At 32.1% G+C, this 143103-nt stretch overlaps 1 protein-coding gene and 1 non-coding gene across 2 annotated transcripts; both read right to left on the bottom strand.

The window, feature by feature from the left end:
* Positions 1-43884: 43884 nt before the first annotated feature.
* On the bottom strand, positions 43885-43957 carry TRNAA-AGC (transfer RNA alanine (anticodon AGC)). Its single transcript has one exon. It is a non-coding gene; the product is annotated as a tRNA-Ala (tRNA).
* A 16569-nt stretch (positions 43958-60526) lies between these two features.
* Positions 60527-109602, bottom strand: LOC118201260 (uncharacterized). Its single transcript, XM_035373323.2, has 3 exons — positions 109253-109602; positions 74347-74722; positions 60527-64485 (listed from the first exon to the last, which is right to left on the bottom strand). Exons 1-3 carry the CDS (start codon positions 109567-109569, stop codon positions 64411-64413), a joined length of 768 nt encoding a protein of 255 aa, XP_035229214.2. The 5' UTR covers positions 109570-109602; the 3' UTR covers positions 60527-64410.
* Between the last annotated feature and the right edge of the window lie 33501 nt (positions 109603-143103).

Raw genomic sequence — 143103 nt, 5'->3', positions numbered from 1 at the left:
ATTTAAAATAAAATAAACGTTAGTAAAACTTAAGATCCTTACATACTTCCCGCCAGAGTTAATTAGTTTGAAACTGAGGTCTAAAACGACCTTGTTGAAAACTTTTAGCTCTAGAATCTAACGCGAGGCCAATCTTTTACAAACATTTCTCACTAGAAACTAGAAATTTAAAAAAAAAAAATTGTTTTTACAATAGCAGCTCCATGAACACCCAATTTTTCATCTGTACTGCATCTAAACAGGAGCTTTTATTCAAATCTGGTTCCTTCCAGAGATCTGGAAGGAAAACTAGTTTAATGAAATGTTGCACAATGAAATGGCAAGTAACATGCATATTTATATTTCTCTTAACATTCTTATTTCATTCATGACTATTTTAATTATCTCTCCCCGTGCTCTCTGACATGTGTTGTAAAAGAACACCAAACACGAATGTGTTTATGTATACGTGTTCAACACTGCCTCCTACAATCAAAACACTAACGTGTTAAAATTCAACATGACAAGACCTCGTAACACACCCTATCTTCAACTCTAAACCCTGAGGTACTATTCTGAAAGTGGCTAACTCTGAAGTGTAGCGTCAGAGAGCCTAGCTACATTCATTCAACCTTTAACACATATTCACCATAATTTGGTCTTTTTACAGTCATACGAATAAAAAAAAATTTTTTGGCATTACTTTCACTTTTACCATATCACAGTATTTCTTAACATTTAAAATAACAGTTCACATTGTATATAAGAACATATTAACATGCCGTTAATTTTACGCATTTTAAAACATACATTAGTACTACATTGTTAACTTCTATTCTTTTCCAAGCAAGTGCCAATTCTTCTACATTGAAATACTACATTTCAAAAAGTCTTTCAGACTAAAACTTCTTTCTTGCCAGAATGTTTTAAATAAAATTTATACAATAACTTTTACAATATTTAAGTATTTACACATTCCTATTATACATCAACTTTAGTTTTACGCGCGAGTAATTGAAAAACATAATACCAAAATCGGTAACAACTCATTTCTCGCCTTTTTGGCGATAAAGGTAGACCTCACATGAGGTAAAACTTCTTGAAATCTGCCACTTGCAGTAAAAATGAAAGATTAACTTAAGTTTGCAAAGTAACATAAAATTTTACTTATCTTTGTGATATTCGGACATTCTTTTCTGAGCCCAGTCCTGGAAGGTAGCGAAGATTCTCATTTGATTTATCCTCCTTCTTGTGCGGGCTCGCCCCTCAGTTTCTTCCTCTAGAAGCTTTCTTTTTCCTCCAGTTCGGTCACCCTTGAATACCTTCTTTTTCGCCTCTGCCTGTGGTCTTAGCCGTTTGATGGCAGCTGGTCTTGGCGGAACCGGGACACTTCTTTCTCGTTCCTGCTTGGACCTCGTTGCTGGCCGTTCAAATTTTCCGTGTATCTTTTCCTCGGCCGCTAGTGGCCCTTCCGCAGTTCGGCGACATTTGCTGCGGAGAGTCCTGTACTTCTTTCTCGTTCCTGCTTGGACTTCGGTGACATTTGCTGCGGAGAGTCCTGTACTTCTTTCTCGTTCCTGCTTGGACCTCGTTGCTGGCCGTTCAAATTTTACCACTTACTAAAATGATCAACCATAACAAGGAGATAGCGACTTTTATTTAACTGACTTTTTGGGAAAGGGCCCAATAAATCGATGCCAATTATTTCATTTGGAAATTCGGATTTAATACTATTTAGAAACCCGGCCGGGCGGAAATTAATATAATTAACTGCTTGACATGTTGGGCAGGAGTGGACATACGCCCTTGTTAACTTTTGCAGTTCAAGAAAATAGACTGCCTCGCGTACGCGTTGGATAGTTTTTCGAATACCAGCATGAGAAGCTAAAGGGCTGTCATACAACTCCTGCAGGATATTTAATCTAAGACTAGCTGGGATAACACGTCGAAATTCGTTGTTGGAATTCGTAGTTTTTGTATAAAATAATGGACCATCTATCAGTTCGTAATGGGCCGCCCTATTTCTTATCGCCACAATATCTTGGTGGCTAAAATTTTCAGGATCCTTTAAATACTCATAAATGCTTCCAAACTCAGGATCCTTCCCCAGTTCGGTTATTACAGTTTCTCGGGAATTTATTGTACATGCTGTGAGCATTGCCACCTTTACAGTATTACCGTCTTCATCTATTTTAATTCTGGATAGGGCATCTGCTACGATATTTTCCTTTCCGGGGGTATGCTTGATTACCAGATTATATTCTTGTAGCTTGAGTGCCCATCTTATTAACCTCGGGGATAAGTTTTTCCCTGAGTACAATCTAGTTACCGCCGCATGATCGGTGTCCGCCGATAACATCGCGGACGAAAACGTCGCGGAGAAAACAACGCAAGGCGAAAACGTCGTGCTACAAAACATCGTGGGAGAAAACGTCGCAAAGAGAAAACTTCGCAGTTCTAAAACATCGTAAAACAAAATATCGTCGTCGAAAATAAAGCGGTTCAAAAACTTCGCAGTTTAAAATCATCGCGGTCGAAAATATCGTGGTAAAAAATAAAGTATCTACAAATCATCGCATGACCATAACATCGCAGACACACTTTTTTCAAGCTTTAATAATTGTAAATGGGTATTCTCATGATGATTTGTGGGCGCCAAGATGGAAAGAATAATAATTTTTATTTTCATATTTTTTATTCACTAATAAATTTTTGCTGGTAAAGTAAGAAGGAAACTTAAGCATAGAAAATTAATGCAACTTATAGCACTTAATAGAATTTTAAACCGGCATAGTTAACTAACAAAGGTCATTAATAAATCATTTTTTATAAAGTTTTTACTGGTAATTTTTCCTGAAAAGTATAATCTAAGAAAGATTAGAAAAAGGAAAGTAACTGCATGACCTTAAATATATGAAAATTGTTAACTTAATTATGAGATTATATTCGTCACTTTTGTTTTAATCTAATATTCTTATAGTGAAATTATTTCTTGTTTTGTTTCACTTTATTCTTAAAGTGACATTAAAATTTTCATGCACAGCTTGCAGTCAGTTACTTAAATGTCGATTTGCTAGTTATGATGAAAGTCAGCTGTATAATATTTCAGTAGTGTTTGGATTTATTAGATTATGCCAAAGCACACTACGGCTATCTGCTTAAGCGGTGGGATTCCTTTGTGGAGTACATTCTCAGGAACTAGTTCATATGCATATTACACTTCAGGAAAATCACAAAAATCTTCACACAGCTTTTTCTTTTTTTAAAGAAATAATGTATACTTGCAGTGAACCCTCTTGGTGACTTTCTCCCTAAGACGAACAATGTTTTTGAGAATAATAAACATAGGTTTTAATCATTACGCAATTTCACCACATCCACACAAGATTAAAAAGATATCGAATTTTGAGTAAATTGGATTGCTTACATTTATTTTTAGGTTTAGACGTTTCTTATTAGCACTTTAAAAGTATTATTTAATTCTTCATATACATTTTATTCGAAAATTTCGTAGTTACTTATTGAACTTACAGTGACCAACTTCCTAAGGCAATTTTTAATGTTTTTTTTTTTTTTTTTTTTTTTTTCGTGTTTCTTAATTTTTAGAATATTTTAATTTATGGACTCTGTAGCGAAATAAAAATGAAATCTGTAGCGAAATAAAAATGAATATTTCTTGATTAAATTTATATTTCCTGATTCTTTGTCGTCGGAATTCTTTGCCTAGCAACTTTGAAGCGACTAATATTTCTTGTACTTTCTAAAGTTTTAATTAAAGATAAAATTTAATCAAATAAAAATTTAATCAAATATCCCTTATATAATTTTCAAGGATAAAAACTGCACATATTTTACGTTGACTTATTATCAGTTATTTTCAGTGACTGAAACTTTTCAAGTATTTTTTTTTTTTTTTTTTTTTTTGTATTTATGTGGCAAACTGTTTGGAATAAGAAAATGAAACATTTTTATGCATCATTTTAAATGCTTTAAAAGCATATAATTTTGAATATCAGTCATAACTAAATTTTAAAATCCGGGTTCGCTTTGTTGTATGATTATTTTTTAATTAATTGTACGAAGTAAAAAGGAAGTATTGTAATCGCGAAAAGCTTCAGGCAGCATATTTGAACGAAAATATTCATTTTGACCGCTTTCGAATGCAATGTAACGATGTTTTTGCGTGATATCTCTACGTAAGGATAGAATAAAAGACTCTTTTCCTCCAAAAAAATTATAAAACTGCTTTAAAATTAATTCTGAAGAGAATTTTTCGTGGCGTCTGTACATACGTACGTACGTATCTCGCATAACTCAAAACCGCATAACTCAGAACGTTGAAATTTTGTATATAGGACTACTATAACATGTAGATGTGCACCTCGTATTTTGGTTGCAATCGGTCGCGCCAAACGTATGTAAATATATTTATATATATATCTACTCTGTTACCCGGCTCAGTGATCTCAGTTTCTTTACTCTTATATGCTTGTAAATTGTACATTTCTTGCTTTAGAAATGATTGAATTATGTTGTTCTTATCTTCCGGTTAAGGTTTTTATGCCTTTAGTAAATCTGTATGCAATATTTTTAGAATTATCAACAGTTTTAAAGTTGTTTAAGTGTCGCTAAGCCTAATAATGTTTTGGATGAGGGCCATTGCTTGTTTAAATTTGTAACAGCAGAGTAGTGGATTTGTTGCCAATCTAGAGAAACGTAGCTTCGCAACAACAAAGATAACGCCTTCATTTATTATTGCGAATTAAATCATGCTTAATCCTTTCTGGAATTTTTTCGAGGAAATAAGTGTTTAAGATTTACTTAATTTTTAATAATTTAATTTTTAATAATTAGTAATTTTAATACATATATTTTGAGGTTTTATGTATTTTTGTCTTGTCGCAAAGTGAGAACTGAATTAATTAAATGAGAAATATTCAATCGTCTGTGAAAAACTGTTTCTTTTTTGTTTTGTTTGCTTAATTTCTTTTATACATCGTTCTATCTTTATTATAGTATTTAAATAGAACATGTGACAACGATTAGGTATTTCTTTAAATGATACAAATTTTGTGCATTCTGAGATATAATTTGAACGAAATGTAATACTGTTAAGTGAACCTAGCGCCAGAGTGTCGCTATGGTAAACAAACAGAGTGAATTTTAAAGAATGCATTTGTTCTATTGTGGTTTATGCGCTGTCGGCGAAGTAGATTTAATTAAATTCAATAAGTTTAAACGAAATGCAAGAAAAAATGCGTATAATTTAGTATTCCGTACAAGGAAGTCATGTGGTGTACACATCAGATTTTTAATTAAAGTAACCAGAAAGAATATTTTTTTAATAAATTGAAAGTATTTAGTGCTTCTACGCATTAAACTACTGGAAAAAGTTATCTTGAAAAAGGCATGTTAATTTCCGTATTTTACGTTTTAAATTAAACAAAAGTATTTTTTTGTTTTAATAATTTTACAAATCTTATAGTTTTTCTTCATCTGTAATTAACTGTAGTTTTAGTTTCCCAGTTCGTAATAATAAACAACAAAGATATACTGTTAATTAGCTAAATCAATGAGAGGTGTGTTATTAGGTAATGTAGAATTCAGTTTATCCATGTACACCACTATAAATAACAAATGTACTAATTGCTTGTCTGATTTCTTTTCTCAAGGTTAAACATTTTCTTCATCTATCACTTCACAGGGAGGAAAAAAGGCTTCTCTATCTCTTTTTCCAGCCATACAAACTCTACTATAATGCTCATTATTGCATCTGCATGAGACAAAAGGAACAAACTGTTGCATATAAGTTTACAACTTCATGGAGTTAACCATTTTTTATATGGGATATACGTTGTTTTTAATATTCATGTAAAGCTTAATTAGCATGTTGGTTGCGATTCATACTATATATTTATACTTGTATATATTCGAATCACATGCTTTTTTGAGTGCTAGATTGCTGTTAAAAAATCTTTTTTTATTTCCATTTTATTATTGCAACATGACTAATTTTTATATAAAGTTCAGTGGTGATGGTGCGTATATAAGAGGACTACATATAGTCCTTATTCGTTTTTTGTATATTTTCCGTATTTAATACTCCTTATTATAATACATATTATAATAATGCATTTTAGTAATATTTACGAAGTCTCATTGATCCTGTGACACAATCATTTTCTCCTTGAACGTTACTTTTGCAATAAATTTCTAATGTTCCAGTTTCATCATAGAAGGGGAATGTTTTTCATACTGAATTATTTTTATGGATATTTAGCGCTAGGATTTTGGTACGAAAAATATGAACTGAATTTTGTGCTCTAATTTTCCATTAAGTTGGACCAAAAATTCTGGGAAATCCTCTGGTTATTGAAAACTAATACATATAAAAGTAGAAGATAGTAGTTTCTTTAAATTTTTTTGAATTTCTTTTAAATGAATGTCAAATGCTTCTGCGATTAATATATTCTTAAGTGTAATGGTTAAGAATTGCTATAAAATTATAGCTCATAGGAAATGTAGTATTATAAAGCAATCAGATAACTACGAATTTTCTCATCTGTAATTGAATTTTCTGAGAATTCTTGAATCATTTTTTAGTATTGAGTCATCTATGATTGTTTCACTAATGACCTAGCTAACTACAGTGTTATCAAATGAGTCTTACAAAAATGCATGATATTATGATGCTTAAAATCATTTTAACAATATAGATAATAGATATCTGGTTACATATTTGTGTAAGCTCTTTCTGATTTGTATATAAAAATATTTGCGCTATATTTATTTTATTGACAAATGTTTAGAAAGCAGACGTAAAAATCTGATTGACTTAAGGTCTTTACATTTATGACTTAAATGAATGTAGGTCTTTATACCCAAAATAGTGCTAGTTTAACTTCCTACAATTAAATTTAATATGAATTTCTTGCTTATGTATGAATTTGCACTTTTAACGACACACACGTAATTTGAGTTTTTGATTTTCTTTCTCCAATCAAAGAACAAATCTCATCAATGAACAAATAAATTCAGCAATTTTAACGAACAAGATTTCTAATTTTTCTACAATATTCATTTATTACCAATTATGTATAGAGCTTAATTGCAGAGAGAAGACTAGAAATTTTACCCTTTTGTTTGCTCGCTTACCTGCTGTAAAAATATCTGAAAGTGGCATTCGAGGGTAATTTGAAGTTTTTACTTAACATTTATATAATACACTTAAGCAAAATCAAGTAATGTGATATACATTATAGAAGATATAATTTTACCAAATAATTACAATATTATTTTTAAAAAATACTGGTGTAAATAACTTATTTTTCTTTCATGTCTTTATTTATTTGTTTATTTATTTTGTATCAAATTACTAAACAAACTGCGTACTCTTGACCAATCTTACTATAAAAGTTGTGATTCCTGGACTAATTAACCAAAAATTTTTTTAAATCATTTAAAATATGAAAAAGGTTAGACAGGAGGCAGGCAGCTGAATATTCCCGTTTGAAAAGTAAAGAAAATATATATCTTTTCTCATTTTAGATCTTTCTTTCTTTCTTTTTTTTTTTTTTTTTTTTTTTTTTTTTTTTTTTTTTTACACGAGCTAACCTTTTCACATATAAAATAAATACTTTGAAAGCTGCAGATCTCAGTAAGTTCAATCTCAGTGCGGATTTCAAAAGCTCTCTTGATGCCCTTCAAGTTCCATAATAGACATAAAATTTCCTGTCAAAGGCATTTCTCGTGAATAAAAAATGCATTTTTATTTTAACTAAATATGTTTACTTTTTGTTTATTTGTATTTTTTCTATTGATTAGTTCTTAAATGTTAATGTTTTTTAAAGAAATTGAAAGTTGATTAAAGAAATCGATATATTCATATGCTGAAAAAGATTTTGCCTATGCTATTCACATACTTATATAGTTTTTTATACTAAAATAAGTACTGAATACACACTGAAATAGTTTTTTACATTCATATACAGAAAAAGTCTTTCCTCGGGCTATTCATATATTAACTTGTTAGTTTTGAAAGACTTTTTTAACTTTTTCTCTATATTAATTTCCAAACTTAAGCTGAAACTTCGTTTGTAATATTAAACCACCAAGTTTTATAAAAGAAGACTCCCATCATAAGTCATCTATTTTATGAAGCAATATAGAGATTATTTGTTGAATTATATAATCACCTTATATTAATACTTATTTCTCAGATCAATTTATATCCAAAATTGCATCCTGAAAAGTTTGTTTAAAATAGCCTGTGCTACTTTCAGATTTTGCAGTGCGTCAGGACATAATATTTTGACTCTATATTTTAATTAAAAGTTGCCATTCTTAATATTATACTAATTTTATTCAACACACTGCTTTATAATCCACTCTTTTTACGATTTTTAAGTAATTATCAAAATTAGGTGTTATTGAATAATGAAAACTATTTATGGCACCCTTATAAAATTTAGCGTAGATTTTTCAGCCTTGTTCAAAAATAATAGCTTAAGAATAAACAATAATTTTACTTTCCTTCATTTCGTTAAAAGGTGATATCATGTCAAAACTTTGCAAATCATGCACCATCTATTGATGCAGTTATACAAATTAATTAAAAAATAACAAATACTTCATTGTATACATTTAAAAAAATTAGGAGAGCGAGAAAACTGTAAACATAGTAGAAATTTCCGCCTAAGTTAGAACTAACATTTAATATTGTTTCAAAAATATTTGCGATTAAGCTATGCGTCGCAAACCTTAATATTGTGAGAATATATTTTTGTAACAAAAGACCGATGTTTATAGTGTTACCCATTACAGAAAGACATGAAACTCTCTAAATACCTTTCATATTTATCAAATTAAACTTCCATTTATATACCATTTTATATTTAACAAATGAAAAACTGCTGTTAGGAATTTTTAACGTTAAGTTTACATTATTGTCATATAATAAATTATTTTTAAAATTATGTTATATATCAGTACTGATCAAAAGTGAAAGGACTAGGGATTTAAAAGCAAATCTCTTACTCGGTTTTCAAATTTTCTTCCTTTTAAATATGCAGAGATACGTAATAAAATACCGTATTTCCTCAAAACATAATGATGTCATATATAAACAAGTTTTGTCTTTTAAAAATGTTTCAGAAAGACCAAAGGGGCTTGCACATAAGATGTGCCCGCGTATATAAATTTGATATATCAAAGTAAGTTACAAGAAAAGCCATTAAAAGTCTAATCTTATTATTTGAGATAAAATTAAGTAAATATATCTCCCATTGCTTTACGAGTTAAAAAAAGAAAGAAGTACTCAGCTAGGATAAATAACATAGAAGGGAATTGCACGGGAATAAAGTAACATGAAAGACGGTGTTATTTAAACCTGAATGAATTAATATGTGCCATTTTCTGTCCTGATAAATATTTTATGTAGGTTTGCAGTAATTAAGTCTTTTAATTAAGTCTTGTTTCATTAGGTTTTCGTTACATCGTGTGGAATTCGACCATTTAAGGTAATGTGGATTACCTCAAATAACAGGAAGTGAGAATAAATGAGCAACTGTCATTATTTCATAAAAAATTATCAATACGAAAATCTATTGCACATGGCATTGTTATTACGCACGGTGTTCGAAAAAAATGTCCCTGAAAAAATTATCCTGGAAAAAGTGTTCCAGTAAACATATTTCCAGAAAAAAATAAATATTTCTGGAAACTGTATGTCTATTTTCTTATTTTTCCAAAATTTAAAGCAAATTATTTAGTATCATATCATAAATATCACCGGAAGTTTATATAACTTTTAAAATAAATTAACATTTAACAGCCTTACATTTAATAAAATCTGTTATACACAGATGTACTAAATGGGAAATATTCTATAAAAGAGATTTAAATTTAATAGAATTAATCATGCGATTGTGTTATATGGATAATCAGATATAAATTTAAACTAGCTTTTTGGGAAAATGTGCAATATGTATATCAATGTAGAGGTTACGTCGATTACTTTTTTGACCGTTTTCGTCGTAAAGGCCAAATAATATTCCTAATTCGTAAAGGCCAAATAATATTCCCAGTTCGTAAAGCCGTATATCATACTCCTAATTAATAATAATTCGTAAAATCATATTCCCAGTACGTAAAGCCGTAGATGCTGTTTCAAGGCCGTAGATGTTAGATATATCATCATTTAGTTTTTAAGGGGCTGTGTACAAATCTAAATTTCATTTTGTATAAATTAATATTTTAAGGATTACTTTTTAATTTCGAATTAAGATAAATTAGATAATTAAGATTACATTTTAACTTAGAACTACTTGGTCCTGTTATTATGTAGATTTAATCATACAGGAACAGACGTTGTGAACACGAGAAACACAAAGAAAGACAGTCGTGCTAGCCTTTGTTGAGCAATCGGAAGCTTAAATACATTAAATCGTGAAAGCAAATTTTATAATGTTTGCGTGTATAGACCGGAAACCAAATTTTTTAAGTTATTTTGACAGATTAAAACATGTTTCAGGAAAATCTGTACATTTCTGTTATTGGTCTGAAGAAGTATTTAATAATAAAGAAATAAATGAATATTGCACAGTTCTGAAAACACACTGCTTAAAACTTATCTAATTAAAAAAAAATATTTAATTTTGGAAAATCTTATTCCTCAGATTCTAAATATTTTCCATTCTCAGCGACAAAGTTTAAATTTATGTTTTTATCATACGTATAATCGGGAAGTTTCACCTCTTTAATTGAACTACATGGATATGTCATTTTATTGGAAAAAAATTAAAATGTTGTATTATTAATTATTCGTAATGCTGAAGTTCGGCCAAAAAAGAAAGAAAAAGAAAAAATGTCAATTAAATCTATATTTTAATATAATTCATTGATGAAATTATATATTAATTAAATAAATCTGTATGTATGAATACATGTATGCAAAAGAGGCAAAGGGCTTTATCAAAAACAATGAAGGAAGGGCGATCTAAACATGTTTGGTAAACTCTAAACTAAACTTTTCTGGGTTTTTTTTTAAACTGCATGATAGCTGAAAAACAAAAAAAATACTAAGTTAAGAAATGCTATTTCTGTCTGTACGTGAAGCATCATCAGTATTGACCGCAATTTTCAGCTGTCTTTTATTAACCAAATAGCCTTAAGCTCCAAGAGAGGACAGATCCCCAGGAGTTAAGCTTGATTGAAACACCGACTCCCACGGTTGACTCTCCCCAATAGTAAAATTAGCTGTAACTCATTCCTTCCCCCCCCCCCTGAGTTCAGCTGCTTAGCTTGTTTTTCAGCTCAATACTCAGAACTAAAAGCTTCAGGCGTTAGTTTCCCGAAAATTTCCTAATTGCTTTCATCTTGCATACAGATTGCTGCAGTTTCCAGCCAAACTCTGATTCTCACTTCTCTTTCGAAACAAATATATACTACTATAGATGAAAGAAAAATTTCATTTTGTGAATAAAATAACTGAATATAAAATGAGAAACTAAATCCTTTATTAAAAAATGAACTTTTGTAAAAAACTCATAAATCAATATTCTGAAAATTTTAAGTGCGGTGAAATATAGCATTTAGCTCTCTCCCTGAACCTTTTCAGTCCCAATGGTTATATAAGTCCCAGCAGATGTTTAAAGAAGCCTAGAGGGAATTACACGCATCAGTTTACCACACAGTTAATGTCCCACTGGTAGTAGGCATCATTTCTAACATCCCCACTACAAAATTGTCGCGCGCCTCTTCTTATAGAGGCTTAGTTACAGACTGTCAATTTCTGTCAATGTCATTTGTGTCATTTTTGATAATTACCAAGAATACATTAAAAAATCAAGTCAGTTGAAACAAAGAAATAAATTGAGACTGAAAGGGTTAAACAATTTGAGATGTTTTAAATTTTCAGTATTTAGTTATTCAGATTTCAAGCATCAAAATCATTTTCTTCAAACGCATTTCTTAAATGTATTTAACTCCTCAAAAAGAGTATTTTTCCTTTCATTTAAATATTTTATATTTTGACAACTTGTACATCTTTGCTTTTGATAATCTGTACTATATCACACGTAAAATTATAAGTTTTGCTCATAAAAAATTCATAGATTCATGAGTCTATTTGAATTAATTATGCTTCTTACATCGAAAATCTGTGTAATATGAAGAAGTATACTAATAGAGTTTTATAATATATTTTCAGTGGGAAATATGCACTAACATATAGCAAGCATTAAAATAATTGAGTCACAGGATCAGTAAGAAACCGTGGTTATTACCAAAATAAATAAGGACAATGTACAATGTAATCAAGACTACGAAAATGAATGAGTACAATATTTAAAATAAATAAGGACTATATACAACTTCTCACACTCCCACACCATCGCCACTATATAAAAATTAAACATATTGCAACAATTAAATGAACAAAAAGAGGGAGTCTGAGCAAACCAGTGCTCCAAAAAAGCAAGCGATTCGAATATATACAAGTATTAATATAGTATGAATCACAATCAACATACTAATTAAGCCTTGCATGTATATTAAAGAGAACGCATATCAAAGTATAAGAAATGGCTAGCTCTATGAAGTATAAAGATGAAAAAGATATTTCTGTTTGATTTAAAACGTAAACTATGGAAAACATGCCTTCTTTAAAAATATCTTTTTCCAAAATGTGTTAGATACTTTTAGTTGAATGCGTAGAACTTTCATTTTATTGAAAAAATATTCTTTCTGATTATTTTAATTAAAAAATCATGCACGAAGCGAACTCGGATTTTAAAATTTAGTTATGCTTTATATTCGAAATCATACGTTTATAAAACATTTAAAATAATACATAAAAAATTTACATTTTCTTATTCCAAATAATCTGTCATTTAAGTACAAAAAATTGAACTTGAAACGTTTCAGTCACTGAAAATAAAAGTCAATGTAAAATACGTGCAGTCTTTATCCTTGAATAAAATTTAAGGGAAATTTGATTTTGTTTTTCACGGAAGAAAAACATTAAAATTGTTTTAGGAAGTTGGTCACTCTAAGTTCAATAAGTAACTACGAAATTTTCGAATAAAATGTATATGAAAAATTAAATAAAATGCTTTTAAGTGCTTAATAAAAAATATCTAAATCTATTTTTTTTAACCAATGACCGGCCCTCAGCCAACTTCGGCTTGGCCACTACTAAGAAGTGATGCCCCTTTATTATGGAGGCACCAAATAGGTGGACCACCTTTGCCTCCTGTGAAGGGACGGACAGTTACAACCGTGCCTTCTCCAAGCTTCGAGCCCGGGGCTTTTGGTATTGCAGGCCGGCTCCCCAAACCACCTGGATCCCCATACCGTCTGAGCGGCCTAAATCTAAAAGTAAATGTAAGCAATCCAATTTAAAGCGACCACTCAAAATTCGATATCTTTTTAATCTTGTGTGGATGGGTGAAATTGCGTAATGATTAAAACCTATGTATATTATTCTCAAAAACATTGTTCGTCTTAGGGAGATAGTCACCAAGAGGGTTCACTGCAAGTATACATTATTTCTTTAAAAAAAGAAAAAGCTGTGTGAAGATTTTTGTGATTTTCCTGAAGTGGAATATGCATATGAACTAGTTCCTGAGAATGTACTCCACAAAGGAATCCCACCGCTTAAGCAGATAGCCGTAGTGTGCTTTGGCATAATCTAACAAATCCAAACACTACTGAAATATTATATAGCTGACTTTCATCATAACTAGCAAATCGACATTTAAGTAACTGACTGCAAGCTGTGCATGAAAATTTTAATGTCACTTTAAGAATAAAGTGAGACAAAACAAGAAATAATTTCACTATAAGAATATTAGATTAAAACAAAAGTGACGAATATAATCTCATAATTAAGTTAACAATTTTCATATATTTAAGGCCATGCAGTTACTTTCCTTTTTCTAATCTTTCTTAGATTATACTTTTCAGGAAAAATTACCAGTAAAAACTTTATAAAAAATGATTTATTAATGACCTTTGTTAGTTAACTATGTCGGTTTAAAATTCTATTAAGTACTATAAGTTGCATTAATTTTCTATGCTTAAGTTTCCTTCTTACTTTACCAGCAAAAATTTATTAGTGAATAAAAAATATGAAAATAAAAATTATTATTCTTTCCATCTTGGCGCCCACAAATCATCATGAGAATATCCATTTACAATTATTAAAGCTTGAAAAAAGTGTGTCTGCGATGTTATGGTCATGCGATGATTTGTAGATACTTTATTTTTTACCACGATATTTTCGACCGCGATGATTTTAAACTGCGAAGTTTTTGAACCGCTTTATTTTCGACGACGATATTTTGTTTTACGATGTTTTAGAACTGCGAAGTTTTCTCTTTGCGACGTTTTCTCCCACGATGTTTTGTAGCACGACGTTTTCGCCTTGCGTTGTTTTCTCCGCGACGTTTTCGTCCGCGGTGTTTTGGCCGCGATGTTTTCGGCTGTAACCTCATGATCAGAGTACACTGTTATTGGCGCCTTTCCAAAATAGACTCGGAACTTTTGCACTGCTAACAGAACTGCAAGTGCCTCTCTCTCGGTCGCGGAATAATTTCTTTGTGTTTGATTTAAAGTTCGGCTAAAAAATGCCACGGGCTGCTGATTTTGTGAAAGTACCGCTCCTACCGCATAATCCGAAGCATCCGCTGAAATTTCTAAATTCTCATCCTTTTCAGGAAATTTCAACACAGGGGCTTGCGTTAATGCTTGCTTTAATTTTTCGAACGCACTATTGGCTTCGGCCGTCCACGAGAATCTTGCCTTTTTCCTTTTTAATTTTAACAATGGTTCAGCAATAGCTGCAAAATCTTTTGTAAAGGATCTATAATATGAACAAAGTCCTAGAAAAGAAGAGAGGTTCTTCGCCGTGTTTGGAGTCGGATACTTTTGTACAGCAATTATTTTTGATTCGTCTGTCTAGATTCCTTTCTGAGATACTTTGTAACCTAAATATTTTAATTCAGGGGCTGCAAATTTGCACTTTTCGACATTAACTTTTAGACCGGTCTCATTTAATAAAGAAAACACCTGTCTTAAATCCTGTACATGTTGGTCGAGATTATCACTAGTAATAATGATATCGTCTAAATAGATAAATGTGGACTTTCCAAGAACAGGCCTTAACACAATGTCCATACATCGCTGAAATGTTGCCGGTGCCCCTGAAAGGCCAAACGGCATACGCAGAAATGCATAAGTGCCAGACTTGGTTATAAAAGCAGTCTTAGGCACGTCCTCAGGCCTAACCCCTATTTGAAAATAACCAGTCGTTAAGTCGTCATATATTTGGTCGATGTTATGTTCCTTGGAATTTCTTCAATAATAGGTAACGGATATACCGGATATTTAGTTATGGAGCTTAATTTACGGTAGTCAATCGCGAATCGCCACCTTTTTGGATGTGTCAATGGATAGTCATTATTTTTCTTACATAAAACCACCGGTCTAGCATAACTACTTGAGATGGGCGTTATGATCTTTTTACGTAGCATATAGGTGATATGCCATTCTATAATTTTTTCCTTATTCTTATCATACCGGTATGCTTTGTGGCGAACTGGCATTGAATCTTCGGTGTCAATACTATGGTTAGTAACCTGAGTAAATCCTGGAATATCACTAAATAACGAAGCAAATTCACTTACCACTTGTCGGATTCTTCGTTGCTCTTCATTAGGCAGGTGGTCAAGGTTTAACATCGGCGGTTCAGCCTTTTCTTTTCGAACTGGTTTCATCGTCAGCTTAAGGGACGCTTCATTAAAATCCAGCGTTGCTTGTGCCTCTGAAAGAAAATCTATTCCAAAGATAATATGTGCTTGCAGATTCTTTACTATGAAAAACATAACCTTTACTTGTTCGTCCTTGATACGGATGTATAGCGGTAATTTACCTATGCACTTACATCTTTCTCCTTGCGCAGCTAACACTGTCGTATTATCCGAATTATATATGCGATATTTACGAAAATACTTCCTAAAAAAATCTTCTGCCACACAGGAACACTACGCGCCTGTATCCAGGAGTGCGGTGGCTGGGATATTATTCACCAACACTTCAATCTTCGGAAGAGTCAAATTTTTCACCATTACTGTATTTAACTTGAAGGAAGAGGGGTTTTCTTGGCCTTCGGATTTCCGCACCCTCCCGTCAGCAGAAATCCGTTTTAGTTTAAATCATTTTTCATTTCCATGCTTTCCTTCTTTTTCCACTTCCTTGAGACTTTTTTCCTGGATTGCTGTTGAACTGTCGACGTTCGCCGGCTGTTTTTGAATGCTCGGGTTTTCTTGCCCACTGATTTGCTTTGCTTCCGTAGCCGTGTGCTTGACTTTGCTGTGGTCTTGGCGCACCAAATTGGTTTCGTTGTTGATATTGGCGTCTTCTTTCAATGTCCGCCGTTCTTCTACTTTCAAACTGGATTGCTAGCTCAAATAACTTTTACAGTGTAGTCGGATTCCTTAATTCAATAAAGTCTTGCACTTGGGGAAGTAACCTCGGCAAAATCACTTGAATTATCTCAGGATCCGGACGGTTTCCATACAAGAGTTTGAAGACGTGAATTTTTCTTAAAATAAAGCTTGAGAGATTTTCGATTCTTTGCTGATATATGCTGAAAAGTTCCTGAAGAAATAAATAAGCCTAAATAGATTGTAATATCAATGAACATTTTTAATGACAGAGATTATCTTAAACATAGTTGCATACAGCAGAGAAAAAAGACGAAGAAGTAAGAATGGTATACATATACATACATACGTAATAAACAGTTACGTCATCATTCATCACCGCGCGGATAAACGCGAACGGCGCATGCGTCAGGAGAAGCTCTCTTAAGCTAAACGTCGTATTATAATTTATGATACAACAATCCCCCTTTCGACGTTTGGCGGCTGAAAAAAAAAATAAACATTAATCATTTACAGTTATTCCAATAAATTTACAGCACTTAGAATGTTTCGAAGCAGTCAATGTTTTTGTCAGTACATCTGCAGGCATTTTCTCTGTTGGCACATATTTAACGTCTATTTCATTTCTTTCATAAATTTCACGAATGAAATGATGTCTAATATCTATGTGTTTAGTGCGTGAGTGATAAACAGCATTTTTCATAAGCTTCTGTGCACCTTGATTATCACAATATATAATGGTTGGATAATCAGCAGTAAAATTTAATTCTTTAAGAAAACGACGTAAATAAACTGCTTCTTTGGCACTTTCTGAAAGACTGATGTACTCTGCTTCAGTACTTGATAATGCAACAGTTTGTTGCTTTCGTGATTCCCATGTTATCGGATTTCCAGCTAGCTTGAATAAATAACCTGTATACGATTTTCTAGTATTAACATCTGACGCCCAGTCGGCATCGGTATATCCAATAAGTGCTTTTCCAGTCTTTCGAAATTTTAAATAATAATTTTTAGTTCCTTTTAAGTATCGAAGAACGCGCTTTGCAGCCAACCAGTGTAATTTTCCAGGATTGTTATTAAATTGGCTCAGGTGACTGACGGCATATGCAATATCCGGCCTAGTAAACACAGAAAGATACATAAGCGAACCAATTAGACGGCGATAAGGTACATTTTTCATTTCTTCCTTTTCAGTTTCAGAAGGACACATTTCTTTACTTAATTTTACACTAGGATCTAAAGGAGTTGCTACTGGTTTTGCATCTTGCATATTAAACCTTCGTAGAATATTATCAACATATTTATGCTGAGATAAACTAATAGAATTATTATTTACATCTTGATTAAATTCTATTCCAAGACAATAATGAAGTTTGCCTAAATCTTTAACATGAAATTCTTTAGAAAGATAACCTTTAAGTTCAGCATATAAATCACAGCTATTTGTTGCTATTATTAAGTCATCAACATATAAAATTAGAATTAACTCACCTTGAGATGTTTTCATCCTGTATACACACTTATCTGATTGTAATGGTTGTAATCCAAAGTTTTTGAGTTTTTTGTCTAATTTTTTATACCACTGTCTTCCACTTTGTTTCAAACCATAAAGAGACTTTTGCAAAGCATAAACATAATCAGGATTATTTTGGTCTTCAAAACCTTTAGCTTGTTCCATGAAAATTTCTTCTTTTAAATCTCCGTTAACATAAGCCATAACAAAATCTAGTTGATATAACATAAGGTCTTGTTCAGCACTGTAAGCAATCACAGTTCTTATAGAACTTGCTCTGGCTACTGGAGCAAAGGTTTCATTAAAATCAATTCCAGGTTCCTGTGCAAATCCTCTAGCAACCAATCGAGCTTTTCTCTTTTGAACTGTTCCATCTGCATTATATTTCGTTCTAAGAACCCAGCGACATCCTATTACCTTTTTGTTGTGTGGTCGCTTTACTAATTTCCATGCACCATTTTTAACAAGTGCTTCATACTCACTTTGCATAGCCTTATGCCATTCTTCAGCATAACTTCCATTTAATGCTTCTTCTAATGTCGGATTTGTATCTTCTTCAGCAATTTGTGCTTCTTCCTTTTCTATGTTTATCTTGTGGTACTCCTTTTTTGGTCTTCCTGGCTTCCCAGTCTTGACTTTCTTTGGACGACCTGGCCCCCTTTTAATCTGCGTTTCAGGTATTGCTTCGGAATCAGAATCTTCATTATCAGATGATTCAGCAGATGCTTCTGCCATATTTGAGGGGTCTTCTGTTATTTCATCAGCCGATATTTGCTTTACATTCAGTGGTTCTTCCTTCTTTTTATCAGGAATATAAAACTTCTAAATCTTTATCATAATTAGTACAGTTTTCAAATTCATCAATGAATCTAACATCTCGGCTTATAACGATTTTTCTGGAATTTTTATTCCACAGCCTGTATGCTTTCGATTCATTTGAGTATCCTACAAATATATGTTCTTCTGATCGAGGATCGAATTTCCCTTTAGACCTTTTATTAAGTACAAAACATTTCTGTCCGAATACTTTGAAGTGAGATACAGTTGGCTTGATGCCAAAAAATAACTCATAAGGTGTTTTGTTTACTCCCAGGCTTCGATTTGGGCAACGATTACGAATATAAACAGCACAGTTCAAGGCTTCAGCCCAAAAGGATTGGGGAAGATTACTTTGTAGTAACAAACATCTGGCCATTTCAGTTAAAGTGCGGTTCATGCGTTCAGCTCTCGAATTCTGTTGAGGAGTCATTGGTGCTGAGAATTCTCGTTTAATCCCGCATTCTTGAATATATTTATTAAATTCTTCTCCGCGATATTCGAGACCGTTATCAGTCCGAAGGATTTTTATTTTCTTTCCTAGACGATTTTCGACCGCAGCTTTGTATTTAATGAATGCATTTTTCACTTCGTCTTTAGTTTTAAGAAAACTGACTTCGACATAACGCGATTTGTCATCTATGAAAGTAACAAAATAACGCGAACCACCATGGGATGGGACTCTCATAGGTCCACACAAATCTGAGTGAATCAAGTTCAGTAATTCATTACTTTGAAATTTTGATTCTTTTTGAAAAGGTTGCACAGTTTGTTTACCTCGGATACAGACTTTGCAGTCTTTTAGAGATTCAGTGTTATTAAAATTTAAATTTCTAACCATATTATCAGACTTAAGTCTTTTCAAATCAGACTCATTTAAATGACCTAATTTAAGATGCCACTTTACAAAATCACTTACCTGTGCTATTGCAGCTGTTTCAGTGCTTGGATGTATATAATAAAGATCACCATGACGAATAGCCTGCACTAGTATAGATCCATTTGGTTCTATTATTCTAGCATGTCGTTCTGTAAAAATCACTGAACGATTATTTGCAGTAGCTTTAGATGTTGACAGCAAATTACATTTCAATTCCGGAACACATAACACATTTTTGAGCGTAAGTTTAATTGTCTTATTTCCGTTAGGTACTGTTATAAGGACAGTTCCAATTCCTGTAATTTTTTCTGTTTTGTCAACTGCTAACTTTATGGTTGAATTCGTTCGAGGGTGAAATTCTGAAAATAACCTTCTGTCATTGCACATGTGAGATGTACAGCCACTATCTAAGCACCATGAGGAGGTCTTCTGATAAGCATTGTTTACTGCTAAACTAATCTGCTCTTCATAATTAGAAGCCATCATAGAACCTTGATTTCCCTTATTTGATTGTCCATATTTTCTATCAGCTATTTTCTTTCTGCATTCAGATGCCTTGTGCCCAATTTTCGAACAGTAATTACACTTCAAGTTTCGAAAATTTCTTTCAGCTGGAAAATTTTTGTTTGAATTTACCTTCCATTTTTCATTTTTCTTCTGTTCTTGATTTCTTCTTTTATAATCAGTATAGTATGCATTCTGTGAATCTTGAGACGTTTTCCCTTTTCTTGCTTCCCATTCTTCTAACATTTTGATTTTTAAAGATTCGGGACTAGGTAACTGATCTCTTGATTCGATGGCGCATCTAAAATTTTCAAAATTTTCTGGAATACTATAGAGCAGAAGAATCGATAATAAATCATCAGCTATGTCAATTTCCATTTGTTTAAGCTTATCAACTATTTCGAAGAAATTATTCAAATGTTCAGACATCGTTTCGCTTTCCACCATTTTTCTAAATAAAAGCTGTTTTAATAATGTAGCCTTCTTCGCAGGTCCTTTCGATTCATATACGGCTTTGAGTTTATTCCACACAGCATTTGATGTCACACAATGCTTTATATGACACAGTTCACTAGGATTAATAGCAAGAATTATATCTGCGCGAGCTTTTTGATTAGCTTGGAGCCATTTCTTTTCGTCTTCGGTTCCTTCAGCAGGTTTTAGCACTTTACCGGTTACATAATCCCAATGGTCGTTTTTAATCAATACTGCTTCTATTTGTAATTTCCAACTGTCAAAATTATCTTTTCCGAGCTTATCTATAGTAGTCAAATGCGACATAATGTAATACAGTCTCTCACAGCCAAAAAACAAGATTGAACAATATAAAAATAGGCTTAACTGAACGCTGATCAGTTCTTACCGTTGATTAGACGTAACAGTTCTTGCACTGAATTAGGCTTAAGAGTTCAATGCTCGAAAACTTCAAAATGTTCATTTTAAAATAAGTATTTTGCTAATTAGGCACAGTTGAAACGTTCCTGGGCCCATAACCATTGAAGAAATAAATAAGCCTAAATAGATTGTAATATCAATGAACATTTTTAATGACAGAGATTATCTTAAACATAGTTGCATACAGCAGAGAAAAAAGGCGAAGAAGTAAGAATGGTATACATATACATACATACGTAATAAACAGTTACGTCATCATTCATCACCGCGCGGATAAACGCGAACGGCGCATGCGTCAGGAGAAGCTCTCTTAAGCTAAACGTCGTATTATAATTTATGATACAACAGTTCCGTTTCTAATTTCGCACGATCCCTTACGACAGGGAAGGCTTTTACTAGGGCAGTCTTGAAATTCTCGTAAGTATAGGTGGGACTTCCTGCTTGACCCAAGAGACTTCTGCCTATACATTTGAACCAGTTAAGCGCTTGGCCCCTCAAAGCGCTGGTAGCTAAGGTAACTTTTTGAAACTCGTGCACGGGGTAGAGCATGAAGTGGTCATCCAATTTTTCCAAAAAACTGGTTACCGGTGAGTTTCCATTAAATGTTGCTTCTGGTTTCATCGAAGCGCGCATGGTCTGGACGATGTAACCAAATCCTTCCAGAGCGGCAGCTGGCATTTCTGGATCCTGAGCCGCTTCTGTAGGCAGCACAGGTTCTTCTTGAAACTCGGCCATGGTTATTCTTCTTCGTTGGGCGCCACTATCAGGTTCAATGTTCCGCCTTACTTTCTTTGGGAACATGCAAAGACCCTGACTCGGAACAGGGAGCTTACTAAAGCTATGTTCAATAAATGTGGGAAGTATACAGGATACACAGGAAGGGTATACAAAACCCTTTATTTTTCACTCTTTACAATAATTTCCGTACTTCGGAATACAGAGACCAACTACTTGTGGTCTGAACGTAAGAATATAAAAATATAACTAAACTCTAACTTAAATTTGGAATAATCAACAAGGGCCTACGTGTAAGATTGGCCGGATATTAACAGGAAGCCGTATGTAGTACAGAGAACTGTTAACACTACAATACGTTTAAAATTATCAAGAGGATTAAACCTCTGGCCTGGAAGGCAAACAGCAACCGAGTAAAACTTCTAAGGCAAGCGGCCTGCTTCGACTAACTCCTTCCTCTCTCTCGCTTGGCAAAAAGCCACAACTTAAGTACTTGGCGTTCGCCAGACAAATTTTGCATAAATAAGTTAACGCTTTTAATTCTGGCCGGAAGTAGAAAATAAGAAGTGATAGTAAAGATTTAAAATAAAATAAACGTTAGTAAAACTTAAGATCCTTACAGTGTCACCAACACTGAATGTATTTTGTATTTTCATTGTATAGTATTGTATAGCATCTACTGTATCGTATTGTATTGTGGTATTGTATAGTATTATATAGTATCTTATATCAGTTGGCTTTTAATACAGGTTAAATATGTTAATTTTTTTTGTATTGTATTGTATTGTAATATTGTATAGTATTGTATAGTATCTTATATTCGTTAACTTTTATGCAGGCTAAATATGTTATTTTTATTCCTCATAATCGTATAATTAGCCTTATTGCATGTTTTTCCCACAATACCACGTGATCAATTGTATTGTACCGCTATTGCATTCTGTTACTAAGTTTGGTACGAATCCTGTACCATAATTGCTAGTAACCAATGTATCGACCTTTGTATATCTTAAACACAGTTGCATGCTAAATATATTTTATATAACATATTCCTTTTTCCTAACTATTGTTGTACTATAGGGATTGAATGCGTATCGAGATCAAATTATATTGTACGCTACCTACTTCTTCTGTATCACATCACTACCTGCGGTATTGTAACATGACTTTGTCATAGCGAATATCTAGTTCATTACACTGACTTTCAATATGTTGCTTTGTCAAATATATGTACTTGGCTATGCAATGTATCCCGATCCAGTTGTTAGTCTTCTGAATTAAGTCGAATTCTGAATGCTTTACGCATTTCCCATGTATCAGTACTTCCAGTCACACACTGATGGCTATTGTATTCTTTTATTTTTATTTCTTTTGGTATATCCTCTGTGTATTGCTGTAATCATTTACATTCATTATGTCACTATGTTCTCTATTTTTATATTATATTGTCATTAAGTCTAATTCTACTGTCTATATTTTACTCATTGTATATTATTGGGCTGCCCAACATCAGACTGTACTTTAGCTTATGTATATTCTATATTTGTGTGTATTACACCTTTGTAAAATTTTTACTTATTTTCAAAACTCGCCCTTTTTGGCCCCGCATGCTTTTGTTATTTTATTTAATAAATGTGGGACCTGGGCGGTTGTTGCGACTGTCTTCGTGGGCATTTGGTCCGTTGGACTGCCCCCGGGTTGAATTTGGCTCTGGGTTTGGGCGCCTGGTGCGTGGCGTCTTGTGATTCCTCTTTAGGCTCTAGATATAGGTGGACGTGGTGCTATACCGATTAACCTTTTGGTAAAGGGACAGTGCCCACGTCCTCCGTTGCTTATCGCTTATAATTAAAAATTTAGCTTACATAAAAGAATATTTGCAAAACTTTTAGCAGACATTTAGATGATTTTCTTAACCAAAGTCATAGTAATGTAATTAAAATGCTCGGTAAAAACAAATAACTGAATGCAAAGACGCCTAACTGAATTTAACTCATGTACATTTTTTAAGTTAGTCGTAAATGATAAAGCTAAATAAAAAAAAAATTCTCTTGTGTGTTATAACAAATATACAATTCGTTTTGCTTTTTGGAACAGATGGACAGATATTCTAATTTTTTTTTTTTTTTTTTAGTGCACAATTCGAGGAAATTTTAGGTATGAAACAGAAAACACTTATCAAGGCAATAAGATTGATTAATTGTCCGTTTAAGATGCAGTTAAAAGCAACGAAAAGAAACGAAGAGTTTTGAAGATCTCATTAGCTAATTTTTATGCTAACGCAGATTAAAATATATATAAGGAAAATGTAAACGCAGATAAGCATTTTACCAATCGGGCTGTGGGTGGGAACGGAGCAGTTACTCGAAATGTTTTCTGCCCTTTCTCTGAGTGGTTGCTCTATTTCAGTCACAGCCCTATAGCTAAAATGCATATCAGCGAGTTCAAGTTTAGTAGCGATACAAAAATCTTTTCATAATCTAAATAAAACACTCACTCGAAATTCGCACAGGGCATGACGATTTAGGCCAACAGAACGTTTTTACTTACCACTTAGAAGCCCCTTGTACCACGTCAAAGCATCATTTCTGCTTACCCATTCTATTAAAAAATCTGTTTATTTCAGTCGCTTCTTGCTTTTACATTTACGCCAGGTATTTTTCTATTAGACTGTATATATGTGCGTATAAGTTAAAAATGTAATTTTAATTTCAGGCCCTTCAATCTTTAATTCGTAATTCTCTCTTTTTAAGTTGCTCTTATTTTTTCTCATACATCAAGCTATATTTTATTTCAGCTGAAATTTAGCATTTAAGCTCTATTTTGCAAACTTTTAGGAAAAACAATTAGTTATTTAAAATGTCTTCCTGCAGCATACAATTTTCTAAATTAATGGCCTTTTTACAAGGGAAATATATTCAGAAAAAAATAATAATATTTTAGAGGGTGGCAAATTCCTCCTATCCCGTATAGTGTGAGATCAGTAATAGCCAGCTAATAATATATTTCAATAATAACACCCTTTAGTGAAGAAAACTAAATGTTCAATATCCATTTGCTAACTTGCAGTCTGAAATCTTTTCCTTATAATTCCTGCTTTCACAGAAGAACATTCCTTGAAGAACATCAAAGCATCAGTAAGGGTTAAGCTGTTGGAAAGTTAAGAATTATTTCGGGTGTCTTTGGCAAGGCCATCAACCTGCTCATTTCCGTAAATATCAACATGCGCTGGTATCCACTGTAGCGTGCAGGTCCTTTGGGCTGCAGTAGTTTTGTTCATGAGCATGATAATGTCCTGGGTAAGTTGAGTGTTGCCCCTTAGGATGGCTTGGAGCGCAGATTTAAAATCAAAGAATAATAAAAGGCCACTGGAGCTCTGGATTGCCTTGGAATGGTAGATATCTAAAGCCTTTTTGATGGTCACGAGCTCGCAGCCATAATTTGAGACAATTTTACCAACAGGTATTTTATTTCACCATTAGCATGAATGAAATAGATGCCAGCCCCACCCTTGTCGAGATCTGAGTCGGAGGAGCTATCTGTATATGCAAAAGCCAGATTTTGGGCTGAGTTTGAAAGTTCATTGATGGTGTGGATGACTTTCTCCTTGATTATTGCAGCTGTCTCTCTTTGTTACGAGATTGCAAGAAGTTTAAATTTATAATTGCTTGCGGGGAGGGACTGATATAGAGAAGAGATTCTTTAACAATATCAATATCTTCGTGCTCTAAGTTGATTTCTCTCCTGATTTCTTTGTCGAATTGTAGGGTGGAGGAAAGTTTCAATCTATTTTTTTTATTTCCTAGGCATAAAGGTTTTGCTGGAGATATGCAGATTAGTAAGGCTTCTAATTTTGTTTGTGAACTTGATAATGGCCAACTTTCTTTTATTTTGTGGGTTAGGCAGTATTCAGTTTCTGCTTTGTTGTTATTTGTAGATGAGACGGCACCAATAATGATCTTAGATGCTCTGTACTGGACATTGTCGATCTTACCCTTTGCAGAAGAAGAGGCAGGTGTCCAAATAGGACAGCATATTCTAGAATGGGCATAACAAGCGAAGTATAAGTATTAAGAAGACTTGTTAGTCGTGATCCCCAAGATGCACCACATAATCTCTTAAGCATATTAATCCTATTTAACGCTTTGTTAGAGATTTGTTCAAGGTGTAAAATCTCAGCTCATCATCAAGAATTACGACAAGGATGTGTAGTTCGTCTGGTTGATGAGCCACATAGATTTATAGTAGGTTGAAAGGATCTTCTGTTTTTCCTGTCAGTTGAAAAAATACAATTAGTTTTGTCATGATTTAAAGTGAGCTTGAGCTTTTTTGACCAATCTTCAATGCCTTGCATACAAGTATTAAGAATCCTTTGTTATTCATGAATGTCAGAGTGAGTACGCCATACAGCAATGTCATCCGCATAACACGCAGTTCTTGCCTCCGAGTCAATGGTATTAAGGTAGAGGAGGAAGAGAAGACGACTTAACACAGAGCCCTGTGGGACTCTAGACTAAGTGTGATGGGTTTTTGAAACTGTGCCATTTACTTTGAAGTTTCTTCCTCTTAAAACGTCATTTATCCATATGAGAGAGTTACCCAGAACACCTGCTCTATGGATAACATCAATTAATTTCTGCTTCCAGACTTTTTCAAACGCTGCAGAGAGATCTGGGAAGACTGCGGTAGTGTTTCTGTGAGGTTTATCCTGGAAGCCATCAATAATTGATTGGCAGAGGGAGAAGAGCTGATCAACTGTGCTGTGCTTGGCCCTGCAGGCACTTTGATAAAAATGCAGGGCCTTATTTTCAGTGAGCCACTTCATCAATCTGGTATGAATGAATCTTTCCATCGTCTTGCAAAGGATGCTGGTCAGCGAAATGGGCCTAAAACATTTGCAGTTGGTAGCATCTTTTCCTGGCTTAAGAATAGGTATAATAGTTGAGTTCTAAATTTTGGGTAGCTTGCCTGTGCGCCAAGAAGTATTAAAAATATGAAGCAATGATCTTTTCGCATTTCCGCCAAGATGTTTCAGCATTTGACCGTAAACAATATCGGGTCCAGGGGATTTTCCAGCATCAAGTCACTGGATGGCGGATTCAAGTTCCTCAAGTGTGAGATCGGATGTGAAGATGCAGTTATGTGAAAATTGCTTATTTAGTTTGATAATAGATTTGTATATTTTGTAGTACTTTCTGTCATCTAAAGTATACGACAGTCTACTTGCATTTTCATAGTATTTGGCAAATATATTTGCTGTATCTATATTTGTTCTGGCTATGATGAGTAAGATTTATCTTGCTTAAGTGTAACCTTTATCTTACCTCCTATTTATGTCACATATCTAATTCGTTTTCTCCAAAAATAAATGTATACCTAAATAGGTTTCTTTATTTTGAGATCTAGTGACTTTGAATCAAATCTTATAATTTAGGAATGATAACTTTATAGAGACATTAGGTATTTTTTGAAAGCAGGAGAGTTGAAGAATGAGCAATGGCCTTGCCGGGAATCGAACCACGGACCTCTCGAATACGCGCCGAGCTTGCTGACAACTACACCACGAAGGCATGCTAAGAAGGCGGGAGAAATATCTTATATACTTCCCCTTTTAAAGGGCGACTGGGGATTAGGGGACCCAATGGCCAAATCCTGCTGTGGAGAATCATCATCCACCACCTTTTCTTTAGTTCGGGAACCACTGCAGAGATATTAGGTATTTTTTGAAAGCAGGAGAGTTAAAAAATGAGCAACGCCTTCGTCGGAAATCGAGACATGGACCTTTCGATTACGCGCCGAGCGTACTGACCACTACACCAAGAAGACATGCTAAGAAGGCGGGAGAAATACTTTACAACTTTTCTTGGCATAGTAACATAATAATGATAACATTTCTTGAAATATTTAAACATGCGTACATGTATGCAATTTAATTGAAATACATGCGAAAAAATATTGAATTTCTTATTTTTGTACACTACAGACATTTATGCAAATGTACTCAGAACACTCTCTTTCATTCAGCAGAAGGGTTTGTTTATATTACTAACACATATCCCACTAACTCTTTGAAACACTTTACAAAAGTAACTTGGATTTTCTTTTACACATTCTACCTTCAGCCACTAAAATACACTAGAACTTGATTTTCGTCATGTGGAAACATCACATGGATTTTTAACGTGATGCCACCCATCTACAGCACAGCCTCATAACAGCTACTACATTCCAGCTTATCACAGCCTTGACATTCTTAACAAGATACATGGAGGTAAATCACTTTGAACTACAGAGAAGAATATTCACATTGTAACGTATTATTTAAATAGAAGTTATAGCTAGTTCTGCGAGATAAACCTCAAAACAATGTCTACAATATACATATAATTAATGTTCAGCCATGGAAATGAAAGTTTGTCGCCGTTCCTCAATTTGGAATTTACATTTTTTTCCAATCAGTAGCGTCATTATTTTTTCCAGCACTCTAAACATTTTAATACATTCATTGTAACTTGAGCTGAAATATACAAATTTAAAAAAATGGTTACATCTAATTACAATTCCTCATGTTTAACACTAATCTCTACAGCATTTTGGGAATATTTGGCGTTTAATTTGTAATACTTCGCAAACAAAATCATGCATAGGCAGCATAAGTGTATAACAGGTAGTAGTGACATGGATTCCATATAGCGATCCAACATAGCAGGTAAATTTCTTTCAAAGCACTATTTAAATGAAACTCTAGAGCCATAAAAATTCCTCGAACATATATGATGTTTAATTTATCACAACTATTATGTATAATAAGTAAATAAAATACATTCCACATAGTATGAAACGCATCGTATTTTTCTCTTTTAACCAGTTGTATTCTCACTTGGAAAAAAAAAAAAAAAAAAAAAGAGAGAGAGAGAGAGAATGAAGGACATATAGTATGAGCGTTTCGAAACACTTGGCGCTGGTGCTTCTCATTTTCCACTTATTGAACAAAATAAACTTATTCAAATGTTCTTATAGCTTGCCAAACAAATTCAAATACAGCATTCGAATAAGAATGCTTTATAAATTTGATAGAACATAGAAACGCAATGAACTATATTGATAATTAAGTCAAAACGCTTAAATGATTAAGAAAAGGTGCATTCGTGGAGGACTTCCTAACACAAATTTGCTCCTGAATGGATACATAGACACATAGGCTGCATCCTTCATTTCAGTTCAAGTTCATATGTTGAGACAATTAGGTTATTTCGAAGCATGGGACATAAAAAATTAGCAGTGCTCTCGCCGGAACTCGAACCGCAGACCTCTCGAATACTTGGCGAGTGTTCTGACCGCTACACCACAAAGGCATGCTAAGAAGGCGGGGAAAATACCTTACAAATATTCAGAATAATTCCTATACAGCTAAATATTTTGCCCATATTAGTCTGTAATGTAAATTATTATAAGTTTTGCAGACGAATGGCAGCAGTATACAATATCCACGGGAAATCTTACCAAACTAAACAGCAAAAGTGTAATATATAATGAAAGAAGAAAATGTCAGATTTTCAAAAGAAAGAAGCATCTGAGTATGCGAAAACATGAATAAAAAGTGAAATTTTTTCATGCATATGTTCTGAAAGAGATAAGTCAAGAATAAGAACCTTAACCAGTTTCAAAAACTGCGCATGAAAAATTATGAAGTATTTTTCATCTCAATTTTGTCTAGAGCACATTATTTACAGTAAAATCTTCCATTCTGACAACTGCATTCTACACTTAGACACGAGATAAAGCTGGTGATTCCGTTTCCTGAAACTACCAAAAAGAAAAAAAAAAAAAAAAAAATTTTTTTTAACTACAACGGAGTATACCGTAAGCAACCGTTGGTCTTGTTCTTAATTTTTATTACATATCATGCGAATGTTTGGGGAAAATCATATTTTATTCTTGTTAGAGAATTTAAGTAACATTTGACCAGTCAACCAAATTCTTTATTGCATTTTCAATGAAACCTTACCAAATTCGGTGTTTTATTAGTAATTTGAGCTTCTAGTAGAAACAAACACATTCAAAAGTGTTCTTTTTATATGTAAATAAATTCTTTCTACTTGGTTTTCAAACCGTTTTGTTTCGAGTGAAATTTGATTCTTTGTCAAGTAGTCAAATAGCGATTTCTGTTCCGAATGCATTTCATATCTCACATAGGCTCATTACAATGACTTACAAAATTACAAAAAAGAAAGTATGTTAATATTTCCTGATATGTTTACATTTCATTTCGGTAAATTTAAAGGTGTGCCCTTAATTTTCATCCTTTAATGTTTCTTTTCCAGCCTCACAACTAAATTTTCGAGGAAAAATCGGAAAATTTTTAAGTCTCCACGGAATTTATTTGGGAATAATTGTAATATCATAATGCTAATTCAGAAGTCAAACAACAAAAATCAGCGTTATATTTACGAAATTTTCACAGGACTAATGGCGGTTTTGCAGCTGAGGATGGTGGTTCGGTAAAACCATCGAAACTAGTCCTGTGAAAATTTCGTAAATATAACTTCTGAATTAGTATTTATTCGGCGTGTTATTGTGTTTCAATCATAATGCTTTCAAAAAATATTTTGGGGGAAATTTAACCTTCTGGGATATTTAGAATATATTACTTGTTCCTGACATTGCTATCACAGTTAATCATCAGCTTTTCAGTTATTTTTCTGTAACTCGTTATCCTTTTATAATACTTTCTAAGGATTCGAGAAAAATTTTACTAAATTGTTTCAATGGTTAATTTAATAATTTTTACTTGTTTGGAAGATTCAGCTTAAGAGTAAACTGAATTTATCTTAGTACTTACTGATAATTAAGTAATTTATCTTAGTATATTACTGATAGATTAAATAACAGAGATTTCCAAGGTATAACGATTAGTTTTACTTTACCAAATCGAAACTTGTATTTCGCTTAAAATGATGCAGAGCTGTTAATCTGGCAGCTGAAGTTATGTACTGCAGACACTGCTAATCGCTCTAAGTCTGAAATATTATGACAAAGTGTTGAGAAGCTTTAAATAACCTTTTTTATTTAATTTTGAACTAACAATAAAAGGCATTACTTGTGCTACAGACTAAATACCTCTCGTGGCGATGTAACTTAAACAATAACAATGAAATAAATTTAAAATGTTCGTAAATTAGTCTAAGACTACACGTTCAATAAATTAAGCTTTAAACTGGTTAAGTATTTTACTGGTGTATAAGCTTAAAGTATCGGCTAGCGAAAGGAAAAAAAAAAAAAAGCCAGAATAAAATCACTACAGAGTTCTCGAAATTCTAACACAGAGGCGCGAGTGATAGAAGCTCCCTCTTTCTCACATTCAAAACACACAGTTTATATACTCTAAAAACTAATTTGTATTTTTGAAAGGAATATGGAAAAAAAGTTATCTCGCAGATCAAAATCATGATAATTATTTAATTAACGTAAGAACCTTACAATACCTTTGTCCTGAAGAACAGAAATGTTACTGTTTTTTCAGCATGTATTGAACTTTTTCTGAAAAACAGGAAGATCTCTAACTCTAACAACAACATCACAAGTGACATCGTGACACTTTGATTTACTATTATTATTTACGTGTTCCGTCCTAACGCACTACACGGAAGGGAGGGATGCCTTCGTGAAGGACTTTCTAAGGGAAACTGGCTCGTATTAAACACGTTACATATGCAGCCATTATTCGAACCTAGGATCGAATTACTAGTGTTCGCGAATTTTACCGCTCGGCTGTTGGTGGGCAACCCAGAAAGACGCAAAGAAAGTTAACCCAGCAAGAGGCAAAAAGCAAGAGGCAACAAACTCAGAAAATGACTAAAACCCTAAATGAAATTTAAAATTATTCTGAATGTAATATAATGAGAGTTAATTTTAATATAAATCAAAATATCCTCCATATTACAACCGAGTAAAAGCATCAAATTTAAGTTTTATATATGCAACTGTTTTTTTTTTTTTTTTTTTTTTTTTTTTTTTTCCCGTACATCTGCATTGAAACAGTTATATCTAAAAAAACCTGTAGGGGTGCATACTAGTGACTGAAGTTTCATTTTCACTGGAAGTAAAATTCATTTGAGAGGAAGTAAACGCCGGAAACCCTCAATATCTTATTATGCTATTTCGAAAATGAAAGTAACCGCAGAGGTCACACTTGAAGTGAGTACTCAAACCTTGCCATAAGCTGATAAGTTCGTATCACTCTGGAATAACATGCATAATTGAATTGATCAATTTATATGCTTGAATAATAATAAAAACTTACTTTTGTGAATTAGAAGCAAAGGCTTGAAATAGAGAATTAAGCACCTTCTCAGACCTCTATGCATCTTTTCTCAATGAGCATACAAAGAGAGAAATTTTAAAGTGACATCATAGGCAGTGGCGTAGTTATAAGAGGGTGGAGGAAGTGGTCCATCCTTGAGGCACATATTTTGGTAGAGTATTTTTTATACGAAAATTAATTTTAAAGGGTTAATCATATAGTAGATCGTAGAGGCTAATCATATAGTAGATCGTAGAGGCTAATCATATAGTAGATCGTAGAGGCTAATCATATAGTAGATCGTAGAGGCTATGACAAAGTAAACTAACGAAATCTGCCAAGGGGAGGGATGCTTTCTTAAAGAACTAAAATCTCTACGGAGATCTTAGAAATTAAAAAGTGGCTCTGATTCATTTTGAAAAAGAATCATTAGCTTTGTAGAGTCATTAGGTTATCTTGAAGCTGGAGACACGAAAAATGTGCAATGCCTTCGCCGGAACTCAAACCTGGACCTGTCGAATGTCGAGTGTGCTAACCTTTACACCACGAAGGCATGCAGAAACATGGAGGTAGGAAAGGGAGGAGGGGCCAACCCGCGCTAAAAGTGAAGCACTGCTTTGAAGCTTGGGTAACCAGAAGGGGTGTTCTTTGTTTACACTCAGAAGCTCGCTTGACAAGATTCTGATAGTATTTCAACATACGACAGCTCCATAGAAATCGAAAAAGGGACACTTTCGCATGAAAGAAACATTCATAGTGTGATAGATAATAGCAATTTGTATAGTTTAGTGACATTTACGCAAAAATCACATCTTGTTAACTAACAACAGCGATTTTGATTATGAATTTGTTTTATAAAATTATAAGCTGTTGCACTACAAAAATATAGATTTTAAGAAAAATGTTATGCTTAAAGAATGAAAAATACCTTACGGTACATTTAAAATTGTATACGTCTTTCGATACCCTTCCTTGATAGAATATTCGCTGCTTTTATTTTATTTTCCAAACGTCAAAATGTTTTAAATAAAACAAATTTTTTTCACATCCATATATTATTGTAGCATGTACCTTTTAAAATTTTTTTAGAGGAACGGCTTTACTGCTGCTCATTTTAAACCCATCGTTTTAATTTTATATATCTGAAAAATAATCACTTTGGGCTTACACGTTTTATAAAAATAAAATTATGTATGTTAAAATATTTGTAATTAGGCATATAGGTCAGATTAAGTTTTTATCAAGGGCTATCTGCCTAAAGAGAGAGATGCCATCGTGGAGGAATTTTGAAGAAAAACTGACCTTTGAGTGGGTATTAAAAATAATACTTATAATTTTCATTCAAATTATATTCATATATATTTTTTATGTAAAACTTTCGGGTGTATGCTAAATTAGTGTAAATTACTTTACACGAAAAATATAGTGAATGCACAGAAATTACAGATTTGCACATGCCGGAAATGAAAAATAGGAAATATGTACGGGTATTTATGCATGTGCTTGCAAAAAGCATGTATCTGCCTTTGACAAAATACATAAATATTCATTAAATTATTTATAAATGTATTTGAAATGAAGAATTTATTCACTTATAAACAACTGTGAAAGTACTGTGAAGAAATCTAATTATTAAATGTATCTAATTTATAATGATTATAAATGTTATCTAAATATATAATAACCTTAATATTGAATTGTAAACATAAATTGAAATCCTGTTCACAAATACGTTATAAAACTATTTAAGCAAGAATTGTTCGTATTGGAAAGCAATTTGTTAAAAGGTATTGTAAAGCAAATGCTATGAGATGCGCACTTAAGAACGTAATAAAGAGTTTTGGAATATGTATTGTTGAAATGAAGGGTAAAAAAAAATCTGATAAGTATAATTAAAAGAATTATTCCCCTTACATTTTATAATAACTCAGTTACAAGTTTTAAATAATACTTTAAAAAAAAAAAAATTATTTTATTCCCTTTCAGAAATGTTCAGAGAAAGTCAAGTATTATTTAAAGTATTTCGTTAATTCCTAATAATTCTCTAATTTAAAATGAACCGAATAGAGCATTAATTATAAATTGACTTACATTTTTCGATTTAAAAGATGCCTCAGAAGCCAAAAAATCATGTCATATTTAAGAAAGTATTTTAGGAAGAAGCTCTATAAATAGAAAAGAAATAATGCATAATTTTAATATTAATAATACAATAAACTTTGATCTTAATTTTTTTTGTACCTTAACCGAATAAAATCGAATTACCTTAATTTTTTTTTCTAATGTAATTAACGAAAACTTGTGAAAATATTTCATTCAAATTAAACCATTCTGAGAAAACTGTCCTGTGAAAAGTATAGCATTTAATTCCGTTCAGAATGAAATGTTGTTTAAAAATATGTTGTTTTCATATACTTAGGACTCTGAAGTGTTGTAGAAAAAGAAAATATATACATTTATATGTATATTTACGACGTAATTACAAAATATTTACATCCGAACGCGTCAAATCCCATTGAACTCAATGGTAAATGACCCAATGTTTTGGTCACCACGTAGGGATCGCCGGTGCTTCAGAGCAGGGTACGGGAGAAACTTGTTTAGGGCAACTCCATCTTACTTCCTACCTCCATGTGCAGAAAGGAGGAAGAAAATTCCCCCCTTTTAAAGGGCAACTGGGAATTAGGAGACCCAGTCGCCAAATCCTGGTGGTGAAGAATCATCATCCACCACCTTTTAGCTCAGCCGCCCCTGAAGAGTTATTAGGTTTTTGAAGAAGGAGTACACGAAAAATGAGCAATGCCCTCACTGGGACTCGAACCTGGATCTCTCTAATACGCACCGATTGCACTCTTCAACGAATGTAAAATCATATGAGGCGTAGTTGCGTCAAATGTCAGTTTTTAGTAATATTTGAATAAAGGAATAAATAGGAAAAGATAAGAAAAAGAGGAAAAGTGGAAAACGGAAGAAAAAGGAAAAAGAGGGTAGAGCGAAATCGATGGGAATTCAGTCTATTGATTTATTTTTAGTCTCATCTTTAATTTCTCAATTAATTTATTTTAAATTTTTTTAACTGTTTGTTTTTGTGCCGTTCAAACTAATTTTGACATTATAAACACATAAAAATAAGTGCCGTTGCTCATGTTCTTTAGAGCAGCGTTTCCCAACCTTTTTTGGCCAAGGCACACTTGTCGCGGGGAAAAAAATCACGAGGCACACCACCATTAGAAAATGTTATAAAATTAACTCTGTGCCTATATTGACTATAATAAAGTAATTCTCTTGAATAGGAATCAAATAAGCACAAAGAAAGTATTTTATAATTACTTTATTATGAAATATTAAGTAAACAGAATAGTGAAAAATTATAAAATACTTTCAGTGCGAAACCTGGGCCTGTTTGGCTGAACACAAAGCTGATATTCTGGCTGGAATCGAAGAAAGACACACACGTAGCTCTTCGTCAACAGTTCTCAGTCTCTCTCTGTATTTGGTTTTCATAGCAATCATGCTTGAAAAGCTAATCTCACACAGATATATAGTGGAAAAAGGGAGCAATGTCAAAATAGCTTTGTTTGCCAGAAGGGGAAACTCCTTGGCAGTATCCAACCAAAAACTGTCCAAAGGTAGATCAACAAATCTTAGCTTGCAACCACGATTTTGTCTCAGTTCAATTAATAGTTCCTCCTGCTCCTGTAAAGTCATTTCCTTTCCAACAACTGATGCTGAGCTATAAGGGTCCCTAACCCAGTCAAGGCATTCAGTGGAGACTGAAGAGAAATAAAATGACAACTTCTCCTCAAGAGTTTTTAAATGCTTAACTATTATCTCACACAGTGCAGCAGTGTGAACACCTTGCCATTGCATGGTGAGTGTGAACATTTCAAGATTGCCACTTTCCAAGTGTTGATGCCAGAGTTGCACCTTTGAACGGAATCCATTTATTTTATCTGTACTTGTAAGCAGGTTTTCATTTCGGCCTTGCATTCGGGTGTTCAATTCATTCAGATGATGAAATATATCTGCCAGGTATGCCAGCCTTGCACACCACTCATCACTTGCAAGCTGCTTTGCGTAATCTGACCCCTCATTTGTCAGAAACACTTTAAGTTCCTCCCGCAGCTCATACACACGAACCAAGACCTTGCCACGCGACAACCACCGGACCTCCGTATGAAACAGCAAGGTTTTATGCTTTGCTCCCATCTCCTCACACAAAGCTGCAAATATGCGACTTTTCATGGGTCGTGACTTTACAATGTTTACCATGCGCACAACATCATCCAACACATGAACTAAGGCTGATGGTAACGTCTTGGCTACGAGGGCCTCGCGGTGTAAAAAACAATGCGTAATAATCACATCTGGATTTCTTTCCTTCACTCTGCTTACAAAGCCTTTGGTGCGCCCGACCATGGCTGCAGCTCCATCGGTGCAGACACTTGTGCAGTTTTCCCACTTAAGTCCTCCTTGTTCAAGGTATTCTGATGTGACCCGAAAAATTTCTTCTCCTGTTGTTTTTTCTATCAATACCTTGCAAAAAAAGAAGTTTTCTCTAATTGCATCACCATCAACAAAACGCAGCTATTAGCTAAGAGTTGAGCATGTCCACTGATATCAGTAGACTCGTCAAGTTGCAATGCAAATTTCTCACTGATACGGATCTTTTCCAAAACCACACTTTCGATGTCTGCAGACATGTCATTAATACGTCTGGAAATTGTGTTGTTTGAGAGAGGGACTTTGGCTATTTCCTTTGCTGCTTCAGGTCCGAGCATCTCCTCTACAATAGCTTTGCAGGCAGGAAGTATTAATGTCTCTGCCACAGTGTGCGACTTTTTTGTCTTGGCTATAAGTTCAGCAACTTGATAGCTAGCTTTAAGAGCTCTTTCATTTACCTTTGTTGTTTTTCTCATAAAAGTTGCCTGTTTCTCCATGTTGTCACGCAGGCGAACAAAATAGTCCACATTCTTGTTTTGAAGCAAAGGGTGTTTCGTTTGGAGATGGCGTTTAAGTTTGCTTGGGACCATAGCACTGTTAGCTAGCTTTTCACCACACACCACGCACAGTGGAGTTGGTTTGTGTTCATCTCCAGTGAAAGTAAATCCAACTGACATATAGCTTTCTCTATATTGCCTTGCGCCAGAGAATTTAACCATCTTTGCTTTCTTTTGACCCCCACTCATACTCGGGCTCTCATCTGGCTCCAGATTTTGTTCAGAGTCCAGTTCTTTCCTTTTCAAAAACTTGTCCATCACTGCAGTATCAGTGTCTCTCTCCTCACAGCAGTCGTTGTCTCTCTGACACTGTGTGAGGCGTCTGCCTGCGTCTCATGGGGGCGGGGACACGGCGGACACTTGTCAAGATTGGCAGGGGGAGGAGTTATAGCACTGCACAGCGCCGTGACCACCTATGACACTGGCGGGGGGAGTGACGGGAGGAGTTATAGCGGGCGAACAGCACCGTGACACCCAGACCCGGCGGCACACCACGGTGCTTCAGATGGCACACTGGTGTGCCGCGGAACAGCGGTTGGGAACCGCTGCTTTAGAGTACCAGTGCACTCTAGTGAAATTATGATTTATATCAAGGTTTCTTAAACTTTTTTCAGTCGCGATCCCTCTATATCACTGAGATTTTTTTCGCAACCCCTGGACCCCATAATATTTACGAAAATTTTGTAGGACCCCATAAGAATTGCGCGAATCCGACACACGCGGGAGTGAAACCGTCAAATTTTTCGCTTGTACTGTAACTGTTGTACTGTACTGCACTGTTGCAGTTTTAGGTCACCAACTTCAATTTCTAATTTTAAGACACAGAACAATGTGGAAATTTTAAGTAACAGACTATATGACAGCGTCACGTGCAAAGCAAGTAAAAGAACGTTTATATTATAAAAAGAATGCGACGGAACGTTTTCGTTTTTCCTTTGTCTGTATTATCTTATCTTTATCTATTTTCTATATATATACATTGTGTAAAATTATTTATTTGGTAATTGTAAAATTATTATAATAAGTTAAAGAAATATCAAAATTGCTAAAATGTTTGGCGACTCCAGTCGTGACACCACAGTTTAAGAAACTGATTTATATCAAGAACTGGGAAGCATTCGAGCTGGTCTTCGCTGGTCTCCGACGCAGTTTAAACACTGGACGCCCCCACAATTTTATCTTTTTTTTTTTTTTTTTTTTTTTTTTTTCTGTGAAAAAATTAATATTCAAGCAGTGACTAAAGATTAATTAAATTATGCAAAAGGTAAAGGACAGCTGTTCTCGGGATTGAGTGTGCATTTTATTCAAGGGCATGACGAAAATCTTGAAAATGTTCTTGTTGACTGTCCCCTCCATAAAATAAATTAATTGGCCTGCTACGAAATCTTATCTAAGTACCTGAAAGATCAGTTTCGGTGTTATATATAATCTAGTTTTTGATGCAGTGTTTCAATTCAGATAGTTTTAATACATATATAATTTAATATATTTAGGACAATCGGGGTATCTGAGAGGGGCTTTAATGTTTATTAACACCTGCCCCCCGTTAATAATCTCTACATATAATAAAAGAAAGAGTTTCCGAGTACATTTCTCACATCTCACATCTTTAAAAATGTGATTTTGGCAACAATTTTCGGTACTTTTCCGTTTTGCCGGCGCAAGCGATAAAGTCGCCAATAATGGTACAACCGATGCCAAACGGAATATTCTCGCTGGTAACCTTTTACGCCTCATTTTCAAAACAAGTCGAAGCTTTTTCCTATCAGATTGATTGTTTCTTTCAATACTGGCACATAATTTAATAGAATTTTTATCAGATAGTTCAATTTTATGTCTAAGGCCATTTTCGGTAATTAAATCAATTAGGATGCAATCATAGCGCTTACCCGAAGCCGAAAATATAGAAAAGGTAAAGTCGAGGGTTAAATTCATCAATTCTAATGAGAATGCATTAGCGAAGTAAAGCACTGCAGTTTTACATAATTTCTGAGTAAGCTATTCGTACGAATTGAAATATTTCTTGCATTTAAACTTGTGTTCCAAATTAAGATTTAACTTGAAATTAATGTAGAATGTAGATAATTACTGAGAGCATTAGATTTTTGTACAGTAGTTTACGTGAGATGAGATCGCTTGGGGTCACGTGATATGAACCGGCGAATCGGGATGTTGAACCATGAAAACATAGTAAATTCTTAAATTAATGTCATTTTATAAATTTATTGTCTTTATTTATTGGCTTTTTATAAAATTTTAAGCGATATTAAAATGTTTATGCCTTCAAAATAAGAATTCTTAGACCTAACATTTTTTTAATATTTTTTATGTGTATACTGTATGTTGTCCCCAATAAAGTCTGCTTGGCGAGATTTGCGCCGGCGAAACGGAAAAGTACCCAATTTTCCTGTCTTATTGTTATTGATAGATTTTTGATGAAATCGAATCATTTTGAATAATTTCATTCTTTTAGAAATATGCGTTTGGCAACAATTTTTCATCGTATTTCTTATGTCACTGTTTTTAAGAGTTTGGCATATTTCATTGTCATTTTTTACTTCCATGTACGAAGTAGAAAGAAAGTATTGTAATGGCGAAAAGTTTCAGGCAGCATATTTCAACGAAAATATCCCATTTTGACCTCTTTCAAATGCAATTTATTTTATTTTCGTGATATCTGTATGTAAGTACAGAATAAAACACTCTTTTCCTCCAAAAAAATTATAAAACTGCTTTAAAATTAATTCTGAAGAGAATTTTTCCTAGCGTCTGTACGAACGTATGTACGTACGTGCGTACCTACGTACGTATCTCGCATAACTCGAAAACGAGTAGCCTCAGAACGTTGAAATTTTGTATATAGGACTGCTATAACATATAGATGTGCACCTCCTATTTTGGTTGCAATCGGCCGCACCAAACGCATATAAATATATTTATATATATATCCATTCTGTTACCCGGCTCAGTGATCTCAGTTTCTTTACTCTTATATGTTTGTAAATTGTACATTTTTTGCTTTAAAAATGATTGAATTATGTTGTTTTTATCTTCCGGTTAATGTTTTTATGCCTTTCGTAATTCTGGAAGCAATATTTCTACAATTATCAGCAATTTAAAAGCTGTTTAAGTGCGGTTAAGTTTTAAATAACATGGCGGACATATTTGTTTACATTTGAAACAGCAGAATTGCAGATTTGTTGCCAATCTAGAGAGACTAAGCTTCGCAACACAAAAATAACACCTTCATTTATTATTGCGAATTAAATCATGCTTAATCCTTTCTGGAATTTTTTCGAGGAAATATGTGTTTAAGATTTACTTCGTAATTTTTAATGCAGATATTTTGAGTTTTTATGTATTTTTGCCTTGTCGCGAAGTGAGAACTGAATTAATTGAAGGAGAAATACTAAATCGTCTGTGAAAAACTGTTTCTTTTCTGTTTTGTTTGCTTAATTTCTTTCACACATCGTTTTAGCTTTATTATAGTATTTGAATAGAACATGTGGCAACGATAATTCTTCAAATGATATAAATTTTGTGCATTCAGAGTGTCGTTATAGTAAACAAATATAGTGAATTTTAAAGAGTGCATTTATTCTATTGTGGTTTATGCGCTGTCGACGAAGTAGATTTAATTCAATCCAATCAATTTAAATGTAATTCAAGAAAAAAATTCGTATAATTTAATATTCCGTACAAGGAAGTCATGTGGTGTACACATCTGATTTTTTTATTTATGTAATACATTTTTATTGATTTTTTTATAAGGTTGTTCTGCAGAGTAAAATTGTGCGCGGAATTTTTTGTTTTTTGAGTTTCTTTCATGTTACTTTTTGCTTATTTCACTGTCTTGTAAGATATTGAAAAGTTTTGCATGATTTTTTTCCTTCAACGGAAAGTTGGTTAATTTTTTTGTTAGGATAATTAATATTTGTATTAAGGGATATAACTTATTTCATTGTAATATTTTTTGTCTTGAAAACATAAGATAAAATATCAATAATTATACTTTGCTTTTCAGAATTTTTTGTATTCTTTTATGTTACTTATTGCTCATTTCACTGTTTTTAAGATATCGAAAAATTTTAAGTGATTTTTTTAGGAAACAAAGTTCTTAACCTCCATTATACCATTTGAGTTCTTAAGATTTTGCAAAGGGAAGTTGGTTAATTTATTTGTATTAACGGATATTGCTTATTTCATTGTAATTTTGTTATACATAATAACTTTTTTTTATGAAGTTGTTCTGCAGAGTAAAATTCTACGCAGTTTTTAAATTTAACGTTTGGTTTTCCCTTCAGCCATTTTCCCGGTACATTTAAAAGCCAGACGAAGGCTGGCAGCGAAGCTGCTAGTAGTATATATAAATTAAGAGTATTAAATTTAATATTTTGACATTGATTAAATGATTTTACTACTTAGTTTAATTTTTATTATTATTATTATCATTCGGTACTATTTAAAAATTTAATAGTACCGACAAACAATGTCCCATAAATTGAAAATAATTTCGTTACCAATTATTTTGTTTGTTTGCTCTCCAATATTTTAGGAAGTCGGTAGATGGCAGCACTACGATTCATTCATTTATTTCTTATCGTTTGGCAGGTGATGCAAGTTACTGCTGCCCTCTATAATTTAAGTTTTGAATCAGATAATGCCAGCACATTTATCAATAATCAAGAGATCTTAAAATGTGGAATAAAATTCATGAACTGTAAACTATGTTTCAGAGGACTTCCATGATTTACCTTACATTTCACTTTCTTAGCTAAAAATCAACGCGTACAATGTATCGAACACTTCAAAAAAAGCAGTTATTTTTAGGAAATGTACTGTGTGTGTGTCAGTTCGTAGTATCAAATTACAAAAAAAGTTTCGATGAAGTCTCCTACCATCATTTTAAATATAAGTTAATTTGCCATTTCTCTAAATTTTTAAAAAATATTTTACCCTCCTTTCTTTAGGAAGTGTACGAGAGTTTTAAATCAGACAAAATGAAATTTAAATGTTCCCCTACTTCTGCCTAATTTATGATTTTACATTAGTGCGTTTCTCTTTCAATTTCGTAAACGAAAGCTTTTGATCGGAAGAGAGACCAAGAGAAAAATAACGAAAATGTACGATATTGCAAGAATGAAATTTCTACAGAGGTGAACAAAACTGATCAGAAAGTGTAGCGTTTAATGTAGGGAGAATTTTTAGTTTCTGTCTTCGGATAATGAGACAGTCAAATAAACGCATGTTGTATGATTCTAAAAATAGTAACTACACATTCAGCCGTATCTACAAAATGCATACATTTCCAAACACGTCACACTAATTCTTCATGATAAACCCCAATTATCCGGGCTTCCGGATAAACAGAAGCTCTAATTACATTTTTAATTATCTTAATTACTCTTCCTCCCCCAAAGGCAGAAAAATTCAGGTTGTTGTTAATTTATTTAGAAATCTTTAAATTCTTGATTTAAGGATTTTTTACGAATAAAATCATTAACCCAGATATCGATGTCTCATAGGAAAAATAAATTGTCAGGTTTAATATGCCCCCCCCCACACGCACAAAAAAGAAAAACACGATTTTTTTTCTTTATTAACTTTTATCTTTTAGTATCATTTATTTATTCATAAAAGGTCAGCATGCACATGAATTCTTCCCCCCTCCCTTCATTTTTTCCTCCCTCTCTTTCTCTCTCTCTCTCTCTCTTTTTTTAAACCGAGTTTCAGTCACTTTGACTGTACCTAAAATTATCATAATCTTCCTTTCATTTAATGGGTTCCAATCATTAAATTTTATAATTATATATACATTCATAAGTATGTAAGATAAAAATATGTAAATCAAAATTATAACTTAAATTAGCAATAGCCTCTTAATTCTTCATTTAATTTGAGTATTTCCTGCTCTTTATTTAAAAAATAGTAATTGCTTAAAATTTTTTCTGGACTGCGGCATTTCTAGATTATTCCATATTCATATGACTTTTAAATAACGCTGGTGACGTAAATGGAACTAAAGCTCAAACAGGCAATAATAATTTTAGAGCATTATTAATTATCCAATCAAATGAGTGAAATCGAAACTAACCCATTTTTAATTAAGATTTCATCTTGAACACGTCACATTTCCGTTCTACACCTCGGCCTAGCTACTGGTCTTCCAATCGCAACAGTATAAAAAATGTAAGGGATAACTAGTGTGCCAAGTATTTTGCGGCAGCAAAATGTTTAACTAAAATAAAATGAATATTTAAAATCTACCATGATTTCAAGCATCTACTATTTTGTGCTTCAACATGTATTATAATCGCAATCAACATTCCCACATCATCACTATATATATATTCTAATTGCATTTATTTAATATTTTTACATTCTATTTTTTAATATTATATACTAGTTCTATCTGAAGAGAAAAAGACTATTTATTCTATGGAAGAGACAAATTATTCGTAATAATAGCACAGCAAATGAAGGTAAGATTAGGTTAATTTTTCACATCGTCTTCATGATTTAAGGTAAATTTAAGAAAGGAAAGAAAGAAAAAGAAGATGCAGAAGGAAAAAAAAAAAAAAAAAAGAAAGGAAATGAGAAATAAGAGTTCTTGTGCTTGTTGAATTTCATGAATAAAGTAATGACACTAAATGTTAAAAATTAATAAAGAATTCACGATTCCTGATTTTACACACACTGTGCATGGCAGTTACTTTTGTTCTCCAACAGCTCTCTTAGTTAGCCAAAAAAGTGTAATGAAAAGGAACAGAACTTAATGTTAAACATACGAAACCACCACTTCGCAAGCAAAAGTACTTTGGAGGCGCCGGGTATCGATCCCGGTACCTCTCGCATGCTAAGCGAGCGCTCTACCATCTGAGCTACGCCCCCTACGTCTAGATGTGTTCAGTAAGAGTTACGTCTCAGAATTCGATTTCCTAAACTACAATAGAAGTATTTCGCAAAGTAAATGTTCACTTTCTGAAATTTTACTTTACGATTTAAAATAAAAAATATTTAAAATAGATAGATAAATAAATAAATAAATATATTTTTCAGATTTTTATATTACGCCCATAGGGTCCCTTTTTTTTTTTTTTTTTTTTTTTTTTTTTTTAACGTTTTGTGTGTTACCTTTATTTATTAAACATTATGTTCTTCGCACTGAAACCATAAAATTCAATTCAACAGCAATATTACAAAATAATTTTAAAAGAGCATATATTTAGAATTTCCGATACACAGTCTCGCGTTCTGGAGATAATTTTTTTTTTTTTTTTTTTTTTCTCCCGCGTACAGTGTTGCCATTGCTCGCTTTGAAATCGTTGAGTTTGTTAATAAAAAATTCGTTAAATGGTTACAAAATATCAAATCGATAATAAAACAAATTCTAAATTATTGCTTCCAGATGCCAATATTCCTTAGAGGATTACGTCATTCAAAATTTGATGACTAAGTACCGTTATTTTATCACAATGCGAGAAGCATGCATACGTTTATGCAGATTTTTCATTGTTTAATTCTTTAAAGATAACACAGGACGATAATATTTGGTGGCAACAATTTAAAAAGTGAAACGGAGATTTAAAGCTTTCGACGCAAAATGCAAAACGAAATTAATCGCCCTTCTGCGGTAACGCCCTTTCGGCTACTAATGAATATAATTTTATTTAGAATATCATACCTGATGTGAAAAAATACTTGAGCTAACAGAACGAAAGAAATTGAACATATTTATGTTCAAATATTTCTTTCGTTGTGTTAAGTAACAAAATTAATTTATTTTCATTCTCGTACTCTAAATTACGGATCCCCCCCCCCCTTAAAATCTGTCTAATTGGTGTTTTGTGATTTTCCGGGCTGAAGTTTCAAACTTAAGGTTCCTTGTATCTTCTGCTATGTTTTCTAAAACTGAATTCCTCCCTCCCTCAGGTATAGAGCGGAGCTAAGCGGCTGGCGAACCGGACGGCCACCAGAGACCTTGAGATACGAAAGGGTCCCATCAAACAACAGTCGTCTGGAAATGCAATCTTTCTTCCAATCAATTAAAATTATTTATTACAATTAACTCAATATAATAATATATCCATCAATCCATTTTACTAAAATAAATCGAAAGCGATTATGACATTTTGGATTTTGTCACATTCTTCTACCTACTTATCTTTTCCTGTTATTCGAAATCAAAATGCTCTTGAGAAACTCCAAATGCAAGCTAATCTAATCAACAAATCCTGTGAAGATTGGAAAATTAAACTTAACATAGCTAAATGTTCTGTTGTTTTATACCGCAGATTTTGTTGTTTTATACGCAAGCTCATATAAATACTTAGGAGTGTACGTCGACAAAGCTTTAAATTTCAAGGATCATATCCAGTATACCATCAATAAAGCTAATGAAGCATTCATGTCTCTTTACTCCCTGCTTGGAAGGAAATCTAAATTACCAAGAGAAAACTTTACGTCACCCTCATCAGACCAAATCTACTTTATGCAGTTTCTGCATGGGCGACTGCTGGAAAAACTAAACGTCAGAAAATAAACGTCTTACAGAATAAGATTCTTCGAAGCATAACCAATGCACCTTGATTTGTGCGTAACACGCAAATTCATAAGGATTTAAAGATTCTACCGATTCACGATCAAATACCAACTACTGCACACAACTTCTTTGAAAAAATGAAAAATTCGCAATACCCGGCTATTAAAGAACTCACAAATTATGATCCCACAGAGGAACATGTAGTAAAAAGATTGCGAAGTATCTATCATAATGCATTATGGTGGTTGTGCACAGTGTATATATTTTATTCTACTTACTTCACGAATTTTAATACTCTTCATTTAATCAAATTTTGCTTACGTTTTGGACTATGCTCTGACAAAGCTTATAGACTTGGATTGCAACTTATATTACTTACTTATTTTACTTATTATTTCTATTTAACCAAGAATTCATTTAGTACTGTGTAGTGTTTTATAGCAAAGACTTTGCTTACAGTGAAAAAATTTTAGTTTGCGGTCTTATGACTCCTTCACTCGTTACTGACCACCTCGCATCACGTGGCGTTTACTCTGCAACTTTAAAGAAATAAATTTTCTAGCATGATTAATTAATTAATTGTACTGTACCCGAATTGTGTTTCTGAAGAATAAGGACATTATTATCTCTTCAAATTCGCCTTTTTGAACTTCTACAGTCTTATTTTACGTTTTATTCAGCAATTTTATGAAACTTAAGACTTATTTTGCACCGCCCAATCCCATAGCTCACTCGAGCACTTTCACTCACTAATGCCTCTCTCTCTCATCTTGACTGCTGCTGCCATGAATGATACTTGCCTCTTGACTGCTACTGACATGCCATTTAATTGCATTTAAAAATTACTATTTACTGAGTTTATCTCATGGCATCGATCTTGCCTTCGGTGTAATGTATTTTTCAATACACCTCTTATTTTATTATGTTACTAATGGCCTTTGGTAAAATGTTTAATTACTTTTGCGCTTCCATAGGGGTGATCGCTTTAGAAAAAACAGCTACCATTATTTTGCTTATTTGTTTATTTTTTAAGAAATAATGGTCATTTTCCAATGAAGGAAAAGTTCCGGAAGTAACCTCTGTGAAAGCTAACAGTGAGGGTGTCAAATATTTTGTTTAACACTGGTCCTGGTCCAAGCCGAAGCAAGTCCGGCACCTGTACAATCCGTAGGCATGTATTAGGTATCGCCGGGCCTTGCTAACTGTTAAGCTTCCATGACAATTTTGAATGAGAACATTCCAGGAGGAGGTTCGAGGGTCTAAAACTCTTCGAGAGGACTTTCAGCTCCTCGCGTATTTTTAGAAATTCCTTGCAGCAGAGACACTATGCGCTTACAAAAATCCATGCCTTCTCCAGGATTCGAGCCCGGGATCTTCGGTGTGGTAGTCAGCGTTATTAACCAATCAGCTATTCTGTTTGACAAGATCAGTGAAAATCTTTTATTGAAAACTATCGGTGAGCTGTTAAGCAGTAAATGACCGTTCTCATTTTTTAAAATAAATTTGACAGAACTGTACACAGAGACAATCACTGTAAATCATAGTGCTGCCATGTGTCTTAAACATTTTAAACAGGGCTTGCTTTCTTCAGATTCTGACTGAATCCACTACTTAAATGTAAGAAGAATGGGTATTGTATATGGCTTTTGTTAATGTTGATTTTGTTTAAAATAGTTATTACCTTTCCTCGTTTGCTAAATTGGTAAGCACAAGCATTTATAATAAATAATGTTTGTATCTTTTCTCGAATAAAGTATATTATTTATATTATATAACTTATGCATATTTAATATTCTTATTAGCAATTACAATATCATTGCTCTTGAACTGTTTGGGTTTCATGCTGAATACAGAATTGGCCATGAGTTTTTCGAAGTTATGAATAGGGTTACAGAAGACTTCATCTCCAGAATGCTTACTGTCGCTTCTATTTTATAAGAATTAATTAATTTAGCAAAATCTGATAAAAATATTAAATAAATACTTCCAATGCCTTCCTTGTATGTAAAAACATACGTAGTTAATCTATTTAAAAATATAACATAGCTATATGTAAACTGCATGTGAAATAACTAAAACCTAAGTCAACAGAAACATTAAATAACAAAAAATGTGAGCTATATAGTAAAATGAGTGTTGAATTTCTTCTTTTCATAATTAGTGGGAAATGTATGAATGTAACAGTTTCACGTTATGTTTACCTATAATGATGAGACAGTAGTACCGTAAGATGCCTAAAAGCAAGGAAACAAAAACAAATATAAATGTAGCACTTTTTTTTTTTTTTTTTTTTTTTGTCAGATCTAGTAACTTTTTCTTGCGCAAGTGCGTACGAAATATTTTTGCTAGTTCGACTGCTCTGATGCCTAATATTGGAAAAAATTGCATAGATTGTAAGTTGAAAGGAGCTCTCGGATACTCTGATACTTATTTCAAGCATTCAGTCGCTACTAACTCTTTCCTGCTATCGCACGAAGTAATCTCGTCAGGGACCTGCTTTTGAGAGTTCCTAATGTTGCCATTCTATGAAGTCAACAATGAAAGCAGAACAATATTCAAATGTTTCACGTTTTTCCATCAACGGTGGAGTTTTAAATCGAAGTTGCGGGTGATTTTGATTAACAGCAGTCTAAAGGTTTCACTACTAACGCCCACGATTTCCGTTCCTAAAGTCATAAAACAAGAGAAGTGCGGCGTTTTTAAGTAAATAATCTCCCATTTCGAATGTCATTTGCTGCAGTTATCATTAAAATTATACGAAAGAATAACCTAAAAAAAAGCAGATAATAAAAATAAAAAGTTTTTAGCTATAATAAATAACAGAAACTTAAGTTCCAAATTTAGACAACTTTAAACACATTTCATGAGCTTTCTTCACGTTCATAAATGAAAATTATGAAGAAGGAATTACTAAATAAATTTCCCTTCTCTTATTAAAAAATCGTAATATTCCAACCGTCCAAGACTGAAAAAAAGAGTCGCAGTGAAAGAGCCGACAATTTTTAATTTTTTTTTTTTTTTCGCTCGTCACCAGGAGGCAGTTTATGATATCTCATAATTTACCTCGCAGCTTCCGCAGGAAATTGGGGGTCGCGAACTCGTTACATCTGCAGTTATCTTACTAAAACGGTCTCGTAAAATTTTTACGTCTTTTCATCTTAAGACAGTAGCATTAAGTCACAAAAATATCCATTCCAGGCACAGAAAATCCGTTATACTGGATATTAAATGATCTCGTATATTCCTCCCACAGACTGTAAGTCCCTGCGATTTGAAGCTTTTTTATCTAGAAATGTAGATAATAGTCATAGATTAAGATAATGAAAGTCACAGACTAAGATAAAAAAATGGCAAAATTCGGTAATAAATCATAAATTTTTGTGAGGATTTCGAGGAGTATTATTCGTACTAACAATCGCGCGGCGGCAAAGAACTACACAACTTTGCGAAAAATCAAATGGAAAAGAAACACGCTAGTATAAAATTTGGCATCTCTCTTCTTTAGGAGCTAAAAAAATTTTATTTTCAAAAATGTTTGTGTTTGATCTTGCTTGAAATCTGACGAGTTTTATTTAAAATCAAATGCCTTTTTGATGCTAAACTAAAACTGCTCTGGTTTAAATTTTGTGAAAGTTTCGTAACGAAAGAACTACGCTAACATTTTAGAAAACTGTGTAGCAAATACGAAATACAAATGCAAATATGAGCAATTTTATTAAATATACAAGTGCATTTTCAGATAACGAATACTTCTATCAAGAATAAATTGATTCACGGCCACATTTCCTGGGGTGAAAAGATACTGGCAACAAATGAATATTAAAAGTCTTTCGAGGTAACATCTGACTCAGAAATAGAAATCTGAAATATTGGGAAACATCAGACTCCAATGCTATATTTTCACTCAATTAGCCTGACTGCAAGTCACTTGCAGTACCATGAATTGGGAGTTGCAGGACATAATTTTACATTCAGAGACTTTAAGGGCTTTGACAAAGAGATAGCTTTTGCTAATTCTGTACAATACTTACTAGAAAACCAGAAAAATGCGCTCAGTTCAGGAGAAGTGAGAAAACACGAAGCAGGAACAGAAAGTGACTGTGAAGAAATGTTTTCAGAGGAGGAGAGGAAAAAAAAGATTATTATCCTAGTTCTTTGTTCCCAAAGTTTGCGCAAAATGAGGTAAGCTACAAGTCAAGTTTTTAAGTTCAATGGAAAGATATATATATATATATATATATAAAGACAAAAGAACCGGAGATCACTGGGTGAGCAGCTGTGCCGCCATGAAGACTTTCAGCTTTATGGCTCGCTCAGAGGGACCATGTTTATTTAAAAATTTATAATATTACAATAAAAATTTGATTTTGATGTATACATAATTTTGACATATACTTGACATACACTGCCCAGAATTTAATATAAATATTAACGGAAATTTTGATGATACGTACATGGAATATAGAATGCATAATGTAGAATACAAATGAAGAGTTAAATACAAGATTTTGGTTATATACATAATAAATAATATAGGATTTTGATGATATGCTGAAATGTAATAATAGTTCATTGTTGATAAATAGTTCATAATTCATAAAAGTTCATGGTTCATAAGTCTGTTAAAGTTTATGTATCTGTTAAAGTTAATAGTTAATCGGAAGCAAGTTCTGATAAAGCTCTCATAAAGTTTATAGTTAGTCTGAAATAAATTTCATATTTGTAGATTGAAATTATACTGCCTTGAAATGATACTAATTATGTCGAAATAATTCTGATGTGGAATTGTGATGAATTAATTTGTGTTAACTTTAGATTATCACAATTTTCTATGAGATATCCCATTAAAGTTTGAAGTTTTTTGCGAAGAGGTTTACTTCTGAGTAGTTATTTGAATCATCCTTGGGCATTTGCACTTGTGAAAGGAAGAAAGTGGAGGTGGAGTGGAAAATGGAATAAAGTGATTGTACATTCAAAACAAGGTAATGATCTATTGTTCCTGTTGATCCACATATACAGTTGTCTATATGATACAAGCCGAAATGAAAAAGATATGAAATGGAAGGTCCATGTGCTGTTAGAAGATACGTCCTGCTGTAGTTTATTGTGGGCTATTTTGAATGCTGTATCAAAAGGTTCTGCGGTATTTGTACAGAAATTTTTCCAGCTTGTTATATTTGCTTGTCTGACATTTCTTTTATATATTGTTCTTGATTTATTAAATTCTTGTTTCCATTTTGATCCTTCTTCGGGGAGTTTGTTTGCTTGTTTTTCTTTTTAGGGCTCTGACACTGCTTCTTTCTATTGATAATGCTTCATTCCGCCAGTTTAATTTACAATTTTTTGAAGTAGATCTTTGTTATTTCGAGGTATTGCAGATGTCTATTATTGTGCTGATAAGATATTCTCTTGCTGCATATATTTCTTCTTTTGTTTTTGATGAATTTAAAATATTGATTACAACCTGGGACTTTGCATTTAATTTTGTTTTAAATGAACTATGGCCTCTTAAAAAAAACAGAAGTAAACCATAACTTAAGTGTTTCAGTGACAATGCCATGTCTCACATTAGAAGCATTTTAAAGTGCGCTGGAAATAAATTACGCTTAAAGAAAATAAATTACGCTGGACAAATTTTTAGTGAAACAGAAGTTCAGTGAGTCTCAAGCAGAGTCGACAGACAGGCTTTAAAAAGTAAAGAAGAAATAAGCTCCAGAAAATCAGTTAGTTACTGTTTTCGTGGAAGAGGACTCTTCAACTAACCCTTTAGTACCGTATTTACACCTTTTCCTCATAGATTTAAAGATTTCCACTGATTTGATGCTGTGAACTTGCGCATAAAGTAAATGTTTAAACTAACACTCATCTGTGGTCCAGAAACGGAGTAATTCATTTTAATGTAATTTGGATGGGAAAAAATGTTTCGATTAGAGAACGTTTCAGATGAGAAACGGACGGACTTCAAGAACGAATTACATTTGTAAACCAAGGCTTCACTGTACTACATACTCCCAGTCAACTTAATCTAATGAACGGACTTTGTCTAAAAAAAATTAAGTTTGCTTATTGCGGGACGATTGAAAAATTAGTATCATAAATCATCAGCATGAAACGAAACTGCCTGTAGAAAATATTAGAAGGGAAAAAAATACGCGGGATAACAGCAATGGTAGCAGATGATGTTTCCATGTTTGGGAATTGCTTTTATGCAAAAAAGCATTTAATTTAATTAACAAAAGTAATTAATCGAAGGCTGAGAATAAAATCCATATCTTCGAATTCTTTGCAAGCATAATTTTTTCAACAGATTTTCAATAGCATTTTTTTTTCTGTTTCTTTTTATTATTATTATTATTATTATTATTTTTAATGTTGGATTCTAATTCCAAAATTCTCATAGCTTGTAGACGATGGTCGCAAAGGTATCCATAAATTCGGTCACCGGATGATGCTCTCGCCTGGAAGTTGATAGTTCATGCCCCGGTTGCTCAAGGATGAATTCATCCTCTGAGAATTGGCAGATTATTATTGTTATTATTATTATTGAAGAACTTTATTGGCAACGCTTTTCGAGCATAACTGGTTTCCATGATTACGATGTTTGGTCGTTTCAGTCTCAACATCGCATATTTAAGCATTGGGTTACTATAATTTGTTTTAAAATAAGCACTTCAAGATCGTAGCGAACCCTTCCGTATTTGAGATAAGAATAGAAGGAGACGCCTTCTTCCCAGGCTGACGCAGTGCTATCGAGCTTTTGCAGTCGAACAGGGATGTGGTCTTTTTGTTTACATCCAGAAAGCATGTCACCATGACAGCGGTTTGTAGTATTTGTATACACGATAATTCTGCTCAATTCAGAAAAGCAGGGACACTTCCGCACAAGAGAAACATTCATAGCTGCTTGGGTAATAGCAATCTGTACAGTTCAGTGGCATTTACGCACAAATAACATCTTGATTATATTTTGATAGGTTGCAACAGCAATTTTTATTATGAATTTGTTTTATAGAAGTCTAAGTTATTGAACTACAAAAATACAGATTTTAGTAAAATGTTTGTGTTATTTGTAAAGAATGATAAATACCTTAAGGTGCCTTATGGTATTATTTTAGTGAAACCCTTTAAACTCGTTTTACACGTTTTCAAGGGCCCACCAGCGGCCGAGCGGTAAAGTCGCTGAACACTGGTAGTTCGGTTAGAGGTTCGAATCCCGCGAACGGGCTGGCTGCATGAGCGTTTTCGTGGTTTTCCCCATGTGTAACGTGTATAAGAGCAAGTTTCCCTTAGAAAGTCCTCCACGAAGGCATCTCTTCCCTTAGGCAGATAGCACTAGTGTGCTTTGCCGTAATTAAATAAACCAAACCCTACACGTTTTCAAGCTATGCCTCAAGGCAGTAGGCATGGTACAGAGTGTTTTATTCAAATGTTTGAATGTGGTAAAATGCGATTCTGAAGTGACTTTTTCTTAAAATAATTAATATATTTCTCAATAATACAAATTAAAATATTCAAACCTAGAAGTCTTTTACGGTATACGAGTATGAAAGCCATTGAAATATCTGTGACAGATGCATAAAATTTAACTTGGAGATGAAAATCGATGCATATGTTATTAAAAAAATAATAACAAAGTTTGTTTTGAAATTGAATTATTTAGTGGTAAATATGTACCTGATCGTGATCGTGATCGTGATTACTATTTTTCAAGTAAAATTATTTTCTTTTCGGATGAATGTATGTCTAAAGCTCTAAAGCGAAATCTACGGAAGGGTGGAATATTCCGATTTTTTCGTCTTTGTATGCCTTAATAGGAAAAATGAAGGTTTCACTATATTTTCTCTTTAGTCTGAAAGGGCAGATTTATAAAATAACGGAAAAATTATATAATTATTATATTTATTTATAAAATAACGGAAAATTTATAAAACACCGGTTCATTTCCTTACTCTTACTTTCTAATGGTTGATAATAAGCTTAAGAATACTCTGTTTTATCATACACTGATTGTGATCCTGTTGTCAGAAGTGTAACGAATAGGTGACTGGTTTGCTACTGAGCATTTTGCTCGGTTAAAAGGTGCTGCAAATTTTGCTATGCGAGCGATTTTGATGATTTGCGGATATTCTTCTCGCTTTATCCTCTGCTATTTGTAATAGTCTAGCTTGCCTGTAAGTGCTGTTATTTATAGCAATAAATTTCAAATCTTCTGTTCATTTTACATAATTTTTAGGAACGTTTACTTGAAACCTTCTCATGCAACAATATTTATTTTTAAACTCTTCTTTATGCAACAATTACCAAGAAATGTAACTAACTATACAACATAATGGGTTTAAGATAATTTTAACACAATGTTTTCCTTGCCTGCAAAGAACTATAGGAAAGGGGGGATATATCGGCAAACCAATACATTTCCCCCCACACCCTATAGTTCTTTGCAAAATGTGTGTATAGGGTAGTTCTTCGCAGAATGTATGTACCATGAAAAAAATGTATCGGTAAACCGATACATCCCCCCCTAACCTGTAGTCTTTTTTGAAACCTTTCGCAGCAGAAAGATTACAACAATTTAGATTCTGAGATTTGGTCAAACAAGCATCGAAACTGAGACATAGTGGTCATGGATATAAATAATAAGATATTAATAACTGAAATTATTTTTTTCTTTCGTATACCATAAACCTCCTAGCTTCCATCACCGTATCTCCATCGTCACTGCCATCACATTTAAAAAGGTCTTCCGTCATGTTTACTCTTTTTTAGTTTTGTTGCTTGAAACTGTGTATATATTAACATATGAACATATGTTTATTACTTAAATGGATATTTGCTACATATTTGTTCTGTCGTTTTGTTTTAATTCTATTCTATTCTAAGCATTAGGAGAGATTTGGTATGATTTCGTAGAATCATTGAAAGGTCTAAGAATGCTCAAGTACTCTCATGTGCAAAATTAAGAGAATCTGTACACTGCGAGAAAAAAAAAAAAAAAGAGGAACAGTTCTATATCTCCCGTTCTACTGGGCCTAATGACGAAATTCAACTTCCGTTTTTCATGCCTCGAAAGTGCGACTTACGATATGTATTATATTTATATACAGCATTGTTCTAATATACTTATTAAGTTCGGATTTTTTTTGAAATGGCATGCCAATCTTTTTCCCTATTTCGACTCTATGACTCAAATTACGCCAAACTGTAAAGTTTTGTAAAAATCGCACGAGTGAAGTTTTAAAAATTAGCTCTCAAAATTTTAGCTCCTCAGTGTTAACTGAATTTGATATATATTTATTAATATATATCAAATTCAGTTAACACTGAGGTTAAACTTATAAGGTATTTCTCCCACTTTCCTAGCGTGCCTTCGTGGTGTAGTGGTCAGCACACTGAGCCGGTATTTCCGTGGTTAGATTCCCGGCAAAGGCATTGCTAATTTTTCATCTCTCTTGCTTCCAAATATCATAATGCCTCTATAGTGGCGCCCGAACTAAAAAGGGTTGTGGATGATGAATCTCCACACGCAGGATTTGCCGATTGGGTCCCCTAAAAATCCCAGTTGCCCTTTAAAAGGGGGAGTATATAAGGTACTTCTCCCGCTTTCCTAGCGTGCCTTCGTGGTGTAGTGGTTCTGGACGCTGGGCCGGTATTCCAGAGGTCCGTGGTTCGATTTCCAGCGAAGGCGATTGCTAATTTTTCATATCTTCGGCCTCCAAAAAAATCCTAATGTGGCGCCCGAACTAAAAGGGTGTTGGATGAGGTTTTTCCACATCCAGAATTTGGCGATTGGGTCCCCTGAAAAACCCAGTCGCCCTTTGGAAAGGGAAATACATAAGGCATTTCTTCCACTTTCCTAGCGTGCCTTCGTGCTGTAGCGGTTCTGCACGCTGGGCCGGTATTCCAGAGGTCATGGGTTCGATTGCCGGGGAAGGCGATTGCTTATTTTTCATCTTGCCTCCTTCCAAAAAATACCTAATGTCTCTACAAACTTACTTGATTCCTTCTTCCAGAATTCGAAATTTCGATTCATTCCAATAAAATTAACCCATTCTTTATGATTTATTTTTAAAATTTATATTTTTAAATAAGTTTTATAAATTTTTCGAAAAACATTTTGAATGATAACCTATAAAATTTGCATCATCATCTTAAAGTAGACATATTTCTGAGTATACCTGCAAAAAAATAGAGGTTTTTATTCAAAATTTCCTAGGATATACGTGAATTTACATATTGGCGTGTTTTCAAATTTGGCATATTAGTTATAAGTTACGCACTTTGTTAAAAATATTTGAAATAATGAACGATGACTTCTTCCGCTCGTTTACAATGAAAAAAAAGGAAAGAAAAATAGGTTGCTATAAGTTTAGAAGTTCGGCAAGTGAATTATTCTTGGGGCACACTAAAAAAAATGCGCCAAGGTAAATTTTTAAATATGTCCATAAATTTCGCACCAAATTTTACAAAATTTAATAATTAGGCATAATTTGAGTCGTAGAATCGAAATATGGAAACAAATCGGCATGTCATTACAGAAAAGTCAGACTTTGTGTCAAAATACTTATATTAGAACAATGCTGTATATAAACCTAATACACATCCTAAGTCTCGCTTACGAGACATGAAAAATGCAAGTTGCTTATAATGCAAGGATGTCTAAAATCCACCTTGTGATATCGAATTGAAAATGAGTCTGATATGGAGTATGGTCCCCTCACAGCCAGACAGGTCGCGTAGCGTGATGGCAAGTCCTGCAGCAAGGCAGTTTTTAATTACATTATAACGTTGCGCGCGTCCAACTTGCACGCAACCAAGAGGTGACTGTGAAAACTTGTATAAAAGATAGAGCCTTGTGAAGGGTTTAAGTCCCTTTTTATTCAACGTAATAAATTACAATTGCGTTCTCTTGACGCTTACAGACGGTGCCAACTCGGCAGTCAAATAAAAATAATAACCTGAAAAGAAACTAAAGACAAGATTCTAACTACGAGGCTCTCTAAAATAACTAACTCACCGCGTTTTACAATACCGCTGCTAATTCAGCAGACTTGAAGCTCACTGGAACGATTACCACTACTTCCCGCCAAGCACATAGGCCGCAACGCGGGGTTCTTCAATTCTCGCTAACTACCTCCGCGCTCGTGCAGTAAGAATATCACACACCGAACTCGTTTCCTTCTATTTAAATCATACTACTTCCGCTGATAATTTGAATCCTTGCGCGTTCTACTCAAATTTACATATTCTGGCATTGGCAGTTCCAGGGGAAAGTAAGGCTTGACAGGAAAGATAGTTTAAACTTAAAATAAATGTTAGTTAAAATAAATATAAACCCTACAACATGATAGTTCTTGGATGGGGGCAAAGATATGAAATTGCCCTCCCAAGAGCGTCCTGGACATACTCTATAGGATTAGGGTTAGGAAATCTCGCTTGATCAATCCATGCGGCGAATATCCTCATATTCCAGGTAATCATCGACAAGCTAGACCTATGTAGATGACAACTGTGGTCTATTAATAGGAAACCAAGACCATTTGAGCCTCTGAAAATTTGAACATGAGATTATAAGTTCTCCCCTCTGTACTTCATGACAGTCAGGGAGTCCTTCTAAAACATATGCAGGGGTGTGCGGCGTCCAACATAATGCATGCACAAATCATTACACCTCCATCATTGTAATGACCATTTTCCTTGATGAGGGAGGGATGATATCGCGTTCCAATCTCTCTCCAAACATAGGTACGTCGAGAATCAGTGACCAGGCTAAATCTCGGATCATTTTCAAAAAGCAGAATGCTTCACTGTAATCTAGTCCAATGCGCAGCATGTTGGTCCAAGCTTACTGCAGCACGGAAGAGTGCTAAACGCGCTCTCTTGTGTGCTGCAGTAAGCGGGACCCAAACAGTAGGTCTTCTGGCATATAGCTGTACCTCAGGAAGCCTTTGGGCTACTGCAGACCGTGAAACTCGCGTTTCAATAGCTCATGTTAGAGCTGTGAAGCTGTAGCAGTCCTGTGTAGTCGTGCTGAAAGTGCTAAATAACCATCCTCATTCACCGTTTGTGGATCTTGGTCTTCTCGATATGGATGCAATATACTGAAAAACTGCTTCCACAAATTACAGACGACACTAGGTGCTATATTAAGGTCAAAATTTATGGTTGCTCATGTGCACCATCTAGCGGCAAATTTTGAGAAGCCCATAGAAAACTGAGGACCGAAAGTTCATACAGACTTTGTGTATACTTGGCCTTACTCATCATCAAAGACAAACAATCACAGGATGCAGACTGGTGCCCTCTAGTGGCAGTTGCTATGCTAGAATATTCTCGAAGACTGCATGGGATCGCATGCTAAAATCCAGGATTACGTCATAAAAACAATTGCATGATGACGTAGACAGTCCCTTCCGAATGTGTGACTTCACAAAAGCAGCAGGTGGATGAAAGAAAGCAGGTGGGTGACTTCACAAAAAAAGTTTTAACCAGATTTAACCACGTGGAAAATTTCTTACTCTATCCCTAATTTAAAGACGTAATTCTTTAGGGACAAAATCACAGCCATAATAAAAGAGTTGCGCATATTGTGCCTATACGAGTGATTTAACACTCTGAATGCATAGATCATTTGTAACATTCCCACATTCGTAGAAAGCTAGGTGTAAGGCAATTAGTATATCACTGGCCGGTGCCTTGCAGCAGAGGAAAACTTCGTTAGAATAAGATGCTCAATGAATATTGTGGCAATCAGTAATGATAAGCAAAATTATGGGCAAGACGGATGAAAAATCAAGTTTGTTCAAACAGGAGGGCGCAACGACAAGCATAAGATTTATTGAGGACGCATCTTGGAAGAATACTATTTTCAAGCCTACCTGTACACTGTTATTTCAAAATCACACAAATTTATTATAAGTACTCACCGTCTTTCAATTGTTATTTAATACTAGTACATGTTATATATCATAGTGTAGTTCATGGGCCAGTTTGTGCACTGTTCATTTAATACCCGAGTGTATGAGTTGTTTCTGAATGCTGTTCGCGTAATTTTTACATGTTGTGAAAATGTTCGTAACATATTTAATTCAAATTTATTGGTTTATTTATTTAATTTTTTTGCAAACAAGAATACAAAAAAAAAAAAAAAAAAAAAAAAAAAAAAAAAAAAAAAAAAAAAAAACTTTCATCCGGCAAGAACGTCAGTTTCGCGGAAGAGCATTAAAAGCAAAGTTGGGGATATGGATATTCTAACTTATACTTAGCCGATCCTAATACTAGCTGGCCAAAGCCGAAGTAATATATTTTTGATTATTTCATCTTCGGACTTTAGTCATAATGGAGTGCAGCTGTATATGAAATTTCAAACTGTCCCGCAATTAATTATTACAAAACTTGATATCCAGAGAATTTATCGGATTGCGATATGTGCAGCAATTTTTAAACGGAAGTTTTCTGCTCTCCGTTTTTTTTTTTTTTTTTTTTTTTGACAGTACCGGATTAGGACTGTATTTTTTAAAACAATATTTAACCTTTATTCTAAATACAATGACAAGGGAATCAAAATTTTACTACAAAATATAACCTATTTTAAATCAAGATTTCTTTTTTCACTTAATTTTATTCATTAATGGCTTAACTATCCTTATCAGGCGCTTTCTCAGTGGCTGACAAATCGCAAAAACCAACAGTTAATTAGAATAACGAATAATCGAGTTTCCAATGCAAAATTCTTTCTCATCCGATTCCCGCCGATAATATACCTAAAATATTGGCCATGTCTCTTCTTCCGAGCGATCGACAACCCTAGAAGATATTCCAGAATCTTCTATAAAGATGGGATTTTTATTTCTTGTTACGTACAAAGAACAAAGAACTTTTCTTTTCCAGATCGGATTGTAAAATGGTTTCAAAAGGGATTTTTTTTTTCGTAACGTCTGTACGTACGTACGCATGTATTTCGCATAACTCAAAACTTTTTTTTTTATTGCAATAAGCAATACCAAACGTATTGTATATATACACTCCCTCAACCCGGTCTCATTTTCGCAACCTTTGTCGTACAGACTTCCAATTACAGAAGAGTTTCAAATGGCGAAAGTATCATGTTTTGCCAAAGTCAAATAAATGATTAAAAAAAAACTTAACACGGTCTCCCGATTCCTATACTTATGTTATACTCATTATGAAAAGATTATAAAAGATTTGAACAGCGTTCGAGAAAAATTGAATGCATATTTAATTTCAAGATTTTCGATATCATTTTCAACTTTCGTTGAGAGAAGATAAAAAAAATTTTAATAATATGAGGAAATAAGTTTAAATAATGTGCAGCAAAAAAGGTGTATAATTTAATAGGCAGTACAAGGAAGTCATGTGGTGTGTTCACATCAGATTTTTTTTTTTATTATTTCAGCTTTGTTCCCGACTATAGTATACACACACACATAATGAATGTGCATAAGATGATTCTCAGATTTGAATAAGCGCTCCATTTTGCTGTCATTAACGTGATTGATACTGCTCGTCATCACTTGTCTTCATACTTAACTGATTGATATTTAGACAGAGACAATACAAAAAATAACAAAATATTTGATGCCATTTTGAATGCGACTGACAAAATCAATAAAACAAATATCATCATCAAAGGTGGTAATAGATTGTTCTTGATATATCGGCGATTATGGATTTACTAAAATGTATCCTAATTTAGTAAATATACAATTATCAAATTAAAATTCATACAAACAGTTGCTTCTAGCCGCTTTTAAGATGATTACCATTATATAGCGATTCTAGTGAAATGTGATAAGCATTTTTGTTTAGTCACGAATGGATCTGTAATAAACAATTATGGGTTTTAAATTCTCAAGGAATTTCAATGTTGAAAATACGCTTTAAAAGACAAAACGAAAACATGGAAAAGAAGCTCGTTTTATTATCACTTATATAAGATATATCCATAGAAACAAACATATTGCACTAGAATGAAATTATCCATAAATTTAATAATATGAAATTTCTCTTTGGCACTTGTACAATGACTAAAGCATTATGAAAATACATGAAATGGAAACAAAATCTTAACTGACAAATTTGATTCACATACTAAAATCAATGAAATTCTTACTAAATATTATTTCTATTAACATATGAATTAACTGAACAGGCATTGTAGAAAAAATAAGCTTTGTATATTATAACAAAGGAGTGTAAATTAAGGAGAAGTGTGTATTGTTCCAAAGATATGTTTAACGAATTTATTATATCATAAAAATAATTAGTATGATTTTCCTTTTTTTTGGGGGGGGGGAAATCATATTACTGCTTCTATTATATCAGAGTGTTCAATAAAACTGCACATTGTTCCCTGTTATTAAGCATTTCATTTCGTTTCTCACTGATTCCCAAAAAAAAAAAAAAAAAAAAAAAAAAAAAAAAAAAAAAAAAATTTTTCGTTTTTAATTGTTTAAATAATATTTCAGATTCCGGTACAGAGTATCCTCACTAAACTATCACTTAGCGTTCCAGACGAATTTAATTTTCTGCGGGCGCTGTTTTAAAAATCTGTATCGTATCCGGAATCGATGAAGTTCTGTCGCTGCCGGTTAAAAGAGTTTCTCCGGTATTTACGGCATTAACATATTTAATTCCAAGTGGATCAAATTAAAGGCATTCTGAGCATTTAATGAAAAGAAATTACATCTTACTTCAACCTAAATGATACTTACGGTGTTGTAGTGCATTCTTCACATGATTTTAAAAAACTGGTACATTAAATAAAAGTTTCTGAATAATTACCTATATAAATGCATATCTAATAAGAAATTCTTAAATCATTTGTAAATATTGACTATTTATCCCCAGGTAAAACTTCTTAGGGCGACCTTCTCCAGTAGTTAGTGATTTCCACTAATGAAAATAATCACTATTTCTAAGAGCTTAAACACCGGCATTGAACATCACTGAAAAATCATGTGAAGAGCATTCTGTACGATAATTTAACGCCACATTCGGTCGGTTTAAAGGGACTCGGTACCTTTTGAATGAATTATTTTATAAGAACTTTATTCTAGTTTTTTAATATTATTAAATGGTTTTGTCGGACAAAATAATTTTGTGACAAAAAGTTTTGGCAGTAATGTTTTTTTAATTTAAATTTTTTGAAGAAAAAATATAACAATTAAAATGCCTTCCTTCTCCTACAATTTTCAAAGTTTTCTCCAAATTTTTTTATTGTATTTATTACAGTGTTCTTAATAACTTTAAGGATATATTTTGGAATTAATGAATTAGTTTCTGAGGAAAAAATAAAAGAACATTCTTGTGTAAAAACTTCGAAAAAAATTTGATTTCAGTTACATTTTCACTTCCAAATTTTTTTCTTTTCAGTATTTTGGAAAAAAAAACCATCCTTGTTTCTGTTAAGTATATAATTTTAAACAAGCAGTAACAATATTAAATAATTTAATCCATATCTACGTAAGTTTTTGGACTTTAGGTAAAAGGATTTATCGAAAAAATGCAAACTGAGAAAACGCAGTTTAAAGAATGTAATCTGTCTAAATGGTCGTTAAATTATTTCAAATTTATAATTAATATTAATAACATTAATTTGTATTTCATTCATTTTTTCAAAAAGCAAAATTTGAAATCTGAATAGACAAAAAGCATTTTATTTAAAACAGCTCAGCAGCCTATGTGATTTCTTCCCTTCTTTTAGACAATAGGTCTTGTATATGAACTGCATTTTAAATTAACTTAGGTGCATTTTAATTAATTCAACAGTTTATTGATAGCTAGATTTTCAATAATGCTACAATCAAGAACTTGATCAATTTCATTACGCCTCCTCTTTTTTTGTTCGTGTCTTATCACAAATAATTTCAGATTTTGACGAAGCATAGCAAAATTGACCGATAGCATACATAGAAATATTCGGAGAGCTGAATTATATATATATATAAGAATTTTTTCCAACTTCACTTAGTATTTAAATAAATCAGTATAAACACAGTTTGATAATAAGCGTAGTCACATTTAATTACATTCGTCTTCGAAGACGTTAAGTTAATGAACTGGTAAGTTAAGAAATGTTAAGTTACTGGAACAATTAAGAAGTAAAAAAATAAACACTGAGGAGGTGTGGCATTTAAAGGGATGTCAAAATTTTTAAAAACCTTTTTATACAATTTATTATCGTCAGATCATTTCAAAATTTCTCTTCAGTATAGTATTACGGTATTTTTTGGCAAAAATCGAAAAATCGAGAATTTAATCGATTTTGAGGTACCAAGTCCCCTAAGTAGTATAACAGCAACTACTTTCGAAAAAAAAACTTAAAATTTTCTGGAATCATGGGTTCTCGTCAGAGGGAAATTTCACTGTATTTAGTAATATCCAGGAAAAAATTTCGAAACTAGTAGAGCTTTATTAGACCGTTAAAACTGTTATGTAAAATTAATAAGTTACAAAATAATTACACTAAAAATTATCCTTTTCGAATTAATTTACTCTTCTAGAAGTTTTAGTTTTATACAAAAGTATTTTTATAATAGTGCTGTTCTTTCATAGTAAAAATAATTCTGTTAATAATCTACATTATTTAGCCACACGTATTTCAATCATACAGTTGCGTTCAAAACTTTAAACATAGTTATGATTGAAGTAATGATAGTTATTTTCATTTAACATATTTATAAATCTTCTTTGAAAAGAAAAGTAATATTTTTCAATCGGGAAACATTAATTTCTGACATTTATACAGTTCACAAAATGATTTTAGAACTTTGTTTATTCAATTTAACTTCATTCTTTAATTTCAGTCACTAAATTTAAAAGCAGAAAAGAATGACCAGAAGCATATTTCAATTTTACCATTCTGGGACTGCAATTAACATTGCCATTTATTGATAAATTAAATTTATCATTAGCCCACCAGTGGTTTAAAAAGTGAGCATTCTACTTCTACCTATATGAACAAAAAGTAACAAGTAAACTTAGCAAAATCAACGCATCTAATCTGAAATTGTAATATTAACAAAAGCCTATCATAAGAGCAGTAATTTTATCGCAGCAAGAAAAAGGAAATCAGAGAATTGTCTTTGTGGGAAACAAGTAATGAAAATTTGCGAAACTATCGTGACTTCGAATTTAGACTTCGAATTAGAATCTATTTCAGGATCGAGAATTTATATCAACATTTCAGCTCGGCTGAATACTAAAGACGAAAAAATAATGCTAGGCATTTTGTGTTGAATCACTATAAACAGCGTATCACTTTTCAAATTGTTGCCACCAAATATATTATCGCCCTATATATTTAAAGAAATTAAATAACGAAGAATTTGCATGAATATATGCATGTTTCTCGCATTGTGAAAACACTGTGGATTTTGAAGCAGCATGTCTTTAACAGTGCATTTTGGCGAAACTCTAGTGGAAAGCAGCATTAAAATTATTAAAATATAAAAACATATTTAGAATAAAATTAATTTAAATATAAAATGAATCTGATAATTATAATAGGAACTAAAGAATATCAGGAAATTATTCGAAATTTGGGGGAAAATGTAATATTCCGTAAACGTTAAAAAAATTCCTAAAATTCAAGGACATTTGCTTATGCGATAAAATTACTGCCCTAGTTGTAGTGCGTTTCATTTGCACACAAGTAGAAAATATTCATTGTTCATTTTAACGTGAGTATTCGATTCCAAATCTTGTTGACAACAATTTTTGGCTACTTTAGCAATAATTCATACGACTAAGTCTCTAATATCTGATGAAATATAAGCTTTATTCACATACTCATCATCGCCGTACGTGAATGAGATTCGTAAGGTACAATGCCGCTCTCTTGTTTGCAGGGATTCATCTGAAAAAAGAAGAGAAAAAATTAATAAATATTTTTTTCTACCTTACAGAAACGATAGTCAATGAAGTGATAACTTTTGATTAGTTTGTATAAATCAAGTTTTTTCAGTTGCAATTCAGTACTAGCTTACCTAAAGGAAATACAAATAGACCAATCGAATTTATTTGCGTTTATTCATGTAAACACTATTAACCGACGAGTGATTTAATACCAAGACTAACCTCAACGCGAAGGCAAGAGCGTCATTTCTAATCAAGGTTTACGTTTCGTAGAGTAGCTTTCGTTTAAGTTACGACTGTGGAGAAGGGACGTTAGACCCAAAGGGAAAACGGCATTTTGCATCGTTTCACTTTCTGCGTTGATTCACTTTTCAAACTGTTGCCACCAAATATTATCGCCATGCATTATATTTAAAGAAACTGAATAATGAAGAATCTACATAAATGTTTCTCGCATTATGAAAAAAGCAACGGTACCTAGAGCCATCTATTTCACAGCGAGTAGTGGCAACACTGTACGGGGGATTAAAAAAAAAAATACATTTTTATCTCCAGCGCTGGAGTCTGTGTATCGGAAATTCTAAAGATATACTGTTTTGTTGTTTTTAAATAATTTGTGATATTGCTGTTGAATTGAATTTTATGTGGTTTAAGTGCGAGAAACGTGATATTTAATAAATAAAGATAGCACACAAAACGTTAAAAAATCGCCCTTTTGGGGTGTAATATAAAATCTGACATCTTTCAGACTTTTCTTTATTATTATTCTTTCTTTTTTAGATACTAAAAAGTAATAAAAAAATAATTGCAAAATCAGGGATTTATTACACATTATAGAATTTTAAAAAATATTTTCATTTAGTTTTCATAAAATAAGACTTTACAAAACTCATAAAATCATTAATTAACTAAAAAAAGAAAACATATTTTATGAAATAGTTTAATGGAAGCAAGAGATTAAATTATTCTCTTTATAAAATTCATCTGCAGTTTTTAAATCACGAAAAGTAAAAAGCACGGGGCATCCTTGATTAATTTATAAAAATAATGGCTTATGCTTCCGACAATGCAATTCGATTTCTTTAGGTATTAATGCTTTTATTATTCCTAATATAAAACTGTAGATGAATTTTTTGAAGAGAATTACTTCCCATTAAACTATACGATAACATATTTTTTCTTCTTTTAGTTCAATGGTGATTTTATGAGTTTTAAACAAAAGTTAATTTTATAAAACTACATTTTTAAATTTTCATCTTTTTAATCTCAGTCACACACTATCAATCAAATAATTAAACAGGAAAAATTTGAAAAATCGTATTTCAATGGTGAATTCTTCTAACAGTCCTGTTATATCAAATGGTTGAAAACCAGAACAATAATTGTGTGACGTTAAGAAACTGTTACGAATTTTGCATATATGTAAATAATTTTAGTGAAATTGTAATACTTTTTTGCATAATGTAATTATTTATTACATTATACTTTTGTGTATAATGTAATAATAATTTGTAAAGTTTGAAGAGATTAAGCTTTGCCAGAAAAACAAGAATTTCAGTTGGGTGCATTCTTAACAAACAAAATCAATCTTAACTGTACAACAAAATCCTGAACATATTTTTTTCTCAACATTCACAATACCAAATATTGTATATCTAAATTTAGATTACTAATTTTAGCTGAATATCATCTCGTCTATATTTATTGCTATCAACTTATAAAACTAAACCTATGCATTTGAATAACACTCAAATTGAACTCAAAAAGAATTTCATTTTTAAAATCTCAATGTTTGTTACTGCATTTCTTTTCTGAACATAAAATGGTACAAAAATATCATAATGTGTGTGTGATTATGGCAAAACCTCGAGGGCTATCTGCCTAAAGAGAGGGATGCCTTTCTAGGGGAAACTGGCTCGTATACATGTTACACATGAGGAAAACCACGAAAACGCCCATGCAGCCAGCCCGTTCGCGGGATTCGAGCCTCGGACCGAACTACCAGTGTTCAGCGACTTTACCGCTCGGCCGCTGGTAGGCCCACAAAAATATCACAATATTAAAAAGTATATATTATTTCTTAAACAAAAATAAACACATACACACACACATATATATAAATCATTTAACAGATATTCTCTATTCGTATTAATAGCTAATATAAATTTGAAATTTAATTAAGAAATTTTAATTAACGCAATTTCATTACTATGTTTTGGAAAGAGTTTTATATTTACAATAACATTAGAGTTTTTACAAAAGACCGAGTTTTTATAACAATCTGTGAAAATTTTTGAGGTGATATCAAGATACCTTTTCAAGAACGTTATCTTGAATACAAGAACTTTTTTATATTTTCAGGAACTTTGAAGACATTAAAAGTTGAACATTTCACATTCATATCATTTTGTTTTCATATTTCTTAATTGCATTTTTTTTCATGTTTTTATATATTCTGATGTTGATACTGTATTTTATATACGTTTTTGTATATCTAGGTATGAGAACGTTTGAGAACCAAATGACGGGCCACAATGAAACATCAAGGTTCAAGTTTAAAATCCCTGAAACCCTTCATTTGTTTTTTCGTATCAACTGTACATATTGTATAAGATTTCTTTGCTACTGCTCATGTTTGTTTGTGTTTATTTTGCTGAAAAGGTTTCCCTCTCACCAAGTGGTGGGTGGAATATGGAAAATTAGAAAATAAATATCTAATAAATTGGGAAGAATATGTAGAATATAAATATCTAATAAATTTACACTTAATCAGCGATAACTTTTTAAATTTCTTCTTTAGATTTTATATGTTCTTCTCCTAGCATCTGCAATGTATCAAAATCATTTCTAGATCAATCCATACAAATGACTTAATAACGCTGGTGACGTTACTAATGCGGAATCTAAACCAAAACTTTGACATAGCTCTGGAACTCGAGCTCAGAATTTTGAGAAATTATATTTTTCTTCTGGTAAGCTTTCATATTGGATAACTGCGCATCTCTGCTTCTACTCCTGTTATCTTCAAGATGCTGCTTCCTAACGCAATAATATCTAAAATGTAACTGTTTTGAATCAGGCACAGTTCGCGTGCCAAGTTGAATTGTGTCAATTGAAATAAAGATCAGTATTTCATATCTGCCTCAGCTGCTACGTTTGCTCTTTATTATGGATCTACGTTCTACGCCATCAACATTGCAAAGTCTTGTTTTATTACAGATGTGTGTAAAATATTAAAATATAAAACTATTAAAGGATATTGACAATAGTTTTTTTCAATACCCATTTTAATTTGGCTATACCCTTCTTTCTGTTCTAAAAGTAGAAACTGTTTATAATAATTTTACTGGACTTCATCCGTTTCATGTTTGCTTGTGTAATCCTGGTGCAATGCGGTAAGCTCTCAGCCAATCCGATTAAATCAGTTTATTCTTATTACAATCTCAATCAATCAATCAATCTACTGTATATATAGTTCATAATGGAAGTTATAATAATGAAAATTAGTTATATTATAAAATTTTGCAATTTGCTGTGTAAAAAGTAATAGATGTATAAGTAACAGACATAATAATCAACAGATGAATAAGAAGCAATAGATGTACAAGAATAACAATTAATAAATTGAAATTCATTGAAATCGAAATAAATTTCCTAATAGCTGCAAAGTAAGATAATAATAATTTCTTTACGAAAGTAATATTGATTATATTATTATCTCCTAACACAAAATTAGTAGAATGTATTTGAATGAAGCAACCCAGACGTACGAAATTTAATCTCAAAAATAATATTTTAGAGGAACTTGAATTTAAATCATGAAAAACAGAAATGCAAACTTCTACTATGAAAATTGATACATTCTACTAACTTTATATTAGGAGATAATATAATCAATATCACTTTAGTAAATAAATCCAGCGCAAATCTCGCCAAGCAGACTTAATTAGCGACAACACACAGTATACACATACAAAATGTTAACAAATGTTAGTTCTAAGAAATTTTTTATTTTGAAGGTAATGAACATTTTAATATCACTTAAAATTTTGAAGAAGAAGGGGGGGAAAAAAAAAAAAAAAAAAAAAAAAAAAAACAATAAATTTGTAAAAAGACATTAATTTAAGAATTTACTATGCTTTCAAGGTACAGCATCCTGATTCGCAGTTCTTTATCACGTGACCCCGAGTGATCTCATCTCACGTAAGCTACGCTACAAAAATCTAATTCTCTCAGTTATTATCTACATTAATCTCAAGTTAAATCTTAATTTGGAATACAAGTTTAAATGGAAGAATTACTTTAATTCGTACGAATAGCTTACTCCGAAATTATGCAAAACCGCAGTGCTCTACTTTGCCAGTGCATTCTTATTAGAATTGATGAATTTAACCCTTTTCTATATTTTCGCCTTCAGGTGAGTGGTGTGATTGCATCCTAATTAACTTAATTACCCCGAATGGCCTTAGGGTATAAAACTGAATTATCTGGGTAAACATTCTATGTAATTCTATATCAGTATTGAAAGAAACAATCAATCTGATAAGAAATGGCCGCGACTTGTTTTGAAAAAATGGCGTAAAAGTTTACCAGCGAGGATATTTCGTTTGGTGTCGGTTGTACTATTTTTGGCGAGTTTATCGCTTGCGCCGGCAAAATGGAAAAGTAAATTATAATTAATAGACATATAAGATTTTTATATTTATAAATGAATGGAGAGTTTTGCTTGCTATTGTATTTAAACATTCCCACAGCCATCAGCAAGTAGTTATGCTCATTCATTTGCGAGGACGTGCACACTTTTTTGTCAAAGTTTATGTTGTTGTTGTATTTTGCCACTTTTCTATATTTATTAATTTCTAAAGTACATTTTACATTGCTTCACAGTAAGAGAATGTGGATTGTTTATAATGAATAAATAATTCAGTTTAATAAAAATTTCATGAGAATGTCAAAGACATATTTTGGTTTTATATTAAATACAACAGTTTTGTGAAAGACCTTTCAAGAGGAAGACTAAAAATTACAGTAATAATGTTCAAGCATATATTCATACAACTGTGAAATTTTACAATTAGTTCTTGAAAATTTTAGGACAATCTTTATAATATTTTTAGAGAAAAATAAACTTGAGGACTTTTAAAATTGGACTCAAAATTTCAACAGAACTCTAAAATTTGCATTCACTAGTCAAAAATGTTATATTCAAAACTTAGATAAAAACTATGCGATTTTTTTTCCGAAAACTATGTTACTTTTGTTTTGAAAAAGCTCTAATGTTTCTTTCTAAAAAGCCTTTTCTCTTTGAAGGAGAGATATATAAGATACAAAATATGAAAGAAATCTATTAAATTTAATTCAGAAACAGTCCTTTTTTTCCTCAATTTATTTTGGCTACGTCCCTTTCCCTGTCCTAAAACGTACTAATTGTTTATATTACATGAATCTAAAGTTCGTCATCTCAATTAATGCTGCAGTTCTGGCGGCTGTCATCCAATCGGATCAAAATTTAATCAAAGGAACTAAGTCTTTAAATATCGCTGTTACTAACTGCACAATCCTTTTTACCAACTACGCTCGCTGCTTGCTAAAACACGTATCGTTGACGCCTGAGGTTCATAAGCAACACAAATTTCATCCCTAGTCAAAACCTGTTGGGGGGATTAAAATTAAACGAAACTGAAACATTTCAGTTTTTATATTACACCCAAAGGGGCGTTTTTTATGCTCCCCCCCCGTACAGTGTTGCCATTGCTCGCTTTTAAATCGTAGAGTTTGGTTATCAAAAATTCATTAAATTGTTACAAAATATGAAATAGATAATAAAATAAATTCCAAATTTGGGCTTCCAGATGCCCGTATTCTGGTGCAGGATTACGTTATTCAAAATTGGATGCCTCTAGGTACCGTTGTTTTACCACAGTGCGAGAAACATGCATTATATTCATGCAGATTCTTCATGATTTAATTTCTTTAAATATAATGCAGAGCGATAATATTTGGTGGCAAGAATTTGAAAAGTGAAACAACGCTTGTAGTAAATCAATGCAAAATGCCAAAAAGAAATTAATAGTCCTCCTGGGCAAATTGCCCCTCTGGACTTAAAAAAAAAAAAAAAAAAAAACCTTGGATTCGGAAAATTTAGAGCACAGTTTATCATTTCACAGGGGTAGGATTTAAATTATTCAAAATAATACTCCGCTTTGCCAATTAATAAAATCACATCTTTATTTGTAAACAAAAATAAATCACCTTAAAAATAAAAGAATTTAAATTTTGAAAACCCTGACATTTTTAAAGTAAAATACCAGCTGCCATACCTTCATTGCTAAACAAAATCAAAACTCTCAATGCCAGAAACATGCGTGCATTTATGCAGATTCCTCATTATTTAATATAGTACAGGGCGATAATAATTGGAGGCAACAATCTGAAAAGTGATTCCACGGAAAATGCCAAATCCAAATTAATATGGGCTATAACAAATGATTAATTCTTGCTTTAAAGCAAAATTTCATTCCTGTTTTTTACCGAGTTTTCGAACTCGTGGCAACAGATGCTCGCTGGATCAAAGCAAATGAACAGAAAGAGCACAGAAAGTCCTCTCCGTAAGCACGAAATATTTTAGGAAATATTATTTAGGGAAAGCAAGTTGACTCGTTAATAAATGCTGGTAATTAAATCGTTTAGCAGACCTGCGAACTTTGTTTAAAAAATATATATATCCTGCACTGTTATAACTAAACAGCTCTGATCAAAGAAAGCGGGGAGGCCTCAATTTTATCCACTTAAATGCATTCGCTGCAGTGACAAAAACCGAATAGTTTCTCATAACATCAGTCCCGCCTTCCTGAGAATTTAACTCATCTTTCACACGTTTGCAATGTCGCAAACGATAATCACTGCATTTGGCACTTCATGCCGCGTCAGATAACCAACAAAAATAAATGGCATTTAAATGGGAAGTTCCACGCTATTACTCAAACTACGAGCGAACGTTTATCTCGGATGACTACCGAACCTGACGTCACCAAGTGTCTCCCAGAGAGATACAGTCGAACACTTGGGGGGAGTGTCAAAATGGCCTTGACATCCTCTGACATCGGAAATGAGCCGAGAGGTTGGAAAACTGATGTCACAAAACTTAAAATCTCGACGTTTGAAAGGTATTGTTAGTTTTTCTTCAATTGTTACCCCCTCACATGTCATGTCTAATGAAAACAAAACACGAGGAACTTTTCCTTTATGTGATTTACGACTTAATAATAATTAATTTAATACATGAGTATTAGTTTTATTAGTTTATAATTATTAACAACGGATGGATTATTTATTAGTTCCCTCAGATGTTCACTCAGGAAAATGAAAATAAGAATCATTAAAAATGCTTCATTCTTTTTGGAAAGAAAACAAAAGGAGCAAAAGTATAATGTCAGGTAAAAAAGGAGGCCCAGCCGTCGAATAATTTAACCCTACTTAGTCAGAGAAACACTGAAGAGAAACAGCGTGCTATTGGAAGCGACTTGAGAATTTAACGTGATACTTCAAAAACAAGTCGATTTATCCACAAATAATTTTTTTGGAATCACTGCCTCGCCATGAATTTTTAAACTGAACATCTTTCCTTACATAGTACTTTAATTCGGTTCATTACACAACTTAAGAATGCCTGTTGAATTCGTCACTTCTGTTGAAACGATCTCCGAGAAGGCATTAAATTTAGTACTGTGCAATAAGTAAAATCAGCGTTTTTTCTTTTTCTTAGAAATGAGCTGAAAGAATGAGATAAAAGAACTGAGCTTATTGAGAGAAGAAAAAAATTCTTGATCCTGCTTCAGATTTCACTTGCAAATACAGGATTTCTCGCTGATTTAGTTTAGCTTAAATCGACCAAAAAACAAGAACCTTGCATCAGAAAAGGAGAAATTCATAAATCCTTCATTTCTAATAAGCATTTCTCTGTTAATACTAGTTCCTTAAACTTAAATGACACTAAAATTCTTTGTGGAATAAATCAAGATTCAAGCAATGCCGTATTTTGCGATGAATTACAGTTTACATTAACTGGATAAAGAAGACATGCAAAAAAATAGAGAACTAGGTCAACTAGAAGTCATATTAAAAAAAGGACCGAGTAAATCTTCTTGCCTGTCAATCTGGAATGGCCTATTATCTAACATATCTAGCGCAAATTAAGGACAAGCATTTTCGATAACACCCAGCCAATTGTAAGAAAATGGTCAATATTTTAATAACCAGAATTTATGTTACTTGTATTTTACGATGGTACTGCTGTTATGTTTGCTGAAGCATCTTCAGCCCGATTACCTACAAAGACGTTCTCTACAGATTATTTGCATGCTGCTATAATCTTCCCCCATCCTGCCAGTTTCCATTTCAATCAAACAGCAAGCATGAAAATAGTCAAGAACAAAGCCTAGTTAGGTGAAGAACTAGCCACGCATTCTTCCAATGGCCTCCAATATACAAAATTTCTGTTTTAGTGAAGGAAAAATATAAGATTATTTAGAGGACCCTAACAATTATATAATTCCGTAAGATCAATTATCTAAAGAAAATATGAAATAATAAATTTTTAGCAACTTTTTATCTGCATTTAAATCTAAAAATCAGCAGTTAAGACTCAAGCTTATCATAAAAGAAAAGGAGAAAATACTTAAACACTATTTATATACTTTTAAAATATATATATTGTTACGAATTTTGCATTTAGTTAGATATTTCTAATATAATCATAATTAAAATTGTTTTATTTCCCTGTGCAATGCAGCGCGTGGCAAATTTGAAGAGAAAGCTACGCCGGAAAAAGTAAAAATACAAGAGCACGTGCATTTAACATTGAATAAAAGTTTACCTCTGTAATTGATATTTAATTTGAATGAATGTAATTGATTACTATGTTAGCTGTAACCGTAATTCTACTCTTTTTTGCTTTCCAGAGATTGCTAGAACTATCTCGCGCGGTTGATTTAAAAAAAATTATAAAACCGAAGACAAACATCTCAGCTCCGTTGTTTAGTGAGTTGTAGTTGTTGATTGTAGCGAATTCGCGGTGAGATAGTATTAGCTTTCTCTGCGGTGTGGATTGCGTTCTTTTTAACGTTTTAATAGTTTAAAATATAACTACTGCCTGATATTGTACGAATATCTTTGAGGAAAAAGCCAGCGTTTTGTTATATTTCTTATAAGAACAAATTTTATTAACTTTTTATCGGACTTGTCCATTCAATCTATTAGGAACCCGTATAACAATATAACAAAAAAGGAACAACTAACTGTCTCTTTTACTTTTCAGTATACTTTGAGAGTAACAAGTGATAAAGAATTGAAGGGCTTGCAGTAAGAAGGTCCCAGCTCCACTTTAGTAGATTGGGTGTCCATTGGCCTTTTTTGTTTAAAAGAAATTTTTTTTTCTTTACATTGGAGTAAAAAGCCATTGGAGTAGCCGTAAAAAATCCTTTTTACTAGCACTTTTAATGAGGACAAAAGTTTAGAATATAAGTTCGTGAAATATTTTAAAATGCGGAGCTGGGCTCTTCTTGCTGCAAGCCCTTCAATTTTAATTAATAAATACTAATAATCCATTATTATTTTATTATGAGTTATCATTTGCTATTAAATATTAATAATGTAACTATAGGTTTTCATTTCCCATGATTTAGAAAAGAAAACAGTTATAGGTTCCTCTTTCTCCCTGCTTTAAGAAAGTACAGTTTTTCACTTGAAACTTTGGTAAGCCAAAATGGCTAAGAAGCATTTACAATTAATTTATACGTGAAAAAAATAATTGTCAAAAGGAAAAGTCATTTATAAAGTATTCGTTTAGATAAAAATTTTTTACCTGCCTAGGTTGTCTGAAATCTAAGCCCATATCTTTCAGTCGCTCCATCGACCACGCTCCTTCCATTCGCCACATTGAGAATTCTCTGCCAAGCATTTGTTTTGTTTCATAGCTACTTCCTTGAAACCCGCATGAATAGTCAGATATCTGATTTTTGGTTAGTATGTCATCCCCGCTGAGCACCAAATTATTTAGCCAGGAGTTCAGGAACCGTATATAGGTGATTGCGAGTTTTAGCGTTTGAATTTTACTCATTTTGTCCGATGGCATTGTGGGGATAGCCTTTTGCAGCACGCTAAAGGCCTGGTTCAGACTTTGTGTTCGTTGCCTTTCTCGCACGTTCGCTAAGCTTCTTTGGCTGTGTGTGTCATCAGAGCTGAAAAGTAAACAAGAAAGTTAAAAAAAAAAAAAAAAAAAAAAAAAAACTTAACCTTGGGTAATACAAACTAATTTCAAAATACACAGAAAATCAAATTTCTTAAGCAAAAAATAGCAAATCAAAATTCTGAAGCAAAAAGTAATCTTTTTCATAGTGATCGCAACGAAGTCTCTGCATTGAAAAAACTATTAGAGCAGACTCATTGAAGTTATTTTTAGCAACCTGTTATACATGGTGGGTCTGCAAAATTTTAGGTTTAAAGTTTTTAACTCTAGCGAACCTGCCGAATTATAATTGACAGCATTTATTACATCGAAATCTTAACTTCCTTTCTTCCCTGAAGTCGTCTGCTTATGGACAAAATTTTCTACGAGCACCTGCTGTATCCGAAAGCTGGACAAATAATAGCAATAAGGTTTTGTTGTAAAGCGGGAAAAATCACAAAATGTTTCGAAAAAACTGATTAGAGATGAAATTTTGTGTTTTTGTTTATAATTGTTGAGAGAAAATTTAAATCACCTGCTTGGTTGTAGAAGATTCACCACAGAAACTGGTTTCAGAAATGTTCTGCAAAGATCATGTTGGTGACCATTTTTGGTTGAAAAGGGATAATTCACAAGAAACTGGTTTCCGAGGACCAAATGGCAGAAGAGCGCGGAGAAATCAGAACATTAAGCTTAAAAAAGGTCAATCGATTAGCCGATTTTTGTTGCACGACATTGTGCCGTCGCATAGTTGCATTCTGGTCAAGCAGTTTCTCGTGAAGACCAGTGTCACTATACCCCCCTCCCCTTATTTACTAGATTTGGCATTTGCAGATTTCCACCCCCCCCCAATGTAGAGTCTCGCATCGTAGATCACTATTTTAATATAACTGGGCAGATTCAGAAAACTGTAACGAAAGATTTAAACAGCATTCGAAAAGATGAGTAGGAAATGAAGCGGATACATGAATGTGCCAAGTGTTTGTAAAAATTTACAAAGATTATATATTGAAGGAATGTTGTTTTCAACTCTCGATTTTGTCAGAACGTAGCCCTAAAATTTTGTGAATGCATTGCATTATATGCTGCATTAAATTAATTCTCAAATTATATCAAAAACATTTTTTTTTTATGCATTCAAGTTTTTTGAGTATTCAGAGTCAATAATCGCTTTTACAGCACATCGAATTTCTGTACAATTTTTAAATTAACGAAAAATTTAAATTTAGACTTTCATCGTTATATTGATTTTAGATAAAATGCGTTTAACTGCGAGGGCACAGTCGTACGGATCTTCCAAGAGACAAAAATATCTTGCGACGTTTCTCCAAACTTAACAAATTTAAAAAACAGGAAAAACTATAACGGCGTTGAAATAAAATCCTTTCTAGAAAATCTATAAAATACTTCGAAACACTTTTGAAGAAGAGGATCGAAATTAAAATTATTTAAAAAGACTTTCATAACTGTTAGTCATTACTAAATATTGAATATTAACGCTTCAGAAAATCTATTTTACCAACTGAAGAATTTGTACGGATAATTTTAACAGAAAAAAAATTGAAATAATGTTTGCAGAACTAAAAACCATTAGCGATATAGTATATTAAATTTCTTACTTTCTGATGTACGAAGAATATTCTGGAAGGCAAACAAAAAACAAATTTAGAAGCCTCTCCAAGTTATCATCCATTAACTCCATTTATTTTTCATTTCGCAGTTCCTCAATAGATAGCGCCACAGGTGTCCTTGTTACTTAGTTTTTTTACCATATTAAAGTCCAGTAATCCGGCACCTAATATATCGGCATGCCCGGTAATCTGGCCTGCATATATTACGTGTCGATGTGTCTGACATGACAGCTCTCGGAGAAAGTTAAGAGCATGTCTTTCGAAATAATCGCAATCCTTCGGCATTTTGGAAAGGGCGGGGCGCAATTATTACTGCTGAATAGTATGTAACTAAATTCTCTTGAAAAGCAAAAATATTGATAGTTTTGTTGTTGAACTGAACGTATGATTCAAATCAATCCAGAATGTTTTTTCGGACAAAATTTTCTTGACAAACTCTTTTAAAATAAAATGTGGGGAATGGTCGAAGGAAGCCACTGATGAGCCATTTGTCGAAAATTACTCTGGTATCATAATCGTGGTATAAGCATTAAATATATTTTCGGAATTTAGAAAACATAGTAACCGTAAAATAATGAAAATAGTCCAAAACGAGGGGGGTGGAGGAAACGAACTACGGAAAAGGTTAAGGCAACAGCAATACAGTAGATTCTAAAATATTGTTGCGTGCGTACGGGTTCGTTATGAAATGAATGCACAAGTCCGATGAAAAATGAACAAAAATTTATTATTATTACAACAAAAATGCTTAAATTTTCTCAAATTATCATGCAGTATTACAATATCTCACAGTAGTTATCTTTTAACTACTCAAATGTCCAATAGAACGTAATTCGAAACAGCTAAAGAACGCTAATCCGCGAATTCGCTACAATCAACAAGAGCAGTTTTCTAAATAACAACAAACTAAGCAAATACTACAAACTGAGATGTTTTCCTCCTTTTATAAGATTTTAAAATCACGCGCTAGAATTTTCCAGTACTTTCTCGAAATCAAAAAGAGATATTTATTTATTTAATGCACGCGCTCTTGTATTTTCAATTTTCCGGCTTAGCTTTCTTTTAATATTCGTCACGCGCTGCACTGCGCGAGAAATAAAACCAATTAATTTATAATTGAACTAATATTAGCTTTTTAAATACCAAATTCGTAACACTGCCCCCTTCCCAAGGACTGCACGTCCCGGGCAGTACAATCCCTGGACAGGAAGATAATTTACAACTGTGGCATAAATGCATTAATAAGCATTACATTACAATAATAAACAACATGAACAATAAATGCAATACATAAAACAAATCAAATGCTATCAAATTCAAATCAAATACTAAATGCAAATCAAATACTAAATACAAATCAGATCAAAGACACATTTAAAAACAAAATGGACCATGGTCTTATACTATTTACAATTATTTACATTATGCACTATGTCGTAATGAACAACTTTAGGTTTAGAGTTCGAAGACTTACGAATCCGAACCACGACGTCATTCAGCCTGTTTAGGACTGTGTACGGCCCATCCCAAGGTGACTGTAATTTCGGACAAAGTCCTTTCCGTCGAGTCGGATTCCACAACCACACCTTGTCTCCTTCGTGGAATTGATGTTCAGTAGCTCTTGTGTCGTATCGGGTCTTCATCTTCTCCGTCGCCAAGTTGACTCGCTCTCGTGCAAAATTGTGCATCACTTCAAACCGGGCCTGGAGATCTTGAATATATTCCTCAGACGATGAAGGAGCATCCGGAGGGCGGCCAAACAATAGATCACAAGGCAGACGAAGGTCACGACCGAAGAGCATCTGTGATGGAGAATAGCCGGTAGTCTCGTGGACAGCACTGCGGTAAGCCAGTAAAAAGAGTGGTAATTTCTTGTCCCAGTCCTGTTGGTTTCTGGAAACCACTAATGAGAGGTTATTAAGGATGGTTCGATTGAACCTCTCTACCATGCCGTCCGACTGGGGATGCAATGGCGTCGTTTGAGTTTTGTCAATGCCAAGTAGTTTGCATAGTTCTTTGATTACTGCCGAGGCAAAATTCCTTCCCTGATCGGAATGTAACTGAAGAGGCACTCCGAACCTGGAAATCCAGTGCTGTATCATTACCTCAGCTACTGTGACAGCCTCTTGATCAGGAACAGGGTACGCTTCAGGCCACTTGGTGAAGTAATCAATGACAACGAGTATGTATTTGTTGCCATCAGCAGTTCGTGGCAGAGGTCCTAAGATGTCAAAGGCGATACGTTCAAAAGGCGCCCCTACGTTGTAACGTTGCAGCTTGCCTCGGCTGCGTCTCTTCGGTCCCCACTCCTGACACCAAAAATTGTTGCGTGCGTACGGGTTCGTTATGAAATGAATGCACAAGTCCGATGAAAAATGAACAAAAATTTATTATTATCACAACAAAAATGCTTAAATTTTCTCAAATTATCATGCAGTATTACAATATCTCACAGTAGTTATCTTTTAACTACTCAAATGTCCAATAGAACGTAATTCAAAACAGCTAAAGAACGCTAATCCGCGAATTCGCTACAATCAACAAGAGCAGTTTTCTAAATAACAACAAACTAAGCAACTACTACAAACTGAGATGTTTTCCTCCTTTTATAAGATTTTAAAATCACGCGCTAGAATTTTCCAGTACTTTCTCGAAATCAAAAAGAGATATTTATTTATTTAATGCACGCGCTCTTGTATTTTCAATTTTCCGGCTTAGCTTTCTTTTAATATTCGTCACGCGCTGCACTGCGCGAGAAATAAAACCAATTAATTTATAATTGAACTAATATTAGCTTTTTAAATACCAAATTCGTAACACTATACTTTCGTTAAGAATAGGAGATTATGCATATTCTAAGGTTTATATGCATTCTTAGAATACTGTAACGAATTTTGTACATAAATAAATAATTTTAATAAGATTATATGTGAAATCGTATTTTTCTGTGTAATGTAACATGAAAAGCTGACAGAAACGATGCTCTGCCAGAAAAATAAGAATGCAGGGGCAAGTCTAGTTAACATCGAGTCAATGGCTATCTCGCTAATTTGGCTAGATATCGTCAAGCTGGCAACGGTCTCCTGATTATAATAACGGGACATAGGAAATCTCAGCCAATCTGAGGGCACTTCAAAAAATACATGTAATTAATATTATAATTAATAAATATAATTAATAAATATAATTTTTTTTCATAATTTAATATTTTTAGCTGTACTTTCAAGGAGTTCAGTATGGATAATTATAAGTTCATCTAGTTATGTAAATTAAATCGGTTTTCCAAGCAAAGACAACACACTTAAAAAGAAAGAGAGAGAATAGAGTTTTCGTATTACGCATGTAATTCGATAGGAGAATCAAAGCGAAACAGAAAATTAATGGCTGTATACTTATTTTTACGACTAAACAATCACTTTTAAAGATCATTTATAAATGCCTTTCAATTGACGAATTTACATGCAATTAAATTACGTTACTCTTGTAGACAAAAAAAAAAAAAATAAAAAATAAAAAAATAAAAAAAAAAAACCAAACACTTTTACAGTTTGTTTAAAGTTTTTAATTTCACAAGCTTCTTTGTGAAATAATTTTTTTTTGTTTCAGAATATTATACATAACATTAATAAAAAGAGTACTTAATATATAGGCTAAATTCTCAAAATTTATGCATAATGGTCACGACGCTCACTATTCATTGGGACTCGCATGCTTCTTAATAGGTGTGGAGAATGGAGAGAGAGAAAGATAAAAAAATTATATTTTTCTCTGAGAAGATTATTTCCTAGTCTAATCCAAACTAATATATTTTGTTCGCGGCGATCAAAAACGTCTAATGTTGGTACAAGCCTAGAATATTTCCAAGCGCTATACAAATAAAGACACATCTTTAAAAAGGAAAACTACATTTTATTGAAAATGGCTTTTTATACATTTGCGAAATACAAATTTTATTCTTATCTAAAGACAGTGTAATTTATTTTACAGGCTTCCTTGTGACACACAAGCCATTTTAAATGATTCATTACATTTCTGAGTTGCTTATATTAAGTTTTTGCATTTTCCTGCCTTTGGTAATTGAAATGAAAATTAGTTACAACAGTTTCCATGGTTAATAAGAGATACTGCTTTCAAGAATATTTGCAACTCTGACGAGATGGATCTTCGCTACCATTCGACACCTACTCACTGAGGTTCAAAGGTTTAGATACATGGAAGTAAAAAGTAAGACAAGGACAACGGTGATGCTATGTATTAATGATTAGGGTGGGTATTATTTATCGCAAGCAATTCATTGCATGATCGAAACAGTTTTATACAGGGATTGGACCAAAATGTCGCCAAAACCATCGCCAGGTTGGCGTTCCAGTTTGGCGATATATCCATTTATCTCAATGTTAAATGGATTTACCACTGTAAACGTATTTTATTTATTTATTTATTTATTTTTGGCAATGCTTCCCATCTTGAGACCTTTCAAGTTACATTACAAAAGAGATATTACAATTCGCCTATATTTTCGCTACAATTATTTACGTATATACAAAATTCGTAATCCTGGTTTAAATCATTTTAAGAAAGAAGTAATTAGCCAAAGACAAAATCAAGCAAGCAGATTTCATGGTGTGAATGCAATCAGTTCCCGATGGGTATTGCTCAAATGGCATCCATGGTTTATTCCAGAGTAGCTTAAAAACAGGAAATAAGAATAAACCATATATTATTATTATATATGGCATCATAATCATAATTAACAGAATCATACTATCAACAATTTAACTGTACTACCAAGCTATTTAGCTTAACATAAAGACATAAAGGCATTAAAGGACATAAAGACATAAATGTAACATTACAGGACATAAAGACATAAATAGAACATTAAAGGACATAGACATAAATGTAACATTAAAGGACATAAGCAGAACATTAAAGGACATAAAGACATAAATAGAGCCTTAAAAGACATAAAGACATAAGAGAAGGAGATAAAAAGAACACATTGTGTGTGTATGATTATGGCAAAGCCTCGAGGGCTATCTGCCTAAGGGAAGAGATGCCTTCGTGGAGGACTTTCTAAGGGAAACTGATTCGTATACACGTTACCACGAAAACGCCCATGCACACAGCCCGTTCGCCGGATTCGAACCGAACTACCAGTGTTCAGCGACTTTACCGCTCGGCCGCTGGTTGGCAATAACACATTGTAAATAATTGAAGAACACAGGTGTAGTAATTAAGAAGCTAAATTATAAATAGCATAAAAGAAAATATTTATGAGAAGACTTGAACTATAACATTGATTTCAAACTCCCACGAAAAATCCAATTAGAACGTTTTACTTTTATTGTAAAGCGTTTATAGAATATTTAGAAGAGAACCAGAATAATGTCTTACTGCACAATATTCATACTTTTCGAATAACATGCAGTGCTGCTGCGAATAAGAACAACTTCAAAACACTACGACATCTACAGAGTGTTTACAACATTTTTAGAGTAATTTCGAAAAAGAATTTAAAAAAAAATGCTTTAGAACAAAAATTACTGGCAAGAATTTATTATTTGAAATGAGAAACACTGTCTGCTACTTTTAAGTTCATTTTTCTTTCAAAATGTCGCAGGTAAACAAGCTGTAGATTGAAGAACATATTTTTCGAAGAGAAATAGTCCTATTCCATAATGCAAAAACATTATGAAATACATGGTATTAAAATTTCTAGATGCAAATTAACATTACTAATCGGAAGGGGAAAAACCGCCAATCATTACTTCTACATGAAAAGAAGTCTCCAAACGAATATCCGAAAAAGGTACGCACTGTTTATAATGTTTCTGAAGTTACATCGTTGCGAACAAGAGAAAATCAAACGCAGAAAACAAGCCTTTAAATATAGGAAGAATAAATAAAATAATAAATCAAGATGCAACTTATACTGTATGAAAACTATTTAGCAGGAGATAAATGGAAATACACTGAGACCCCTGATGAAGCATAGGTAATAAAATAAGGTCTATTTATTATCAAAGACGAGGTGAAAAACGTGCTCAAACCTGGTTCCGTCAATGCAAAGGAAGTTCCAGCAAGGGGTTTATGATTGTTGCATGATTCTCTTACAATGGGAAATTAAAAGTAAGAAGAGGGGGGAATATCAAAATCAACTGAACGTACTATCAAGAGAAAATTTTAACAATTCCCCAATGATTCACAGAGTAAAACTTCATCCAAACAAAGCAACAAGGTCATACTTCGAAAAGTACCACTGCATTCCTTGAAAAAACGAAGACTGATTCAGGTATTGTTTATATGTTTTTTCAGTGTATTTCTGCGAAATCCCCTGACATTTCACCTATTCAGTATTGTGGCTGTGATTTTTTCTAAGCGCAAACCCACCACTATTGATGGACTCCAGAAAGCATTGGAAGATGAATGGAAATTAATATTCCTGGAAGTTTTAGAAAACGCCTTTCTATCATGGAAATCACGATGCAGACTTATAGTCCAAAATAAAGGCTATCAGATCGAATATTAAAAAAAAAAAAAAAAAAAAAAAAAAAAAAAAAAACACCACTCCTTACATTTTAAACAATAATTTATTTCCCCTCTTCCTTATATCCACAAAACAAATACGCTTAAACTCTTAAATTCGATAGAATCTTTTATTAGTTAGCTGTTGATTGGTTTTAAAATTTAAAAATAAAAAATCTGATGTTTTTAAAAAATAAAAAATCTGATGTGTACACCACATGACTTCCTTGTATTGGAATATTAAATTGGAATATTAAATTATACGCATTTTTTCTTGCATTTCGTTTAAACTTATTGGATTGAATTAAATCTACTTCGCCGACAGCGCATAAACCACAATAGAATAAATGCATTCTTTAAAATTCACTCTAGTATTTGTTTACCATAGCGACACTCTGGCGCTAGATTCACTTAACAGTATTATATTTCGTTCATATTATAACTCATAATGCACAAAATTTATATCATTTAAAGAATTATCTAATCGTTCCCACATATTCTATTCAAATACTATAATAAAGCTAGAATGATGTATAAAAGAAATTAAGCAAATAAAACAAAAAAGAAACAGTTCTTCACAGACGATTGAGTATTTCTCATTTAATTAATTCAGTTCCCAATTCGCGTGAAGGCAAAAATACATAAAAACTCAAAATATCTATATTAAAAATTACGAAGTAAATCTTAAACACTTATTTCCTCGAAAAAATTCCAGAAAAGATTAAGCATGATTTAATTGGCAATAATAAATGAAGGCGTTATCTTTGTTGTTGCGAAGCTAAGTTTCTCTAGATTGGCAACAAATTCACTAGTCTCCTGTTTCAAATGTAAACAATCAATGGCCGCCATAAAAAAAAGGCTTAGTGGCACTTAAACAACTTTAAAATTGTTGATAATTCTAAAAATATTGCATACAAATTCAATAAAGGCGTAAAAACCTTAACCGGAAGATAAAAACAACGTAATTCAATCATTTTTAAAGCAAAAATGTACAATTTACAAACATATAAGAGTAAAGAAACTGAGATCACTGAGCCGGGTAATAGAGTGGATATATATATATAAATATATTTATATACGTTTGGTGCTGCCGATTGCAACCAAAATACGAGGTGCACATCTACATGTTATAGCAGTCCTATATACAAAATTTCAACGTTCTGAGGCTACTCGTTTTTGAGTTATGCGAGATACGTACGTACGCTCGTACGTAGATATAGGTTCGTACAGACGCCACGAAAAATTCTCTTCAGAATTAATTTTAAAGCAGTTTTATAATTTTTTTGAAGGAAAAGAGTATTTTATTCTTTCCTTACGTACATATATCACGCAAAAACATCGTTAAATTGCGTTCGATAGCGGTCAAAATGGATATTTTCGTTGAAATATGCTGCCTGAAACTTTTCGCGATTACAATACTTCCTTTTTACTTCGTACAAGGAAGTAAAAAAATAAAATCTGAAAGGTTTCAGATTTTAAATTACGTCCAAAGGGCCGTTCTTTTAACATTTTATGTGTTACCTTTATTTATTATATATAATGTTCTTCGCACTTAAACCATAAAATTCAATTGAAGAGTAATATCACAAAATAATTCTAAATTGGGCATTAGAATTTCGATACGCAGTCTCACGCGCTGGAGAAATCAAAAATTCGTTGAAGTTTTACAATATATGAAATGAATAATAAAACATCTTTTTATTATTTATAAATAAACATATATGTTTTGCGTGTTTATTTTATTTATTAAATATCACGTTCTTCGCTTACGCCACGTAAAAGTCGATTCAACAGCAAAATGACAAAATATTTAAAAACAGCACACATTTAGAATTTCCGAAGTCTCGAGCGCTGGAGATAAAAATGTTTTATTTCTTACAGTGTTCCCCTTTGCTCCCTATGAAATCGTTGAGTTTCTTAATCAAAAATTCCTTAAAATTTTACAAAATAGGGAAAAAATAAATAAATACAATTCAAAGTTCGGACTTCCAGGTTTCCATGTTCGGGTGGAGGACTATGTTATTCAGAATTGGATGTCTCCAGATACCGTTGCTTTATCACAATGAGAGAAACACGCACGCATTCACGCTAATTCTTCATTATTTAACTTCTTTAAATATAATACACAGCGATTATGTTTGGTGGCAACAATGTGATAGGTGACGCAACGCATTTAAGTGTTTCGACGCAAAATGCCGTTTCGAAGCTAATATCCCAATTGGGACTAATGGCCAGTGGTTCTCACTCTTTTTTCACCTTTGCACCCACTTCTCCATTGCCGTCTTAACAACATTATGGCAAAGCAATGAGCCTGGGCTCCTACGACAAGTACTCATAAAAATGAAATGTAAATGGATTCGCATGCGGCCTCTAAGCTTGTGGGGCCTTGTGGCTGACCTTGCGCTACGAAGGCCTTGCTTTTCACCATTGTTAGATGATCATAACCCCTCCGCCTTAAAAAAAAAAAAAAAAAAAAAATACAGACACATTTATTTCAATTTGAATTATTTTTTAATATGCTTCATAGATTAAACAAGAAAAAATATAGATAATGTTAATAATTACTAGAACTTGAATAAAAAGTAGTTTTTTATATTCATAAACTAGAACTTGATACTTGACAGGTAATGCTGACCGTGCTACTCTCTGCTGGCAAGCCCTGCTTTAAGCAAGCGATTTCATCATAAAAGATAGTCGCTAAACCTAGAAATTTTCATTTTAAAATTGGAGAAATTCAATGCGTATTTAACTTATATACTCAGGTGCTACAACTGCGATTTGGAGAAAACGGAACGTGAAGTTGCAAAACAACTTACTCGTATGTTTTACTAAATTAATATGGCATAAAAACATTCATAGGATATAGTAATGATACAACAGCATGCTTCTATAACCTGTTTAATCGTGGCGAAACCTTTCAGATCTGAAAATTTCTAATAAAAACATACATGTAATTAAATAGACAGGGTTTCACACAGAATTGTGTCTCCAGAATTTGTCATGTTTATAACGATCCCTCGCCCAATCCCCAGCAAATTCCCAATGCTCACACAGAACATTAAATTTCCTGAGAAGCCAAAATGAGAAACTAGAGTAAGGGGATATAAATTTATTTACTATACAAAGAACCAATAGACATAAGGCACAAAGCTACGCAATATCGCAAAAAGTTTCAAAGACGCTTCTCTTTTTGAGTAAGTATACACAAAACCTTTGTAGTAGTACACAATAGGGAACTACAAATGGTTTAACCCCATCATTAGGCGGCGGCATAAAGGGACTACGCCGCTTCCTGTTCGAGATAAAAGGGAGGCAGGCTGTAAAAAGGATTGCAAAATTTACAACTTTGTAATGACTTTTGCTGAAGGACAAAAAAAGTATACATATGGTAAACATTCAATATTCCTTTCTCCCTCAGCAAAAGATATATATGTAAACTTAATTCATGAATTTGTTTACATCATTAAAACTTGAGCTTAATAAAAAAACCTTTTCTGCTACAAACATGTTTGTCTCACAGAACAATTAAAACTCTCGGAATAATAAAACTGTCTGATGTTCAAATCGTTACTTAGTTATTTTGAAGCTTTTGACGTCGAACATGAAACATTTTCGTCTTAATTCCTCAATGCTCAATTTAACCATTTTGGAATGGATTTATGCCTCCAACAGAAAGAAAAACAAGTCCCATGTCTTCCTAAAGTTTAGTCATTTAATGTGTTCTATATGTTCTTGCATTACACAACAAAATTATTAAAAAATAAATAAATAAAATCTCACAATTTTATTCCACCTTTTTTTTTCACGCTCTGTTTAGTTTCAAAGCAATTCATACCGAAATTTCAGAAATTTGAAAGTTTTTCATACTGATTTCCAGCAGTCCATGCTTAAATGAGATTTGAACAGGGAACAACTAAATAATTATCTGCATGATAATTCTAATCAAAATGTCGTGAATGCTCTAGTCTAGGTTTCGCATAACTGCCTCAATTTCTTGAAAATTGTTTAGCTTTCCTTTAAATTGCAAGGTTTAGAAGAAAGCTCCCAGTTACACATCTAAATTAGGAATTTCTTCTAAACCGCTACACTATTTATTAGAAGATTTAGAATATGATTCAGTATATGTGTGTGTCTAAAATAAAAAGTATGACAGCAAACATAAAATAAAAAAATATAAAGTATGATATAAAATTAAAAATATGACAAATAAATAAAAATCTAAATAAAAAGTATGACAGCAAACATAAAATAAAAAAATATAAAGTATGATATAAAATAAAAAGTATGACAAATAAATAAAAATCTAAATAACAAGTATGACAGCAAACGTAAAATAAAACTAAAAAAATAAAAAAAATATAAAGTATTATATAAAATAAAAAGTATGAGAAATAAATAAAAATATAAAATAAAAAGTATAACAGCAATACTCGTCTCCTTATGGCCCTTCATTTTAATTTGGACATTTCCCCCTTTCTGTTCTAAAAATGGTAATTATTTATAATACATCAATTTAAAATGCGTCATTTCATAATTAATACATTTCATGCCATGCAGCCATACATTAAGTTATTCAGAAATGCAGATGCATTCTCTCCCATCAGATTAAAGATTTCTGTTTAAACCGAAACATTCTGACTTCTGATCTACTACATCTGAATGCGTAGTCAGTCCCCTTTGCGCTTTGGCTTCGGTCTTGCTAACACTCATCTCTCTATCTCTCGTCTATTTTTCTATTCTGTTATTCTCCATGTATGGTCCATTATATAACAATCTATGGTCCATTATATAACAATGTATTCATTAGCCACTGACTACCAACCTTTTTTTGCCCAACGCATCCCTTTCACCATTGCTAGATCATTATTCCCTCCGGTCTTTCCAAAACTCGAAAAAAATATATTTACATTTATTTAGATCATTTTTAACGACACAGCAGAAAGCAAGCCAGGTTAAGCTGACCGCATTCCCTATCTGAAATTACGAAATTCACCCTGGAGGGGGGAATTCCTCAATGGTTGGATCCCCTATATTAAGCTTTCAAAAACATGCACAACGACATTTTTGATAGCTTAGCAGAGCGATTCTCAACCGGTAGTACGCAAGAGAAAAATAGACGGTACACAAAGAAACAAAGTATTTTTTAACTATTAAATTCAAAAATTAAATTCTCTAACATCATGATCAAGTTTTTTTCTCTTACACTCGGAAATTTATGCGATCTGAGCTTTGTTCAAGGTCAATAGCTCCTCATTCCGTTTTTATTTTCACAAATATTCTTTTAGCATAGAAATGGATGTTGTATTCAATAGGAAATAGAAATAAGTTCCTATAAAAAGATAACAGTATGTCATTCATTCTCTTAGAGTTGATCGATTTATTAACATGTCTGTACATTATATGTCGCCACCATTTCCGGGCCCATACTGCTCCATTCTCGATCAGAATCATATTTTTACATCCATTTGCTCTCTTAATAGCAGATATTTGTCTACTTATTGCTTTGTGTTCCTTACTTTTCTAAGTGGTTTAAAAATATCATTTTTTTAACACGTAATATATTATGCATTTAAATATTTGTCTAAATAATAATAATACAAACCTAGATTTTCAAGATGAAAAAATGGCTAGGATTGACTAAGCGGAAAAGTGATGATTGACAGGTGATGGCTTCACGACAATCTACTCACTAAGAATACTGAAAAGAATAATTGTTTATATAAAATATAGTGAAAGTTATTTATCATTTGCGTTTACTTGGAATGGAGATGAAATGGACCCTCAACCTCAATGTGTTGTTTGCGGTGAACTATATCCAGTCAACGTATGAAACCAGTGGCGTAGCTAGGGTGGGGCAAGGTGGATCATTTGCTCCCGGAAGCAGCAACCATGGAGGTAGGAAAGGAAGGAGGAGCCAACCGGCACTAGAAGTGAAGTACTGCTTTGAAGCTTGGGTCAACAGATGGGGTGTTCTTTGTTTACATTCAGAAGCTCACTTGAATTTTCACGGTTCTGATAGTATTTCGACACACGACAATTCCATACAAATCGAAAAAGGGACATTTTCGCATGAAAGAAACATTCATAGTGTGATTGATAATAGCAGTTTGTATAGTTTAGTGACATTTACGCAAAAATCACATCTTGGTTATTTTTCTATAACTAACAACAGCGATTTTGATTATGAATTTGTTTTATAAAATTCTCTAAGCTGTTGAACTACAAAAATATAGATTTTAAGAAAAATGTTGAAAGAATGAAATGTGCTTAAAGAATGAAAAGAATGCTTAAAGAATGAAAAATACCTTATGGTACATTTAAAATTGTATACGTCTTTCGATACCCTTGATAGAGTATTCACTACTTTTATTTTATTTTCCAAACGCCAAAATGTTTTAAATAAAACAAATTTTTTTCACATCCATATATTATTGTAACATGTACCTTTTAAAATTTTTTAGAAGAGAGGCTTTACTGCTGCTCATTTTAAACTCATCGTTTTACACGTTTCACTTATTTGGGTTAATTAAAAATAAAATTGCCATCAAATGCTGCAATCCTTGTCAAAATTAATAAATATACACACAGATATGCCAATTAGTTAGCTTTCCCTTGATTTGGAACCACACATTTGTGTAAAATTATGTACAGTTTTACACAAATGTGTGGAACAGAAGAGGGATACATTTGCGAATTTGGCGGAAGTACCATGTGCGGTCAAGATGATGTGAACATGTGAACGTGCTACATCATCAAGACAGCTTATTAAGAATTTGAAAATAGGGTAATCGACGGAGGTGAAAACATTTGTATATCCTGTCAAAGGAGGTCCGATCATGAATGGTCCTCTTATTGATTCCAGATTGTTAAATGTTTCCCACGCAAGTCTTTTTTTTTCTCGGAAATTCGAGTTTTATGCTGGCTTCTTAACGTACGCAGGTCTCATCCATAGACAAGGAATTGGATAGTTATTATTTATTATATTATCAAAGAATTATTAAACTGTGTAAAATTGCTAAAAGAGTGCTCTGCCAAAATTTATTTTCTAGAAGATTTGAAAAGTTTGAAACTTGATGGCTAAATGTAAATATAAAATTATGTATGTTAAAATATGCATATAGGTCAGATTATGTTTTTATTAAATAGAGTAACGCATGCAAGGGCTATCTGCCTAAAGAGAGAGATGTCATCGTGGAGGAATTTTGAAGAAAAACTGACCTTTGAGTGGGTATTAAAAATAATACTTATAATTTTCATTCAAATTATATTCATATATATTTTTTATGTAAAACTTTCGGTTGTATGCTAAATTAGTGTAAATTACTTTACACGAAAAATATAGTGAATGCACAGAAATTAAAGATTTGCACATGCCGGAAATGAAAAATAGGAAATATGTATGGGTATTTATGCATGTGCTTGCAAAAAGCATGTATCTGCCTTTGACAAAATACATAAATATTCATTAATTATTTATAAATGTATTTGAAATGAAGAATTTATTCACTTATAAACAAATGTGAAGAAATCTAATTATTAAATGCATCTAATTTATAATGATTATAAATGTTATCTAAATATATAATATCTTTAATATTGAATTGTAAAAATAAATTGAAATCTTGTTGACAAATATGTTATAAAACTATTTAAGCAAGAATTGTTCGTATTTGAAAGCAATCTGTTAAGGTATTGTAAAGCAAATGCTGAGATGCGCACTTAAGAACGTAATAAAGAGTTTTGGAATATGTATTGTTGAAATGAAGGGTAAAAATATCTGATAAGTATAATTAAAAGAATTATTCCTCCCCTTACATTTTATAACTCGGTTACAAGTTTTAAATAATACTTAAAAAAAAATTATTTTATTCCTTTTCAGAAATGTTCAGAGAAAGTCAAGTACCATTTAAAGTATTTCGCTAATTCCTAATAATTCTCTAATTTAAAATGAACCGAATAGAGCATTAATTATAAATTGACTTTTTGACTTAAAATTTATTTTATTTAATTGACTTAAAATTTATTTTTCGATTTAAAAGATGCCTCAGAAGCCAAAAAATCATGTCATATTTAAGAAAGTATTTTAGGAAGAAGCTCTATAAATAGAAAAGAAATAATGCATAATTTTAATATTAATAATACATAAACTTTGATCTTAATTTTTGTACCTTAACTGAATAAAATCGAATTACCTTATTTTTTTTTTCTAATGTAATTAACGAAAACTTGTGAAAACATTTCATTTAAATTAAACCATTCCGAGAAAACTGTCCTGTGAAAAGTATAGCATTTAATTCCGTTCAGAATGAAATGTTGTTTAAAAATATGTTGTTTTCATATACTCAGGACTCTGAAGTGTTGTAGAAAAAGAAAATATATACATTTATATGTATATTTACGACGTAATTACAAAATATTTACATCCGAACGCGTCAAATCCCATTGAACTCAATGGTAAATGACCCAATGTTTTGGTCACCACGTAGGGATCGCCGGTGCTTCAGAGCAGGTACGGGAGAAACTTGTTTAGGGCTACTCCATCTTACTTCCTACCTCCATGGCAGCAACCAGCGGGAGCCAAATTGATGTCACAAAATTTTAGGATGCAATGTTTTCCATTTTTGGCACGCAGAAAGTGGCGCAAAATCTCCAGTTTTTCCCGGGCGCTGAAAACCATAGCTACGCCTCTATATGAAGTCATCGTATCTTAAAAGACATCTTGAATCTAAGGCATGCCAACTTAAGGCTAAATCTGAAGAATATTTTAAGAGGTAATTATCGGAGTTGAAAAACAGTAAAGAAGTAATGAAAGGTTTTGCAACTTCAAGCGAAAAAGTTTTGGAAGCTAGTTACCTAGTAAACCTAAGAATTGCCAAGACTGGGCAGGCTCAAACTATTGGAGAAAACCATAAATAACCACCAGCTAGATATTGTTTCAACATTATTCAACGAAAATTCGCCTCATAAACTTAAAAACATTTCGTTGTCAAATGATACAATAAGTCGACGAATTCATGGAATTCTATAAAAGAGGCACTTATTCGAAAAATAAAACACAGTGAGTATTTCGCATTGCAGTTGGATGGAAGTACTAATATAACGAACATTTTTCAATTATTAGTTTACATACGTTTCGAAGAATTATTAATTTACATACGAATTGCCGAAGAGTATTTATTTTGTGAATCTCTTCATGATAGAGCAATTTCAAATGAAACTTTTAAAGTATTGACAATTTTATGTCTCAGAATGATATTCCTTGGAATAAGTGCATTGCCGTATGCAGTGACGGAGCTCGGGTTTTAACACGAAAACATTCCTGCGTTATTTCTCAAATAAAGACTGTCGCACCTGAAACTAAATTTACTCACTACTCTTTTCATCGTGAAGCTTTAGTAGCCAAAACAATCCCCGAAAACCTGAAAATCGTTTTGAATCAAGCTGTGAAAATTATTAATTTTATTAAAAGTCGAGTTTAAAATTCAAGAATATTTACGATTTTATGACAAGAGATGGGCAGTGAACATGAAACGCTTTTGTCCCATTCCCAAGTAAGGTAGAGGTAAAGTTTTAAATCGTTTTTTTGAACTTCGATCAGAAATTCAAATTCTCCTGTGATTCAAAATTTGAATTGCGAAAATGTTTATTCAGTGAATTATGGTTGGCGCGTTTAGCATATTTAGCCGATATTTTTGAAAAGTTACATGAATTAAATTAAAATTACAAAAACAAGTGTTAATTTGTTTACCATTAGAGACAAAATAAATGCGATGATAAAAAAAAACTCGAGCTAATATTCAAGGAATTGGATAATATATTTTAAGCTTTTCACCACTTTTAGAAAGTTTTCTAACCGAAAATAATTTGAAAGTAAAAGAAGAATTAGCATCCGACATTTAAAATCATTATTTTTTATTGATAAATAATTTCAGTATGCATTTTCCCGAGGATTACGAAAAATTGGTTTAGAAATCAGCTTGTTCAAATGTGCCTGACATTTTATCTCGTGAAGAAAAAGAACAATTGATAGAAATTTCCTGTGATGGAACTCTAAATGAAGACTTAAAAAATAATACACTTGTTAACTTTTGGCTGAATCGGAAAAAAGAATTTAAAGGCATTTCAAATAAAACTATTAAATTTTTGTTGCCTTTTTGCACAACCTATTTGTGTGAAAAAGGATTTTCTTCCATGTTATATTTGAAAAATAAATACGGAACAAATTTTTAAAAAATTCCTAATTTACGATTAAAACTACGTGAAACAAGACTAGACATCATCTAGCAATATAATATAATCATTAATATCTAGAAATATTTATTAATATATATAGAGAGAGAGAGTCCATAAATAAAAATAATAACTCAGTTTGTCATTATTACTATTTTTCAATTTAATTAATTTAATTAATTTCATTTCAAATTCAAACGTAAAATTATTTATTTTCGATTTCCTATAAATTCATTTGTATCGTTTAATACGATTCTGCAACAAGTGTCATTTTATACCAAGTGTTTAATAAATAACATGGCTTTTGGTAGCTATGTGCAACCCTTCCTGGACGACTGGTTGAAGCATACTCGCTGGTAAATTTTCCTGCTCTGTCGAATTTTATCAACTCAGTCAGACTGCTGTTTATTTACATGTAACGTTTTCGCTGTTTTAAACATGCTAATGAAAACCATCACATTGTAAATAAACTAGAAATTGTTTGGCACTCCATTAAAATGCTTAACTTCTTACAACTAAATTTTAGAAACATTATGAGTTTACAATAAAATAAGCTATTAATAAACACCTTTAAACAATGAAAAGCATGTCAATGTAATTTTAAAGCAATTAGTTCTTACGCGCTACTTAAACTGGATGGATAATTTAAATGACATAAGTAAAACTGAATTCGTGTTCAAGTATAACAATAATAAATAATAATTTATTATTCATTGACATTATATCTGGATACAATTTTAGGTAAACGCAATATACTTTTTTCGGAAGACCATCATTCTTTTAAGTAATGGAGAAAGGACATAATACATTATTCCTTGAAGCATGGTAACTGGTACTGAATTACAACAGTGGTCTCAAACCCAAATTGCATGCAGGCTGAATTTGCAATCGAAAATCAGCTGATGGGCTAGATTTTTTTTTTTTTTTTTTAACTAAAGGGGAAAACTTTTCTTAAAAATATTTTAAATAAATTTCAAATTTCGCTTGCTAAAAATTAGAAAAAAAATACACAAATAATAATAATAAAGCAAAGAAAAAATTTATTTTAAATTTATATTTATTTCTATCAGAAATCTAAAATTTGGCACATGCAAGACATTTTCGTTGGCTATACTTTGTAATTCAAATAGTATACCGACAGGTAAATATTAAATTCTTAGACTAATATTTCCTTCAAATAATTCTTACATGTTTATTTAATCATTAAATAGTTTAATTTAAATGAAATAGAAACAAATTATGAAAACTTTTTTAAGTTTGGAGAGGACAAATCTTGAGAATAAATAATAAAAACCTAGACTCATCCTCTTATTTATTAAATTTTTCTCCGAGGTATAAATAAAAAAAAAACATACGTTTGTGTATAAATAATTATAAAGATTTTTATTTCTTAGGATAGCATTTCGATTCTGATAAAGTTTGTAGCCTTGGAAAGAAATTACTAGAAATTAATTATTATTTGAATAAAATTTTCTTATTTGTTTTCAATAGTGGGGAAAAAAAAGTTCATATTTAAATATATTGTCAAATAAACCGATTATTCTTAGCACAAAAATTCGTAAATAAGCTTATTTATTTTTTGACAAGCACGGATAAAAGCTATCAAATCTTTAATTAAGATTTATATCACATCTTATATTAATTTAGCTCCAATTTATATATCTTCTGATATGTTATTTATGTTTTCTTTTAATGGAAATGAAAATAATATAAAACCGGACTTCAAATTACAAAAAAAATTTTGAAATCTTGGTAACAAATGCATAATTAAAATATTTTCGCAGCCTCATAAAATTGCCTCGGGGGCCGTCAGTTTGAGACGATTGAATTGTAATACGATCTCTTATCCTTCTGCATGTAAATATTTATTTCCTAATATTTACTCGAGAATTGACTGTAGATCACGACTTGTTTTGATGCTGTAACTCGAGAGATGATTCTCGATCCACTCGGTTTGACACAATAATTTCAGCGATAACGATGTTTATTTAGGCTTGGTTTGGGAAATATCTCTTCACAAGTGTGTTCAACATGTGCACATAAAGCAACCGCCAATCTTTAATCTTAAATAAATTTTTAGTCCAAAGGAGCTTTGTCCCTGAGGAACTATTGTTTCCGTTTTGCGATTCTGCGTCGAATCACTCTGTATTATATTTTAAGAAATTATGTAATGAAGAATCTACATAATGTATGTATATTTCTAGCATTATGATAAAACAACAGTACCTGGAGGTATCCAATTTTGGATGGCGTAATCCTACTGCGAATACGGGCATCTAGAAGCCCAAATTTGAAATTTGTTTTATGATCGATTACATATTTTGTAAAAATTTAACGAATTTTTGATTAACAAACTCAAAGATTTCAAAGTGAGCAATGGCAACGTTGTACAGAAAAAAAAAAAAAATTTATCTCCAGCGCGTGAGACTGTGTATCGGAAATTCTACAGACATACTCAATTTAAAAATTATTTTGCAATATTGCTCTTGAACTGAATTTTATGGTGTAAGTGCGAAGAACATCATATTTAATAAATAAGAGTAACACACAAAATGTTAAAAAAATGCCCCTTTGGACGTAATTTAAAATCTGAAACCTTTCAGGTCTTCTTTTTATTTATTACATTTATTATTATATATGCGTCTTCGACGTTAGTTCGAACTCCACAGTCATGGCAACAGAAAATTTTAACAGAAATATTTTTTCGAAAGAACTTAGAAAAGTTACGGAGCCCAATATAAGCATAGAATATGATAAAGTAATGATTTCCAGTGAAGATGAGTTAGATTTTTCGCTGATGAAAATATAAAGGCTTTGACTATTTGACGACAGATAGGAGGAAATCAGCGATGAAGTAAAAGATGTAAGAAGGCGAAAAACCAAGGTAATAAGATAGTGAACATACATAAGATAATAAAAGTGAAATGAATAAGATAGTGATTCCGCAGAAAGAGACAGAAAATTGAGAATGGACAACGTGCACAGAATCCGAAGTATACCCTTTGTATCTAGCGAAGAGCCACTATAGCTTCAAACATAAAAGGACAATTAGATTTCTGAAAAATTATTTTAAGTTAGCCGTAAGAAATTCATGTATGCGGAAAATTTTCTCGAGTTGCTGGTTCGCCGGAGCAAAATATACCCCGAATGCAGATTACTTTTTCTTTCATATTATACAAACTTGATAAAAGTTGTGAAGTACATCATATAAAAATAAATTTTTATATCAGTAAGCAGAATTTTTTAAGTTGCATTCCAAAATTATTAAAAGGTTTAAAATTATCGCTGTGGTGGTCTCGTAACACAAATAATTTCTAAATATATGTGACTATACAATAACTATAAATTACATTAAAATGTTCAAAAGAAATATTAAGAAGTATAATTCTAGTTAATTAATAATAATTAATGCAAAGCAATGTGTGGAATTCCTTAAGAAAATTTATTTTCTTTAAATTCTGTTAGTTCGAGGATATTGGCTTCCTCAGAGAAACATTACTTTTTACATATAATTTAGAGGCTTTCTTGTAAAGAAAATTGTAAAAATGAAATTAAAAAAAGCCTTATACATAATTTTGAAAATTATTTAAATTGTTAAAAAGTAAAATTTTCAAAATTAATTTTAGTTTAAAATATTAAAAAAAAAATCTGAAATGTTTCAGATTTTAAATTACGTCCAAAGGGGCGTTTTTTTAACATTTTGTGTGTTACCTTTCTTTATTAAATATCATGTTCCTCGCACTTAAACCATAAGATCCAGTGCAACAGCAATATCTCAAAATAGTTTTAAAACGAGCATATCTTTAGAATTTCCGATACAGAGACTCACAACGTTGCCATTGCTCGCTTTGAAATCCTTGAGTTTGTTAATCAAAAATTCGTCAAAGTTTTAAAAAATAGGAAATCGATCATAAAACAAATTTCAAATTTGGTCTTCCACATGCTCATATTCGTTGGAGGATTACGTTATTCAAAATTCGATGACTCTATGTACCGTTGTTTTATCACAATACGAGAAATATACATACATTTATGCAGATTTTTCATTATTTAATTTCTTCAAATATAATGCAGGAATCTAACATTTTGTGGCAACAGTTTGAAAAGTGAACCGACATTTATGAGTCCGACGCAAAATGCCAAAACGAAACTAATAGTCCTTCGGGATTCAAATCCCTTTGGACTAATAATAATAAAAGAATTAAACTGATTTCTGAGCGTCCAAACATACGTATTTCTCATTAATATTTTATGAGCCTAGTCACGTAAGAGTTATTTGATTTTAGTTTTAGAATTTTGTGTATTTAAAAAGACAACGTAATTGAAAGTTAATGAATTTAAAACTAAAAGCTAAATTCTTTATAACGTAAAAATCTTATCCTCACAAAATTTTATTTTGTCAAAAATAAATTTCTATTGCTTATAAAAATATTTATTTTAATAATTTAATACAAAATTAATTTTAAGTTAAAATCACTCAAATTTTCATTTTTAAATAAATCGTTCAATTGATCATAATTCAACCATGCAATAAGAATTATTATTTTACGTACTAAAAAGTTAAGATATAATATTTAAGTAATATTACATTCGTTATATTCAAGCACTATTTTATCTCCAACCTAAGCTATAAACTTTCAATATCAACCTAAATTGCAGATTTTCAATGCAAAAACAACCACGCGTAGAGAATTCTAACATAAAAGTTTAGGATATGTAGACTTCTTACATATGCCATCTCGAGGTTACCTGCTTAAGAGGAGGAAAGCTTTTGTGGAGAACTTTTTTAAAAAACTGGCTCGTATTCACATTTTACATAAGAAAAACCCCGAAAACGCCCTGTGCTTGAGTTCATTTGGGCATCAACCCAATTCAGGCCAAACTAAACATTCACTAATTAACAATAAACCACTGCATCACTTTTAAGTTAAAAAAATATCGGAATTATTGTAGAAAGTCATCGATGACAATTCCACTGTAGTCCTTTTTGAAACCATATTAACCCGTTTTGAAAAAGACGAGTCAGTTATTCTGTCCTTGCGTACGAGAATCACGGGTAAAAAATGGTCCAGGTGGATTCTGGAACGATCAAAATGCATATTTCCGCTGAAATATGATACCTGAAATTTTTTCTCATAACAATGCTTCTTTTACTTTGTACAAGGTAGTAAAAAGTGAACAGTAAGTCTTGCAGTGCTCGAATGAAGTATGCGTAGTTTGCAACTTTATTTCATCACTGAATTACCATATTTGCCGGCGTATAAGATTCACCCCCTTTTTATCAGGGCTAAAGAAAAAGAAGGGCTAGGTCATCCGTTTGATAGGGAACGATGCCGACACGAACGCAGTTGGGGAGCAATGTGACGTCACTGGGTTCGTCGCCTCTTCTACTAACCAGAGCTTCACAGTGCGAAAGCTTAAATCTTTACTTCATATTTCTTTGAAAGAGGTTTCTTTGACTTGAAAATTATAGCTGAGGATATTTTTTTAATGAATTAGTGTTTGTAACGGGAATTTATTCAAGAAAATGGAGCCCTGTGCCGTTGCTACCTGCGGTAATGCGTACCATAATACGAAACAAACAAACGTGATATTTCAACAATTTCCGTACAGAAACCTTCAGTAGACGAAAGAATGGCAGCATAGCAAGCATACGTTTTTCTGTTTTTATTATTATTATTATTATTATTATTTTAAGCCCAAAGGGCTATTATTTTCTTTTTGGCATTCTGCGTTGAATCACTATAAACGCGGTATCACTTTTCAAATTATTGCCAGCAAATGTTAGAGCCCTGCATTATATTTAAAGAAATTAAATAATGAAGAATTTGCATAAATGTATGTATGTTTCTTACATTGTGATAAAATGACACTACCTAGAGACATCACATTTTGAATAACGTAATCCTCCACTGAATATGGGCATCTGTAAGCTCTAATTTGGAATTTGTTTATTATCGATTTCATATTTTGTAACACTTTAATAAACGATTTCCATGCGAGCAGTGGCAACACTGTATCCCCCCCAAAAAAAATTATCTCCAGCGCGCGAGAATATGAATGGGAAATTCTAAAGAGATGCTCATTTTAAAAATCCTTTTGCGATATTTCTGTTGAATTGAATTTTATGGTTTAAGTGCAAAGGTGTGGGTCCAGTATTTAATCAGTTCATCATATCAATGTTCAGTTTTCTTACTGAGTTGGCTTTACAAATTTTTTTGGCCTTTTTATTATTAACGTTTTGATGTTTACTTTATTTATCAAACATCCCTTTCTTGGCGCCTCCTACACATAAAATTCGATTTAACAGCAAAATCTCAAAATATTTAAAAACATTTTTCTTTAAAATTTCCGACAGACAGTCTCGCGCGCTGGAGATAAAAATAGTTTTTTCCGTACAGTGTTGCCACTGCTTGCTTTGTGATCGTTGAGCTTGTTATTTAAAAATTCATTAAACTTTTTACAAAATATGAAATAGATAATAAAACAAATACGATATTCAAAATTCGAGCATCCAGTTGGCCATGTTCAGGTGGAGGATTATGTTATTCAAAATTTGGTGGCTCTATGTACAATTGTTTTTTCACAGTTCGAGAAACATGTATACATTCATGCAGATTCTTCATTATTTAATTTCTTTAAATATAATACAGTGTGTTAATGTTTGGTGGCAACAATTTGAAACGCATACGCCGTTTACAGTGATTCAACTCAAAATGCCGTATCGAGACTAATATCCCATTCGAGAATAACATCCCTTTCGAGCCTAAAAATTAATCGAGAAAATTGAAAATGAAAATTTATGTTTTAACCATATATACCGAAATACAAATAACTGCATTAGTGAAACAAAAGCGAATTAAATTGTTTCCAAATGGCACTTCAGAAAGCATTGCAATCAAATGATTATGCGTAAAATGATTGGTAGATACCAGCAATTTTTCTTGAAAAGCCTCCCCGAAGGTTGAAGAAAATTCTTCAAAATGTATGGGAGCAATTGAAAATCATATTTCTAAACTTAAAAAATGTCTTTCGTCCCTCAATAAGAACACGATTCGTTTATTTTGCTGATTATAAACAGTCATAAGAGTTTGACACATAAATTGGAATGCATCCCTTGTGTCGGCAAGAAAAGTTAACCATAAAATAGGTAAATGGAAATAAATCATGTAAAATAATTCATTTTATTGTATTAAAAATAAGATTTTATTATTTGGTTTATTATTCATAATGTGTTATGTGATTTATTTTATGCGATTTTTTTTTTGGTTACTTATGAAACTATACAAAACAAATCATGAAATTCTGCATAGAGATAAATTAGCATTAGAATACATGCTTTTAAAATATAAGACTACACTATTCATAAGAAAGTATATAAATGTCAATTTAAAATATTTTTATTAATTTATGAGTAATGGACACTGCATAGTAATCCTGATGATCAATACTAATGCTTTCATAATAGTCATTGTCAAGACTTACAAAAACCTAATTATCTTATTTCCAGTGCTAGTTGAAAGACAAAATTAAATGAAGTGAAATTTGTTTGGATTTAATATATTATGAAATTTGTTGTTAGCATTCATTAGCTTTTAATCAGATGAGTTTGTAAGGGCGTATTCTGAAAATACGTTTGCATAATTTTATTTGATATTTCTATAACCCAACTTGTGATATTTTAACTCAAAAAGAATTATTCGTAAATATAGAAATTTGTCAATGTTTTTTATCGATAAGTTACTATTTACATACATTTCAAAAAATATTGTAGAAAAAAATTAACCATATTTAATGTATATTCGACTTTAAATATTAGTTTAAGGCTTATATTTTACGCGTACTATAGTTTAATTAAATCGACCATAGCTACATTACTAGGTCAGCTTTATATATCCATACACATTGTAATTTCATTAGATAAAATTTCTTCCTCATATTATTTACCGAACAGTTGTTCAAAACTTTTGATTTTCAAGCAAATACTCATGAAACCGAAGGTGGTATAAAAGCTCAAAAGCTCTCACAGCAGCAAGCGAACCCATCTACGTCATCACTCTCTTCTTCCGGTTTCAGCGGCGAGGAGCTGATGAGCCAGCCCTTTAGCCCTGCCTTTTTATACCCATTTTTGAAGGATAAAAGTTTATTACTGATCATTATAATGCATTTACAGTATTTTAAATATGAAGTAGCAGAAAGTAATACTTTCTGCAAATACCCAATTTATCTGGGAAAGAACATCTTTTAATCTCTTTCGTCAAAACCTAGACACTCATCTCCAGAGCTGAAGAGTCACTTGAAACCTCTTCTAAATCAGCATCTGAGTCCTCTTACAACAAATTGTCCTCTGTACCATCCAGTGTTTCCATGTTCTTTAGCATACGCAATCATAAGTAACTTATATGCTAGCCGACGTTGCTTTTGAGCCATAACTTGCCAAGAAATTTTAAGAAAATTGAACAGTAGAAATTTCACACATTTAAAAGTTGTTCACAAAAATTAGAAAGTTTAAATGAACCCAGCTGCGATCGTCGATGACAGCGCATGCGCATTCACTGAACTCTACGTAACTCTAACATTTCCACACTCCGTAAGGAAACAACGTTTAAAAAAAAAAAAAAAAAAAAAAAAAAAAAAACTTGCATAACTTCGAATAGAGAAGCCAGAAATGAAATATCGACGTATAAGACGCACTTCGCAATGTGTTTATACACATATTGATAAACAGACTACTATTTCGAAAGGGATATAAATTATGCCTTAATTTCTCGTTCTTGACTTTCCGTTCTCGATTGATTATTTATTTACATTAGGTTTTCAACCAGTAATAAGTTATTGTCACATTATATTTTCTTTCTTGCTTGCTTTTCATGCACGTGGATTTTCTATACATAGATAATCATCGGCGCCTCTAATGTTCGGGTTAAAAAAAAAATCATAGACACCAATAAAAATGAAAAAAAGTCCAAGGGTTTTTAACATTTTGTGTGTTACCTTTATTTATTAAACATCATATTCTTCCCAATTCAGTTCAACAGCAATATCGCAAAATAATTTTAAAATGAGTATACTATTAGAATTTCTGATAGATTCTCGCGCGCTGGAGATAAAAGTGTTTTTTTTTTTTTTTTTTTTTCCCTTACAGTGTTGCCATTGCTCGCTTTGAAATCGTTTGAGTCTGTTAATCGAAAATTCGTTGAACTGTTGCAAAATATCAAATCGATAATAAAAAAATTTCAAATTCGAATTAAGGCTTCCACATGCCCATATTTAATGAAAGATTACGTTAAGCAAATTTTGATGGTTCTAGGTACCGTTGTTTTATCACAGTGCGAGAAACATACATACGGTCATGCAGACTCTTCATTATTTCATTTCTTTAAATATAATACAGGGCGATAATATTTGGTGGCAACAATTTGGAAAAAGAAACAACGCTTATGTGAATCGACGCAAAATGCCAAAACGAAATTAATAGTCCTTCAAGGCTAATTGTCGCTTTGGACTTTAAAAAAAAATAAATAAATAAATAAATAAAATAAATCTGAAAGCTTTCAGACTTTATGAGCTTTTTTTAACACGTATTTAGTAATTATCATGTATTTAGTAATTATCCTTTATTTAGTAAATATCATGTTCTTCGCATTTAAACGATAAAATTTGTTGCCATTGCTCACTTTGAAATCGTTGAGTCTGTTAATCAAAAATTCATTAAAGTTTTACAAAATATGAAAAAGATACCAAAGTAAATTCCAAATTCGGGCTTCCCATATTCGATGGAAGATTATGTTATTCAAAATTTGATGGCTCTAGGTACCGTTGTTTTTTCACAGTCCGAGAAACATACATTCATGCAGATTCTTCATTATTTAATTTCTTTAAATATAATGCAAGGTTCTAATATTTGGTGGTAATAATTCGAAAAGTGAAACGCCGTTTATAGTGAACCAATGCAAAATGCCAAAACTAAATTAATAGCCCTTCTGTCCAAATTATCTCTTTGGGCTAAAAACTTAAAAACCTAAAATCAAGAACAAGTTAACTCCTGATGTACTTCTCGGACTATTAATCGCAAGCAAAATCAAAATGTTTACTATGCGACTGCCTCTGGAATTTCCTGTCTCTGTTTGTTGTGCCTTAATTCTTTGCATATTCTCAGTTTACACGTTTGACAATATCAGTGATGTAGCCGAAACTTCTACCGCTAGGAGCAATCGGTCGCCATTTCTCTCAATGCACATAAAAAAGTCAATATAAAACAATATATAAGGAAATAAATGAAGGCTCTCTTTCTTATTTTTTAAATAAAATTTTTATTCCAAATTTCTAAATATTATTACTATTTTTATTTTGTTATCAGAATCGTCGATGTCATTTCAGTGATCTGTTTCATTACCCGAGTTGTTGTTCTGCACACACTCATAAAGATTTCTTATACACGAGGTTTCCATTTTAGGATGTCGGGTGTTTATCAATCGATTTGCGTTTAAAAAAATTCCTGAGACAACAAGCAGCACTTGGCATTTGTGAAGAAAACTCCCAGTTGTACTGAATGAAACATTTGGAATTGAATTCCGAAGACAGTATTTTAGAATAAAAGTGCAAAAGTTCAAAGCGTCCCTGTCTCCACATCTGTTTCGTCTTCTCAAACAGGTATAAAATCTTTTAAATACTGTTATCTTAATGAGGAATTCTTCCTCTTTTATGTCACTGAGATCGTAATTTGAATAACACTTTTATTTCTCATTCAAGAGTTTCGATGGAATATGAAAGGTCGTGATCAACGTAGAACAATTTTCTGTCAATTCAGTTTCACATAACAGTTGAGCATCTCGTTATTCTTTACTTCGGCAATAACCTAACGGATAAAACGGCTGAATACTAGTAGTTCGATCTAGCTGCATGAATTTTTCGAGGCTTACCCTATCTGTAGAGTATGTAACGTTGTATTCGCGCATTATTGATGTGACTATCAGCCAGTTCCTAGATATTTAAGCCTTTTAAGTCTTCCGCGAAGGCATCTTTCTTCTTAAATCTCGTAGTAAGCTTTGTTATAACGCAATAAATCCTAATCCTTCTTTTTACTAGGATAATCCTCATAACTTAACCACTACAAAATTAAATTTCATTTAAGAAAATGTGTCGCCCGGGATAGACAACTCTCGTCCAGTTTCGTCACGTTACTTTACCATGTTAGACCTTCGATATGAAAGTTAAACAGATGCCTAATTTATCGCTACCAGAAAAAGTAAAATTTATAAGGCGGCTGCGTGGTTAAGAGCGAAAATTCTCGAGTTTCGCGGTCCGGTATTTACATAAGCAATTTCGTGGTAGAGACGATTTGTATTAAATTTCAAGCGGAAAGTTTGAGAGAAAAGAAGTCACAACACAATTCTAGCAAGTAATTAAATAAGTATTGCATTACAAAATTTCAACTGGACGTTTACAAACCAATCAGTTTCTGGAATCGTATTCAATAGCTTAATAATAATATTAGATGATTACCTTTTAACTGTACGGATTATACTGTACACACTCAGATTTTCTTTACTAAACAACACATAAAAAAAAAATTGTTTTATATCGAAATTGTTCCTTGTATTTTAGAAATTCAGGGATACTTAGTGTAATTCAAAACTGAAAGCTCTGATTTAGTTTGGAAGCAATTGTTTCTCGTATTTCAGAAACCCTGTAAACTTATGTTCTCGTTTGGAAACGACTTTTCCTCGTATTCCAAAAATCCAGTAAAATTTACTGTCATTCAAAATTGAAAAGTCCTGGCTTCGAATTTGGGATAGGATTTCTCAAGAACACATTTTTGCGGAAATCCTCACTGAAAGCAATATAAAAATAATTTAATTATAAAAGTAATCTGAGTGTTAAAAAATCCAAAACTCAAAGAAATAAGTGACAATCGCAAAAGTGTGGAAAAATCATCGAAAATTCGTGAAAATTTACGTGAAAATACTCTATTTAAAACCTATTTCAGCGCTTTTAGTTGCACCTATTGTCAGTAAATTACTACTCTGAGAAATACAAGAAACACTAAGACTAGTTAATTAAAACAAAATCATCAACAGCATTCGTTTCACAGGATATTTTTGTTTTCTTCTTTGGACCAGAAAAAGGAAAAGAAAATCAAAACATCAACATTTCAATCAATGAGTAAAACGTCGGCCAATATACTTTATGGGCTGGAACTTCCTCAGGAAAAATTTCAAATAATTAGTTCACCAGTTTTGTCAAAAATAACCACATATTTCAATCATCAGTTTTTGAATGAGCTACTTAATACTCGATTTATAAAACAGGAGGCCCCGAAGTAAAACCTATTACGAAAGCTGTGGCTAATTTTTTTTTTTTTTTTTTTTTTTTTTTTTTCAGTGAAATAGACGTCACTGTATTTCATCCATGGACCTTATAAGAAATAGACCAATCCTAACGGGTTTTCTCCCTCGTCAGATGCGTTGCCGGCTGTCACCTTGATCACATCCGGAGGAGTAGGGACGACTTGCAGAAATTTAACATTGGTTGCCTATTGCAGCGTATATAATTGTCAAGAAAAAGCTGGTTGTAGCGCCTCATTTCACAAATTAGAATTTCTACATATTTTTATTTTTGAAATTGAGACATTTTTAAAAATTTAGCATATCTATCAAGCATAATTAACGTTCCAAATAATTGTAAAGCTATTGCATGCTTTCAGGGCTGGATATTTTTTTACCTTTTCCTATGTTGTAAGGAAATTTGTAACTACTTCTTTTAGAAAATAACATTTTAAATCTGAACTAATAGAAAATTTCAAACAAGCAATTTTCTATTGCAATTTTTATGCTTTTTATTGGTGTAAATAAGTAAAAAATACTAAAATATTTAAAAACGAGTTTTTGAAAGTTTTGTTTAAAATTCTAAATTGTGCTGCTTTTTTTAAATTATAGATGAGCATTATAGCACAATTTCTATAAAGGAATTTTATTTCAATTATATTTCCATAATACATCATAATACATTATATTTCTATAATACACAGTGATAAACACTTTTGACTCCTTAAAAAATTTTATACATTTAATTCTAACATTAAAATTGTATTTAACCGTAATAATTAATTTTGCTTGTATTTTATAATGATTATTTTTTAAATTTATTTTTATTTCTGCATAAGATTTTTTTTTATTTACTGTTAATTTAATTTATTAGCCAAAGGGACGGCAGCCTAGAAAGGCTGTTAGTTTCGAAGCGGCAGTTTGCGCTGCTTTACTATAAATGTCCGTGTCTCCTTGCAAATTGTTGTTACCAAATATTATCGCCCTGTATTATATTCATAGAAATTAAATAATGAAGAATCTGCTTGAATACATGCATGTTTCTCGCACTGTGACAAAAACGATAGTATCTAGAGCCATCAAATTTTGAATAATGTAATCCTCCACCCGAACATGGGCATCTGGACGGCCGAATATCGAATTTGTTTTAATCTATTTCATATTTTGTCAAAACTTTAACGAATTTTTGATTAACAAACTCTACGAGTATCTATTTCATATTTTGTAAAATTTTAACAAATTTTTGATTAACAAACTCAACGAGTACAGAGCGAGCACTAGAAATAACAGTTTTATCTCCAGTGCGGAAATTCTAAAGATATGCTGTTTTCAAATGTATATGGTTTACGGGCGAAGAACATGATATTCAATGAATATAGGTAATACACAAAACTTTAAAAAAAGGTTCCTTTTGGGCGCAATATAAAATCTGAGTGCTTCTAGATTTTATTTTATCTTTTTTCCCTCCTTTATTACGCTCAGAAAGTTTTATGCTCCGAAATTTATGAATGATTAAAATAACTAATCCATTTTAATGTTAATAATTTAATGATCATATAATCAAATAAATATGATGGTTTTGTAATGTTATTATAGTTTGTAAAATCACTGGCTGAAAATGTTCATTAAATTTTTTAAAAAAATTATCAGATCATGTTTAATTTTACCTTATTTCTTTCAAAGCATCACGTACTATCAATCTTATTTAATTTCACTTTATTTTTTCGCAAAATTATGTTCATAAATTTTGTGCTTAAGAGTTTTTACCGTTTTACCAAAGTAAAGATGTTTGTACAAGAATTACGCGTGAAAAAAATGCGCGAAATGCAGTAAAAAGTGCTTTAATGAGATATATTAAATCCTATTTGGAAAAAACTGTGGCTTTCATAATCTCATCACTATACAACGTATCACATTTAATAATTATAAAGAGTTATGTGATACAAACGCCATAGGTTTCAGTGTTAAAGTAAAACAGATTCATTGGCATTCATTCATTTCGTAAAACAAATCTAATAATTTAGTATTATTTTGTTTAAGTTATTTGAACAAAGTAATGCAATTTTTCCTTTCATATATTTTGTTTTCGTTTATTTTTTTAAACTTGATCATTTTTACAAAAATTTTAATTATATTACAAAAGTACCAAATTAACACAGTTAAAATTTTTATCAGTTCAATAATCAAGATTATTGGACCGGGTTACACTGTAACTGTTCAAAATCTGCCATTAAAAAAATAATAATAATAATCAAGATTATGGACGTAAACGTAAAAAGTTCAGTTTCTTACCAAACACGGAAGAAATTATTGCCTCGGATGAGTTTAGGGTTTGAACATTTCAAAAAGTTATGTTTGCTTAAAACATGCAATCTCACTTAGAATAAATAAATAACAGTTTAATAATCTATGATTTTAAATAAAAAAGATTATATTTCTTTCATATATTTTATTCTTCTCCGTAATTTCAAAGATTTGAGATTTTTAAAGAAAGGTATAAAATATTAAAATATGAAGTTAATATTTTATTTCCTGCTTCTACTTTTATATTTTTTAAGTCGAAATTTGAATAATAATAGTAACAAATGCATTTTAACAAACTTTAAATAATATTGTATGAGGATATAAAAGCACCTTGTAAGCGAATGTACCCACCCCATCGGCCTCTGTGAATATAAGGCGTTGATGGTACTAGAACATTTCAACATTTTTTATTTTTATTAGCTGCACTTATCGAATGGAAATTCAAATAGTTTTCTCTTACGTGTAAACATAGTCGATGTTCATAACTAATAAAATCAGCTAACGACAATTCAAAACTAGTACAAGAAATCTTATTTAGTGGCACGGCCAATAAAGAGTGGTTTGGTAATATTTAACAACATTCAGTTGTAATTAATACTCAATTTGCGATGTATGAAAAAAGGACATGAATCCTAAATTTTCTCGAATCTGAAAATTAAAAGTATTCGGGTTTCACGAAAATAATAATAACATACAGATGAGGAGGAAATGTCTTATTTATATTTAAAAGATTTGATTAAAGCAAATTTTCAGATCTGCGTTTTATCAAAAACAAATCTTAAGACACATTATTCAAAATAAACTAATAATAAATAAAAACTAGTAAGTTAATTTGCACAGTTAAGCTCTTGAATTTTACAGTTCATTTTCTTAATATAATTAATTTAACAAAAAACATTTAATAATAGTTGAAAATTTTTAAACATTTTCAGAATCCTAAAATCAAGGCAAGGGGAGGACTAGTACCGCATTTGATATTAATAAGCGTAAGTAAGAAGCTTTAACAAAAATAACATGTAACATTAATTTCTTTCCAGAAAATTGGCAAAAATTGTAGGAAAAAAAAAAAAAAAAAAAAAAACTACTTAGTTTAAGAATTCATAAAAATACTAAATCTGAATTTGAATATAAGTGAAAGAACATTAGCAATATGATAAACCTATTGTGGAAAATCAGCAACAAAGACTTCAAAAATGGCGCAACTGGATACCGGTGATATTTATTAGCCGTGAAATCGCAATAGTTACATTCTTTTCTTTTAATGAACTTTCTTCTAGACATTAACAAAATTACTCTTTTAAGATATAAGTTAAAACATTTAACAAGATTAGAATTCGAAAGATTCGAATGTTAAAAAAATCACGATGATTCGAGTTTCAACATCTCAAATGTTTTTCCAGATTCGCGGGATTACAAATTTCGAATGTCCCATCCGTAATTTTTAATTAGGAAAACAATTTTGTTTTCATACAAAAATATTAAAAAACACTAAAATGTTTACACGAATATTAAATTTGAATTTACCTTAATCTGCTTAAACTGGTCAAACGTGCTTTAGACTTGGGCTTGGGAATTCTGTATCGCCTGGGTGGTATAAGTCGCATTTCAGATCTAGGTGTCCTTCGTGGAACATAACTTATCATTGGAATGGGACAGTAAGCACTTTTCTCAGGTAACAGAGAATTATTGAAATTGCAGAAGTCTTCCGGAGGCCCACCAGGATACCAGGAGGCAGATTCACCACAACTCAGTTCTTCGTATACCATTGGACTGAATGGGCTTTGACAAGTAGATGACGATTCCGAAGAGATTATACCGTTATCCTCGCAATTGCAAGCCATGAGTGCATTGTATCGTCGGTGGGTTTCAAACCGCATGGTAAAGGAGCGGGGTTGCCGTAAGATAATCCCCCCGCTCACGTGTCGGACGGCGCCGATTTTCTCGCCACATAAACAAACGGTAGTAAAGAAGCGTTCCACAACAACGCCAAATTCTAGGGGCAGAAGCGAATCCTATCACGAATTCCGCAAGTTTCAAATATCGAATATTTATAAGCCGTGAAATAAAAATAGTAATGAAGAGGACAGAAGAAAGAAAACTTAATATTAAAAGTTTTTAATTAATGCAGCAAACTTTTAAATATGCTTTTTATAAAAAACGAACTTACAAGTACAATTTTTGAAAACACACCTGCCATAGTTACTCAAAAATAAGACTCTCCTTACATTTTATGATAAAATTTGAGACATAAAAGTGTAGGTGAATATTTGTGGAGAACATAATTCGTATCAAATATTCATTTACATTTTGATTGGGATGAAAGGCAAGCTACTTAATTAAATGCAATATATAATACGGTACAGGAAAAAAAAAAATAAATAAATAACAGTATTAAGACACGAGATGCAAATATAAATTTAAAAAAAAAATATGAAAGCTTTTCAGATCTAATATTACACCCAAAAGGATGTTTTTTTTAACATTTTATGTGTTACCTTTATTGATAAATATTAATTCGCATAAAATTCAATTCAACATCATCATCACAAAATATTTAAAAACAGCATATCATTAGAATTTCCAACACACAGTTTCGTGCGCTGAAAATATAAATGTTTTAGTCAGTACAGTGTTGCCATTGCTCACTTTGAAATCCCTGAGTTTGTTAATCAAAAATTCGTTAAAGTTTTACATAATTTTAAATAGACAATAAAAAATTCGAAATTCAAAGCTCGAGCTTCTAAGTACCCATGTTTGGTCGGAGGACTACGCTATTTAAAATTTGATGTCTCTAGGTACCGTTGTTTCTTCACAATGTGAGAAACATTCATGCAGATTCTTCATCAGTTAGTTTCTTCAAATATAATACGTAGCGATAACATTTGGTGGAGACAGTTTGAAAAGCGAATCGACTCAAAATGCCGTTTTGAAATTAATAGCTCTTCTGGGCTAAGGCCGTTTGGGTTAATTAGATATGTATTGTTAGTGATGTGAACCCTGCTAGTTTATAAGGATAGACATACCAGCAACTATTGTAACGGAGGCAGGCAATAAAAAGAAATCGATCACATGTGGTTCAGACGTGACCAATAAGTCACAACAAGGGTAGGGGTTTTAAAACAACATGATATTTCATTAATAATACTTGTAAATTGAAAAGCAGCCACAGACGCAGACTTCTTTCCCAACAAAGATAAGATAATAGGATAAAATGTCTCCAAACTAGGGTACATAATTTGGCGTGCATCCAGACAAAGATAATGATAATGAATCGTCAGTATGGGGACAAGGTAATAGGAACGACGTTTACTCTTCATGAAATATAAAAAAGGCGGATTCACATCAGTATGTAGATCCTAAACAAAACAGATAGAATGTTATTAACTACATTCAGTGATATTGGGATACGTTTCTTGACTGACGTACTCCCAAAAACTTCCTCAAGTTCTCTAGCTTGCAAAGTTATATCAGTTTGTTGAGCTATAATTTTATTTACAGACACTTTTTAGTCCAAAGGGGCTTTGTTCCTGATGGAATATTGCTTTCGTTTTGCGATTTTGCGATGAAAACTTTGAAAGCCTGTATCACTTTTCAAATCGTTGCCACCAAATACTATCACTCTGTATTATATTTGAAGAAATTAAATAATTAAGAATCTGCATAAATTTTATGTTTATGTTTCTCGCATTGTGATAAAACAATAGTACCTAGAGACATCCAGTTTTGAATGACGTAATCCTACTGCGAATATGGGCATCTGAAAGCCCAAATTTGAAATTTGGAATTTGTTTTACTATCGATTTCATATTTTGTAAAACTTTAACAAATTTTGGATTAACAAACTCAACGATTTGAAAGCGAACAATGGCAACATTCTACGGGGAAAAGAAAATTAAAAAAAAAAAAAAAAAAACTTTTTATTTCCAGCTCTCGCGAAACTGTGTATCGGAAATTCTAAAGATATAGGCTCATTTTTAAATTATTTTGAGACATTGCTGTTGAACTGAATTTTATGGTTTAAGTGCAAAGAAAATGATATTTAATAAATAAAGGTAACACACAAAATATAAAAAAAGTCCATTTGGACGTAATTTAAAATTTGAACCCTTTCAGATTTTTCTTATTAAATTAAATTATTTAATTTTTTTCCAATTTTAAAGGTGTAATAAAATTTTTACTACCATGTTTCTTTTCTTTTCTTTTTTTTTTTTTTTTCTAACCACAATATGTTTTACATGCTTTAGAACTAAAACCCTGTTTACTTTGAATGATACAATACTTACTGGACTTGATTTCAGAATAGACATTTTTAAAACATTTTGTTGAGCTCTTAATTGAGTCTTAGGATTATAACTTTTTTTAAAAATTATATTACAACTCGACTAGTGATGGACTAAAAATCGTTTGCGATAGACTTGTGGGCCATTTCTGTTCTATTAGCATGATAATTAAGTTCTTTTCTATAATCAAAATACCCATTTCTAAGATCTTACCAAATTTTAAAACAAATATATATGTATATATATATATATTTTAATTTTCGAGTAAATGCGGTATATTTATTAAAATGGTGTAATTAATATTCAGTAAATGAAATACGTGTTTAAAGTTCTTGAATCTTGTTGTTTCATTTTCTCAGTATTTTTTTGCTGCAAATGTTTGAGTAATAGTTGAATTTTTTTTTAGATTTTTCCGAAGCCATTTTAAACCAACGGAAGTGTAGAGGTAGGGGTATTGTTTAATGAGTTCTGATAGATACATATTAAACCCTAAATTCTGGATTTGTAATTAATGGGAACCCTAAATTCTATTAAGAAAAGTAACAGAGTAACACTCGGAACCGCCAAGTGAACAACAGGACCACCGAAATTACAACAGATCCTCCTTCCATCAAGCTTCGATGAACGCCAATCACATATCTCAATTATTATTTCATCCATCAACTTCAATTTTTAATTTATCTCTTCTGCGTCCTTTTATATCTCACTTTTCTAAATTGTATTACGTAAATTTTGAATTGCATAAATTAAAAAATAGCGAAATACTGAAAAGTACAGTTGTATCTAGATCAGAGTGTTTGAAAGAAAAAGAAAAAAAAAAAAAAAAAAAAGGTTATTTGAGTAAAAAGAGATTCTATAAGTAAGTAGAAAAATATATATACAGTATAGTCTCGTAAACTCGACATAATGTGGACTGAGAGACTGTCTAGTTTCCGAAAAGTCGAGTTTTACGGAATAAGGGATGGGTTTTTCAGAACTCTTAATATTTACCCTTTGATGCGCGTGGTATTATTTTTATAATGTTTTAACTAAAAACTCTAGACATCGAATATTATAATCCTAGTGACAAATAATATGTGAATTAAAAAAAAATCTACTCTTGGTCATTAATCTGTTGGTTGTTAGCTCAGCTTTTCCATCTATCGAACCAGCCAGCAAAAGTAAATCCAGGCTCTTCTTGAAATTCATCATAAAATTTTAGGGCTTTCTCTTATAAAATTTGTCCTGAAATGCGTATTCCCTGTTTTCTTTGCTGCCTGAACCACCAATAAAGCGCCTCGCTCACTTTTTCATATTCACCAACTTTCATACTTTTTCTTTCCTTTAAACTATCCGTACATGCTCTTCACACACAAAGGTTCGATTTAGTACCTCTTTCCCACTCTATCAAAGTAATCCGTCCACCTAAATTCACGGGAATTTTGTTTACACTTTCCCCTTCGTCCAGTCTCTTTAAGGCATCTAGTTTCATTTCCATGGTCACCTTAGTTTGTTTTCTTTCCTTTTCGAACGACATTTTCTCCAAAAATATGTCCGGACTTATACGCCTGGATGTGAACTGAGGAATGATACCCGCAAAAGAAGTGGTGTGAGTTTAGTTTGCAATAAGATGCAATCACAAAACTTCAGACATGTCTCCTAACGTTTCGCATGTGAGCCAGCGGCTAACTACTACCTGACTTTCCTCGTATCCTCGAAAGAAGCAAACAACATTACAACATATCTCGAAATTTGTTAGTTCTAAAAATTAATTTATTAGTTTCAAAAATTAATGGCACAATGCGAGAACAACAAAAATTGAAGAAAAAGAGAACTATAATCTTTGAACAGAACAGAAACGACATAAGCATAAATAATAATTATATGTACTGCATGTAATATTTGCTCTGTTTGACGTAGAGATATCTTTAAAAAGTTGTCGAGTTATATGGAATGTCGAGATATCGGGAGTCGAGTTTGAGAGATTCTACTGTATACATGTAACGGAAGAGTAGTCTCAAATATATATATATATATATATATGTAATAATAAAATTCCATAGTCAAGAATACACTTAAATTTCTAACTGTATGTTCTTTTTCATTTTTAATGGCGACGGTCTCTTATTTGAAAGTACGTGGAATTAAATTCACAGCCCCGTAGTCAAGGTGTTTTTCCCGCCTTTTTCTACACGTACAGTTTTAGAATGTTCTGGAAATATTTAAAGCGAACTGGAATGGCTGACGAGGCTGACGTCATTTCTTGGAAGCTCCGCCTTTCCAGAGGCTATAAAAAGACTCGCAAAGGAATATCGGGGGCCTTTTTCTTAAATGTCACGATGCAGTAAACTTCATACGAAAAGTTATTAGTAATTCTTTTTATTTACTCCGGATATCTGATTTTGTAACTGCTATTTCTCCTGAATAATAATAAATGGATCCTGTTTTTTTTTTCTTTTAAAACTTATCGTCTGATAATTTAAGCTATGACTACATTTATGATTCTTCACCATCCTATTTATTCCGGACAAAAGCTGGTACATCATATATATATATATATATATCTTATTCCAAAGATTTGTAGATATAAATTTAATTAACTTTTGTTCTTAATTCGCTCAAAAAGAAAATAAGTTCAGTTACGAATTTCTGCACTTCGTTTTGGAATACATTTACATGCGAAAAACGTTCAGTTGAAAATAAATTAAGCGATGAACATCTACAATCAGTGACGGAGATAATTCCCAGTAATTTCTCATCAAGGCTACAAATTATATCTGCATCAAGATAATTATTTCCATTCAGATATTTTATTACTTCGTTTCGTATTTTCATTTATGCGTCGATGAAAAATTTAATAAATAAGAGAAAGAAACTAGGTCGTCATTATTTATTTTCAAGTTTTGTGTCACTTAGAAAATTTTCACTTAAAACTTAAAAAGCTTCCATAAGTCAAAACAGAAGAGAAACACACCATTATAAAACGTAAAATTAGGCAAAGCAACAACTTTGTGTTTGGTATAGATTTTAGTCAAGACTCTGTAGATCTCGAGGCCCCTCTTTAGCAGAAAGAGATAAATCTGCAACGAAAGAAATTCACGGTTGTATTTAAAAGCAGTAAAGCGAACGAAAAGGAAGCGCCATTTGTTGGCAGTCATAGTAAAGAAAATGGAAAAATTAAGTTAATAGAATTTTAAAATTTTAGGAAGGACTGGATTGGAAATAAAGTCATTAACTTGTAGAAACATTAGGAATTTTTTGAAAGCAAGAGAGATGAAAAATTAGCAAACGCCTTCGCCGGGAATCGAACCACGGACCCCTGGAATACCGGCCCAGCTTGCAGAACCACTGCACCACGAAGGCACGCTAGGAAAGCGGAAGAAATGCCTTATAAACTAAACAAGATAAATCGTCGTGAATATGAAAAGCTTCAAGAAAATGCAATTCACCGATAGGTGAAGCATTTTTGATAATTTTTGCAGACCCAAATCAAAATTCTAATTAATTTTTGAGTTTCTGTCTGCAGCTGAAATCTTGGCGAATGGGCTGGCTACATGGGCGTTTTCGTGGTTTTATCCATGCTTAACGTATATACGAGTCAAGTTTCCCTTAAAAAGCCCTCCATAGAACTCTCATAGAACTGTTTTAAGAATGTTTTATGTATCAATTACTCACCCTCCATCCATCCTAACTGTCATCCTGAATTCATTAATTACGAAGTAATCACTCTACTTAAAGTGACCCCTGAAGCAAGCGCATCAAGACAGCTGAAAAACAGCATGTATTTATTTAGCTTGTTATAGCGGCGACTAGCGGAACCTGGAACATCTCTCTCCTTACGCAGGTAGCTCGCGGGGACTTTGCCTAATCAAATAAACCAACCAACCAAATTTCCAGCTATAATCAGATATCGAAGGCTTGTTAATTTTGCCATTTCGGATATAAGATTCGTGTTCCTTGATGCGCAACTTTAACGCTCTTTTAGTTTGGCCGAATATATTCTTAACCACATTGATAAGATTTTGTTGTAAATTCGATTGATCCAGCCATCCAGTTCAGTTTTGAAGCTGAATCTGACAATAACGTTTCCTTCTTTGATATTTTTATAATCTGCGATGAATCCGGTTTCAGCAAATGTTCACAGTTAACCCCTTTCTGTTTGTTTGCCTTCTCATCCTAAGACACGTCACCCGGCTAAGCAAAAAATGGTTTCTTTTTACTATTATGTATTTCAAGCTCTCGAATCTTGTTCTTCAGAGTCTTTGCTTGCGAATGAATTCAATTAATTTGAGATCAGCTGCCACTGACCGAGGATTTTTCTCCCGTGGCCATTGATAAATCCTTCAAAAAATTTCATCTTGCCATCAAAGAAGACATTCCGCTGTTAGAAATAACATTAATACCATTGTCATATTTCCATTTTATACTTCCATCTGTTACAAAATTTCACGAATTCTCCAGAAGTTCAGTTTTCAAGACATTTTCTCGACTATCATTAAAATCCATGGTTCGAATCTTAGATTCCACTTTTGACTTTAATTCTTGGGGATTTAATAGGATATCTTATCTGTGTGATTTGATATATATTGGCCAAACTAAAAGAACATTTAAGTTTTGCAACTAAGAACACGGATCTTATGTAAAGGACAGGCGAAATTAACAAGTATTTGATAGCTAAATTCAGCAAAAATTATCCGAAAAGCTTTTTCCATTGATGAATTGGGTTTTCTTAAAGCTTTTCACATTAACATATTTACCTTGTTTAGCTAATGACTTTAATTCCAATCCAGTCCTTCCTAACGCTTTTAGAATTTTGTCAACTTAGTTTTTCAATTTTCGTTACTATTTCTACAGACGGATGGTGCTTTCTTATCGTTCGCTTTACTCCTTTTGGGTATAAGTACAAACATGGCTTTCTCTTCGTTGCTAATTTCTTTGCTCCTGATGAAGAGAGACCTTTACCTTTACCTGTTTGCTCTCGAAATCGATACAGTCTTGACTAAAATCTACGTTTTCATAAATTTGTTGCTTTCCCTAATTGTCATAACACGTTTATTTTTAGTATAAATTAATGTAAATTATTTAATGATTAATTAAACTTGTTAGAATAAAAGTCAGTTTGAAAGTTGAATATTTAGCTATCAATACATTTGAATAACAAAGTGTAACCAAGAAAAAATGTCTTGCAGTTATTTTACATTTCAGATGGAAAATAAATATAAATTTGAATTTTTTTCTTTGCAATATTGTGATCATTGTTTATGTATGTTTTGATTAATATTTAGTAAGCAAAATTAAAAATTATAATTTGAAATATTTTTTATTTTGTCATTAAAAATTTTTCATTTTTAGCCCAAATGGCGTTAGCCCAGAAGAGCTATTGATTTCGATTTGGCATTTTGTGTTGATTCACTTTTCAAACTGTTGCCACCAAATATTACAGCCCTGTATTATATTTAAAGAAATTAAATAATGAAGAATCTGCATGAATGTATGTATGTTTCTCGCATTGTGATAAAACAAAGGTATCTAGAGCCATCAAATTTTGAATAACATAATCTTTCATCGAATATGGGCATCTGGAAGACCTAATCTGAAATTTGAAATTAGTTTTATGATCGATTTCATATTTTGTAACACTTCAACGAATTTTTTATTAACAAATTCAATATGGCAAAACTGTACGTGGGGAGAAAAGAGCATTTTTATCTCTATCACGCGAGACTGCGTCTCGGAAATTCTAAAAATATGCTCATTTTTTAAATTATTTTGCGATATTGCTGTTGAATTGAATTTTATGGCTTAAGTGCGAAGAACATGATATTTTATAAATAAAGGTAACACACAAAACGTTAAGAAACGCCCCTTTGGGCGTAATGTAAAATCTGAAAGCTTTCATCATTTTTTTTTTTTTTTTTTTTTTTTTTTTTTTTTTTTTTTTTTTTTTTTTAAATCTGGCCGTCAACTGATTTTAGACAGAGAATTCGGCCATTGTAGAGTTTGAGTTGGAGACCAGTGTAACAGATCTTACTCTGTATTATTCAAAAATTCCGTCATTGCTTTTATATTTTTTTAAAGCAGGCGATAGTGCACACACACACAAAAGAAAGGTAGAAATTTTGCAGTTGCTGCGTTATATGACAATCATATTTTTTTTTAAAGTGAAAAATAACAATTATTTACTTTTACACGCGTATGATACAATATGTAAACAAAACAGTTATTGCAAGCTACAGTTCCATATTCCACTAACTGAAATACAAACCAGCAGAAAGTGACATTTTAATAAAAGTAATAACTCCTTTTTCCCGTCAATAAAAATAATATTTTTATCATCTAAATAAAAATAATGTATAGGCAACTTTTAAATGTAAAGTATAATTTAAAATGTAAATCATAAATAGTTATGAAATAGAGGTAATGTTGGTTGTTTGAATATGTCAAAACATAGTCCATTCTAGATGCCGTCGTGGAGGTTTTTTTAAGAGAAATGGACACGTATTAACGTTACGCATTGGAAACAAAAATCACAAAAACCAGCCATTCAGCCAGCGTGGTCCTCTAATTCGAACCTGTGCCGAGCTACCAGTAGTCAGCGGTCTTACCCACTCAGCCATTTCTGGGCTAGAGGTAGCATATTTAGAGATATATTTCAAAAGCAAGTTCACTTTTATGCAGCAACTAAATTCACAAAATTGTTAAACGCTTAAAAACTGTCATAATCCCCCATCCAAATAATGTGAAACAAAAGCGTTGCTATGAGATACAACAGTTTAAAATCCGACATCCATTTCTCAACTCAAAAAATTTAGTAAAAAATAATGACCACCTTCTTAAATAGCTTTAAAAATATTTTAAAGTAAATTTTTTAATAAAAATTTAAAAAGGACTTCACATAAATTTAAGAATTGCGAAAAGTTTCTGGTCTGAGATTTAAATAAAATACAATTCGTTATATCAGCTTTTCTTAAACACGTGCTTTAATCTTTCACCAATATCGCCAAGTGGGCGATAACGAAAGTAATATAGTAACCACAGTCTTCGAAGCTAAACAAAGTTTGAATTACTGTGCCATGTGGTAGGCTCCGGGATCTTGCTGAAAGTCATGAATGACAATTCTTTGACCAATCTTTAAATGCCTATAAAGACACCGGAACGCCTCTTTCATTCTTTCAAAGTGCCGAAAAATTGCTCTCTTTTTATAGCCTTCCTTTTAACCTGATAGAAATGGCTTCCTCCTGATTTCACATTAGCCCTTTGCATCGCAGCGAAACTACTCAGTCTCCCAAAGAAAGTAAGGCAAACTGTCAATGAAAAAAATGATTGTTTAGAATTAGACGTTTCTTTCCATTTGAAACCTGTTTCACTACTTCTAAATTGAGGTAAATATGGTCTTCCGGCTTTTGGAAAATCTAGTTGCGGCTCTCGAACTTTCCCGAATTTTAACATGCGGCTCTTACGGACATGGAGTTTGGCCACCTCTGCTATAGAACTTTACATCTGTACTTGATCTTTAATTTTACGATATGTGCGTGCTAACATGTTTTTATGTTTTGACATTCAGAGATAGGAAAACGTCTCATTAGCCGGCCACATAAGTGCAAAAAATACAGTGGAATTATGAAGGAATAATTAACCATTTGATTAAAAATTCTTACTCGAATTCATAATAACTATTCAAATTCATAATAACTATTCAAATTCATAACTATTATGAATTCAAATTCAGGCTCGGCACTTGAATTTTCAGCGCCTTTAGGTGATGGGTATAATTGGCGCCTCTTAGAAATTAAGCATATTAATAACTTAAATAAATAAAAAAAAATCTGAAATGTTTCAGATTTTAAATTACGTTCAAAGGGGCGTTTTTTAACATTTTGTGTGTTACCTTTCTTTATTAAATATCATGTTCCTCGCACTTAAACCATAAGATCCAGTGCAACAGCAATATCGCAAAATAGTTTTAAAACGAGCATATCTTTAGAATTTCCGATACAGAGACTCACGCGCTGGAGATAAAAATGTTTTTTCTGCACAACGTTGCCATTGCTCGCTTTGAAATCCTTAGAGTTTGTTAATCAAAAATTCGTCAAAGTTTTAAAAAATAGGAAATCGATCATAAAACAAATTTCAAATTTCAAATTTGGTCTTCCACATGCTCATATTCATTGGAGGATTACGTTATTCAAAATTCGATGACTCTATGTACCGTTGTTTTATCACAATACGAGAAATATACATACATTTATGCAGATTTTTCATTATTTAATTTCTTCAAATATAATGCAGGACTCTAACATTTTGTGGCAACAGTTTGAAAAGTGAACCGACATTTATGAGTCCGACGCAAAATACCAAAACGAAAACAATAGTCCTTCAGGGACAAAGCCCCTTTGGACTAATAAATCGTTACTTAGGTGGCTTTACTCCTAGCAGACGCCATTTCGCGCCCTAGGCGGCTGTCTATATCGCTTGTCCGAAAGGCTTATGCGTGCGCAATAATTATTATAATAAAATTTTAGTAAGAATGCACGCTTCTGCGAAGCAAAGGAAATCTGCTACGCGTATAAACTGCATTTATTTTTGCAAGCGTGTTCTGAAGTACTGAATATGCTTTTAATACGGTAATGAACAAGTATTTTTAACGGTATTTAAAAATATTGCTTGCAATTTTTATTCGATTTTATTTAACTTGGTTTCTCTATTTATTTGTGTCAAATATTAAAATTCGTTTATGATCCTCTTTTACAGACTCGATTTTCTTGAAATTTTCATCCCAAATTCAATAGAAATCACTATATTTTAAAATTCGCTGAAAGTACTGTATTTACTCGCGTAATAGTCGTACATCCGTTTTGAAGCAGAAAAAGTCGTCAAAAGTGTACAATATTGGTGCAGTAGATTTCCCCGCATAATAGTCGCACCTAGACTTTCACAATGAAAAAATTTGGCAAAAAAGGTGCGCCTATTTTAAGCGAGTAAATTCGGTATTTTATTTATGGTTGAATTTAGACATTCACACATTTTTCTTGTCCAATTGTCAAACAAATCATTACTGAATTTCTATCTTTACATTGTAAAATTATATTTAAAAAAAAAAAAAAAAAATATGCATGAGCTATTTAATCTGAAAGGGCCTACATATGAAGCAGGGGTGGCGTCTCAGATGCGGTCAAGAAGGGGACATTGACGTTAATTGCCAAGGAAAAAATAAACAGGTACGTTAGGGATCATAAGGGGAGATATATTGTAAAAGAAAAGTGTTTTTAGGTCTCATTCAGTATCAGTATACCAGGAATAAAAGCTTGAATGGAGCTACAGAATTCTCCTCTATTCTTCACTGTGAATCAGTAATGTATACAAGGATGTATACATGGTACCAGAATGAAGACAAATTAATGCGAAAAGTTTTGAAGTGCTCTTTTATGTATTATTAAACATTTTAATAATATTAGTATGCACATTTTTGAATTTTTAATAACATATATCTCCTTATAGTTACAAATTAAATTATAATTATCAAATGAATTTAATGATTATATTTATTGTTTTATTAATATTTCATTATTGCATTATTTTCGTCTAAGAATTTCTTTTTTTTCATGAGCAATACATAATTTTCCCGAGCAATACATACATGTAAGTCGCGAGGCTGAAAAGCACTGCTATAAACAAATAATCCGATCCAATTCCAGTTGAACAGCACTAATTAGCACCAACTGTTTACGAAAAGTATCCTAGTTTTGATTTTGTGTGTTTATTTAATTGAATATGGCAAAGCATGTAGAATTGGGCTAGGCATGATTTCATGGAGAATTTTCTAGGGAAAATGGGTTCATATTTGCATACCTTAAGGAAATTCACAAAAATGCTTACACACAGTGGCAGGCTGTAGGAGGGTTCGTTTAAGACATTTTTTAAATTTGCACCTAATTTTCAAGTGCCCCTCCCTTTTTTAGCTAGTTTAATCATTCAAAGGAAAATACATACTACTCACTGAACTTCGCACGATAGTCTGAATAACCGTTAAACCTGAAGAACAGTATATTTCTGTGACAAGGAGAGCTTTCTGACTGTACAATCTATTTTACATTTAGCGAGCTTGTGACGAATAGGCTTATTCACTACTTTATGTAATTTCTGCAATATTTTGTAAATATTTTTGTAAATTTAAATTTAAATTGCGTTTTTTTAAAGATATTTTCTTTATATCTACAAATATTTGTATTTTCTATTTCTTAAAAAAGTGAGCGATTTAATTAGATTCTGATACATTGTTTTCATAAGCTAAGGTACGAAACCTTTGTTAAAATTCTCATAGCTCACTATAGTTCAGTGATCGTATTAATGCGCCATTTTTTTGCGGGTCTATTCAACCTATTTGAAACTAAGAATGAATTAACAAATTCATCTTTCCATTCATTGGTCCTATCGACTTGAGTGCACCTGAGTAACGAGGGAAATAACTTTCGCAAATATAAAAGCCATTATAAACGCATTTCTAAATAATAATTTTAAAATATAATTTTGATAGCTGTTTGACGCTGCTTTCAAAAGATTTATTAATTAGAAATATAAATATATATTGAAAATTACGAAGGGAGTAAAACATATGTGTATCTAATTACGAAAATAAATATTTCTAATGTATGCAATAGGGCTTGAAAAATTTAGATACATAAATGTTTTTTCTTCAACTAAATATTAGAATTTATTGACTATCAGCTTCTCATCGACTGTCGGCCTCTATTCTCATCAGCAAATGATAACATCCTGGGTTCAAATCCCATTCAGATTCTTTAATATGATTAATGAAATTTTGCCTGAATTGTAAAAAATGTTTAACAAATTCTAGATTTTCTTGTTAGAAACAGTTTTAAGTATTTGAAAACATTAGAACTGTATCCTCACTGTCAAATTAACTTAAGTTCACCATTTTCTGCATTCCCTTCCTGTGTGGGTGGAGGACAACTGTCATTATTCTTTGTAGTAAGTCAAAATGGTAATAAGTCTCAAATAAAAACAATTTAATGTTTATATGGCATTAGAAAATTAACCAAAAAGCAGCGATCACAATGTAATTGAAAAACAGTCCTTAGACGTGAAAAGGTTGAAAGCCATTTGGGTTATGACTATTTTCTCAGATACTCAGACACTTCGCATACATGGAACATAGCATTCAAAATGCAAAACTCAATATTTATTACAAATTGTATATGTAACAAATATCTGTCTTTCTACTCCCATGGCTTTTTAAAAAAAGATGTTATTTGCCTTACAGTTTATCGTTCAATAATCCAATTTCATTGTACAAAATGGCATTCATTCGAAGAATTCAACTTGTATTTTCCTCTGTATAAAACTGAATGCAGAGAAGTTAGATGTTTAAACGACCCCGAGAAAAAAGGGGTTGTAAATTACGACTTAACCGCATGAAGGCAGCATTCGAAGCAGGGTTATTTGAAATGTTTCTGCATGTAATTCGTTATAAATAACGAAAATTTAATCCTTAATTTCTGTACTTTCGAACTTTCATGCTTTTTCTGCGAGAGTTAAAAAAAGGGAGGGGGGGGCAGGAATGTAGAACTATGAAATTTTATATGCATGATCTTCATTTTGTGAACTTGCACAAAATATTTTAAAATTTTGCCTTTCCTGTGTTTTTTAATTTTTAAGCAATTTTGAAACGGGAAAGATTTTTAAAGATTTAGACTGAGGTAATACAGTGGTAGACTAATACCTGGCTATACGCTTGCTTTAAGCTTTAATACGTCCGAAGCGATGATGTTTGTCTGGTACACGATATTTGTTTCGAATATGACTAGTGTTCTATAAGTCCCTACTACGCGTACTATCCTTGTTTACCTCTTTCAAGGCAATGCTACGACTGCCCATGAGCGTCTGTTGCTACTGTTCAATAAACAACCCGCAGTATAACGCCAAATTTTTCACATGATTTTTATTTTTCCACTTAACTGTTTTATAAATTTCTTAACAATGAATTACTGTTAAGAAAGTTGATGAGAAGAGTCGAGCAATGATGTAGATGGTTAGGATCACCATGGAGGTGAAAGTATGAAGATGATATATTTCATAAAACGTATTTGTATGATGATGACTACCTATGTGAAGATGATTATATTTATAGGTGTTGTTAGCGAGAAAATGGAATTAAAAACAAAGGGGCAATAACAACCTTCTTTCCTCTCCTGCTCCCATTATAAATAATGTAAAAATGAACTTATTTTTAATTTTATGAACTAGTGATTTAAAAAAAATTCTGCTACTGCGCATAAAAAAAAATTTAAAAAAAAAAAAAATGTTAGTTGTTCTTGTCAAGTTGGGAGACTACCTACATATATGTGGAATATATATTTTTACCTAGTCATCATATTTAAAGCTCGCAGTTTTATCAACCTAATGCATCCCAGATGAAGAGCATTAAGAATTGCTTCATAGTGATTGTAAAGTGATAATTTCTTTCTGAGCGGAACTGCTACCGTTTGCTTGGCAAGAATAATGTTCTTCTATTAAACTTCCCCGGAAGTTAAGCAACTCATTCATCTTTACCTGACAAAAAAGAGCTGCAGGGCCTTTAGGCTGGTTTGGAGTCGGAGACATCTGACCCCTGCTTCTACAATAGCAACGTCTACAAAGGTGGTGGAAGGGACGGGATGCCACAACAAACCATCACCGCCATTTACCGCGACCATAATTCACAGGCACCCTCAGTTTCCTGTGTTGTTTTAATGAAGACAAAGTAGATGAGTTCGGGAGCTGAAATGACATCTCGGATTTCCTGGTCCTAAACAGAAAGGGGAAGAATTGAATCCTCCCTGTGTATCAGCACAAAGTAAACTAAAAGTAAGATGAAGAGGATCGTATTCATATTCGTTGATTTGCCTTCTGGCCTGAGCTACATAAGAGCTATTTCCAGAAAAATTTTGGTGCGCCCTAAGGCTTTTTCAGTTGTAAGATAAGCGGGTAAAACACCCCGCCGTTAGGCGAAAAACAAAAGGGACACAAAGTCAAGGTTCGGAGCAAGTTGTGTGAATTACAGAGAACTATTCAGTTTGGATCGCAGTAGATTGAATTGTAAACTCAATAGTTCTCGATAATTCACACAACTTGCTCCGAACCTTGACTTTGTGCCTCTTTTGTTTTTCACCTAACGGCGGGGTCTTTTACCCGCTTATCTTACAACTGAAAAAGCCTTAGGGCGCACCAAAATTTTTCTGGAAATAGCTCTTATGAAGAGGAAAAAAGCTGCAGCACCCTTTGAGATCATCTTCCAGAAGGTGTTGCCAGTGGAAAATTTCTAAATTAAAGTTATTCTATAGCGTTCGACAATGATGTTCTCCTTTTAAGAAATGATTGAAATTCTTGGTTTTGAAACCAATTACAAAATCTATTCAAGATTACATTTAAATCTTTATTTTCCAGATTTTTTTTTTTTAATCAGGCTTCTTTCAACAGCCTTTTAAAATCCGGTTGGAAAAAAAAATCTGATGTGTACACCACATGACTTCCTTGTACGAAATATTAAATTATACACATTTTTTCTTGCATTTCATTTAAACTTATTGGATTGAATTAAATCTACTTCGCCGACAGCGCATAAACCACAATAGAATAAATGCATTCTTTAAAATTCACTCTAGTATTTGTTTACCATAGCGACTGGCGCTAGATTCACTTAACAGTATTATATTACGTTCATATTATAACCCATAATGCACAAAATTTATATCATTTAAAGAATAGAATTATCTAATCGTTGCCACACGTTCTATTCAAATACTGTAATAAAGCTAGAACGATGTATAAAAGGAATTAAGCAAACAAAACAAAAAAGAAACAGTTTTTCACAGACGATTGAGTATTTCTTATTCAATTAATTCAGTTCTCACTTCGCGAGAAGGCAAAAATACATAAAAACTCAAAATATCTATATTAAAAATGACGAAGTAAATCTCAAACACTATTTCCTCGAAAAAATTCCAGAAAGGATGAAGCATGATTTAATTGGCAATAATAAATGAAGGCGTTATCTTTGTTGTTGCGAAGCTGTTTCTCTAGATTGGCAACAAATTCACTAGTCTCCTGTTTCAAATGTCAACATCAATGGCCGCCATTAAAAAAAAGGCTTAGCGGCACTTAGACAACTTTAAAATTGTTGATAATTCTAAAAATATTGCATACAGATCTACTAAAGGCATAAAAACCTTAACCGGAAGATAAAAACAACATAATACAATCATTTTTAAAGCAAAAAAATGTACAATTTACAAACATATAAGAGTAAAGAAACTGAGATCACTGAGCCGGGTAACAGAGTGGATATATATATATAAATATATTTATATACGTTTGGTGCGGCCGATTGCAACCAAAATACGAGGTGCACATCTACATGTTATAGCAGTCCTATATACAAAATTTCAAAGTTCTGAGGCTACTCGTTTTTGAGTTATGCGAGATACGTACGTACATACGTTCGTACAGACGCCACGAAAAATTCTCTTTAGAATTCATTTTAAAGCAGTTTTATAATTTTTTGAAGAAAAGAGTCTTTTATTCTGTCCTTACGTACAGATATCACGCAAAAACATCGTTAAATTGCTTTCGATAGCGGTCAAAATGGATATTTTCGTTGAAATATGCTGCCTGAAACTTTTCGCAATTACAATACTTCCTTTTTACTTGGTACAAGAAGTAAAAAGGAGAAACACCGGCGAAGCTTCCAAATTTTATTTTTAAAGGACAGTAACTAGATTTTAATTTGATGAAATGAAACTTTATATTAGACATTCTAAAAATTATTACACTAATAAATGTGATGAGTTCATATTATGTTTTATTATCGATTTGAATTTGTTTTATTGTCGATTTTATATTTGTAAAACTTTAACGAGTTTTTGATTAACAAACTCAATGATTTCAAAGCGAGCTATGGCAACGTTGTACAGAAAAAACATTTTTATCTCCAGCGCGCGAGACTCGGAAATTCTAAAGATATGTTCAATTTAAAATTATTTTAGGATATTGCTCTTGAACGGAATTTGATCGTTTAAGCGCGAAGAAGGTGAAATTTAATAAATAAAGGTAACAGACAAAATGTTAAAAAAACGCCTCTTTGGACATTTAAAATATGAAACCTTTCAGATTTTTACTTTTTTAATAATCAGAATTGCAAATAATAACATTTTTAGTCTTTCTGGTTGATGTTTATTTCAGTATTTAGCTTTTAAGCATGATCACGTCTATGCAAATTGTATTGTATGCTGGGTAATTTCGTTTAAAATATGATCAAACGGAGAGAAAAAGTAGTCTGTTCTATAGAAGTTAATGTTGTTAATTAATATGCTAAATTTGGCAAACGGTGACCAAATGTAAGCCAATTGAAGACATCGGACTTGAGAAAAAGTTAACGTCCGAATAATGCGGGAAAAGTTTGGACGTCTTCGTTAATGTGGAGCGTTTACTTACTTGCAACCTGCTTCACTTTCCCTTCTTTGTGGGGGGGGGGAATTTCAGCTCAAAGTACACTATTATCCCTTTCGGCTTATCTTCCACAGACTTTAAGAAGGCAACAAACCATTGACATTGAGGTGGTTACCTGAGCTAGCGGAGACAGAGTATGTCGCAATAAATAATGACTAATAAAATTCAGAAAGGGGGAAGGCTCAGTTTTTCAACACACCTTCTTGTTTAAAAATCTCAACTTCGGGCCAGGAGACATGAAACTAAATAATAATAATAATCGCGAAGTAAAGAGTCCATCAACATAATCAGCACACCAAATTTTAAAACACGATATGGCTCTCGATCTAAACCAAAGTTTGTAAAAATGGGATGACCTCAGAAGAGGATGGAAATATGTGTGACATTTTTGCTGAAGGAAATTGATACATGTCGTCCCCCTTTTTCCACATGCCTTTGTGGTGTAATTCGAAGCACACTCGACTCATATGCAGGAGGCCAAGAGTTCCAATCTCGGCGTAATCATTGCATATTTTTCACGTTCCTGCATCGATATAAGCTAATGACTGTACAAGGTATAAAATGATAATGTTAATATTTGACTGAAAAACTGAAATTAAACTAGGATTGTGTAACGAATATAAAGAATACTACGCACAGACAGTTATTAATTAATTAAAAAATTAAACAAATTGCCCTGCTGGAAACAAGTGTAATTTTGAAGGATGTAAAAGAAACGGCTTTTTATCAAAATTTAATATTTAAATATTAAATTTAAGATAGCGAAATAAATTAATTTTCAGAAAAGATGGCATACGTATATATGCATATAAAAGACCATTTTATGTAGGATTTTGAATAAATTAATAGCAACAACATAGATTCTCTTTTTTTTTAAATCTATTCTTTAATGTAGTAATTTAGGAAAGCTAGTTCACTGAATTAAGAAGAACTACATAAAAATAATTTACAATTCGTTTTAAATTATATAAAAAAATGCTTTTTGAATATATACATTATTATAAGTTTTTTCGCTCCTTTTTTGCAGCCTAATACCTTTTCCCTTCATAAAACTATATTTAATGTTTGGACTGAAGAGCAGATGCCCATTGAATGGGAAGAGGGCTCCATCTGTCCCATTTTTTAAAAAGGAAACAGAATCGAATGTTGCAACTATCGAGGTATGTGGCGTTTAAAATCTTCTCCCATATTCTATATAATAGGTGTTTACCATATGCCGTTTCAATTTAGGCCTGCAGCCACTGTGCTTATTACTGGTGTGCCTGAAGAAAGCAAACAGATAACAATGTGCCACTAACTTACCGTAACTTTTGCTTATTTTTCTTTCGATGCCATAGTAAAACATTATATTTAATTAGGTAGCTTACCTTTCATTCTAATTAGAGTCACTGCTGTTCTTTCAGAATACTTACAGCCAACTCCCAATTAATCAAGTGTGGATTAACCGGGTTGCGGATTAATCAAAACTAAAAAAAGTTAAATGTTGTTACTGCAGAACAATGAATAAATTGCGCACCGTCAGAATAAAGCAAAATTTCCACGGAAATGCAAAAAGTAAATGATTGGTTTGATTTATTTGATAATAATAAAGCATCACGTGAGGGATATCTGCCTCAGGGAAGGAAAGCCTTCGTGGAAGACTTTCTGAAGCTAACTGCCTCGTATCCACGTTACACATGGACGAAGCCAGGAAAACTTATCTATGCAGCCAGCCCTTTAGCCTGGAACCGAACAATCACTCAAACCAGGTTTAACAATCACTTAAAAAAAGGAGAGGAAAATGCGTGCGGTAACAGTACTGATAGCAAATTATGTCATAATAGGGTTTGTTTTATTCACGACAATAGGCAATTTAATTGCACCCACTTTTTAGGATATAAAGACTGTTAAATCATTCAATACAATAGTTTAAGTAATATGCAATTTTTAATCTTGTTTCTCATTGGTTCCTATCGCAATACAAAAGTAATATAAATAAATGTTTGACTTAGATTATCCCGTGTCATTGGGACCGTAACCAATTCGGATAATCGAGAAATCGGTTAATAGAGATCGAAACTTTATATTATGCCAATCTTTCTTTCAGGATGTTCTTTTGAAATTGTTTATTTAAGCTTCTAGAAACATATTTGCAAGTATTTTTAACATGTTAACATACTCTTTTATTAAAAAATAAAATTTAATTAAACAATTGATTTCTTCAGTGTTTCGGTAAATAAGTATTTATTGCATTCACGCGAATGAAACTGATGTTTTCTTCAAAATGCCAGATTTGTTATTATTATTCAACATACGTATGAACTTCAATATTCCAAATCTTTCCGTGGTTGTAATTTTTCCTATCAGCAATTAGAAGACGAATGGAATAAATGCAGGATATGCAGACATGAAATAAAAATTTTAATGTAAAAGAAATTCTAAATTCTACGTAACAGCCGAAGATCAAATGCCTACTTAAAGTTTCAGGACACTGCTGGCATATTCCTTTTTCTGGAATAATTTTTTTAGGGGAAATTGCAATATAATTAGTTTCGCATAATTAGCTCCAGATTTTTCATAGTACTTAATCTTCGTGCGTCTTATATGCTGTGTCATTCGAAAAATAAGCTTCGAATGAGAAGAATATTTACACATCGTAACTGAATATCTTTACTTTCCTAGATCTGAAGAATTCTTTTCAAATCAAATTCCAGAGACAAGCAAATAGTATGAAAATTATTCAAAAAGTATAGCAAAGTATATGCACAAATTATTCTTCGTCAGTAAGCTAAGAATATTTTCTGTTTAGTAGAAGGTAGTCAGAAAGTACCAAATTTTGTAACGAAACAATTCGATCTTTAAGATTTTACTAAAAATGCATTAAAGACTTCCGTGTATTAGTAAAATTTGACTTGTTATTATGTAGATAGGAGATAGGAGACCATCAACAGAGCCAGCTGCACCATCATTACGACTTTCAGCTTTTGTGCTCTACGGTTATGTAGATAGAAGAAAGCATGACTTCTTTCAAATACTCGCTTGCTACGTAATACAATACGTTAAAATATAACCCTGGTTCATCAATGCAATACAGCAGTTAAGTACTATATTCCTTTTGAATATAATAAAGAAGTGAGTTGAATCAGACAGAAACATTTTTACGAAACAATGATTTTATTCTCCTAGTAATTTTAAAAGTTGATGTTTCTCTTATGAAGATATTGATATTTTCTTAGACATGTTTCGTTATGAAATTAGTATGGAATTTATCTTAAAGTGAAGGTCAACGATCATGGTAACTTAGAGAAAAGAATTCAAAGTCCACATGAACTAGGTTAAAAAATCTCCGTTACCTGTATGTGAGTACATCAGTGCCCGCGAAAATTAATCTATCACAGTGGTATGCTAAGATAAAATTCCATCTCTTTTCTAATTTTCTCGTTCAAAGTGGCAGTGTTGTTGAAGTTGAATCTACCAAACGTGTAACAAAATTGCTAAATCAGTTATCTGCAGATAAATTCCGGGAAAATTGAAAATTTTATCCACCAAAATTTACTTGGGATACAGGCAAAGAAAATTTAAAGGATTAAGAATGAGAAAATGATGGAAACTTTCCGAAATGAAACGTACAGAAGTTTCGGAAAATATTCGCTTAATTTGTTTGTAGCACGTCAAGTCATTGTAATGAGAATAAATAAGAAACAAAACGCATTCGGAAGCAAAAAATACTAAATAGTTTACTATTTGGCAAAGAATTAAATTTCAGTGCAAAAGAGATAGTTAGAAATGATCGAAATGTAGAAAATATCCGTATAGAGTACCTTGACTATATTTGACTCTGTTTGTTTCGAATAGAAATTCAAATTAGTAATAAAACACTGAATTCAGTCCAAATTACATTACAAACGCAATAAAGAGTTTTGTTTACTAGCAAAAATATTAGTTAAATTCTCGAGCAAAAGCTAAACATGACTTCCGTCAGACATTCACGGAATAAAAATCAGAAACAAGACCAGCGGCTGTTAAAGATAAATACAAAGGTATGTTCAATCAGTTACTTCAAAAATATTATAAAAGTAATGTTTTAGTCAAAATAAAGCTATTTTTCTTAAAAGAAAGTGTTCTTTTCTTCTTACAATACTGTAAATGAAAAATATGCTAAAATTAAAAAAATGGATATTTCTTATAAAATATGGTGCATTAATACAAGATGTTCTCTAAAAGTCTATGTAATGGAAAACAGTAGTCGTAATAAATTTTTAAAAAATTAGCAGTACATTGTAATTTTGCTACCTATCTATGAATTCATAAAACAGCCAAAAAAAATCGTCACGTTTGCTTGGTTGCGGTTATTCCATTATCGTTCAAAACCTTTCTGCTTTTGAGTCGTAATATTTCTGAACCTGAATATTTAGAAAACGAAACCACTTTATCAAATTCCGCCTAATAGAATATTGTATTCAAACGGAAGATTTCAGAATAAATAATGCGTTATAGATAAAAAGAAGATTAAAATATTTCATAATTTTTCATGCACAAATCGTGATACTGGTTAAGGTAAGGTGCAGACGTCTCTCATTCGGAACATTTTCAGAAAAAATATTTACTTCTTGTTCATGTTTTGCAAACTCAGATGTTGATTTTGTTGGAAATCTGACATTATCTTCTTCCATTTTATGTTTCACTATTGCTGTTTGCCATAGGAAGAAAAGTTTCCCATGGATATTGCATACTTCTATTATAGGTCTGGAACGGTTCTAATAATTTTCTTCACAAACTAGTATGGATAAAATTTTTGTTATATAGCAATTTGCTTGCCCGTTTGCTTCATCTAAAAAGAAGAATGCACCCCATGTGCAGAATAGAGCATGTCTACTTTAGAATCTCTCCATGAAAAGCATTTTTTCCCCTTAGTCTTTATACGCTTTGCCGTATCTGTCAATTAAGTTCCATGTGTCCCTATATTTTCAATAATATGTCACAAATTATTGAAAATATAGGGACGCACGGAACTTTCCCTTTTTGTGTACTTGAATTTCAATTTTTCAGCTGATTTTAAAATACATGTGTATTTTGATCAATGCGTGCGGAAATGAGGAACAATGGCTCCGAATGGTTCTAAGCTTTCATACTGCATCTCTTCTTTTTATGAATACAGCCGGTTCAAAGTGAAAATGTGTTTAGTACTTTATGGAATGTATTTTTTTTACTTATTATGCATAATCTTCACGAGAAACTAAATGCTATATACATGAACGAAGAATTGTTTGACTCAAGTGTTTAATGAAAATAATGCTTCCTTGAAAACGTGGTTTTTCTAAAATTAACTCATACTAAAATACATTAAAAGTTAGGTTGAATTTTTAGGGTATTTTCTCCCTTCATTCCGCATACCTTCATGATGCAATTGGAAGAATACTCGACGCGCATTCGAGAGTTCCAGTGTTCGAGTCCCGGCGAGTGCACTGCATATTTTTACGCCTCCTGCAAAAAAAAAAAAAAAAAAAAAAAAAAGAAAAACACCACTATATCCTTACAAGTTACCTCCTATGTTGGATAGTTATATGGAGCTCATGTCAAAATTATCTGTTATGTATAGAATATATGCATAATTTTATTTGCTATCCATGAGAAATTAAATGTCAAATGTAGTCAAAAAGTCTGTAAGAATTCAGTGTTAAGTAATATCAGTTTGAAATGCGTAATCTTAAGTTAGAATAAATGAAACTTTTAAGTTAAATTGGATCTTTATTTGCAATGCATGTCAATATTTCCTGTTATGCAGGATTTATTTGCTGATAAATAAGGTATCATGATAAATAAGATATTGATGCATGATAAATAAGATATCGTTCTCAAAAAGCTATATTAAATTAGATTATGTCTATTTAAAATCCACCTTAAGTTAGAATAACTTTGTTAATAAGTTTTGAGACTCATAAACAATAATAATGGTACTATTTTCGGAAAAAAAATTACCTTTAATTGAATGATTTATAAGAAAAATCTGAAAGCATTGAGATTTTACCTTACGCACAAAGGGACATTTTTTAACGTTGCGTTTACCTTTATTTATGAAATATCATGTTCTTCGCCCTTAAACCATAAAATTCAATTCAATAGCAATATCGCAAAATAGTTAAAAGAGCATATCTTTAGAATTTTCGGTACATAGTCTCGCGCGCTCAAGATAATTTTTTTTTTTTTTTTTTTTTCCCGTACAGTGTTGCTATTGCGCGCTTTGAAATCGTTGAGTTTCTTAATCAAAAACTCATAAATGCTTTACAAAATATGAAATAGATAATAAAACAAATTCCAAATTTGGGCTTCCAGATGCCCATATTCGGGTGGAGAAGTAAGCTATTCAAAATTCGATGGCTCTAAGTACCGTTGTTTTATCACAATGCGAGAAACATACATAGGTTTATGCAGATTCTTCATTATTTAATTTCTTTAAATATAATACAGGGCGATAATATTTGGTGGTAACAATTTCAAAAGTGATTCGCCATTTATACTGAATCGACGCAAAATGCCAAAACGAAATTAATAGCCCTTCTGAACTGACGCTCCTTTGGGTTTAAAAAAATTGCGTTTCTTAAAAAAAAAGTGAAAAAAAAAAGTAGTGAAAATAGTGAAAATGAAAAATATATATCTATATATATATAAATAAGTAAAATAAACTTAAGAAAAATTATTACTTTTATAAAATAAATAAAGTGAAAACTGTAAAAACAACTTCTTTTAAATAAAAAGCGAAAAGGACAAATTAACTTTGAGATAATAAATATTGCTTTTGTAAAATAAAAAAAGGTGAACCGTAAAAAACTGTTTTGAAGTAGAAAAAAAAACTGAAAAAACTTTTGTAAAATATAAAAGTGAAATAAATGTAAATAAATAAATAATAAAAAAAATATGAAAGCTTTCTGATTTTATATTACGCCTAAAGTTTCATTTATTTAACGTTTTGTGTGCTACCTTTATTTATTAAATATCATGGTCTTCGCACTTAAACTACATAAAATTTAACAAAATCATTTTCAAAATTTTCATCATTCAAAATTTCAACAAAATATCACAAAAAAGAAAAACAGCGCATCTTTAGAATTTCCGATACACAAATTCGCGTACTGGAGATAATTTTTTTTCCCTCCCATACAGTGTTGCCATTGCTCACTTTGAAACTGTTGAGTTTGCTAATAAAAAATTTGTTAAAGTTTTATAAAATTTGAAATAGATAATAAAAAAAATTCGAAATTCAAAATTTGGGCTTCAAAGTGCCCATGTTCTGTTGGAGGACTACATCATTCCAAATTTGATGAATCTAGGTATCGCTACCTTTTTACAATGCGAGAAACATTCATGCGTTCCTACAGATTCTTTATTTAGTTTCTTTAAATATAATGCAGGGCGATAATATTTGGTGACAACAGTTTGAAAAGTGAACCAACGCAGAAAGTGAAACGGCGCAAAATGCCATTTTGAAACTAATAGCCCTTTGGGTCTAACAATAAATTTACTATTGTAAAAATAAACTTTAACTAAAAGTAATTAAATTATTTCTGAAAATAAAAAATAAAATTTACGTTTACAAAATGCAAAAACGTGGGATGAAAAAATTAATCAATTTAATTCAGTAAGACAGAGAAGAAAAACGAAAACAATAGACAATATGTTAGATTAAAAAAAAAGAGTAATTTAAAATGTAGAAAATTATTATATTTAAAACGACAAAGAATAAAATTGTTATTAGAAAGCCGAAATAAATATATGCCCATTTCGAGAAAAAAGCACATTTTGTCGGGAGATATTCTTGTGATCAAAGAATTTCCGTGCTGGATAAACAATACTCACTTTTGCGATAATTTTTGTATGTTCAACATGCATGGGGACAGGAAGAGCATTTTCAGGCTGAGAAACAATCATATATTACAATGAGCAGTGAGTTTATTACAATGAATTCCGAAGATTTATTGCAGGTAAGATAAGCAGAAAAATACATCTCCTAGCCACGTAATTAAAAGATCCGGAACTTCAACAGCCGGAAAAGAAGCAATGGGATCTTGCCAAATCAGAGCAATTATTTGCGAGATAATTGCTTTCTTTGATTATTATCTCTGGAAAAGATAATCTACGTGTTTTCTTATCTTTTAGTCAGATTTGGCAAGTAGTTCTCAATATGCAGATGTCCTTTATCTATGAACTATGAAAATTACGATTTCATAATGTCTTCTTTGTGAAAATTGAGCAGTAAGTGCATTAGTACTTATTTCCTAAGGGTTTTTTTATCTGTCATTTTATTTGACTAATACCCTGCCGGTAGTTTTCCTTTGTTATGTTGGTGACAGCGAAAGCATTACTAAATTAAAATCATTTTATGACTTTCATAATAACTTTATCTCAATCTTTGTAAACTACTCTTCTTTTCCGCTTTGGAAGATAAGAAATTATCACCCTGAAATGAGTGCATTTTCAGCTTTACTTGTATCTTCAGTTAGTGTCATTGAAACTATAACTAGCGTAATAAGGTGCCCGGGAGACATACAGTCAAGCTGCACACTGCTAGAACTACTCAAAAATTAGCCATTGAATGGGGGAAGTCATAGTACGTGCAGATTATAACTTCGCTCACCATGATGATGTCAAGGCTGGAAGTTTATTTATAGTCTATAATAGTATATTCTATATAGCTATCGGAATTTGTTACCTGCGCATAGCAAATCAGCCCAACTTATTCTTCGGGATAATAATATTCCTGTACATTTGATAATAATGTTAAATATGAAATATTAATATAGGAATTGATAACAGGCTTTAAAAACAGCTGTAAAATAAAATAAAACAGATGAGAATTTTCGTTTGATACGCTAACACGAGTATACTCTTACGTAATGCAAGAAAGAGAACAAAAGTATCAAATGATAAATATCTGTGACTTGATGCGAGTTATGTGATCGCTTATGCATCAAGTAAAAATATATTTGTTCATACAAAAAATGCGTTAATATTTAAAAAAAAATCTATATGTGAATGTCATGAAAAATGTACTGAATGAACAGAGACTCGTATGGAAATTCTGTCTGCTGAAATTTTACGTTAATATAAACAATGTGTATTAATGATATCTTATACCATGGAGGTATAGGAAATAAGAGGAGAGGCCCGAACTGTTTTTTCCCGGGAACTGCCTTAAAATAGCAGAGCACTCCTCTTAGAGACCAAGACATTGAGTGACTAGCCATTAAGATCAATGGGTTTTGACACGATCGGGTGTAAATATTTTGTAATTACGCCGTAAATATACATATAAATGTATATATTTTCTTTTTCTACAATATTTCGGAGTTCTAAGTATGTGAAAGAATACATTTTTAAACAATATTTCATTCTGAACGGAATTAAATGCTACACTTTTCCCAGAACAGTTTTAATTTCAATAAAATATAAGTTTTCTTTAATTACATTAGACAGAAATTTTAAGGTAATTCAGTTTTATCCAGTTAAAGATTACAAAAATTAAAATCAAAGTTTATTGTATTATTAATATTAAAATCAAGCATTATTTCTTTTCTGTTCACAAAGTTTCTTTCTAAATTACTTTCTCAAATATGAGATTATTTTTAGCTTCTGAGGCATCTTTTAAATAAAAAATCAGAGCCGCTTTATAATTAATGCTCTGTTCGGTTCATTTCAGATAAGAGAATCTTTTATTTTTAATAGTGAAATACGTCAAATATTGCTTCTGATTTTCATATACTTAATTTTCTATGAATTTTTCTGAAAGGAATAAAAAAAGGGGGCCTATTAATATTATTTAAAACTTGTAACTGAATTATTATAAACAATGATGAGATGAAACAATTATTTTAATACTTATACAAATTTTTTCTGACCTCTCAATTTAAAAATACACATTCGAAAAATTATACTTTGCTCTTTCCTTAGATACGCATTTCATATACTGTGCCTTACAGTAGATTCTTTTCCAGTACGAACAATTCTTGTTTAAATGGCTTTAAAGATACATTTATCAGCATAATTTAAATTTATGTTTATAGTCATTATATGTTTGACTAATAGAACACACATGTTGCTAACATCAAATGAAGCAGGGAAAAAAAAAAAGGGTGCAGTAGTAGCATTTATAGTAAAAAGTCCCTTTAATCCGATTTTTCAAAAGCTGTCACAAGGTAGCATGATTATATAAAACGAAACGGATTAATTTTGAGATAACGCACTTTAGATTTTCAGAGGGGAGGATTCCTTCCTGGAATCCATACTCTAATGTCACCTTGAACATTTTTTAAAGGTTGTCTTACTCTCATATTCTAAAGCTGCTTTTCTAACCATTTCTTCTTTTTAATCACCAATGCCTATCGAAATTTTAAAATACTAGCAGTTACTAAACAACTTTTGACCAACACCCTTTTTACACTGCCAAAAGAGTAATAAGAAATTACTACAGAGAAGCCTTTTGGAAAGTCGTTGCTGAAAGGAACAGTCATAAAGTATGGAGTAACAGAAATTTTGACATTCCTTTATGAAGAGAAATATGTTGCTCTCTTTCGTCTTCTTATTAACTATGATTGTCTTTTAAAACACCTGCATTGAATGAACCTTATTTCAAGACCAAATTGTAAATTGTGCAACCTTCATGACGAAATGGATGCCTCACATCTGAGTTGTCGCCCTGTACTTAATGCTGGATCACTCTGGGAGAGATATTGGAAGCGAGGGACAAAATAGATTTATAAATGGATTATTCTTAGTGATGTCTTCCTATTTCCGTGGTTGTCAAAAATATTCATATTTCCGCGAAATCATCAATCTTCATTACCCCCTTCCCAAAGGGATTACATAGTGGAGGGGGTGGAGTGGACGGACCCTGGGCTCTCCCGAAATGTAGGAAAGCAAAAAATTTTTAGATTTAAAGAAGAAGAATTAAAAAAAAAAAATAATCGAAAAATAGTTACAATCCCAGATCTTTGCATGAATGAAGCTAATACTGTATTTAAAAGGAGACAAAGAGATGTTCAAACTCTGCGATGATTTTTAACAATGAACTAAGAGTAATAAGAAATTACTACAGAGAAGCCTTTTGGAAAGTCGTTGCTGAAAGGACGACTAAGATTGTTTCCTAATGTAAAAAACAACATTCTTCCATTCTAAAACGACGTTCTTTCTTCTAAAACGACGACTCCTTTGGTCTTAATTGCGCTTTTGCAGCTTTTAATTCTTTCATTCATGAATATCCAATAAAATACATTTCCCTTATTTTTATTCTAAATACGATACCGATAACCTTTATAAAGGACTAAAGGTTTGTTTTTTATTTTTAGTTCCAGTAACGTCTAAAACATTGATATTGATTAACATAAGACATGAAAACAACAGCTAATATTGTAGCAGAATGGAATGAAATTAAAGGTTTCGAAAAGAGCCTAAACTAAGACACATCTTCAATCGGTGTCTTCCTGTTTGCGCGGTTGTCGAAAACGTTCCTGATTGCGCGAAATCATCAATCTCATTACTCCCCCTTCCAAAGGGGTTCCATAATGGGGGACCGACTGGGCGTTGGCCTCTTCCGAAACGTAGGAAAGCAAAAATTTTTTAGATTTAAAAAAAGAATTTTTAAAAGAAATAATCGAAATATATTTACGAAGTCTGAGTCTTTGTATATCTTTGCATAAATGAAGTACTGTATTTAAAAGGGAAGAGATGTTCAAACTCTGTGATGATTTTGGCAATGAACTAAAAGATCGTTTCTAAAGTAAAAACAGTATTCTTCCGAAATTCTGCATAAAGGTGAATTATAATAAAATCTCAGAATATATATTCTTTGCGAAAAGAAAGACAGATGAGAAGAAAATATACCTCGAATATCAAGGCAGCTTCTGAGAAAGCTTTGTCCTAACAACAGAAGCTTTTTTTTCCTAGCTGTAAATTGTCAAAGTCTTAATTCAGAAATATAGCATCTGAATCTCGATTGAATGGACCTGCTTTACTTGCATTTATCGGAATATCCAAATACATTAATTACGTCCAAATACCAATACGGAATATCCAAATGCATTACCATTGATAAATTTATTAATTGTCAAAGGTAAATTTGTTAGTTTCAAAGATTTAATTCAGAAATTCCAGAAGCATAGCGCACGATTCAGCAGTGATTGTATATATTTATCACACTAATTTAAAATAATTAATTATGTGTATATACTTGTTAGTAATTATTGACAGTAAATATAAATAGTTAAAGAGTATATTTTAAATCATTTATTTTTATATACACATCTGTATTTGTATATAATGAAATTCTTAATTATTATCAACTTGATATTATTTCATTTTAAAATGCTCTTTTTCTAAATCTCCTATTTATCTAGCTTCTTTTTTAAAAGAAACTGTACTTTGTGAGTCACTTTCAATTCCAACTGTAAATGCGATTCGCAATTTAATTTATTCGTATGGTGGCATAATTAAAAACTTCGGAAACACTGGTTTAACAGTTGTAACTGAAGTTGTAACAGTTGTAAAATTATCAATTTAATAACAGAGAAAATTCAACTTTCCTTCACACTTTTCCAGGCTTAAGGACTGGCAGTAAAAATACTGGCGTGTTTAAAAGTTGTGTGATGTTAGTCACTTTCCTTTTTTTTAAAAAAAATTATTATTAAGTTATTTTTAGAGAAAATTTTCATGTTTTAATCGAATTTTTGTAGATAAGAAAGAGATAATAAGCACTTTCTTATATTTTGTGATGAGTAAAATTCTTGCATAATACGTTGAATTCTTTTCTCTTTTTTGACCACACTTGTTTTCCTTCTTTTCCCTTCTAAATTTACATAACGACGATCTATAAAATAATCACTTTCTTTAGCTCCGTTTTTCAAAAATTTTATCAGTTCTAGAGTTTTAGGATGGATTTTCCTAATAACAGAATTTAATTTATGATGCCATCCTTCAAAATATTATTTGTCCTGTGCAATTTTTCATTGCAGTTCCACATCTGTATACTTACGACGTCATTTTCAAGCCACTGCTCAACAAAGTAATCATAAACTGCCTCTAATCTTGCATTACGAGGTGAACTTTCTTGTATGCACAGCCAACCATCATCGACACATTCCGCGGGTATGTATGCAAGGGACGCGTACATTCTGAGATGGGATCAAATTTCTTCATTATGCCTATATTCGTTAACAAGTCCCAAATCTTGAATCTTTCTCCACAGACACTGATTTAAGTGGAAATTGCAACCTCTTATGTTTAAAGAAGGAAAAATATTTTTCAGCGAAATTATAACTGCAATTTCAAAATCCATCACAATTTCTTTAGGATCCCAATCAGAAGTATGATTTTTAATTAAACGAAATAATCTCTCATAAGTCTGCTTTCGCTTATCGGGAAGTAAGCAAAACAACACAGGAACAACATTAATCTCGTTAGATGTACTTCCAATATCAACATGTATAAATTTGAGAGAAAAACTTTGAGAAACTTTTAAAAGGTCCATCCATAAAGAAAGTTTTGCCGCTTTTCATTGCTTCCCTCCCCTTCTTACTTGAAAATACCAAAATTCGGCTATCTTTTAAATCATCGAACAACAAGAAACTAAAGTTATCATCCATTGCTAATGATTCATTAGGAATTTCTAAATCTTTCATATATGTAGCTTCTCGATCGTATTCTTCGGCACTTTGCCTAGATTTGTATAGAGCTGTTTTAACACTTGAAAACTGCGGAATATTGGTTAATGTGTCAAAGCCTTGATTTTATAGTTTTCCAACTTCTTCATTGTAAATTTGAGAAAGTGGAACATTTTCTTCTTTCGCTCTCATTTTTGCTACAAATATTTGTTTTTTTACTAAAGAATATGCTGTATCAGGTTGACATAAATGAATTTTTTCTTCTAAAACAACTTCTTCCTTGGTCTTAATTGAGCCTTTGCAGCTTTTAGTTTTTTCATTTATGCAAATCCAATAAACTACATTTTCTTTATTTCTAATCCGAATTCGATATTGATAACCTTTGTAAAGGGCTAAAGGCTTTTTCCTTTTAGTTTCAATAATCTCTAAAACATCCATACTGATTTAGATACGAAAAATAACAGCTAATACTAAAGATTTTAAAGTGGAATGAAACTAAAGATTTCGAGAGGAGCCTAAACTAAGACACGTCTTCTGCCTAACAATGTCAAGACGATGGCTAACTTATTCACAAAGGAACTGCCCAGCTCTTCTTAATAACTCATCCTGACATCTCCTGAGGAACTTTGGGAGGGGGACTGTACTTCCCGATTTCGCGCAAACAGGAAGATTTTTTAAAAACGCGCAAACAGGAATCGCGGAATAAGACCTAAATCCTTCAATCCAACGAAGACTAATTTATTCACAAATAAACTGGCCAGCTCTTCTTAATGACTCGTCGTGACATCTCCTGAAGAGCTGTGGGAGGGAGACTGTACTCAGATATCGCGGGAACAGGAAGAATTTTGAAAAACGTGGAAATAGGAATCGCGGAAACAGAACTAATTCGTTTTTAGTTTTGTTGTTCTCTTTTATATTTGCTTTGTTCTGTTTACAGTTGTTTCTGTGATCTGCCATTAAAAATTTGGAGGGGGAAGATAAGTTCTCTAATTTTATTAGAAACTTTAGATTTTTAATACCTTAGTCTTTATTAATCTTTTTGTTTGTTTGTTTCTTATATCATTAGCATTAAAGTTACTTCTCAAATAAAAGCTCTAAAGTAATTATAAAAATTTAAAAGCCATTTTGAATTTGTTTTTATACTATCACTAATGTAATTTTAATACCTCTACCTCATAGGAAACTAATACATCTATCTAATAACTTTGTATACATTCATATCATTATTTTAATTAATAAAAATGTTTCTGGTAATTTTTATATATTTTGGTGCCGAAAAATTGTTTGCAGCTCTTTAACTACATTAAATTTCCTAGTCTAGCTCAGATTTCATTACTATTATTTCAAAAAAGAAATCAAATTAATAACTTTAATTGATAGAATTTATAAATTTATAAGAAATCTAATTAATATGCTTTATTCAATTATCTAATTTATAATACTAGAAACCTTTGCTGTATCATTAAAATTAATGAAAAATTTCTCTAATACCACCGTTTCTGTTTACCTTTTATTTTATTTGCTAATTTTTTCGTTTGTGACTTATTTCTCTGTTTTCCGTGGTCCGTTTTAATTTAGTAAGAATACTTCAATTTTTTTCAAATGTGGGAACTTTGTTAGACGTCTTCTTCGGAAATCTTGCGGTATCTGGGTGGGTGGGGGAGAATCTTTTTTCATGCAGTTCGCTTCATTAACATCTATCATCTACAACATCTATCACTGAAGAAACAGAGGAAAGTCTAGACCAGTGTACGATGTGATATATCTTAGTCAACATATTTTTATTCCGTTATTTAATATTTCATAATTAAAAGTAAATGGCTGGGAAACACATGTTTCGTAAGTGCGTCGAAAGTAACTGTTACAGAAACTGGGAAAAAATTTCAAAATTATTTTTAACAAACACGTAGTTATCATACAAAATGGATCAATTCGAAAAGCGTGAATTTCCCCTCTCATAGCGCTTTTCGAAGTTAACAATAAG

This window comes from Stegodyphus dumicola, chromosome 5, assembly GCF_044657685.1.
Source record: "Stegodyphus dumicola isolate Sdum_Otavi_A_Nest chromosome 5, ASM4465768v1".
NCBI lineage: Eukaryota > Metazoa > Arthropoda > Arachnida > Araneae > Eresidae > Stegodyphus > Stegodyphus dumicola.
Note: the sequence above shows the minus strand (reverse complement) of the source record. Positions and strands in the feature narration are given on the sequence as shown.

Bases quoted from the DNA above. Each gene is read 5' to 3' on its own strand.
- LOC118201260 (XM_035373323.2), bottom strand. From the start codon at position 109,569: ATGGCTTGCAATTGCGAGGATAACGGTATAATCTCTTCGGAATCGTCA. The intron at 74,723-109,252 runs GTAAATTCAAAT...TTTACTTTTCAG, and splicing joins ACCAGTTTAAGCAGATTAAG to CTCTGATGACACACACAGCC. The intron at 64,486-74,346 runs GTAAAAAATTTT...TTCTTTTTTCAG, and splicing joins ATTTCAGACAACCTAGGCAG to ATGAATCCCTGCAAACAAGA.